Source organism: Anser brachyrhynchus, assembly GCF_964034855.1.
Source record: "Anser brachyrhynchus genome assembly, chromosome: 1".
In the NCBI taxonomy this organism is placed as follows: Eukaryota; Metazoa; Chordata; class Aves; order Anseriformes; family Anatidae; genus Anser; species Anser brachyrhynchus.
This window is the reverse complement of record NC_137694.1, coordinates 100,474,621-100,614,739: the sequence shown is the minus strand read 5'-3', so window position 1 is coordinate 100,614,739 and position 140,119 is coordinate 100,474,621. Positions and strand designations below refer to the sequence as shown.

At 49.3% G+C, this 140,119-nt stretch overlaps 3 protein-coding genes and 2 long non-coding RNA genes across 15 annotated transcripts; 4 read left to right on the top strand and 1 right to left on the bottom strand.

Annotated features, from left to right (window-relative positions):
- Positions 1-40,746: 40,746 nt before the first annotated feature.
- LOC308184841 lies at positions 40,747-43,345 on the bottom strand. The gene is made up of 2 exons (XR_013942940.1): positions 43,009-43,345; positions 40,747-42,860 (listed from the first exon to the last, which is right to left on the bottom strand). It is a non-coding gene; the product is annotated as an uncharacterized lncRNA (long non-coding RNA).
- Positions 43,346-43,425: 80 nt separating this feature from the next.
- On the top strand, positions 43,426-85,661 carry FSTL1 (follistatin like 1). Its single transcript, XM_080572344.1, has 11 exons — positions 43,426-43,563; positions 43,670-43,729; positions 72,324-72,428; positions 73,519-73,648; positions 74,640-74,672; positions 76,273-76,403; positions 79,067-79,185; positions 79,684-79,796; positions 81,007-81,117; positions 82,077-82,174; positions 82,436-85,661. Exons 1-11 carry the CDS (start codon positions 43,561-43,563, stop codon positions 82,478-82,480), a joined length of 948 nt encoding a protein of 315 aa, XP_080428470.1. The 5' UTR covers positions 43,426-43,560; the 3' UTR covers positions 82,481-85,661.
- On the top strand, positions 43,740-71,810 carry LOC308184826. Of its 3 annotated transcripts, none has more exons than XR_013942930.1 (3): positions 43,740-55,851; positions 56,421-65,134; positions 65,438-71,810. It is a non-coding gene; the product is annotated as an uncharacterized lncRNA (long non-coding RNA). The 3 variants fall into 3 exon arrangements; XR_013942931.1 differs by having other exon boundaries at positions 43,740-64,907; positions 65,008-65,134; XR_013942932.1 differs by having other exon boundaries at positions 43,740-65,134.
- A 2,324-nt stretch (positions 85,662-87,985) lies between the features above and the next one.
- Positions 87,986-104,443, top strand: LRRC58 (leucine rich repeat containing 58). The gene is made up of 4 exons (XM_080572286.1): positions 87,986-88,535; positions 96,856-96,984; positions 98,323-98,600; positions 100,116-104,443. The coding sequence occupies exons 1-4, from the start codon at positions 88,048-88,050 to the stop codon at positions 100,322-100,324; spliced, it is 1,104 nt and encodes a 367-aa protein (XP_080428412.1). The 5' UTR covers positions 87,986-88,047; the 3' UTR covers positions 100,325-104,443.
- Positions 104,444-112,243: 7,800 nt separating this feature from the next.
- GPR156 (G protein-coupled receptor 156) lies at positions 112,244-135,274 on the top strand. 9 transcript variants are annotated; one of them, XM_080572189.1, is made up of 11 exons: positions 112,244-112,488; positions 113,317-114,601; positions 120,974-121,235; positions 122,796-122,932; positions 123,775-123,910; positions 124,033-124,143; positions 124,979-125,104; positions 125,656-125,751; positions 128,374-128,610; positions 130,130-130,288; positions 130,860-135,271. In XM_080572189.1, the coding sequence occupies exons 3-11, from the start codon at positions 121,119-121,121 to the stop codon at positions 132,069-132,071; spliced, it is 2,331 nt and encodes a 776-aa protein (XP_080428315.1). In that variant the 5' UTR covers positions 112,244-112,488; positions 113,317-114,601; positions 120,974-121,118; the 3' UTR covers positions 132,072-135,271. The 9 variants fall into 9 exon arrangements, with proteins under 9 accessions (XP_080428315.1, XP_080428318.1, XP_080428319.1 ...); XM_080572192.1 differs by lacking the exon at positions 113,317-114,601; XM_080572193.1 differs by lacking the exons at positions 112,244-112,488; positions 113,317-114,601 and adding an exon at positions 112,559-112,576.
- The last annotated feature ends 4,845 nt before the right edge of the window (positions 135,275-140,119 follow it).

Genomic DNA, 140,119 nt, shown 5'->3' with positions numbered 1-140,119 from the left:
CACCAAGTATCTCCAGGGGCAAAACAGACTCAGCACAGAGAAATTAATGTAATTTATTGCCTATCACTAGCAGACTAGAACAGTGAGAATCTAAAAGCCAACAAAAAACACCTTCCCCCCATCCACCCTCTACCACCTCCTCTCCCTGAGCGGCGCAGGGCAGTGGGGGCTGCGGTCAGTCCCTGATGCTTCGTCTCCACCGCTCCTTCACGGTCACTCCCTGCCCCTGCTCCACGCGGGGTCCTTCCCATGGGATGCCGTCCTTCCCGAACTGATCCTGCGGGGGCTGCCCACAGGCAGCAGCTCCTCAAGAACTGCTCCCACACGGCTCCGTACCGCAGGGTCCATCCCTCAGGAGCAAACTGCTCCAGCACGGGTCCCCCACGGGCGGCAGCTCCCCCCAGACCCCTGCTCCTGCGTGGGCTCCTCTCCACGGGCTGCAGCTCCGGCCCGGGGCCTGCTCCTGCAGGGGCTCTCCATGGGCCGCAGCCTCCTCCAGGCCACATCCACCTGCTCCACCGGGGGCTCCTCCACGGGCTGCAGCGTGGAGATCTGCTCCGTGTGGGACCCATGGGCTGCAGGGGGACAGCCTGCTCCACCGGGGGCCTCTCCACAGCCCGCAGGGGAACTGCTGCTGCCTGCCTGGAGCACCTCCTGCCCTCCTGCTGCACTGACCTGGGGGCTGCAGGGCTGGTTCTCACTCCTCTCTCCCAGCTGCTGTGGAGCAGCAGGTGTTTTTTTCCCCCCTTTCTTAAATCTGCTCTCATGGAGGTGCAAACAACATCTCTTATTAGCTCGGCTCTGGGCAGTGGGTCCCTTCGGAGCTGGTTGAAACTGGCCCTTATCTAACATGGGCCAGCTTCTGGATTCTTCTCACAGAGGCCACCCCTGCAGCCCCCTGCTACCAAAACCTTGCCATGTAAACCCAGTACAGCATGACACTTTCAGAAGAGACAGGTTAAATATGCTGTCATCTCAAAAAATACTTGTGTGTGTCAAACTTCTGTGGAGTGCTTATGGTTGCCCTGTTTGCAATAGTTGTCAGGTTGGGTCAACATGTTTTGAACATGTTTTTGGGCTCTGTTTTGAATTCTCATTGCCTTTTGAAAGAAAGCAAGTGGAAAAGAAGGGCAGAAGCTGACAAGGACACTAATATCATAAGAGAGTTCCCAAACAGAGGTCCCTTACTTCCAATTCCTACCTGTAATGGACAGGAAGGGTCATTTGGTTCCTGTTCCTGTTCCATACAAGGGATTGAATACTGATGTGTATGCTGCCAACCTTCTTCTGTGTGGAATTAATATCAGTCATCCAACTGCATGGATAAATCCATGGTTAAATCCAAGGCTTGAATCAGAAAGAGAGCAGTAAAAGGTATTGGGATACAGCACAGTTTATCTAGGCATAGAATGAGTGTCTAATTGCAGTAATACAGCTATGTTAATAAATTGTCCAGAGAAATGTAATTCATTCAGAGTTAAGAACCAAAGTCCCCAGTATCTTTATCTTACAGTTGTTTAAAGGAAACCTGGCACGCAAAGGAAGGAGTTAACATGGTTAGGGGAATTATAGATAGTTCAATCGTTATTACAGCCAACAGGCCACCCATAAATGTACATCAAGTGTTGAGCTCAGCAGGAGTTAGTTACAAAACTAGGACACTTAATGAGTCATAAACTGCCAGGAATAATGAGAAACAGCATTAAACAAACCATTTCTGCCTCTCCTGGGCATGTCCAGAGACGGTGACAAGAAGCCCTCTGCTGTTTCAGCTGTTCCTGCTGAAATAAAATTTTTGACTCACACTGAATTATGGCTGTGGCTGAGCTGCCCAACATGGGGAGCTGGAGCTGCCTGGGCACCTCTGGTGGAAGAAAGAGAACCCGTCAGTGAACATCTCGTCTCCACTTGCTTGCAGGACATTGATTGTAGCATCTTGTACTATAATTCATTTTCATAGCTCTCTCTCTGCTTCCAGCTCCTCCTAGGGGAGCCTGTTAATAGTCACACAGCGCTGAAGAAAAACTAGAGTGGGTAAGGAAGAGATCTTAGAATGAAGTATCCTGGCAATTAAAAAGCTGAATGTCTAAGGATAAGTCCTGTTATTGGCTAAGTCTACGTCTGTGTCAGAAGTGCCTAACCAGCCAAGGAAGAATATTACTCCTAGGCTTCCCCTAACTGTTCTCCATAACTGTCAAGGAGAGGAAAGTCAAGTGTTGCAGGAAATGTCTCACACAGCGTAAGGAGAGGAATCTTTTCTGGCCTGCTGCTCCCGACACACATCACTGCCAGCAGCTGACTTCCCCCCCCCCCCCCCCCCCATTTCTGCCCAGCTGTTTTGCCCTGTCCACAAAAGAAAAGATAGATCTGTCTCATTCAATTTGAGTACCTGAAATGCAGGGGTGCCCACTGTGAACTTTGCCTGCTTCTCTCTGACACGATGGAGGAAGCTCAAGACTGTGAGTCCTTCTATCCTGAGACGTGTCTAGGAGGCTGTGAGCCATCCCCTAGAGGACCTATCTTTCCTCATGGACTCTGGAATGAGTCTAATTCAGCCTAGACACATCTACTTTTAAATGGCTAAAATTAGGTGAGGTGAATTCTTCCCCGACCCCCCAGAGAATCTAGTGTGTCGGGGTGACATGGCTCTTGTAGCCCAGGGCCAAATGTTACACAGCATTTATTTTACCTGAAGGATCCTCCTGTATGTTCTTCCCAAACACACAGGTGAAAACTGTGGGGGACAACACCAAAACCAGCCTGAAATCTGCAACAGATCAGCCTTGAAGGAGAGGCATTTCCACTGCACAGCTATAAAGAAAAAAAGATACTCACTTTATTTTGCTTTATATATTTTGTTAAAAGTCTGGAGGTTAAATTTTAAAGCAAGGCTTTGAGAACACACTGTGAAGCAGGCCATCAGCATGAATAAAATGTGTTAGCAGGGACATGTTGAATTTAGTGCGACTGTTTGGCAATCTCTGTATCGCAGTGGGGAAGTACTTAGTTGTGGCAATGCAGAGTGGCTTTTTTTTTTTTCTCAAGTAAAAGACAGAATACAAATGAGGCTGTTGCTGCAGAATGCCAGCTAGTGGGAAAGATATACACTATGCAGCCTGGCTATTTTATTGTTTAAGAAATGATGGTAACACTAAAACCTTAAACTTCTGACCTATAGAGATAGAATGGCAGAGCAGTGCTTTCTTTGGGCTCTTGTTATCATTGTATAAATCAGGAACATAAATGAAGACAGAAGAGTCCCTTAGAATTGCAGAACCCTGTATCTATCAGGTTTCATGTGTCTTGCTGAGGGGAGTGGGTAAGGCAGCTGCCAAGGTTAGAAATTACCTCCTAAATTGGTGCCTCCATGCTTCTCTAGATAACCTCTTAGCAGAGAGGCATGCTCTGTGGATAAAGTGCTTCTGTTTACAGTGCTGCTAGCCTGGCCACTGTAATTGTGATTTGCAACCCCTAAGGAAGATTGCTCTCTCTAGTGTGACCCTTGCAGGGTCCCTTTAGACACAGCGCTTTCCCCAGTCTCCTATTGCCCCTCACTCCACCCCCTTACATGCACCTGCTTCTTCCTGAAGATGTTTTTCCATACCCAGACCTCTCCCCCCACACTCCCACAACTGCTGAGGTGCTCTTTGAACATCATCTGACTTCCTCTGCCTCCTCACTTTCTGCTCGGTCTTCTCCCTGCTCTCCACCTGGCTGTACCTCACTCACTTTCTTCCAAACATCTTCCCAAGAAGCTCCAGTCTTGGTGGCAGCCACTTGCAAATGCCTAGCAGATGGCAGATGCTAAACATTTGTGGCACTCCGCTCTCTGTTTCTTCTCCTCCTCTCTGTGTCAAGCAACCTGTACATGACACATTGGCAGCAGAGGCATTCATGTTCTTCCTAACTTGCTTTCATTTACTTCAGATGCTTCCTGTGGCCCGAAGCCAGGGGAATTACAACCAGCCTTTGCGTTGCTTGCTGGTTCTCCTCAGACCACGAGGGCTGATCACCTCCCATTTAGCTGGGAGGCTGCATTTCTCCAAATCTCCTGGGGGACTGAACACATGCCACCAGCTGAAGGAAAAAGAGCAGGGACTCACCTCTCAACCTGCCTAATTCTTGCCAGGATAATCCTTCTCACCAAGGACTGATATACCCGCAGGGGAAAATGGTATGCTGAAATCTGTTTTTCTCAAATCCAAATAAAATTGGAAATACGAAACAAAACAAAGCACTCACTCTGCTCAACAGTCATCAAAAGTATTTTTTTTTTCCAGTTGTATAACTCCTCCTCAGAAGAGAGCACTCTATTTGCCATCCCTTTGCTTTGTGCAGGAGGACCACGTCAACTCCTTAACCATTCAGTCAGGGATCTGGTAAGACATCCCTTGGGCAGAACTCCAGTTAATCAGAGCGTGGGTATTTCAGGGTGGCTTCTTCTGGCAAAGGATCGCTTCCTTGTTTGAGAGTTGTGTGTTTTTTGTACTGCATGGCAGTGAAAAAGCAAGATGTAGCCAGGAAAAGGTAGCATTAATTCAGGGATGGGAGCAGTGGATCACAAGCTCCACAACTGGGATTGCCCTTGTGACACATCTTGCCACCCTCCTGCTTTTATGACCTGCCCCTGTCTCAGGAATGGGAGTCTTTGCATCCACTCCAGGACTTCTGAAGATATCATCAGTGTTTCCTAGCAGTGAGGGGTAGAGCTAAAAGCATAATGGGTTAATGATGGTTGTGATAAAAATAGCGTCAGAAATAGGCTGATGAAATTCCACCATCACCACCACTTTCACAGGTTTTCTGTTTTGATGCAATATTTCTGTTTTGTTTGGCAGAAAACAGAAACACCCTTTCTTCCTTCTATTAAAAAATATTTTTGTGTGTTTATTTTTCACCTCCTTTTCTCCTCCTTATAAGAGCTGCTAAGGAAAACAGAGAAAAAAACAAGAGGGGAGAGAGAGAGGGATAATGAAGAAGAAAACAATACAGGTTTTTGTTATTTTGAAGCTTTTTTTTTTTTCAACCGAAGCCAGAAATATCATCGTGATAAAAATATAAGAATGCTCCTTTCAGCAAACACTGCCATTTCTCTACACTTCCTCAAATCAATTCCTGCTGCATTGTGTCTCTCTGAATGTAGCGAAGGCAGACTAACATGAGACATCCAGAAAAATGTTGACGTCTGGCAACATCCCTGGTTTGGTTTTAGAAGTGCAGAAAAGCAATGGTAAACCAGCAAATTTTCCTTAGTTTTTTAATTTTCTTATTATTGATTTTCTTAACAATTATCTGTAACTGGTGCTTCACTTTATGAAGGAACTTTAAGTTGCTCCTTTCTGCATGAGTGATGAAACTCTACATAGGCTGGTCCAGTGGGTGTGCTGCAGACAGGCCTGGTTTGCTGGAGCATGCTTGGGTCGTGCTCAAAGAGGATTGCTATTGACCTGAAACGTCTGCTGCCTCTCCTGAGATGAAATCAGTGAATCTCTGCAGAAAGCAGGAGGTAAATAGCAGTGATGCAGTAAAACTGCTTCCTGGAAAAGGAGAGCTTTTCTACAAGCATTCACACTACCCTGCAGGGACCAAAAGAGAATCAAAACAAGCTCTGTAATCACATCTTGCAGCAAAAAGATCATTCTTTACTAAAGTCTGGAATACTTTTCCATTAGGTAGTCAACAATATGCATAGCTGAATGTGGAGAGGGTTTTGAGCAATACAGTCTCAAACTAGTGGAAGGGTTCAAAAAGGAAGGGAAGCCTGGTCTCATTCAAAACTTAATATATCTTTTCAAGATGCATCTCTGCAGCAACAGTAAAAGTAATAAGGATCAACAGTAATTCTGGCCAGTTTTATGTATGCTGGGTTTCAGCCCAAGTAGAAATTCCTTGAGGGAAAAAATAAAGGTTTATAATGGAAGTACTGAGCAGACTGGGGCTGTGATTGGTAATGCTTCTTCTGCAGCTTCATTCTTAACCCTGGGCTGCTTTCTGCTGGTAAAAATAGCTGCTGCCAAGACACTGATGGCCTTAAAGAAGCTGCAGTGCTCTTGCTTCCAGAGGAACTTCCTATTGTTTCTATGTAGAGCACTGAAACCACTGATCTGGTTCAGAAAATAATACTGGGGTTGCAATTGAGCTTTTACAGCTGCTGTTTCACGTACCCAAAGAAAACAGTTTTAGGGGGGTAGGGGGATGAAAACACACAAACTTTTCTTAAACAGTGCAATTAATTCACTGTAAGCAAAACTAAAGGCACACGATTTTGATCTGAGCTGAGCTGAGCCCTTAGGATCCATTTAGAGGCATCCCTGACAGAAGGCTTCAGTGGATACCAGTGACAAAGGGAGGCTGGGTTCTCATCAGGAGTATTGTGAGACCAAGGACTATTCAGCAGAAAGGACAAGCTTGTGTGTTGGCCTTGCAAAAAGACACAAAGGGAGAAGTACGAAAGCAATCTCCCTCTGGTCCAGTAGCCAAGGCAAAATGCAGTGTGTGGGAGTGCTGGAAAGAGAAGAAAATGTGCTGCCAGGCCCCAGTCTCGGTGGATTATTAAATGTCAAAACACCTTGCCAGCTGGTGATGTGGTCAAAACCTATTCTTAGCTCACCCATGCTACAGAAGGGTGAGCTAGAGCTGTGTACCATTTTTTTGAGGCAGAAATGCGCTGGACAGGGCAGGACTGGCAGCCCTGCTGCACGTTGGGGAACACGAGGAGGTTTGTGCATGGTGATCTCCCACCAGGGACGAGGGAGTAAGCATCAGCTCACCCAAAGGGCTTTGTGGAGGTGCTCGTTCATCCTTCTCCACTGGGAGATGCAGCCCAGTGGGTTGTGTCTAACAGCAAGCAGAGGGAGGCCTGATATTGTCCTGAAATCTCTTGCTGATCTTGGGAAATCTCCCCCACTGTCTACTTCAGTTTCCCTGACTAATACTTTTAGTCATCTTTTTGTTGGCCCTTTTGGGAATTATAAGTGGACCACATCCCATATGCTGGAACTTCTTAACGGAGGTTGCTAGTTCAGTTTTGCAAGGAACCCAGGAGTAAACCTGGAGTATCGTGGTTGCTACATTATCCTCTGGAGGTTTAACCCTACTATTGCAGGAGACACTGCCCAATGTCCAAGAGCTGAAGCAAGAATTTATCTATGGGAAACTCCGTAAAGAATCCCCTCTAGTCACTGCAAAAGTACCATTAGTGCTGAACCTCCCTAGCTAAAAGGCTGTGTAGAAAGAGGATTTGATGTCTGAGTTATCTAGGTGCCTAGTGTATGAGGTCAGGAGTCAGTCCAACTTTTTTTCTGAATTCCTAATTGAGAAGTTTTGCCCAGGGGTGTTTCAAATTGCCCACATGGTCTAATATTTGGAAATACGTGTAGAGCCATTTTTAGCACTGGACATTTTCATCCAAGACTAATGCAGTGGGATCTCAGTGCTGCCAGAGCAAAGTCCCTCAGCACCATCTATATTGTGCTTTTGGCAGAGAAGGCTAAGAGCCATTTGGCAACTGAAGGATATAGGTTTAAAAGGGGACCGAGAGAGTATTTTTAGTCACCTCGTGATGGGCAGGAGCTACCCAAAGAAATCACGGGTCACATCACAGGGTATTTACCTTCATGACGATGTGCTCTTACTGCTATTGCTTCTGGCGGAGGGACTCCAGCTCTGAGGCTGGAGACCAAGCGTGGAGCAGAAGCAGTGGCTGGATCACACTGTGGGCATCTGCCCACACTGTCCTCAGGGCCTTGCAGTGCATTTGCAGCCCAGTCTTAACACCCAAATTTCATGTGCCCTTTGAGAAGAGCTCCCGCAGCTCCTGGGAGCACACTGCTCGCTCCTGTCGTGCTCTCCTTCACTGTGTCTGTCCCTTTCCAAATTTCCAGGGCTGGTAGCCTGGCAGCTCCGCAGCCTGAGGTGGCTGGTGTGTGCAGAGAGACGGCTTGTCAGAGACAGAGGACAAAAACAGATGTGTGAGACACCCATTAAAAACCTGCTGATGCCTTATGGTGAACTTTCATGAAATGCTGATTTATATACATTTCTGCTGAAGGGAGTGGATCCCTTCAATTTCCTGGTATTTATTTTTAGCAGCCTGATCATTTCCATGGAAATTCATTGCTTGGGAAATCTGTATGTCCTAAGTCACCGATTTGAAGACTCTTAGTCTTTTCCATCACAGCAGGCTCCGATATCAAGCACTTTGACACAGAAATATTAAAGAATGCCTTTTATTTTTCCTTTTACAAGTGATCTGTGAAATTCTAATTCATATCCATTGCACCTGAAAAAAAAAATATTTACTATTGTTCTTCCTTATTATTAAATGACTGCTTTTCTAAGATCATGTTTCCCTATTTTACATGGATTTTTGTTTATTTAGATGGAAAATTACAGCTATTTGCAACTCCTTATGTAAATGTATCTGAACAATTCTATTCATCATGATCAAAATTATTAGTAACCAGGATAAATGGAACCGTAGTTCATCAAACTAAAACAAACAGGTTCACTGATATAATTTCTGTTTCATTTGATTTGTAATGTTTTAAAGCAATTTTTCATTATTCTAATCAACAAGGCAAAAAAATGATGATGCCTTTGTTGGAGAGCACTGGTATGTGTCTTATCAGGAACAGTGCAATTTGTCGACACCTCACAACCTGAAATGCATTTGCATAAATTTTTGGATGAATACTCATCAATGAGAAACACATCTGGGAAATTGGTCTGCTGAGGATAACGCCTGCCAGGCCGACAAGACGTGGTGCTGGCTGTATCACAGGTGCTTTCTTTTTTTCGAACAGGTTTTCAGGTCCAGCCAAAGGAGACACGAAGGGCAGTGGGAGGTAAACAGCACCAGCCTTTTCCAGCAGGCAAAACCCCTTCAGTTGACTGGTGCCTCGCCTTGCAGGGAAGTGAGCCGTGCCCTCTGGTGGCAGATCAGGGAAGAAATAAATTTAAAACCTGATGAAATCTCCACTCCTCACTGCAGCATCAGGATTTGTACACGCTGACCCTGGTCGATGTATTGGGCCCCAGCTAGACTCGTCCTGCCATTGAAATCCAAGGGATTCTCATGTCAGGGGGCTCCCCCCTGCAGTCTGTGCTTCCTTGCTGCAGGCAGAGACAGCAAGAGGCATCCTTGCTCTTCCTAGACACAGTCTTTCAGCCAGAAAAGCAGATTTCAGAGGAGTCCTCAAGCATCTCGTTCAGAACATGCCCCATTTCCAATCTGCTCAGATATTGCAGCTCCCAAATACATGGCCGTGGCCAGCAGCGTTCGAGTGCTTCAATACCAGCTCTGTTTCTCAGAGCTTTATAACAAGCTGTTCTCATGGTTAGGAAGCTTTTAACAGTTCCTGTTGAATGATGAAATTGACTCAGTCTCAAATGTGGGCAAAAAGCAAGCAGAAGAGAGGAGAGCCAAGAGCAGAGGGACTGTGGTAACAACACCAGGCCTGTTATTAAGGTGACTGAGTTGTTTGTGGAGCTCTGAAGCTTTTCTTTCCTGTGCATGAGGTCTTTTTTTGCTTCCCAAATAATCTTCTGCATATTTGCCATATTGTTCCTGGCATTGGAGGCACCCTTTCCACCTGGGACTGTGGCCTCATGCCTTCCTGGATGCTTTCCTTTAGTCCTCCCTTGCTGCTTCTGGTGTGCACCGCGAGTCACTGAAGGATAAGTTTTGTACGGTTACTTTTCATGTAAAGGGAAGCGGCAAAAAGTTTAACATGACTGCAGCCTGTGTTTCTCGCTGATGTACGTGGTGGAAAGCTGTTGCAGGCAGGTGTCTTACACCTGGTTATACCGCTCAGTGCAGTGCCTACAGTGGAACTGGTGAGTGCCACACGCGGAGTACGTGACTCCGCACGTGACTTCTGTTCACAGAGGCAGCGTGGCACAGCTCAGACAGAAGCTACTGCTGCTACGTCCACACCTGGCGATGTGGCTTTGCAGCCTTGAATCCTGAATGAAATGTCGCTGTTTCTCCAAGGCACACAGAGTGCCGCGTCCCTGCTGCTGTGGTTAGAACGGCCCCTCAACGGGTGATACCCGTCCAGCACCATCTGGTGTCTTTCCTTTGTGGGCCCATGGCAGCAAACAAAGCATTGCACCACTGACCAGGTCTGCTTCCTTGTTCGTGCAGTGGAACGTTACCACTAGATGTGGCTGAATACACTAGGCCTGCTGACTTTGAAAAATAAATCAGAAGAATGAAACAAGAAAGAAGTTTCCAAGAGAAAACTCCAGCCAGTCTCCCCCTGTCTGCCTCACCCTCAACATTTCAGCAGCAATAAAGAGCAACAACAGCTTGCCCGTTGTGTCAGCCTGATGCTGGAGGTGCACGGAACATGTCTGTAGATAACTGAAAAGGTTTGCACATCCCTGTGGTTGCAAAGATCTCCAGTCATGGGGAGCTGTCTGTGCTTGGCCATATAACTCCGTGGTTATTGGGATGTTCTGGTGTGGAGTCATGCCCAGGAGAGCTTAGGTAGGTTTATAGCACTCTTTGAAATAATTAAAACAGCTCGGGTGAGAAAGCTCTCTGGTCAGTCACACCTAAAATTAATTGCCAGGGAAGGCTGGTGCAATAGCCCGTTAGCTTATGAACGATTTTTTCTAGCTCCTTGCATAGTGGGCTGCTCGGTCTGCTAAACCCAACGGACCTGTGAAGATTGGTTTCACATGACAAGATAACAGATTAAGATTTATTTTTAAAGGTGTCCCACAAACAGGAAAAGACTGCACAGTTGTTCACCTTTTATTTCTTCACAAAACATACAGAAAATATACAACTGTTGGCTTGTTGTTTTGATGTTTTTTCTGCCTAAGTTTTCTTTTCAAGTGGGAATGCCAAGCCTGAAAATCATTGATTTTGTAGAGATTTTGCTGAAGAGTAAGCGGTAAAATAAGAATTTTGTCAGATCTGGACTGAAGGACTAGAAAACATATCTATTCCCCTTATTGCTTGTCTAAAAAAAAAAAAAAATCTAAAAAGTTAAGTTTTTAGCTAAAGCTAAAAGCTAAACTTTTTTTTTTTTTTAAGATAAAACAAAAAAGTCATTTTAACAGATTAGTAAGAATAGAAATTAATTCTAAGTTAAAGATTTAACTCACTGGTATATTACCCTTATGATAATACTGCAATATTTTCTGTTTCCCATAGAAAGTTCAAGAAAACAAATGGTAGGAAATTCAGAATTCATAAGTGAAAAACAGGACAAAAAATATTGTTTAGAAGAGGGCATTCAGCTTCTCTTTTTGCACAAGTACATAGCAATAGCTGTATATTTTTGCAGTAGCAAAAGCTATTCTTGAAATTTGAAAGCAATTTTTAAGGATTCTGAATTACCTGAAGAAATAGAAAGGAGTACTTTCAGCTTCCTTTCTGCCCCTCAGCTTTGCACAGACTTTTCTTGTTTGAGGACTTTATTTTTGTCACATTCATGCAGGATATCAATCCTTTGAATTATTTATATATTTCATGATAGATTTGGAGCCAACCTTTTAGACCCAAATCCACATCTGGCCAATGTACTTTCAGCTTGCAAAGAGCTTTTTTGTGACGAGGTATTAAAATGCTGTCTCAGTGCACTGGTCCCTGCGGAATCATAGCAATGATGCAGTACGAAAACATGGACAGCCCTTGCAGCTGCTGGGGAAACATGGTTTGGTAGATGTTCCTCTTCTGTGTAGTGGAGGACTGCAGGCAGCAGCCTGCTGCCGGAAGCCTTTTTATGTCTGGTGAATCTGATATCTTCTAATTCATTTACTTCCCATGTCTTCTTCAGTCACACGCAGACACCCCTCATAGTGCCAGACTCGTCACTCGTGTGCAACCTGTTTTATATGATGCATCAGAAAGTGGCTTAATAAGCAATATCGGTGCTCTGGGGAGGATTCCTGTATTTCCTATAGTGTCCTATCGACTATAGGCTCCTACAGAGTCCTATAGAATCCTACAGACTCCTATAGGCTACATATTATTGTGTCCACATTACCTACACGCAGATGGCAAGAACAAAATTAAAAACTCCTCACCTCAGGCAGGTTTATCTATGTTATTTAGCCTGTGTTGCAACCTGTCATTTTCTCAGTCTTGAAGAACAACCTCAGGTTTCGAAAGAAGCTTCACACTTCTTTCTGGCCATTTTCACCTCCTTTAGCTGTGAGGAACATCTCCTGCAAAGATTAGACTGGGAACATCAGGTTCAGTCCTCTTGCCTTACTGAAAATTCCCTTCAAGGTCTTTGGCAGCTCATTTGCTCTTGCCAAGTCTTGGTTGCAGAACTGTGTGGCTCAGTTACTACAGCAATGAGACCATGAACTCAGGTATGTATTTCCATACCCATAGTGCTGGACATCCAGAACAGTGCTTGGTGGTCTGCAGAGCCCTGCAACACCTCTGCTGCTCTGGATCAAGTCTCCCCTTGCCTCACTTGGCAGAGGTGTGCGCAGTGTGGGCAGCTGCATGGGAAGGGAAGGGAAGGGAAGGGAAGGGAAGGGAAGGGAAGGGAAGGGAAGGGAAGGGAAGGGAAGGGAAGGGAAGGGAAGGGAAGGGAAGGGAAGGGAAGGGAAGGGAAGGGAAGGGAAGGGAAGGGAAGGGAAGGGAAGGGAAGGGAAGGGAAGGGAAGGGAAGGGAAGGGAAGGGAAGGGAAGGGAAGGGAAGGGAAGGGAAGGGAAGGGAAGGGAAGGGAAGGGAAGGGAAGGGAAGGGAAGGGAAGGGAAGGGAAGGGAAGGGAAGGGAAGGGAAGGGAAGGGAAGGGAAGGGAAGGGAAGGGAAGGGAAGGGAAGGGAAGGGAAGGGAAGGGAAGGGAAGGGAAGGGAAGGGAAGGGAAGGGAAGGGAAGGGAAGGGAAGGGAAGGGAAGGGAAGGGTTGTAGTGTGGGTCTTAGCAGCACCAGTGTACTACCAATTACACAAACTGGCACCTGATGTCCGTCTCTGTTCTGGAAGGACTAAATTAGCAAAAGCGAGGAATGAAGTGCATCAGCAGAGACTGGTGAAGGAGCCTGCAAAATGAAATGCCTGCCTGCCTTGGTCCTCTGCACGAGCAACTCTTGACCTCCTTGAGAGGGTCACTCTTCCCCAGAATGACAGAGGCACTTCTTTTGTTTGAACAGCCTGCACTGCCTGGAAGGAAAAAGATAAAATTTAAAGGAAAAAGTAATGTTTTTGGAGCTGCTTCTTATTTCAAACATGCAGACCTGCTTTTGGCCTTGAACAACCCCTTTGCTCACATGACTGGGACATTTCTCTTGTCCAGGGAGCTGAGACACTTCAACGTGCAGCTAGCACTTGGTGCCTAGTTTTGCTGTTGCATGCAGAAGAATAAGTGAAACAAGCTTTGGGCTTCCAGGAGAGCCCATGGCATCACAGCCAGCGATATTTATTGCTTCTTCCCTATGCTAAGCAGTGCTGGTTGGCACGCACACAGCCCTACTTTTAACTTTCTAAGATGAGTTCTTTTCATTATGTTGCAAGTATAAAATCTGTTTATTGTTATAGCCTGCTCTCAGACACGTGTTTTGCCCTTGGCTGAATGCACTGGGCTACCACTCAGACAAAGCCCCTGTAAAAGTGCACTGGATTTGGCCCACCATATTAGCAGAGGCTTTGTCTGCACTAGTAAATCTAAACATGAGCTCAAGCACCAGTCCCTCTGTCATTGTCTGTACTGCCTAATTGTTAGCTAGCATTGTTAACTGGCTAGGAAAATAACTTCCAGGCAGTCCTTTTGCTACCAAAGTCACAACCACTGTGATTCACGGTGGGATGGTGGTGGCTTTTGGTCACCAACACAGGGGTGACGCTGGCACCGATGCAGGGCTCTCGTCTGCTTGCTGCACAGCAATTTTCAGCAAGTTTCCCCTCACCCTCGTGCCAAGCTGACAACTTCTGTGATGATTTTTGGAAGATGCACCTTCTACAGTTCCCATTTGGCCTCACAGTGCTCAAGCAAGGCTCCATGGACCAGATTCTGCATGGCCTGAACTGTGATAAATTCACACAGGTGACATTTCAACACCAACAAATCTGAGGGAGATTATAGGATTAACATTCACCCTGAAGGCAACAGGGGCTGCTGAACCTCTTGATGAGACCATATCTGTGCATTTTATACTTGTGACCGGGAAAACAGGAGATCAGGTTAAGGAAACCAGCTCTGCTATTGAAATGCCCCTGTTGAAAGTGCTTCAGAATGTATTTGGTCCCTGGCTATGCCACAGATTTGAAGCAAACCACACTCTGTGACTGATCCCAGCTGCAGTTAATGTGTAAATTATCTCTGAGGATGTGGGCTAAAGCCCAGGATTCACTCCAGGTTCAGCAAAATGTACCCTATAGAGTGCAGCACTATTCCTGGCAGGAGATGGCATTTCCAAGTTCACTGCTGCATAAGTAAGGGAAAGCAGCTCTGGCACCAGCCTGCTCCAGACCTTGCTACACAGACCATGGTTGTTCTGCTACAGCAGACTGATCCGGATACCAAAGTTTGCTCTGCCTAAGTAGAAAAAATTAGGCTGGGCAAGCCTGTGAGGATGACAGAGGCTTTGAGCATAATAAAAGTCCTCGCTATTGAGTGTCCTCAGCTCGCCTACAGCCTTAACACATTGTGCAGCCTGGAGAAGAGGCTGGTGATGAGGAGCAGAGGACGGTGCCATAGTTAGTGACCTGCCAGCCCCAGCACACAAGTCAGATCCCTCTGGCAGTGGTAGGAAGGCAGGCAAGAGGAGAGCTGGGGAAGAGCTGCCGCTGTAAGACAGGCGGGCTGTTGAGTGCAGCAGGCATAATGCTGTTCGTGCAGTTCAAACCAGGTTTGTTGCCCGGCGTTTCAGGACCTTCTCGAATCAGTTTTGTGTTAACATCAGCTCCCATTTCACCACTGGCAGCTACATCAGACCTAGAGATCAGCTAAAAGCTGATGCATCTTGAGCCACTCCTGGAGCTTCCCTCAGGGTTTCATCCCACTTAGCTGCGTTTATTTATCGTCTGTCTCTATTTCTGTCAGTTTAACAGAAGAAGAGAGAGCACTGATGTTGTGTTGCATGCTGTGCTGGGTGCCTCCGATTACTCCCTGTGTCCTTTCTCTCCCTTTCTCCTGCCACTGCCTTTTGGACCCAGTGCTTGCTGAGCAGAGCTGACATTTGTTCTGGCTCCACCTGCTCTTTGCAGAGCTTTCAGTAGCACATTGAGCGATGGCAGGCTGACATTGCTTCACAAAATTAGCCCTCAAAAGACTCTGGGACAGCTGCTGAAGGGCCAGTCTCACCTCAAAGAGTGGCAGAAAGCTGCCATGGGATGGGGCTGTTACACCTCCATGACACAGAGGCTCATTGGCCATAGTCTTCCCTAACACAGAATGGACACAGTCAGCTCTCTGCTGCCCACAGAAACCCACAGAAGGGGTTGCATCCTCTGGGGAGCATCCAGCCCCCAGGATCCTGGTTCTAGATCGTGTTTCTGAGATATTGCTGGCCTCTAACCAGAGCTTCCTTTATCTTCCATGAAATGAAGCGTTTCAAGGGCTCCTTGCCACCCACAATAGTCATTACTGCCTTCTGCTCTCATATCCTGTCCCGGGCATGATCCAGTGGTCTGACCTCTTCCTGCACAGTGGAAACACCCATCTCAGGTGTGCACAGCCTTGCCATGAGTTTGAGAGTTAAAACCACGCGGTTATCTCCCTAGCCTCCAGATGTGGTGTCCTCCACAAGAGCATGGCACTGTGCCCATCTGTACCTCCAGATGTCTCCTCAATCAAGCTAAGCATCCTGCTGAAACCTGGGTGCCCCAAGACAGTCATTACCTGCCTGTTATTTCAGCAAGTTCTTGAAGAGCCGTTTTGTTTTTATTTTACAAGGGTACCTAGCAGAGCGACCTGCTCCTGATATGAGCCTTTTGGGACTTCAGTGCATTACTTGGATTCCTCTCCTTGTGAATGCCTTTAGAGACATAAAATGTCTCCCTTCTTAGCAATATCTTGCCTGTGACACTTGTTTTTTATTTTGTAGCTGGATGTTGGCTCACTTTCCTTTTGGTTGAAATCCTTCTTACAATGAAAATGCTTTATTCTGCTTAATGCCCACTCTTCTAACACACCTCACAAAGCCTTATGGTTTCTGTGAGAGTGAGGTCTATTGCAAATGATGCTTTTAGATGAGAATCAAACGCTTTCTTGTTGTTCACTCACTGCATAATAGATGCAGCAAATTCCACACACGCTCCTGTTTACTTTGGGGAGGCAAGGACAAAGAGAAGAGGACATCTTGTTGGCGATGAACAGATGCTTCTCAGCAGATCCCGACGGTGTCTGGCACCTACCTGCCCAGTGGCTAGGCTGTACAGTAATTACGTGGTACCCATCACATGTCACAGAAGCCATCTCATGGAGCTGATGCTGAGGAAGCCAAGGACAGGATCCCTGCCTGACCCATGGTGCAGACCAGCTGTCCACCCCTTTCCACACCATTGTGCTCAGACCTACATCAGAGATAACTTCTGCGGTCCCAGCCAGTCTCTGCAGTGCAGGGGCTGTGTGGCAGCAGTTCCCCCAGCCCCCACGGCTGTTATAGCCCCAGTGTCTTTTGACAGTGCCCTTGGGATGGAGGTGGTGTGCTGCTGAGAGATCTACCCCTCTGCTCTATGTACAGGGAGGATTAGGAAATGTGTCCGTAAGCCAGCCTCTTTTCCTAGTGAGGAACTGCTGAACCCAGAATTACTGCTGGCCAGACGTGTTATGCTTCAACATAAACCCAGACGAAGTAGTTCATCAGAGATTTGCTATGTCTCTGCCACAACCTACTGCAAAAACTCCCCTCTGCTTACTATTACCCCTCTGAGCATCTTTTATAAGGACACCTCTAGTTCCCAGCTGAGGGCTGAATTTAAGCAGGCACGTCATCACACTGTGCAACAAAAAAACATTTTGTTCTTGAACTGTTTTGGATGCACAGCAAGCCAGCCAACCTTCACAGCCCATGCTTTTCAGCTAGCTATTTGGCTTCCTTCAGCTATCAAATGAGTGTACTGGAGCAGATGAGATTGTCCCAGATTTACACAGGTAAGAACGAAAACATTTTGCCTGGGATTTTCGGATGACTAAAGTGACTTTGTATTTTCAGATCAATCTGCCGCAAAGTGACAGGTGCAGTGGAGAGAAGGAAAATTTCATACTTGGATGTCACTACAGAAATAAACTGAACCCAGATTATAAGAGGAAAGTAATTGAAAACAGTTTGGGAAGGGGGAAAAAGGGTAAGTCATTCTTTGGTCTGTGCACAGACATTTATTAATACGGTATTCAAGAGAAATGCTACTCTCCCTCTCCCTTTGCAGTATCTTTTGCACAAAACCCTAAAGCAAAATTGCTTTGGCTCTGTCAGCACAGAGATTGCTGCTTTTATTTAGCACCGTCTCTGGTGACATTGGGCTCTCCAGGTTTCTTGCCCCACATCTGTCCAGTCCCACTCAACACAGTGGCTCTCTGGGGATTCAGCTCCCTCTCCAGGCTCAAAGGGAGACTTTCACAGGTTCTTCCATCGTGTTGCAGAGATGCAGATGGTAGTAGATGAGCCTCCTGCTATCATGGCCCTGCTATGGAAAAAGCTACTCATTGGAAGAAAAGGCAGCCACGAGCTGGTGGCAGAAGCATGGTAATGCCTGCCTGCTGCTCTGGGCCTCCAAATGCTGGAAACTTTTTTCCTTGCAGCCTTTGAATGCCACCTGAATCTGGATGTACCAGCCTTGCTCCCTTGTGGGATGCTATTCAGTTGGCAGGAGGGCTTTGGCCCATGTAGGTTATGCCTTTTCCCCAAAAAGAGCACAGCTCTGCTGCTGAAAGGATTTTCTGGCCAGCACAATCCCATTTACATGAAGGCTTTTGCCAGCTTTGCTTTATTGGTCAGGGGTAGAGAGCGGGCTGAAGGTAAATGACAGTCTTAAAGATAGGGCTTTGCCAGAAAAACTTTTAGTGTGGCTTAGCCTTAAAGGCTGTCATTCAGGTGCTATATCGCTGGTTATTTTTAGTCTGCCTTTGCAATATACAGACCTGTACCTTTCTCATGAGTAATGTGAAATCTGCCAAGTTCAGAGTGCACATTTTAATTAACTCAGTGTTTGCTCAAAAGAAAATGATACCGCTGCACTTTAATTTGATAGTTCGAGTTATACTTGCTGGGTGTTCACTCCTGACCCGCAAGCCCTCATATTTAAAACAAGCTGGGGGGGGGGAAAGAAAGACATTTTTGGCAAGGAAAGCGCTGCCTCCAGGCTATTAATGCATCTTAATCCCCAACAGAAAATGAAATCACTTTGGGCAGGTGCCAAACAACACAATAACTTTCCTCTGATTTCAGGGAGGAGTACTTCTTGAACAGCCTTTCTTGCATGAAGTAAGATCTAGACTCCTGGGGCTCGGTTCTACTCCCAGTTTACATACATTTTACACCAGCACAAAGGCGGCATCTGAGTAGAGTTTCCCCAGATTAACAAGAGAAATCCAGCTCTCATTGGTGCTGTTATTTACTACTTGAATTACAGCTCAGGGCCCATATTTACTGTTGCTGGCACTGGACTCTATGCCTGCAGAGCCAGTGGGCACATTTTTCATCTGATTGGGCTTTTGAGCGTAATTACCTCTAAACTTCATCATTTGCCAGTCCCCTGATAGCGTTACTCAGAAAGAAAGATGTCTGAGCCTCTCCCTGCAAGGCAGAAGGCCTGCAACAGCCATCGGGCTGCTAAAAGAAGCCAAACAGCAGCCTTTCTCTCACTGACTTTTCCCAGGGTGCGGTGCATGGTCCTGTTCAGCTGATCTGCTGCTGCCGGGCTGACAAAAGGGGCTGCACCACTTCTCTTCCTCCTCTGCTGCTCCCTTGGAGGCTTCTGGCCACCTCTTACCTGTTAGATGGAAAGAGGAGACCCTTTCAGTAAGTCCCACCTTTCCAGAAGTCCAGTAAGAAGACATATTGGGCTGTTTTGTGTGGCTGTGGTGTTGTAGCTGGATTGGAGCAAAGGGAAGAGTGATTTATAATGGGTACTGCCTCCCTGGTGTGCGCACACACACTCGTCTTCCTGAGGTATGGCAGGGCTCTGTGCAAGGAGTCAGACCCAGACCTTCACAGCCCCCCTCGAGCGCTTCCCCTGCTTCTGCTTTGGGGTGAGGAGGGTCCAATTTCCAGAACAGAGAGGCAAATCTCAGTAGTGGGAACTGGAGGGGAATGCAGTACCAACCTAGGAGAGCGGAGGGGAACCCGAGGTGATGGCAAGGAGTAGAGGGGAGCAGAGCAGGGGCATGGGGGATTTCTGGAAAGACGGCAAAAGAATCATAGAATCACAGAATATCCCAAGTTGGAAGGGACCCATAAGGATCATCAAGTCCAACTCCTGGCACCGCACAGGTCTACCCAAAAGTTTAGACCATGTGACTAAGTGCACAGTCCAAACGCTTCTTAAATTCAGACAGGCTCGGTGCAGTGACTACGTCCCTGGGGAGCCTGTTCCAGTGTGCAACCACCCTCTCGGTGAAGAACCTCTTCCTGATGTCCAGCCTAAACTTCCCCTGCCTCAGCTTCACACCGTTCCCATGGGTCCTGTCACTGGTGATAACGGAGAATAGGTCACCTGCCTCTCCACTCCCCCTCACAAGGAAGTTGTAGACCGCGATGAGGTCTCCCCTCAGCCTCCTCTTCTCCAGGCTGAACAGGCCCAGTGACCTCAGCCGCTCCTCATATGTCTTCCCCTCTAGGCCCTTCACCATCTTCGTCGCCCTCCTCCGGACACTCTCCAACAGTTTAATGTCCTTGTACTGTGGTGCCCAGAACTGCACACAGTGCTCGAGGTGAGGCCGCACCAGTGCAGAGTAGAGCGGGAAGTGGGGTGGAGCAAAGCCTTTTGTGATCCGTGGGGACTGGAGAGGATGCAAGGGCAAACGGGGTGACATAATGCTGTGGAGAGGAACAGAGCATGCATGGAAGCTCTCCAAAGGAAAAAGTTTATGCACAAGCCCAAATTTTCTAGGAAAAAAGCCCTGGGCAGGCTGAGACAGATAGTGAGTGGATAGCTGAGGCAATAACAAAAACTGCCTTGATGATGTGCTGAAGGAAAAGATCTTAACAGGATCCTGCCAGAAAGAGACATGAAGAAAATCAGGAATGAAGAACAATTCGACATTTGAACAGAGATTGCTCAGACAACACGGGCATCTAGAAGCCCTTGCTAGCGCTGGACGTGGGGCGGTACCTCATAAAACAGAGAGCCATGGAGAGCAGACAGGCATGCACATTGCTGAGAGAAGAGGGAGAGAGCAGAAAGCCTGAGCTACATCCAGCTCTTAAAGAGAAGCACGTAGCAAAGGCACACCAGCAGGACATTGGTGCAACACATTGCATTGCGCAGAGCACCAAACGGGCTTAGCTCTCAGTAGTCTGGGCATGAGCTTGTTGTGCAAGCAGACAGAAAGTTACCTGTCCCTCCCCATGTGTGTGGCTGAAGAGCACCTCTGAGGGCAGTAATTCAGAAGCAATTCAGCAGCAATGGCACTGCATTCTTCCTGACACAGCACCGAGTGGGAGAAAGGCAATGAGCCGTATGTAATTCTCATAACAGGGCCTATGGGGCACGCTGGTGACATTGGGTATTCTCCATCAGGGCACAGGCCAAGTGTCTGCTTGATGCAGACTAAAGGAAAACAAAAAAACAAAACAAACAAACAAAAAAAACAGCCTGAAACCACCCGGTGAACTCCACCATGAGAGTGGAGCAATGTAGAGATCACCTGTTTGGCACAGCAGGGAAATACAGTGTTTCATGCAGATATATATCAAAAGGACAAATATCTCAAGTTCTGTGCTATAGAAATGCCAGCAAAACCAGCCCTGGGACCAAAAGCCTTCATTTCCTGAAATCTGATAAACAATCCTAGTCTGCTAGAGAAAATGAAATACTCTCTTGGATTTTCAAGGCATGGGGTAGGGTGGAAAACACACATCTCATGAGCAGTACGTCAGGGCCTGGAGTACATTCCCCCTCCTGGGATTTTAGCTGGCAACTTGATACCCGTTTGCTGATAAGAGCTGGAGGGAAAAGGAGCTGGAAGAAGCTGCCATGGAGGATCCGTGGCTCAGCTCTGCTAAGAAGCTTTCATGGGGGCTCCCTCCTCCTGATCTTGGAAACTGCTTTTAAGTCAAGGCTCTCATGCTTGGCCCTGACCCGAGCAGCGTTGCGGCCGTGTTCAGGCCAGGCCAGGTGCCCTGCTGGTGCAAACCCTGCCCCTGCCTCATGGTCCTGATCGCTGGCTGAACCTCAGACTTGCTTCATCGCTTTGGACTTCGCTGCTCGCCTCTGCGGCTTTACCGTGGCTGCCAGGCTGGGGAGGCTGCGCTTGCTTAGCAGTGGAGCTGTGCCGTGGCAGGGGATGACGAATAATTTCTTCTCTGCTGCGAGGGAATTGAATCAGCAGGAATTGTTGAGGATGTCATCCCAGGGTCCCTTGGGATCCTCTTGCCAGCACAGCCCCTCCCTGCAATAGAGCAGCAGCTACCTAGAATTATGAACCCGCTGGCACACACACGGTGGCATCCACCACTGGCAAGACTGAGAAAGGACTGCAGAAGAGAGCCTGTGCTGTAGCTAAAGATGAATGAGCGAGTGAAGGAAGCACTGGGATGATTTTGCACAATAATCACAGGGAAAGGGAGAAACTTCATTATTATCTGTAGCTGCACAGACTACTGAGACACAAAGAAAGCAAGAAGGAAAAAAAGGTGCTATTTACAGCCCAAGATGAGATCACCTATCTGTTCTCTACAGCAAACACACTCCGTGTGCTAAACGTTCAATCTGGGCACTGGCAGTTTGGGCTGGACCAAGGAAGCAGGATGCTGATGACTTTAAGAAGACAGAACTTCAAGTCTCTGCTTCTTAAAATATCGTCTGTCTTAGACATATGCCCCAAATTATTCACAAAATTACACAAAGACTGTGAAGAGCTGGAGCCACTCTTGATGATATTCTTATGCGTGACAGACCCAGAGAGAAACATGACAAAAAAAAACTAATAACATTACCTACAAGAAGCAGAGAATGTAGTCTAAAATTAAGCCACAGCAAAATGCAAATCCACCCAGAGGAACTGAATTGTTTTGGCCACACTGCAGAAAGAGAAGGCATCAGATTTGACTCAAAATGGAAAAAAAAAAAAAAGCAGCAAATGAACAGCAGTCTCCCTCTGAAAGCCAGCAACTGCACAAGGAATATTGACATACCCATCAAGATTTATGCCACAAATAGCGTAAATGCACTGCTAATAATTGAGGGAAGGGTGTAAATGAGGAAGGGGTAGTGCAAGGAACCAGTTGATTTGAAAGCAGGCTAAATCATGGTGAAAACAAGGAAAATACCACTTCAGATAGGTAAAGTAATGGGAAGAGCTCTGGTAGCATATGGATGAACTGAAGGCAATGCTGCAAAACTATTTTCCTAGAAAAGCACTAGCTTGCCATTGCCTGGATGTCAGAATTTTATCTGTCACATACTGGACCACAGGCTAAGGTTGTAAGTGAATCACAGTCCCCTAGGAAAAATGTTCTTCACAAGCCTCATACTTCTCTACCACCAAGTCACTAGCACATCATTCTAAAATCAGAAAAAAATCAACTTGAAAGTGAAAAAAAATAATCAAGGGAAGACAAATTCTTCTAGTATGACTTCAAGAAAGACAAAATTTCAAGAAAGAAATTTCTTACAGAACAGGGAGAAAAGAGGAGGAAGAGTTTGAGGAGGGAATATATGTGAAAGTCCAGCACTAAACAGTGTCTACAAATAAGTTATTAGAAATAGTGAGAGAAGCAGAGTGTGGGATGTGCTGGATTTTAGAAAGAAACAAGGAAAGCAGACTGACATGCTCAAGAATAACAAGCTCCCTTGGCTCTTGCAGACTCTTGGAATGAAGAAAAAAAAAACACACAAAACATTGTCTGCAGAGAAAAGACTAAGGCTGAAGGGTAAGGACAAACAGTGATTCCTAGGAAAATGGATACAATGAACTTGAAAAAGAAAAGATTTTGCTATAGTGCTTTGCAAAAAGAAAGTAAGTGGTAAACATAATTTTTTGACATGGCTTGAAAGCATGAGTAGAAGGAAATATCAGGCATTGTGGCTCAAATGGAAACAGTACTTCACGGAATGAATCATGTGTTGTGTTATTGGCAGCAACTGACAATTGATGTATTCAATACAAGAGTTACCACAGCCTGCTTATTGTGAATTATTGTCAGAAGGTAGGTTTTGTTTAGCTATGCCATTAGCTAACAAACTTTCCATCAGTGTGGCAAATCCCACAAAGACAATATTCACTCAGTATAGAACAAAGTCTGCAGTTCTTCAGACAAAGATAGTGGGGTGAGATGGTTTAGGAGAAGTCCCTGGAACATCAAGTGCTGCCTGTGTGATCAATGTGTCAAGTGTTGGGGTCATGAGGAGCCAGGAGCCAGCTATTGATGAAGACATGCATTGAATTGTTGTACAGTTAATACTTGTTATGATTTACAATTTCTGAGCTGGCCTTAGAAACATTGTCAGCAGCAGGAAGGCCATTTAAGCCAGAAGGGACATGCTCATCAAATGACACAATAGAGTTTAAATGCAATAGCAAGCTCTTTCTCTTCCGTCCACTACCTCCTCCAGCTGCCCCTTATTTGAATAAAATTACAGCATATCTTATGATCTGAGCTTCTTTATTTGTAGAGGGGATGTAAAGATGGGCAGGCAGGTTTTAAGAGAGACTGGAAGTGATACTGGGATACAGTTTCCTCTTGTATGTGCACATCCATGTATGGGGAGGTTAACTGAGCAGTGTGAGGTAGGCTTGAAATGTTGTCTTAATTAAATGCTGATCACTGCTGTGAGCAATTGCAGCTAAGACAATGCAAGACTTTGGGTGTTGGACGTGCTACCAAAACTGCCAGTCTCTGATTCTGGTAATTTTGACAGGACTCTAACATCCATTAATAAAGAAGAAATCCATAGTTTCAGATCAAAAAATGTGACCCAGCTAAAACCAAAGACAAAAGAATGACTTTTCCAACTCTTCTGTTTTTCTGACAACCCCTTGAGAAGCAGGCCTCGGATTTCCCACACCTCCATGAGGAAACGTACAAGCACTGAAGCAAGAATAATTCTTCACCTGCAATAGGTGTCAGAAGAAAGAAGTAAGGGTTTTACCTTCCCTTTGAACACGGAACTTCCCTTTGAACACTGAACACTGAACTGTGTTTTTCATTGGTGCAAGCTGTGACCTAATTGTTGGCCCATCTCAACAGTACTGAAACAATTTTGGAAGGGCAGGAAGGGGTAGACAATCTAAGTCTTCAACCTGAGCATGTAGGCAGAGGAAAGGAATAGTTTATTTTAAACATGGGGTAACCAACATCATAATTAATATGCATTTGCAAAAGAGAAGAGGGTTCTGGCTCATTCTGTAGTGCCAGGCTCACCAAAATTAACAGTTGTCTCCTAAGGCTTCTGTTGTTTTCAAAGGTCTATAGTTTGAGTATTTAAGACATTGAAGAATGCAAGCTGCTTAGTGAGATTAAGGAATTTATTTGTCTGGACTTCCAGTGCTTTCATGCCTACTGCATTGTCCTTGAAGGGTTTGGCCAAAGGGTATCTACAAGGCTGAGCTCACAGAGAATGCATTACTTAACCAGGAGGGCTCAGCTACTGGTTTGAGGAAACAGTTTGTGGGCAAGAGGGTCCACATACCCAGAAAAAGTGTCACACAAGAGAGGAGAATGATGAATACTCCATATTTACTATCTGCAAGTTGAAGTACTTTAATCAAGTTGAATGCTCAGGACATTGGGAGCTAAGTGAAGTTTTGTGGCTTTGAGCTACAGGTTATCCAACCACAACCATGTGCCAGTCTCTCACCCTGAACGTATCTCAGCTATATAATTCTGTCAGTTCAACCAAATATCAGTCCTGTTGTTTGTGAGGTCCTACTGCTGCACATATTCATAGAATAAGAGGCCAATTCAGGTGGAAAGATACCTCTGGAGGTCTCAAACCCAAACCCCCATTCCCAGCAGGGCTAATTCTAAAGTCACATAAGGTTGCTCAGGGCCATCTGAGTCTTAAAATCCCAGTGCTGAACCATTCCCTCTGTAACCGCCATTGGGATTTTTTTGTTGTTGTTAAATCTAGGAATTTCCTTTGCTGCAACCTATGTCCATTGTCTCTCATCCTTTCAGCTTGGACCATTACAGAGTCTGAATTTCTCATAATCTCCTCTATAGTCAAAGGCAGCCATTAGGTCCCCCACAACCTTCTCTTCTCTGGGCTGAACAAACCTAGGTCCCTTAACTTCTCCTTCTACATTAGGTACTTCAGATACCTGATCTTCTTGGAGAACCCAGCTCAGTATACGAGTGTCTTTCATGCCCAGGGAAGACCAGAACTGGAAACAGTGTTCCAGATGCAGCCTCATGAGAACTGAATAGAGAGAAATGGTCACTGCCCTAGGTTTGCTCCCTTGCCTCTGTAGTCCAGTGTATATTTAGGCTATATTGCCGCCAGGGTATGCTTCTGAGTCCTGTTCAACTCGTCGTCCACCAGGAACCAGAGGACCTTTTCTGCAAAGCTGCCTTCTAGACAGACAGGATCAAGCTAGCAATGAGAACGGGGGTTTTGCAAGACCTCCATTTTGTCACTGATGAACTTCATGAGGTTTCTGCCAGCCTACTTAGAACCATAGAACTGTAGAATCATTTAGGTTGGAAAAGACCTTCAAGATCACCAGGTCCAACCATCCACCTATCAATACCAATTCTACCAATAAACCATGTCCCTACGTGTCACATCCACACATCTCTTAAATACCTCCAGAAATGGTGACTCCGCCAGTACCCTGCACAGCCCCTTCCAATGCCTGACCAACATCTCTATGAAAAAAATCTTCCTAAGATCAGATCTAAACCTTCCCTGGCACAACTAGAGGTCATTTCCTCATGTCCTGAAGTGCCTTGCCAGCCCCCTGTCCCACCGTGTCCCAGGCTCAGTGGGACAGCCTGATGGGGGGCACAGCCAAGGGCCCCAGGAGCCCCTGGGCCACCTCTGGGCCACCTCCTCCCACCGCAAAGCCTGCTGCAGCCGTGCACCCGCAGCGCTGCAGATCTCAGGGCTTGCTGAGGATGGACAAGGGCCTGGGAGGGAACACAGCTAGGACAGCTGGCCCACACTGACCAGAGGGCTCTTCCATGCCAGGGAACATACTGCTCAGCAGTAAGAGCTGGAAGGGAGGAGTGCAGGTGGAATTTGCAAGGGCTGCTCTTGTTTGGGGACTGGCTTGTGCTTTTTGTATCACTTGCTTTTCTTAGATTTACTATGACAAACCCCCTCCTATATTTATTAAATTGTCTTAATCTCAACCCACTCTTTTTCTCACCTTTGCCCTTACAGTTCTCTCCCTGATCCTGCTGGCAGAGAGGAAGCGAGTGTCTGTGTGGTGCTTAGCTGCCTACCAGAGTTAAACCACAACACTTTCCAAGGAAGAAGGCTAACAGTAACCTGGGTTGCGTTAGGCAAAGATTTGTCAGCAGGTCAAAGGAGGTGACCCTTGTTTACCTTCATTAGGCCTATTGGACCTAATGCATCGTGACCACCCAACCTCTGCCTCAAAGCTCTCACCACATCAATAAAGAAGAAAGACAAAGGAAAAACAGGGAGAAGACAAGGAGATGCTCAAAATATTCACTAGGAAAGGTTATCAAACCTATGTCCTGACTGTCTTTCCTCAGGTGATATTGCTCCTGGAAGAAGTCCTGAGGTGCTATCAAAGTCCGTGCACCACTGAGCACAGAAATCATCCAAGTACACTTTGATAACTGTCCCTTATGGAGTTAGAGCACGAATCCTTTATCCATGACTTGCATGTCACATATCACTCTAAAACTGCTCGTGGACACAGGAAAAATAGAGACCATGAAGGACAGTGATGCACACAGCACGGTACTTGTCTGTTGTGTTACCACAGGGACACTGATTTTAAGTGCTGCTCTTTAGTGCATTGATAGAGCAAATGGCCTCATGACCACAAGCAGTCTACTCAGCTCTTGCTGTCCTTTTATAAGTCCCAAGAGGATCCCTGCCCTGACGCTCACTTCTCCGGCTTATGAAGGTTCCTCTGAATGGAAGGACTTCCCTTCAGCATATCCATTGCTTCTCTGAGCTTGATATCATCTGTGATCTCTTTAAGGTGTTCTCTGCCTGCTTTCCCACATTGTAGATGAGGGTGTTCAATGGTACTGGTTCCAGTATTGACCCCCTGAAGAACATTACTGCTCACTGGCTTCCTGTTAGACTTGAAACATGGACCACTACACCTCCAGCCCACCTGTCCAGCCTGCTTTCACCCACTTTGTAGTCCACCCATCTAGTTCATCGTTCCCCACTGTGTCTACAAGGATTGCATGCACCGTTGTTCTAGTAATTCAACAAGTATTTTGCTGGGTGAGAAATACATATGCACCTAGACATCAGCCACCAAAGAGTTTTCCTGCATCCCATTGTGTGGTTTAACCCAGCTGGCAGCTGAGGAATACACAGACGTTTGCTCATCTCCCCCACCCTTTGTGATGGGTGAGAGAATCAGAAAAAAAAGTAAAAGCTTGTGGGTTGAGATCAAGGCAGAATAGAAAGGATAATAATAATGATAATAATAAAAATAATAATAATGATCATCGTTTTAAGAACACTGTGTACAGAAGAATTGATGCACAGTGCATCAGCACCCTCTGACCAATGCCCAGCCTCGAGCAGGGGTTCCCCCCACCCTGGCCAGCCACCCCATATTAATTGTTCACCATGAAGCCATATGGTATAGGATATCCCTTTGGCCTTTTGGAGTCAGCTGTCCTGGTTCTGTCCCCTCCCAGCTCCTTGTACAACCCCAGCCTGCTCACCAGCAGGGTGGTGTGAGAAGCTGAAAAGTCTTTGGCTTAGTGTAAGCACTGCTCTGCAACAATTAAACCATCAGTGTGTTATCAATGTTATTCTCATCCTAAACCCCAAACACAGCACCAGACCAGCTCCTAGGAGGAAAATTAACTCTATCCTAGCCAAAGGCAGGGCACACATTTGGCCACATCTTCTCTGCTGGCAAGAGATCAGCTGGATTAAAGCTCTCTGGAAAGTGGTGGAGTGGAGACACAGGGCCAGGAGTTGCACATGGCAGTAAAACTGTCAGGGAGTTATGGCGAGTGGCCAGAACCACAAGCTGTGCTATGCCAGTCACAGATGGGAAGTGGAAATTTGTGACATTTTGTACTTCAACCCAAAATCTGAATAGATTTTCAAGAGACCACATTAAAGAAAAAAAGGTTGTCTCTCTCACCCTGACTTAGGTATCCTGCCAAATTTCATAGTCTTGCTGCAACACAGCAAGTATGGAAAGAAAAAAGGAAAGTCACAAAAGGGTGGAGGAGGAGCTTTTTTACTTCATCTTAAGGAATGTGTCAGGCTGCCAAGATTTAGGAGTGTGAACTCCTCTGTAAAATCAAAGGAATTAGAATCCAGAAATTTCATCCAGGCTCCACTGGCTATTTCTAACAGTTAGCCAAAGCAACCAGGTAGCTGTAGCTCAAAAAGTTCTAGTGTTTGTGCTGATAAATCAAAACAGGGAGCAGGGATCAAAAGAAAAAAAAAAGGGGGGGGATCCAAAGGAAAAAAAAACGGAGATGCCTCCTCACTCTAATCTGAAGTTCTTGCTTCAGCTATCTGAATTTCTACCCTTTCTGGAATGGCTGGAAAAACAAGTCTGTGCTGTTAAAACTATTCTTTTCCCAAGCCTTCTTTCAGAAAGCAAGGATGCTATTTCTGTAAGAACTTAAAAGGAAATACATGTCTGAGACAGAGAGCAAGAACGGAAAATTTCAGTACAAACGGTGAATGTTTGGCAGTTGGGAGCCGACAGGGTTTTGTAATACACTGTAAGAGAGGGGTTGTCTCGTTGGCTCTACCAACAGTCACGTTTCTAAGGAATAAAACTGTGCCTGTTGTAATGGGTTTTTCTTTTGCAGAAAATCCTCCAAAAGACTGTTTTAGTGGAGAAGCAGCAGTTATTTTTCAGGCAGAGTGCAGTATGTTCCCCTAAATATCTGTCCCTACCTCCTCTTTGTTTCCCTTGTTCCAGCCCTGGCTGAACTCTCTCACCACAACTTTTTCTTCCTCTTGCTGCGCTCAGCCTTCCCAGCTCCAGCCCACTTCCTTCTGCCTTTATTTTACCAAGATCACTCTTGCCAGCCGTGTGGAAAGGGAAACAAATATCCTTAGCTTGAGTTTTCTGTGCTCTAGGGGGCTTGGAAATAATGGGAAGCTTTGGTTCCCTGTCCACGAGGAAGGTCCACTGATGCTGAGCACTGTCATTAGAAACACAAGACTGCAGTCACCGTGTTTCCCAGCCTTTTCCATCTCCCATCAGGATACGAACTGAGGGTGTAAATTTCTCTGCAGATAAGCCATTGCTTTTCCCAAGGATGTGTAGCTGATTTTCTTAAGAGGGCTTTGCTTTATTGTGTCATGTACACAAATGCTGAAATGAGGCCTTTCCACTACAGAGCAGTGTTTTTATTTGAAAGGTAATCAACAACGTGAATGTAAAAGGGAGCTGATGGCATATCTCCAAGCCATCACATCAGCTGGAGGCCACTGAGATGTTCTGTACACTTTCTGCATCCTGGGTGGGCACATGAGCATCACCTCTATTCTTCACAGGTCGGTTGAAAGCAACAGCATGAGTTTCTTCAGAGGGCGGACAAGTTTGCCCATTTGATTCACAGCTGGAGACAGGAAGCCTGTCTCCTTTCCGTGCTCCTATGGTGCTTTTGCCAGTCGCCCAGGCAGCTTGGAGAAGGAAGGGCATTTACCTGCAGTGAAGAACTGAATGGCAAGGACAAGATGGGAATTAAAGGGGTTATATTGGGACAAGTATTCTGGGGCTGAAACAGGCAGAAGGCAGTGACTTGGGGTGGCATGGGGCCACCAGGAATATGTAGGACAGAAACGGTAGGATACAGACTACACAGGGAGATCAGATTGGGAGCTGGGGGGACATAGCCAGAAACACCTGAAGCGGAGTGCCTGGGGAAAGAGGCTGGGAAAAGTGGGTGAGGAGATGGAGAAGGGAGGCTGGAAGCCGGAGATGGATATTTGGGGTAATGCCAGGGAAAAGAGGAGGGAGACCAGGACTCAGGGCTCAAGGTAGGCAGGTGTTCAGGAGCTGAGTGGAGAAAGCACTCAGGAAGCATTTCTGAGGAGCAGAGGCAGTGACCAGAGAGAAAAGGAGACTGTAATGAGAAACCAGAGAAGGAACAGGAATGAGAAACAGGAAGGAGCAGGGCAAAGTAGGAATGGAGGATTCTGACTGAGAAAACAGGACTGGGTCACACCGTGACTTGGACCCTCTGGGCTCTGTGCCCACGCAGCACTGCTCCTCCTCTGCCCACAGGCATCTGTGGGACACACAGGCCTTTCCTCATGTCTGTCCCTTTCACGGAGGCTGTCGTGGTAAAGGCTCCAGCTCTGTTGTTGTTCTTGGTGGGTGTCCATCGGATATCACAGCATGGGGTTTTGTTATTGCTGCTTTTGTTTTATTTTTTTTTAACTTTCTTGTTCCAAAAGACTCAGAAAGGACAGATGAGAGCCTTGCCAAGTTAAAATGCTTCTAACCATTAGGACATGGAAAGCTATTTCAGAGTGTCCCATGCTTTGCAACAAAACCCCAGGTGACTCCCCCTAATCTGTTGTTCTTCAGCTCCATACATTGCCCCTGACAGCCAGTGTGCTGTCACCTCAGCTAGGACAAACCTGCTCTCCACTCTCCTTTCTCTTCCCTCCCCTTTCTTGTAGGCTGATGTCTGTCTCCTTCTGGGTGACACATTTACCTCTTTCACTGAATAGCCCCTCAGGCGACGTGTGTGTACTTACCATGTGGTGTGATCACAGGCTGCAGCTGAGACAACCTGTACCTGCAGTGACTGCAGTGTGCCCTCTGCTGTCTTGCTATCTGCGCAGTCCAGCATTTCTGAGCTCTACAGGAGCTGAGCCTCTGTCCAGAAGGAAGATCAATTCTGACCCCCCTGTCCTTGTACCGCCTCAGCAATGGGTTGTTACAGGTGTCCTCCCGAAATGAGGGAGGCAGTTCCTTGCTCAGAGCTGCTGTGGAAGGTCCTCTGCAAATGGCTTTGCAAGGACCGTACCTGCAGGCTTGCAGAGCTCAGTGGGTACCTGCCTAGCTCTCATGGATGTGCACTGTGCAACCTGAAACGATAGCGAGACCCCAACCCTAAACTTTTCTACCTGGACCAGAGGTTAAAAGGCATTGAAATGTAAACAAATGCAGATTTTTGAAAAGAAGACCATCCCATGCAGGGGATCACATGTAACCAACACAATAGAAACTTCGTTCTTACATCATGAGGTATCGCCCTCCCACTGAAGGACAGATAACATTTTTAAAATTCTTTCCTCATGTCTGTGGCTTTTATCACCTGTCCTGTCTTTACACTCTTTGAAGCCTCCCTCCAGATCTGAATTCTAAGCTTATCTGCCTCAGTTCTGTCATGTTTCTTCAAACATCAATGCTTCTTCTTTTTTTTTTTTTTTTTTTTTTTTTTTTCTGTCCCCTGTTCTTGCTTCTTGGTTGCAAAAGCTGATATCTCTCCTTGAGCATCCCATATCTCTCCTTATACACGTGTGAGCTGACAGCTGATCTATTGCCTTCTTACCAGAGTGTCTCATCTGTTCAGAACAGATTTCACTCTGGCAGCATATCTTGGCAGCCACAGAAAAATCACCATTGCTTTGGGGAAAATGCCTGATCTTTGCTCTGACTGAACAACGTAACTAAGTTGTTTTTAATTTTGTTTACCATTGCAGTATAATATTTGCAAGAAAAGGCAGAACAAGATATAACCCCCAAAGGGGAGAGTGAATCAATTAGGTAAAGCAGTACACCGTTATTCTTAGCTAAATTTGCCAGCTTTTCCTTCTGTTTCTGAATCTGCACACAAAAATAAAGAAAAGAGGTCTTTAAATAACCTTATGCCTGATCAGAGCAGGAGAACAGGAGGAGGAGGTGGCTCTGTGCGGCTGAATGCAAGTTTATTCCCAGTGATGGGAGAAACGCAAGTGGAGGAACTTGTAGGAAAGAATCAATGTAGTTATTTATGTATTTTCAGTCAGCGTTTTAGGTTATTTTTAGAGCTGTAGAGAGTTTACACTCCTAAGGCCAGAACACAATGAATGATCACCATAACTCCTAATTTGGAGCCATAGCTTAAATTCTAGCTAATTCACAATACTGAGTAGACTGTAGTGCCAGAGTCTCAGACAGTGATTCAGGCTACCTACACCCAAGATCTATCCAATCCCAGGAAATTTCTCATATTGGTCAACAGCTCTATTTCAGATCAGCAGTCTGCTGCGTAGAGAGATCCCTAGAGATGTTGAAGGACCCCCCTGTCTGGGGACATAGATCAGATATGCTCAGATCTCATCCCCTTCACTTTGATAGTTCAATTCTGCAAACAGCTGTCAAAGTACTTGCTGTCCATCTTTCACCGTCTAATGAGTTGTTTAAAGAATTAATTTGGAATTGGTGAGATGTGTTGCTGGATCTTCCTCAGGCTTACTGGGTGAAAAGGGCAAGACCAGGAATTCTCTAACACTTCTGCTGAAATCATGGGGCTTGTGAGTGAGAATAAGCCAGACTGAGCAAGCCAGTTGAAATGAGGTCAGCTTCAGAAGGCAAGGGTCATGAGCTCTGATCCTGTAAACCAGGCATTGCTATACCTTTTGCTTCCCAGAACACCCTGATAAAATGCACTATATAGCATTGGGAACAGCATACCTCTGCCTAGACCTCCCTTGTCCCAGGGCAGCCATTGCTCATGGAGCAACAGAGCCCCATTCCTTCCTTGTTAGAGTAATGAGAGGGGAGTTCTGACAAATCTTCCTGCAGCAATATAAGATACGCTTGTCAGTATTTGTTTTATATCTCTGCTGTAGTGGATTCCTAGAGTTGAGCTGTCTGAAAGGAGCCCCAAGAATATGCTGCCAGGAACCTAAACTTCATTTCTGGCTAGTTTTAACCCTTTTTTTTTTTAAATTTCTTCTCATCTAGTTTCTCCTTAACTTCCTTGCAAACATGAAATAAGGCAGTTACCCTGTTCAGATAACAGAGAGAAAGTGTCTCCCAGAATCCCCATGGGACATGAGCAAGTCCCCATCATTATAGGCTAGGTAGAAACAACATCTGGTTTGAAAGAAGAGCATATGCACCAGGGTCTGCATTGAGATTGGAAAATCAGTTTAAGGTGCCACACCTCTGACTAATTAACTAACCTCTGATTAATTACCACATTTCTCTGTAACTTTTCAGAAAGCAGACAGGTCTGGGGTATGCAGAGAGAGGGATCGTGCGAACACAGCAGCACCAAGGAGGCTGTCGGGGCCCACCCAGCTTAGCGGCCCCCTCTGCAGCTGATTTCAACAGAAGGAGGATCCGTAGCACAGAGCCTGATGCTATTTCAGTAGCCGGTTTCTGTTTGCTGGAAGGGATTTGCCCGGGTCTGTGCAGTAAGCGGGTGGCCCAGCTCCAAGGTCTGTACATGTATCTCCCCTCAGCAGAGGACGATGCTTTGAGGGGGGAAAGAGGAACCCAAACAGAAAGCTTCACATGAATCTTCCTCACATGAATCTTCCTTCCTTTCCTCCAACCCCCCTCAGCAGCTTTTCACAGTAGGGGCAATGTGGACCCCAGATACAGGGGTCTCACAAAGTATGAGTAGGCCTCAGGGATGCAACACAAGGCCCCTTTGTGCAGAGTTAATCATCAGCCACAGTTGTCTACCACCAGTCTCTAAGTAGTTCCACACAGTGTGATTATACCTCATCAAAGTTAATTTACCCAGCTGTTTAAGTGGCTGTGCAGTGTACAGTGAGCCTCCTCCCACCACTAGCATCTTTTTCAGCTGCTACCCTGCTGAGGATGCTTCAGTCTGGGTGGTCCCAGCAACACCCTGCAGCATTTTTCAGTGTTTTCAGCAGTCTGGAATAGGGTCCTTTCTTCAGAGCTCTTGGCTTCATTTCCCAGCCTAAGTTACAGGAGTCTTGCGGAAAATGATTTGGAGGACAAGAGGCAGCTCTGATAATGGGAAACGTCTGTGAAGGATTGGAACATTGGCTTGTAATCCCTGGACAAAACTGCCTCATTCAGAAAAAGGGGGGAAAAAAAGCATGCAGAACAAAGATCTTATTTCACTTCATGAAATGAGCACGTGATGTTTTCTCTGGAATGTCTCGCTGACAAACAGGCCCAATTTTCCAGGGACCAGGGCTTTTATTTAGGCTCAGACAAGGCCATAAATGGCTGAAAAGTATGTAAATTCACAGCTTATGTTAATTTGTCATTTCCAGGCTCGACACTAACTCAGCCATGCCATTGCCAGGTTTGGATTTCCTGAGGAGTGGGATAGTGTGAGAGGCCTCTAACACCCTGGCCCCAGAGCTTACAGAGAGATCTTGTGTACAGCTTTGCTTGGGGATGGAGTTACAAAGCCTTGATCCGTCCAGCTCTGCCCATATCACTTACCTGTTGAGGTAACTGGGAACCAGGAGAGGTACCGACAGGTACCAACACCTGTCAGATCAGGTTTTTTGTCTTGAGCAGTTGCTGAATGGAGATATGTGCTAGTTCATGAAAGATACTGCATGTCCGGGTCCAGTGAAGAGATTTTATTCAACATTTCTGGGCCCTACTAGAGCTATTGCTAAAAAGCTGCACGTCTTCCTATGGAAACTCATGGACATAGATATTTAAACAGAGTCAAAGGTTCAGATCCAGTGAACAGACTTCACTTCTAAACATGGGATTGCTCTAGTGTTAAAGTCAATGAACTCGTTGTCCAGCTGGGATTTGAAAAGGAGACGCCACACTTCCACTGTGAATCCGCTCTCTCCCTTCCAGTGACAGGCAGGCCCCTCCAAAGTGGTGCCATTCAGCTGGAACCTGCTTGTCCTCCTTTCCAAACCCTCTGATGGTGCTTCCATCCTTTCCTTTTGCTCATGGCTTGCTTGCTCATCTCTTCCAGTCTGTTGTGCTGCCAGAAAGGGATCTGTCATCTCCTTTGCCTCGTCATCAAACACAGCTCACTGGTCCCTCTGCAGCACTGCAGTGGCCCAGAGAAGGGAGAGCTCCACCCCCCTCTCTTTCAGTTTCTACTCCCCTCAGACAACTTGTCCAGCTTGCAATAACAACTTCTTATCCATTTTGTCTCCTGTCAGTCATGTTTCCAGTCCCAGAGCTTTTTCTCATACAAGTTGAAAGCAATGACCTTTTTTTTTGGATGGGCTTTGTTTACAGCTTTGTGTACAGCTATTTATCCTGTTCTTGCACGTAAAGGGTCTGGCATAAATCCTGACCCACAGGGGCAGCTTGGCTGCAGCAATTAAAGGCCAGCGTGTTCAGATATGTATGCCTGAAGTCAGGCACTTTCTCCATACTTAGAACATAATTCAACAGACTGATTTGCAGGTGCTCAGCACCTGGTGCAGCTGAGGGTGTTTAGCATCTTCTGGGGACTGGGAGCTTGGGCTGGAGACAGGCATCATACCTCTGTGTGGGGGAAAACCAAAACCCCTTGGTTTCCACTGCTGAGCCCAGTGCTGGGAGGGGAACATATGATTTCATAGCATTGCTAAGCCATGACAAAGAGGTAGTCTCTAGGGTGAGCTGTGTTTACTAACACATTGTACATTTTTCTTGCTTAACAGAGCAGTTTCTCAGTTTATAGTGTCCCTGAGCTAAAGTTTGTGTCCTAGGTCACTTGCTCAGACTTAGCTTGCCAACTCTCAAGCTTTCTCATGAACCACAGAACAGCCACCCCAAATTTGTGTACTGAATACTGCAGCAGGCTGTAGTTAAGTAAGGTTGTGTGGACCTCTCCTCCTGGTCTCAGAGATGCCTGGTGACTCACGGAGCTGCTGTTCCACACCCAGCCCCAACTAACCCAGGCACAACTCACACAACTCCAATACATTTCAGGCAGAAAAACTCCTAAATGCCTTCTAGCAAGCATCCCAGGTCTGCTGAGGACTGGGACAAATAGCTAAGTGTATTTGAGCATGTTCTTTGCTAGCAGGTTGCCCGTCCTTGGAGGATGAGAAATAGCTAGCAAAGGTACTCAGAGTGTGGGTGGGAGAACCCAGGAACATCTGTCCTCTGAGCCATAGGCCTGATCCACAAGCAGTCTGTGAGAGGTTTTCATATAGTCAGAATGTCAGCGTAAGGAGTAGTCCGTACAGGGAGTGAGTTTGAGATGCTCTCTGGCAGTCCTGTAATAGTGCTGAAAGTCAGGATCTGCTGAGGCAATCATTTGAATGGGTTGGGGGTATCTGGAGGTACATTCAGTTTTCATCATCACATAGCTGTGTGCAGGTCAGGAGACATCCCCAGCTAGAGCTGTTCTGCACAGGATCACCCCTGAGGTCTCTGAGCTCCCATCCATCATAGCTGGATGGCATGGTGCTGAGGCACACAAATGCCTCCACGCAAAATCATCCCAGATCTCACTGGGCTCATTAACTTCATTTCCATCCACTCCCTTCCCCAAAAAGGCCTGGCTCCACATACCCAAGCATGTCCTGTGCTGCTCATATTAACCCAGATGCAACCCAGCCCTGTTGCCTCAGCTGTGGGGCAGCTGGCAGACCTTCATCACCAGCATCTTTATTTTGGAGATGTTGATTTCCCCTGAGCAATCTGCCCTCACCAGCAGATGCATGAGGCAGCATCCTCCAGTGGCTCTTCTACAGCACCTCCTCTGCCCAGTGCTGGAACAACTCTTCAGCTTTGGCTGCAAGCAGTGCTGGAGTGGGTTTTAAATGCTGCAGGGTGGGAAGAAAGGCATGGATGAGAGAGCGTGGGAAGGGGGCTAATCGACATGTCCCCCTGCAATGCCCTATGGCTCTGCTGGCACTTGGCTCTGACTTGGTAGTCAAGAGCTGTGAGTCCACAGCCAAACGCCGAGTGATGACATTTGGTTGGTGAAGGGAGACAGCCTGCTTCTTTATAGCGGGATGGCAGGTGTTAGCACCCCTCTGAGGAATTCTGCAGGGCATTTCAGGCAAATACTAAGCTTGCCCCTGTGTGGCAGCAGCGATTGAGAGGTGAGACAAGTGAGTGGCATGTAGAACACTTGGGTTTTGTTGCATGTTGCATTGACAGATTGTAATGGTCTGCGCCTGAGCTCAAGATATTCTGGGTTGATTTCCTGCTACATTCATGAGCACAAACACCCTACTGTTTCGGCTAATGGTGAAAGTGCTCTTAATTGTGTGAATCAGGATTTGCCGGTGGTAGACAACTGCTTGCTCCACGGCAATAGCTTGTTTGAGATGGGGTGCCTGGGCTTATTCCTTGGAAAATGGCAAAGCCAAGTACCTCATCGTAGTTCAATGATGTGGAAAAACAAAGTAGCTGAAATTTCATGCTGCCACAGAGATGTCCTGGGCTTGACCGAATGCTCTGCCAGAAGTGACCTTAGCAACTTCTCAGTGAACATGTCTGCAAAATGAGGTAGATAATGGGAAAGATGTGATGACTGTTTCCTCGGTTGTGGAGGAGAATAAAGCCATATTTAACAGCATGTGCTGTGGAGTGCATGCAACATTAGTAGGTGTGGAGGCGAGTCTAGGCTCCACCTTCAAGTGTATTTCCATGGCACTATGTACCTGCATGCCGGTTTGTGATGCAGTCTTACACACTAGAAAATCCAACTTATGAATTGTGCGGCCCATCCAGCTGCCTGTACAATGGACAACTCATCTCTGAGGCCAGTCCCAAGTCCTATTTTGCCAGCCACTGTCCATTGCATTGGAAAGCCTCCTTCTGAGAGGCTTGCTGGGGTCAGGCTCCAATCCAGTGAGCTGTTGCAGTAGCACATAGGCTAGCCCACAAAATAACTGTGGGTACCGATGCCTGGCAAATTCTGCCCTGTTTGGACGGAATAAGGTCCTTGCTTGTCTAAGCAAATAAGCCACATCTCCTCTGCAGCAGCACAGATGTACTGGGCCGGTGTCTATGAGTCAATCTCTGTGACCAGCTAGCACCTACACGACAGTGCAGGCATAGAGCTGGTGGCTGGGTTAGCCTTTATTCCATATGAGGGTGGAAGACAGCCCTGTAGGTCCCATCAGGGGCCATGGCATTGCTTGGGAGCCCTGTTTGAAGCCGGCTATTCAAGTGTATGAGCTATGCTTGTTGTGGGTAAGGAATCGCAATAACTTGGACAGGACCGTAATGCCAGAGCACAGCTAATGGATATGTCTGCTCTGAGCTCTTTGGCCATGGCCTAGCAGCACCCTAGGAGGCACTTTCAGGGGATGGTAGCAGTCTGCTTCTGGAATGGTTGGACTTCTCTTGTGAGAGTAGTTTCAGTGTGAAGTGCGTTGCAAGCTTACAGGACTGTGAAAGTTCCTTGAATAATTCAGGTTGGAAGGGAGAGCAGGAGGTCTCTGTTCCATTCTCCTGCTCCAAACAGGTCAGCTATGAGGTCAAAGTTCCTCTGGGCTTTATCCAGCTGAAATTGCTGCACTTCACCAACATCTTTGCTTCACTGGGGCCCAAAACTGGACACAGCTTAATGGGTGCTGAATAGAGGGGGATAAACACTTTCCTCAGCCTACTGCGAACCTGTTAATGCAGCCCAGGATGTTGCTGGCCTTCTTTGCTGCCAGGGCACACTGCTGGCTCATGTTCACCTTCCTTCCTACCAAGGCCTCCAAGTCCTTTTGAGAAAAGCTTCCTCCCACACTGCCAGCACTTCCCCACCCTGTGTTATTGCAGGGGTTCTTCCTTCCCAGGTGCAAGACTTTGTGTTTGTCCTTGTCAGGTTTCCTAACCAACCAGGGTGACCAACCTGATACCCCCTGAGGAGCCTGTGTTGTCCTTTGAGAGTCACAGATCACAGCTGAAATGCTTGCCAGTAAGTCCATTCCCCCAGTTCCAGTAGGTCCAGAGGTTTCTGCAATTTACTTCAGCAATATCAGAGTCCAAAGAGAGAGCATTTCATTTACTCGTCCTACCTCATGGTCTGGTGGCAGCTGGCCAGACCTGGAATAAGGAGCACACTGAGACAGAGGTCTGTTAGGCTATTCAGGACAGAGGGACAGTTTCCACACAGAGGTTTTGAGACAGATTCTCCTTTCTTGCACCATGATTTGTCTTAGTACTAAGGCCTGGATAAAGGATGTGAGAAAATGACCCCTTGGGAGCCTCCTTTAGGTAAGAAAACCTAAAAATCTTCGCTTGAATAAGGGATACCAAGGGTAAAGTTTAAGGGCCAGGTTGTCAAAGGTATTTAGGCGTTTTACTGCTCTAGCTAAGGGAATATCTAAAAGCCCATCAAATGCATTAAAGAACCATTAAAGAACTAGCATTGGACTGCTAGTGCCAGACTTGGGCACCCCTTGGTTTGCAATGTCCCCAGTAAAACCTGCAAAATGAAGACCATATGCTGAGGGGGAGACGAGAAAACTCCAGCACTTAACTACGTCAGGTCTGCACTGAAATAGAGCTTTCAGCAATCATGACAAGTAGAAATGCTGCAGTCCTGGTAAGCCTCCTCGGGGGAGTCAGGACAGGGCGTGCTCTGGGGGATGGCCTGAGGTCAGCACGGTCACACCAGGGGACATCTGGAGATCATCATCTGCTGCAGGCCTGAGCTCTCGCCCGAGATGGAGAGGTGTCAGCATGGTCGAGCCCTGGGGACTCCTGCACTAGCCTCATGGCCATCCTAGCACCATCCAGGTCTGATGCTGGCACCGCAGATAGTCACAGCTCTCCTCTAGGCTTTCCCCTCCTCACCTCTCATGGTCCTGGCCTGTTTCTGATGTTTGCCTGGGAAAGCCCCCATGTCTTTTGGCCCTTCCTCAGGCTCTGTTGCAGAGCTACATGTCTGAGTCACCCACAGAGGTCAAGATAACTCGGGTGCCTCCAGTCCCACACCAGCTGAGACTTCTCCACTACAACCTTAACCATCAGCTATTCAGAAATAGCATCCTGCTCCCTGATTCCATCAAATAATGCTGCTGCAAATTTCTTGCTCCTCAGCAGGACAGATTATTGCTCTGTCACTAAGCCCAGTTGGCAAACAATGCTGGTTTCTCCAATTGCCATCTGAAACACAACTCAGGCAGGGCAGTCATTGACTCGAGCACAGTGTCACCAGTCCCTTAGCGTCACTGTTAATGTCTGTGTGCTTCGTGTGGCAGGGCAGAAAGGAGGAGACGGGAATGATGTGGGTGGTGGACAGCAGTGAGGTAATGAGGAGAGGGTGATATCATAGTATAGGCACAAGGGCTGGGTGAGGGCTTAAGAAGTAATTTACTGGCACGCGTTTAGCCTGGTTTCCCTAGGAAATGAGGCTCATACAGTCACGTTGGGTGTATATATGTGCACATGCTGTAATAAGGGAGAGGCTGCAGCTTTTCAGTAACCCTTATGAGACACGAGAGAGTCCAGAGGAGCGATATTTACAGTGCCCCAAGAACAGAGAAAGCTTCAGTTGGAGCGTGCACTTTATTAAAAACAGGAGAATACATCCACCCATGAGACATACACTTGTATGAGTCCAGGATTCATTTGCTCTGCTTCTCAGGCAACAGCTTGTTACAGAATTTTAGTTGCATGGCCACTTGGGCATACGTGTGTGTATCTCAAAGTTTTCAATCCTGTATGTATAACAAAATGCTTGGTATGGAAGTGGTGGTGCCTGGAAAGTTAAGTGTCATCAGGAATGAAATATTAATGTATGTAGTAGAATAATATCTTTCCCGCAGAGTAACAGTTCCCAATTTTTTGGCCTATCAGAGCATTGTAACCTTCAAAATTTCAGGCAAGCATCCTTCACCCTTATAATGAAGCTTTTAACTGAAAGTGTTTCATGATACAACTTCAGTTGTGTAGCCAGCGATGATGAAACACCATCTCCAATATGTGAAAACAGCTTGAAACCAGAACTGCTAGTGCTTTTGCTGTCCCCTTACTCTAGTGCTTCTGATTCAAACTCCTTGTTATGGGTCCATCAGGAAAAAGCGAAGATTCCTGATAGATTTATTTCTTATTTGCTTAGCTGATGCACACTGCTCCTTTGCAGTTTACATTTTCAAATAGTGAAAGCAAGTTTGGTATAAAAGTTAACATTTCATCAGATCCTCTGTATTCGGTTGTAAAAGGCGTGCCTTTGTATAGAGCGTTAAGACTCCAGTGTCCATGCCGAGATCATTTTGTGCTGCCTGTGATGGGAGAGAAAACATGCCCTTCTGCTAACTTGATAAGCTTCCCAGTGCGAGAGACCTGCTGCTCTACCTGCGGATAGGTACTTTTGTAGCTGGAAAGCCATAGCTGGTCGCAGTTTTCACATCCATACCCCCACAAATCCCTGTGACTCTTTCACTGTCGTCACCTTTCCATGAAGAGCTAAGGACTGGTCTCTCACTGTCTGCCGGGATTACCCAGGCCTCGTCTTTACACACAACTTCTATCTGATCTAAGCAGGTAGCTGTAAAAATGTCTCTCTTCCCTCATGCTCCTATGGTAACATGCTCTCATTCTAGTCTAAGAGATGCTTTTTGATTGTCACCCTTACCCATCTCCATGTATAAGGGCTAACTTGAAGAAATATGCTTTTATAGACCAAATGCCAACATGTAATGGAGGATTAATCCTTTAACTTGTGCTTCATATTCAGTTCTTGGATTACACAGGGGGAAAAAAAATGCTCATGGTGACCTATATAATCCAGCACAATGGCTAATTACGCTTACATGAGGTGACTGCCCATGTTAGCAGGGAGAGAGCACAGGAGCTAGGAGATGCCTTCTGGCAGAGTGTTCCCAAGCATGGTAGAGTCATTTGCACCTCTGGAAACAGATAGCCTCCTTGCATAGCACTGCTTGAGCAGATCAGGCATCAAGAGGCCAGAAATCAATTAATCTTTTAAAATATATTTATCATTTGCCACTCGTTTTTGCTTATTGTGGTGGTTGTATCAGGGTGGCTCAGGATGAGCCTGATTTTAAGATGCTTCTGCAAACTAGAGGCTGGCTGAGTTAGCCATAACTCTGCCAGAGCTGGGTCAAGGCAATCAATTCACTCCAAAACAAAGATGCATGTTGTGAAGGTGAGTTTAAAAAAGGAAAAATACAGGACAATGAGAACCACGCTGCTCAGCATCAGCACTGAAATAATTAGACATCTCTTCAGGCTAGATTTATAGGCCAGAACCACGCTCAGACAGAAGCAGAACTTGCTGGGGAGGGTGCTTTTAAAAGCAGAATTAGTAGCAGTAGTCCTAAAAAGAAAACAGAGCAAGGCAGCAGAGCCAGAGTGAGCACAGTGAAAGTGCACAGCTCTGACCTGATCCAGGATAACTCTTTTCTAGAGTTTGCCCCTTCCAGCAGGATGCTTGGTCCCAGTGAAGGACGAGGGAACACGCCAGCATCTCCCACAGCGCCTGCCTGTGTTCAGGGCACAGCAGAAAGCAGGGCGAGTGGACAGCTTGTGGGCAAGCACTTGGTTACAGAGCAAGATGGGATTTCTAAAGCCAGCAGCGTCACTTTTGGTTACAAACAACCTCAAAACTCAAGGAAAAGCTCTTGACAGCTGGTGTCACTCGCTGTAAGAGAGGAGATTTCTGTATTTTAGGCACGGTCACAGAGCACACCCGGGACAGACAGTCTCTGCCTTGCGAGGTCCTGCCTTCCAGCCCCGGCACTACCAGTGGCCTCAGAAATTCAGACCTGAAGAGATGAAACAAGAGGATCACGGTTAGTTACACGCAAACCACCACCACCAGCCACTTCAGGTGGGATTCACCATCCCGCGGTCCCGGCAGACACGCAGCTAACTGGTTAACCCAGTTAACCCAGTTAACCCAGCTAACTTTACCCAGCTAACACCACAAGGCCAGGGGTTCGTGCTGAGGCATTTCCACCTCCCTTCACCCCATGTACCGCCCCTCCGTCCATGGCCAGCACTTTGGTCCATCCATCGGCCTGCAGCCCGCGCCCCGCTTTGGCACGAAGCCCCATTTCCACAGGTTCTTGTGGAAAAACCCCGCTGCGCCCCGCTTTCCCGTGGTGCCAGCGGGGTCCCCACGCACGGACCCTCTCAGGTCCCCGATGAGGGGCCATGCCCGTGCCCCGTGCCCTGCCCGAGGAGGGGGTCGTCGAGCAGCTCGCCCCCCCCCCGGGGCGCCCCAAAACCCCCTCAGGGGCCCGGGGCAGGGAAGGGGGCGGCGGGGGCCCGGCTGCGAGGCCGGGCGGGCCGGGGAGGAGCCGGGCCTGGGGCGGGGGGAAGGCGGCGGGGGTCGGGCCGGGGGTGGAGCCGCGGGCTGGCGGGTCGGGGTGAGGGGAGCCCTCCCCTTCCCTTCCCCTTCCCTTCCGAGCCGAGCCGAGCCGGGGAAGGCGCCGCCGCGACCCGTCCTGTGCCGCCCGCAGCATGGTGAGCGGGGCCGGTGGAAGTTTGGCGGCGGCCGCCTCCCCCCCCCACCCCGGGCCCCGACCGGCTCTCACCGGCTCCCCCCTTTCCCCGCTGCCTTCTCTTGCAGGTCTGGAAAACTCTGCCGCTGCTCTGTGCCCTGCTGGCCGCCGCCCGGCTGCGAGCGGAGGTAGGCGGGGGGCTGCGGGGGGCTGCGGGGGGCGCTTACAGCACTGGGGGGGGTGGCCCGGGACCCCCGCGGCCGGGCTGGGCTCGGCTTGGCACCCCCTGCCCCTCTCCACCCCCTTCATCTCTTCTCTCCTTTTCTTTCCTTTTTTATTTTATTTTTTTACCCCCCCGTTTCCTGCCCTGACCTCCTTTTCCGCACCGTTAGCCCCACAAACTCGCAGACCCCCGGGGGCCGGGTTTAAGCGGTGCCCGACACCCCCCCCGCCCCCGGCGCTGCAGCCTCCGTAAAAGTGAGGTCAGGGACAAAATATTTGATAATTGTGGCAGGGAAATGTGGAAGTGATTTGAAGCAAATGAACTCAAGCTGGGCTGGGGAGGGCGGCCGAGCGCGCTTTCCGCAGGGAAGCGGTCCCGGCTGGGGGACGGGGTGGGTCGTCTTCCCGCGCGCATTTTTTCTCCCCACATATTTCTCCCAGATGGCCAGCCCCACCCTAGAGCATCACAGTTTGGCTCTGCGCAAAAATGTATAAACACTTCTGATTCCCTACAGAGAGTTTTCCCCTTCCTCCGCCTTCCCGCCGCGGCTCTCTGGGTTGTGGCAAAGATGGGGTTCGCAGAGGAAAGCCGCTCTTCCTCCGTCCCCGTCTCTTTTCGGCGAAGTCCCCGCAAACGCCGGCCTCTCGCCGGCGAGATGAACAATGCCAAAGCTGTAGCACACGAGGTGAGGCAGGGCGGCCGCGAGCGGACCCTGTCCAAGTAGCTCTGGTGGCAGCTATCGAGAAAACCGAGGGGAGCGGGACTGAGCAGCCGCGTGGGCTAGCGTTCCGCAGCTGCATATACATGATAATATTGTAATAGACTTTCTTCTCGAGGCATGACATACTTATGTAGTCAGCATTTCCGTGCATCCCCCTCCAACGCCGTCCTGAAAAAGGCAGAACGGTTTTATCCGTTTTTCTTAGGAATCATAAATAAACTTTAACCATTTCTGGTCAACGCGCAGAAAAACCTCTGTCAGAAGGAAGTGCTCGGCAGCGCATCCGTAAGATGAATGGTAATAACAGCTAAATAATAGGGGCAGCGGTCTGAGTAAAGCGTCGTGGAGCCAGTAACCAGCAGAAACACATCAAAGATGTGTTTGGCCTTTGATTTCTGATTTTACTGGCGCCACTAACATTGTGTCGACTCCTGCGTTTCACCTAGTGTACTCTAATTAGGAGACCCTGGATGGCTGCCCAGGTACAAGCACTCTAACATTTCTGTGCCTCAGTGTCCTCATCTACAAACTGAAAGTAAGAAAAATGTGCAGCCATTATGCTCAAAACTTGCTCTTAAAAGCCAGTTCACGCTCGAGTGGATAAATGAATGATTTGGCTCTGAATGATTTTTCAGAGGTAATGGTCCGGGTGTCAAACCAGCAAATGTTTTGGTTCAATTCCAGCCCAAGTTCAGCAAAACTTGGGAGTGACACCTGTGGTTGGTTCCAGTTTCAGGGAAAATTGACACCTCAAACAACTTTTCTGTTGGGGTTGAGTCTGATTCCTTGCTGCTGAGTGGTGAGCATCAGGTGGTCACTCCCTTCTATATGTTCTTCACTACCACTGCCCGGCATCTCTGGCATTTAGTAAGATTAGTGTGGCATTTTCCCGTGTGGTTTTCCCTCTCTAGATTTTGGAAGTGATGACTCTCAGTTTCTTCTGTTTCCGCTGCAGTCTGCAGTTAGTGCCTTTCAGTATGTTCGGAATATTAAGGCTGAGCCTTAAGCTTCTAATCCATTTGTAGGCAAAACTGTATCTGAGCGGTACTGGGTTTTTGCAGAACACTCATTGCTACAATATTGTTAGGTACATAATTAGAGTCTTTAAAGAAAGAAAGAAATTGCTTCAGTAAATGTTCCTGGCATGATTTTGTGCAGACTGGAAAATCTGAGACGTGCCAAAACTTGGGAGCTTTTCTTGGCCCGGTTCAGTAATAGTCACAAGAGCAATAGACGGTGAACTGTACTCCTCGGATGGAGGCCAGCCACCAGCTTCAGACAGCACTTTTTGTCTCTCTTTTCCTGGGTCAGACTTGCAAGGAGGAGGCCGTTTGCTGGTGTTAGCAGGGATGCTAAGGAGGTGAATCTGCTTGTGTTCTCGGCTCAGGCTTTCCTGAGCAGATGTGGGGGGGTTTGGGGAAGCATCCATCACGACAGAGGAAAAGGGCGAGGCTCAAAAAGTCTGATGAACATATTAGAAGTTAAACGGCAGGCCCGTAACTTGATCAGTCGTTCATTTCCTGCTGGAGCAGTTGCCTAGTTAGCACTGGAAAGGAGTCCAGTCACTGTTTGACTGCATCCATGAGGTCCAGGAGCACTTCTACTGGTGGTACCACCATGCTTACACCAGTGTCTTGACATGTCCCATCTGGATACTTGCTCCAAAATAACAGTGAGGGTTTTACTTTTTTCACTGTGCCTTAAGCCAGATCCCAGATCTGCAGGAAAGTTACTTTTCGTTGTGGATTTTAAATGTTAACAAAGATTTATGCCAGCAGGAGCATATTGGTGCAGGCTGTGGATGGATGACCTTGCCACTTTGCTGTCCATTCAGATTGATCCCTGAGACCTGTAGCTGTTTCCTTTATCTATCCTTAACCCATTTCTGGCCAAACAAGCCTGCCTTTGGAAAGTGTTGTGTAAACAGTTTAAGCTGAGTTAGCTCATTTTGGCTAGAAGGGAGGCGGGCTAGAGGATCTCCTCTTGTGAGGAGATCTACTGACAGATCTGAGGGGGTTATAACCCCCAAGCAGCGCAGTGATGACAAGCATCTGGGAGCAGATTTATAACCTTTTCTAATAGCACAGTGTTTGCAGTGTGTACATCTGTTGTAGCCCTGGGATTAGTTTTTTCACCCACCTCCTTTTCCCTCTGTATAATTTTTCCACGTGAAAAGCCGCAAGGGGGTGTCGGAGGGAGAAAAAAACAAAGGTTTCGGCCAAGTTCTGTTTGCTAAACTCACCTGAGTGCTTCCTCTCCATCCAACTCGACTGCTTCTGCACATAAAGGTGACAACACTCCACCCCTTCAGAGCCAGAAGTGTGCCCCTTCTGCCAGCAGAGTGCTCTTGTGCCCCGGGGCAGAGGAAGCTGAGAGTTCAACTGGTCTTCATAAAGCCTCACTTACTTCCTCCTGTTGGGCTGTTCGCAAGAGTAAGCCTCCTTTGGTTAAACTTTTCCCACGTTTTTGCAATGATGAAGACTAAAACCTGCCGTCTTGATAAATTAAACTTAATAAATTGCAGTTGAGCTCCCGAAGCTCTAGGACAAGGCCATAATTTGGACCTCTAGCCATTGTTTTAAGAAGTATCTATTTGGCTTTGAAATTTAGTGGTAGTCTTGGTGCTTATTTCTGTCCTCCTGGCATTGATATTTGGTCCGCGGCAGTGGAAGGGAAGGATGCTGTGGTGCCTGTCATATGGGTAATGCAGGCTGTTTCTAATCTGCACAGTGCATTAAAACCCAGCAGTTACATGTAACCCGCTAATGTAATAAAAATACAGCTTCCCATGTCGTGTTTCGCAGGCTCATCTTCAGTGGGAGGAAAGAATTGCATTTATTTTTTTTTCCATGAGCTGATTTTGGAGTGATAGACATCTTCCTCCTTGGAATTCCACCCTCGAGCTCCAGACCAAGCCCTGCTGGTGCTGCACCTCGAGGCAATAAGTGCGTTTTAAATGGGGAGGTAGGGCAAAGTGATTCTGCCCTGTGCAAATCCTGTTTTTTTAATGTGCATGCTGTGCCTTAGGACTGTGGACAGTCAAAGGGCTCAGGGGCAGGCAGGCGAGCCAGGCAGTTCCTTCTGGGGCACCTTGTGCCATGCTGAAGTCACTGGCCAAACACCCCATGTGCAAGTGCTCCTTTCTGCAGGGACCACAACCTCCGAGCAGCAATATGCGTGGTGCAAGCTCTGAAACAGAAGCCGTGTTGTGTGGTGCTCAGGTCCGTGTGACACCCTAACGCTGCTCTTCAGATGGAGCTGTGATTTGCCGTCAGGTCGGAGCTGCTTTGTGCAAATTCACCGTAGCTGAGTGAATGACTATCTGCCAGGGTGCAAATTCCTTGCGGGTAATTAACAGGGGGCTGCTGCTGGGGGCTGCTGAGGAGGAAGGGACTGGCTGAAAGGCTTCTCATGCCTGTTGTGTTTTCCAGCTGCTGTTATTGGTACAGCTGCTTACCCATCAGGAGGCACTGGGGCTCCTTTGATCTCTCTTGTGTGGTGTTACCCGAGCTGGGGAATGTTTTTCTTTGGACAGAAGAGAGTTTGTCACAAATCTCAGCCAGGTGTGTCTTTCCAGGCTCACGAGACTCCTATTACCATGCTGCTTTTACCACATATCCTGAGGTTGGTTCCCAGAAATGCTGTGTTTAGCTGCCTTGCATCTACCTTCACAGAGGTGTCGGCTTCTGCTGCACTGGGGTGTCTGAGCTACACTGTGAATAACCAGCATCAATTTGGAGAGATTTATCCCTCATGGCATTGTCTCCAGCTTAGAGGAAGAGAAGACTAGACTGCTGTAATGCTGCGAAGCTCCTTCCAGAGCTGGCTCTGGGTGGCAGGCACTGGGATATACACGTCAGCTTTCCCTGAGGCTGCAGACTTTGCCACAGCTAGTGGGTTATCGTTGCATGGTTTGGGTTGGAAGGGACCTTAAAGCTTGTTAGATGTGAACTGGTTGGAGCAGGGGCTTATTTGCTCTTGCACGATGGGGCTCTGATTGCAATTCCTAGGCATCCCAGTACCAAGTAAACAAGCGTCAGATAAACAGCCCTGGAGGCTTCAGAAAGCACAGATAAATACTACACGAGCAGCGACTGCATAGCGTTTTCTTACTGTTTGCTCTCAAATATGCTCCAGCTCAGAACAAAAGGAGCTGCTCACCAGTAGGTACTGGGCTGAAGACACCAGCCAGCAGTAACTTGAGATTACATCTGTTCTCTGCCATGCAAACCACTACCCAGAATTTCCTATGAAATTTTATTGCCTGCTCTATGCTGAAATCTCTCAATTATTACACCATACCTCTTCATTTTAACGTGGGGCCCATAGTTGCCCAGGGTAGTGGACAGGTAACTAGGGTTACCCATGAGAGGTGATGGAGGAAATCAAGCTTGTGCTCCAGTCTGCACATGTGGAATTTCTTGAGACACTGCACCTGATGTGGAGCGTGTCAAGGGGTCCATGACCTGGAAAAAATTTGGAGGCTCCTTTTGGATAAACAGGCTTGGAAAGAACAAAAGAGATTCGGGATGGATGATTGGGGAGGGATTTGATATCTTATTAGCTCAGCTGCAGGTGGATCCCACGTTTCCACTGTTTGACAGCTAAGCAAATATTTTGGCAGAAGAAACTAAACACTGCTTGAAGATTGGAATGTGTTTTGTCTCACTGGGGTGAGGGTACTCATTTTCCTGCGCTGCTGAGGAAAATACTGAATGCGCCAGGAAAACCAGGAGATTGAGAGGAAAGACTTGTTGGAGCCCTTCTCTGTATGGCCGTTGCAGGGTGGTTCCCTGTATGGAGTTTCCTTTGGCTGTAGCCTGTCAACTGCTGTCCCAGAGATGGACCTCTAAGCACTTCATCTAAATACTGTCATACCATGTAGCGGACCCCACAGTAGATAGCTTATTTTATTGTTCCTTCTCCTTTATCCTTGCCTAGTTTCATTCTGCCACCCTTTTAAACAGCAGTGAAGCCATAAGCATGTGAACTTTTTTTTTTCTCTTGATTGTATCTCTGTAGAGGGCCTTGCAATGCCAGGAGCAACAAACCAGACTGAGGGAACAATGGAGATGAACAGAATGAAACAGCATGGCAGAGCAGCTGGGTGGCAGTGGTAGGCGCATAGGATTTGCATGTCTTATGCTCCAAACCAGGATAGCGATGGGCTTGGAAGAGCAGAAGGATGGGGTTGGAGAGCTCTTTGTCACCCACTGCTGGTTGTCGTAGTACGTGTGCCTCCTGATCCCACCCCTGCTCCTACTTCAGGGTCTGAGACAGGATCAAGAGGCCTTGGGAGTATGGAGCTTTCCATGCTTATTTCTTAATCAGCTTTTCCCCACAATCAAAGTTGCCAGGAAATGATGGTAGCTGCAAAGGTTACCTACAGCCAGAGACTGCTTATTTATCCGGGAGGAGACATAGGGAGGTAGTGGAAGGACCTGCTGCAGCGGTACCCATGACGAGACTGAGGCTGGAGCCTGGCACTGTCTTCTCAAGGCTTCCAAGTCCGGGAAGGGGAGAAGAGGGAGTTAAAACCTTGGAAGACAAGGAAGGAAGCAAGAGTGGGGTGATAGGATGGGCCAGCAAAGGAACCAGCCCCTGCTGGAGTCATGTCCTAGCACAGGAACCCACAGCCATCAGAAACACCACCCTGGGCTGCTCCTCCCTCATCACCCCGCTGCCAGGGCGAGGGATTTTGGGGTGGGGGCCGGGGGCAGAACAAGGGGTTTCTGCCTATCTGCTGGGACGGATGGAAGAGGGGGCGTTCAGCAGGTGCTGGCAAGTTGTAGGGTTAGCCCCCAGCAGCAACATGCACTCTCCAGGGATGGGTTTGGTTGTGGAGCCTGTTGCTGTTTTCCCGACAACAAATCGATCTGGAGCGCGGTGCCTGTGGGGCCCCTGCGTGCTATAGCAGCCCCTGCCATTTCAGCACTGGTAATTGTAGCCCGGAGCCAAGAGCTTTCCTTCTGCATGATGTAACTCCTTGCATATGTACTCTTTGCTGCTCTGGGACTTTCTTCTCCTCCTGTGTTTTGGCCACTTTTTCATGTTTATGTTTGAGGAAGCTGAAGTTATGAGGGATTGGAATTACTGTCTCGTTTCCTATATGTAGGAGGAAGAGATTTCCTCAGGGGATTTTTACTATGTCTGGATCGTTTAGTTGTCTGGGTGAGTAAAATTCCTCAGGGATAACCAGAAAGGTTGTGACCCAGCTCCGGTCTGCAGCACACTCATTCAAGCCCAGGAGGCTGGAAGATTAAGGTGGCAGGAGACCAAGCACTCACGTCGAAGGCATTGGCTTGAACTTGGCAGAAAAGCCCTGGCGTTCCCGTCTGAGGACAGCATGTTTGCTCCGCATGATGCAAGCTCTGGGGTGTTCCAGCCCCTGGGCGAGGAATTCCTCGTGAGTGATATTGGCCTCATCTTCTTCGGTCGGTGCCGCCTTTCTGCAGTGTCCCTGCAGTGGCAGAGCCACGTGTGGCAGAGGCACCGCTTCTGATGGAGATCCGGTCAGCTGTCCCTGGGACCGGGGACCGGACCCATTGGTAGAGGATGATGTGGCAGTGAGCAGGGTGAGGAAGGAGGACATTTTTCTTTCCTTTTTTCCCCTGTTTCTTTTAAATTGCTTGATTTATGCCCAGTCCACAGTTACAGAGCAAGTCTGGCACACACACTTGCAGATATTATTCCCTGCAGCCCAAGCTAGACGGGCTAGTGACAAACACAGTAGTGGTTTCAGGGGTGCTCTTTTTGGGATCCTTCAAAGCATTCCTCATTAAAAAAAAAGACCAATTCTTCTACGAGGTTTTGCTGCATGCCCAGGGATTAGAAGCTGCTTGTACAAACTGTAGCCATTAGTGTCTTGTCAAATCCAGTTTTACACATCCCTGCTAAGTGATGTCCCCTTCCTGTTCTGTGAAAGATGATACCATGCTCTGGAGTATCTCAAAGTCAGTAAGTTAATCTTGATGGCCTTCTCCTATGAACAAGGGGACCATCAATCTTGTTATTCTGTCCCAACAGTCCTAATTATGCGCCTGTGCTTGGTGATAATTGGTGTCTCCCCTGTGCAGTTGCACACACATCACAGGTTTATGGGGCCCCTCAGCTCCACGCATAGCCCACCTCTTTTCATCTCCTTCGAGCTCCCTTCCTTCTGTCAAATCAGAACATTTTTTCCCTGGCTGCCTGAAGAAACAGAGCTTTATGTGATCATCTCTGCTTGTTGGTACCTTTGAACTTCCTCAAATAACTTTTAAACCCATCAGCCAGTTTCAGCCATGTTTAGCAAAGGGTATTAGGTTCCTACAAGATACTGTGTGCCTCTAAGGTTTGTAAAAATAAAGACTGTGGTACAGTAGAAAGGCTCTTTTACAGCCCTTCCTGAGGGAAAAGCTCCAGTGTGAGATCAGCTTTTACTACAGACCAGAGAGGCATTTCGTTGAGTATTCCCCTTTGATCGCAGTTTGTACTTTCTTAGTCACCAAATGCAAACAGCCTCAAGACAGGAATCCGTAGGAGACAGCTTGTAGAACAGCTTGTTGTTGCTCCTCTTTGCACTTTATGGTTTATCCTTCCCTCTTTGATACCTTGGTGCTCAGAGCTGCGTGCAGCCCCCCAGGAGTGTGTCATGGAGGAAAAAGGGCCAAAGGACTATTAATCTTGGGGTACAAGGCATGGTTTGTTACCCCTCGCACAGAGCCAGCCCTTTCACAGAGTACCTTGCCAGTAACTCCAGTAAACCGGGTCTGGTAGTGGGGAGCAGAGCAAAATTTCCAGTTGTTGCAGATTATTTGGGGTTTCTGATCTTCCTGGGCAAACGCTGAGTCTTGCAGTGGTATGCGAATAACCCTAGTCTGCATGGTGTCAGTGCAGTGCCCAAACCACTCCTAACTTTATGCACGTGAAAAGCTAAGGAGACAGGAGAACAGCTGGGTGTGAATATGTCCTCACAAATCACTGCCAAGCTGCTCTGCAGTGCAGCAGCGTGCATCCGCACGATGGGGTGAGTTAGGCTGTCCTGGCTGCAGGTGCAAGGTCAGCAGTCAACCAGCATTAAACAGAGACAATGGTGGTGGCGGTTTTGTTTTGTTTTGTTTTCAGTTTTATGCTTATTAGCTGTGGGGTTTTGGTGGGGGGCAGATTAAAGGGGTCTCTGAGCAGATGCGGTTCAAACATCTTCAGAGCCTGCCTGTAGGCATGAAGAGAATGCAAGCAGACTCTTCTCACCAAATCTGTTTGTTCCTGCGCTTAGCATCCCACCATGATTTGCGTGTAGGCTTTGGACAAGGCACTTAATTCCTCTGAGCTGTGGTGTTCACGTCTGTGAAACAGGAACAACAACTGCGCTGTGCCTCACAGGAAGGTTTATGAAGCTGAATGCATTCTTGTTAAGAGAAGTTTAAAAGCTCTCACTCGGAAGGTGCAGCAGGCATTGCAAAGAGTTACTATCCTTAGCAGCGACAGAAATAGTGAGGAGGGTGGGGGTAACGTTTGGACTGGAGTTGTGGTGTGATGGAGTAATTTATTGACAGGCAGTAAAGATGTGCTCGTATAGGCCACGTCTGAGACGGAGCCCACCGATGAGAAGGAGGAGGTGCTTGGATGTTTCGATGGAGGCAGAGGAAAGGCATGAAGGGGGAGAGCTGGGGTGCATGGCATCGGTGATCGTGTCCCTAGAGTGTTTGCTCTCAGCAAGCATCTCCTGCCATTTGTCGCTCAGAGGGAGCAGCCCGGAGGTGTGCTGAGAGGGGGCGCGTGGGCACTTGACACGATGGTGACACAGAGCTCCCCGTGAGCTGCAGGACGAGGGCAAGTAGAGATTGTGGCACGGGGCGTACTTGCTTGCTTCCCCTGACAGGTCTATTGAAGGTTGACTGGGGAGAGAGGATGGGTTAGCGATTTCCATTGGTTGTCATGGTAACTAATGGAAACTACTTTTTTTTTTGTCTGTCATATATGAAGATGTTTGTTAAAACAACTAGGAAACATTTCTCTCGCCTTTTCTTAACATTTTCACTGCTGCCTTCTGGACTTAAAAAGCACATCGTTATCAGTATATTCCTAGGGAGGTTGTACAGAGGTTTTGAGTGCTGTGAAGTGTGCACTGGGGATGAGCGCTCGGAGTAGGCCACTGCTGAGCGGGTCTGTGTGCTAAGCCTTTTCGCACCCCAAAACCTTCTGCAAGGCTCTCCTGTGAACATTTTCTCACCAAGAGACCGAAAAGTTGGTGCCCAAAATCGCAGATTGGTTGAGTGCTGTACCCCATGTAAGCAGATGATTAGCTACTTGGAGAAAAAAAGAGGCTGGATGAACGGGAAATAATAATGCCAATTTATCAGCCAGTGAGTTGTCAGGCTTACTGACACAGTGACGGTAAAGAGCTTTGAGGATTTCAGATTAAAGGTGTGGGTGAAGCACAACGTATTATTATCACTATTTCATGTAAACAACAGCATGTCTTGTCACTAAAAATATGGCTGTCTACCAACTCTACTGACACTAAAAGGAGCAATTTTCTCTATAGATTAGTAGATGATGAGGCCATAAGGAGCTGTTGTGTTTTATGTCTTATGTCCCCTTGCCTACTACAGACCATATATCCAGCTTTGTGATGAATTCCATTTGCTCCGGACTCTAAAGCGTGTCCTAAAAAACATCTAGTCTTGATTAAGTAATTACCACAAATGGAAAATACCACTGTGTTTGGTATGTTGCTGCAGCGGTTAATTATCCTCGCGCTGTTACACCTCATTTCTTGCTTGCATTTGTCTGGTTTTGATCTGCAGATGTTGAATCTTGTGCCCGATGGCGGAACAGAAGAGGCCTTCAGTACCTTGCGTCTATTCCCCACCAGTACAACTGTGGTCTGTGACAAGGATCGCGGCCAGTCTTGTATTAGGCAGGCTGAACAGCATGAGCCCCTCAGGCCGTCCCCGTGTATGGGATATTTCCTAGCTGGGCCTCCACACGTTGTGGTCCCCTGTCCCAGCCTGGTGGCTCTGCCTGTGAGGGGCTTCCTCCTTGCTTTGTGGTGACAGGACATCTCCACGCGCTGCTGGTGGGAATCCATATGGCCTCGAGCAGTGCAAATTGTGTGAAGAAGGAAGGCAAAGCCAGCAGTGCAGCCTGATATAGTGCTGGGGAGATCACACCCAACGTTGGAGGCTGGCTCTGTTTATAGGTGTAACTTGGTTTGGTTTATGGGCAGGCGTCAGGCATTGAGGCCTGCACATAAACTGAGGGGGCACAAAGAGAAAGCCGGCTGCCTCCGCTCCAACAAACGCAAGCCATTACCGGCAAGCATGACCCAAATTGGATGCAGTTAGAGGTGGAGACAGCCAGCTTTCTTGCTATTCGCTCCACCCTTCTCAAAAGATGAATTTCTAACCAAATAACAATACGGAAATTTGTTCCAAGAGCAAATCTTGCTTGCATGCTGTCCCAAGGGCATGGGCTCAGCTCTGAGATGTGCTTGTGCAGGGCTTGGCACGATCTGGCTGCATCTTGACTTGGACCTTGGGAGACTTCTGCACTTAAAGTGCACAATAAAGATTCAGATGCTATTAAAATACCCTTTTTTGTTGCTTCGTTTCCAGCTTTGTCTTTAAATATGGATGTTTGGGGCTTTTGTCTGCTCTGAAAGCAAGTAGGAAGTTCAGTGCGTTCATTGTTCTCGGGTCCTCTCCAGTTCTCGCCTCAGGAAGGCTGTGTGGGTTAGGGTGAAGGTTTGTGCTTTCATAGCTTGAAGGCATCTTTCTGCAAGGCAGCCTTAACTGGGTAGCGCAGGCATTCAGATAAAAAAAGGCTTAGGCACTTTTCCTGTGAGCAAGCTGGTTGGAAGTCTTTTTCTATATGGTCATTTATGAGAGGTGAGAGGAGATGGTTCGCTTGTCCGAAGCAGTGTTTTCATCCTATGTTCTGCCTCGAGCTCAAAGCCTGTTCTTTAATCAAAGTCTGGCAAAAGGCAACCAACTCCTGTGTGCCTCAGGGCTGTGATTTTTAAACTCGGAGCCAAATGTTCTTGCGACGTGTGTCTGTCTGAAGGAGCAGTTTTGCAGTGGGTGCTGTGCAAAAAGGTGAGTGCCTCCCATGCTGCTCTCTGCATGCAGCTCTGTCTCCCTCCTCCTCCTCCTCCTCCTCTATGCTGGCTCTGGCTCCTGTGCTGCTAGGCAGCTGAAAACTGAACCCTACCCAAAAAAAAAACCAACCCTCCAGTTGATGCAGATCTTTTAGCTTTGCATTCTTTGTCCCTGCACAGGCGTGAGAGAGCTGATGTGGGAAAACCCAGCGCAGGGAGAGGAAAGGGCAGGACCACCTCCGCAGCCGTGGCTGAAGACTGTCTTGGGTCACGAAGCCCAGCAGTAAGGCAGGGTCCTTTGCCCCTTTGCTGGCTGCTCCTTCCCAGGCTGGTAGCCCTACTCTGAGCTTTCTGCCAACCCCCTGTACCCAAACACTGCTGCCCCATAGCGGGGCTGAGCTCACAAGGGTCATGGCAAGGGGCTTGGAGACCACCAGCAGAAACATCTCTGCTGGGATGTGGTGGGAGCTGCGTGAGAGGAGGAAGAGGAGGTGCCTCCCTCTCTGCCCTGGCCCGTCCCCTGCTACTGACCACAGCCCCCATGAGAGAGGCCCCTTTGCTGGCTGCTCCTTCCCACTGAAACACAAAAGCATTAACGCTTTCTCAGCAAACTGTTGTCTGTCCTGATTTAAGTCCTCTCCCACAAAAGCCGTGTCTCGGGGAGATGTGCTGAAGTGGTGGCACTGGTGTGAGGCTACACATGGACTTGTGGACAGCGCAGGGCTGTGGGGCTGAGCCAGTGCGACCCCCTGCCCAGCCCACCCCCATCCATCCTGCTTATCCTGTTAGGGCCAGAGCTCTGCCATGGGGGGGTCTCACTGCAGGTTTTTGTTTGCTTCCTGTTTTGCTTAGTGCAGGCTTCCTGTGTGGTGCTGGATAGGCAGCTGAGACCCAGGGCCATGAAGATGGATCTGTCTGTCTGAGGTTCATGAAGAACGACGGAGTTGTTCTTAAGTCTATTAAATGGTGGTACAGGTCTGGGCCCAAGTACTTCAAGGTGGATGTCCTGGCAGAGCACAGTGGTTCCCCTGCTCCCACGTCAGCACATGAGATTCCTAAAGGAGAGCTTTCCACCTTGTGACCATGTTTAGTTGATAATTTGGTGCAGTTCGTGCCTGTCCTCAGGAAGTGTTCATCTTGCGCTGTCTGAAGAACATATTTACAGCTATCTTGGCTTTAGCACCTCGGACTTTAAGTTTAGCCAGCAGGTGTTCACGCAGTAAGTACCAGAAGTCCCAAGTTTGTTCCTTTTTGCCTCAGTCCCATCCAGCAGCATTATGTGTTTCTAAGAGTTTGCTGAAAGCATTAGGTTGTCTCGGGGAGAAGTGCCTGTATTTGCATCATTATTTTTGATGGGATTTAGCTGTTAAAAGTCAGGCACACCGCGTACTGCTGGCTGCTGTCCCGGTGTTAGTGTAGTCTGATCCCGCTGCAGTTGCATGGTTTCTAACAGGGAAGGGGGAGGGGGGAAATTACAAATTACAATATCTTGGCTGAGATGAAGGTACAAGACCCAGGCAAGATGAAGAAGTGCAGTAAATTCCATGCATGGAGCATATAGAAGTAGAGCACGTGTCTCACGGGGCGTTGCTTTGTGTGTTTGGTGGCATATGAGGAGGGGAAGAAACGACAAGGTTTAATGGGACGTTGATGTGACCGAAGGAGCAGGGTCAATATGGTAGAACTGTGCTGACATCTTGGTGTTTCAGAGGATATGAGGCTCCTGAAAGCCTTGTGTTTGCTGTAACAAAAGACTTGGATTTTTTTTAGAGGATTAGAGTCAGGCAGCTGAGGTGCTGAGTGACCATGGATGCCTGCTCCACCTTTCGGCTGAAATCGCCACCACAAAGCAGGGGTGACTGGACAGGCCACAAAGCGTACCCTGAATATGTGGATTGACAACGTGAATTTGGGTTAGGTTTACTGCGATGGAGGAAGCAGTAAGCAGTGACATGCCAGTAGCTGCTTCACCACCTTTTGGCTCTCTTTGCTGTTCAGCTAGCGTTTGCTTTTAGAGAGAAGGCAAAAGCAGTGTCTCTAAGGATACTTGATTTAAATCTGTTTCTGCACCCTGGACTTGATGCTGCTGGCTGTGATGCTAAAGGCTTCTCACGTTCAAGTCCCTTCTCAGAGGCTGGAAATAATCTGTCTTTATGCACATGTTTCATGGAGCCAAGGGTGCCAAGTGTTACTTGCTCTTGCACTTGGTATGGGTAAGGATTTTATGGTTCATACGGAAGGTGAGAATCAATGTCAAGTCCCCATGAGCGAAAAGCTGCTGCAGATCAGCACGCACGTGATTCCCACTCATGTTCACTGTATGACACTTGGTCCCTCTTTGGTCAGGGCTGTTTTCTTCTGGGTTAGCACACTGAAATGACTCAAGTCTTATAAGTGCTAAAGCACTTAGAGGGAAAGGAAGGACTTGCAGCCAACAGCTAGATTGGCGTAGGCTGTCATAAAAATGTTGTGAATTCCAGTGAGTTGTTCATTGCGGGCTAAAATTATTTACGGTACCTTGCTTTTGCCATGGGATAAAGGAGTACATGCGTGCTGTTCTTTCAGCTCAGTGGGATAACTTTTTAGAGCTGGTATCTTACAGGTACATCTCACCTGTCAGCATGCTAGATGCACCTTGAAACCTCTACAGCTTCACAGGGTCTGGGCATTGGGCAGGGAAAGGCTGTGGCAAGCATGGCAACTTTTATCCTGGGAGACCTGTAAGACCTACAACAAGGAGGTTTTTGTGCGTCTTTGGGTAGGGGTGCTTTTGTTTGTTTTTCATTTTTATTTCAAACTAAGCTAGCCCAGATTATTGGAGATCCAAAAAGTAAGGTTTATTTTCTCGGAAAAACAAACCAAGATAATCAAAAATTGAAATGCAGTGTTGTGTTACCAAACCTTTCGTTGCACAACATTAGATTTCCAATAATGCAAAACCTCAAGGCGGCTTGCAGAACCCTATATCTGTTTATCGTGGCTTGGTACATTATTATAATATCACATGCTACTTCTAAAATCATTGTGGGGGGAAACAGATTGCATTATATTTATTTCCTGCAGCCTATACGTTTGTACAAGTAGCATCTAGCATAGCTGTTCAGCATGGCAAGCATAACATCAAGTGCATAAGAATAATGTCTGCACATACTTAAGCAATTTGTTCTCAGTATTCAAAGACTACCACTGATTTCCTGGTGTGCTTGAGTCAAAGCCCAGCTCTAGGAACACATTTTAATAAATGCTTTGGGTGTGTGAATTTCCGGGGTTTTCTTAAATCTCTGTTGAAAAAGAAAAGCCATTGTCCCTTCTGAGTTTGCTATCATAATTTTTTTCCGACTCACACCATTTTACCACTGAAATCTCTCCTCTGCATAGGAGAAGAGGGTCTGGTTACATTAGGAATTATAAAAATAGACCATTCCTGCATTCAGGCACATCGCTCCTGGAGCCCAGCCCTGCAGAGGGCTGACTTAGGGTCAGGAAAACTCTTGGCTGTGTTATAGGTGGCTCTGGCTGGAGCTGATGGAAGATGCTCCAGTTCTTACAGGGGGCTCTGGGCTAGCGGGGACGTGATCGGTCGTGGTAACTCCTGCAGACCTGGTTTTATCTTCTGCACCCGTGGCTTCCTCTCCCTGGAGCGAGCAGTAGGCAGCCAAAGCAGCCTCTCAAACAGCAGAGGAGTCAGAAGAGAGGCACGGCAGCGCCTTCTGGAGAAGAAGCATCTTCCTTAACTTCTTCAGCCCTTTCGTGTACCTGTTTTCGTCCAAGTCTCTCCTAAGCTGCTAGGGAGACATTTTGTTCTGTTCTTCCCCTCCTTGGATGTGTGGCTGCGAGTCTGCAATCTTGCTGAAAACCGGCGGTCGTCAGCAGCTCAGTCTGATACCTTGGGCTGTGAACTGTAGTGGCTGAGGCACAAGCGTGTATTTCTTTCTGCTGACTTTATTAGGGGAGCAATAAATTCTGGCTGGCCGGCCAGGTGGACAGCCAGGGCTGGCAGACAGCTGTGAAAGCTAATGTCTTCAGCTGCTGCACTTGGATGTGCCAGAGGCTGCCTTCTGAAGCCCTTAGTCTGCTTCAGTTTTATGGCTACGGGAGTTCATTTTTCCCTCTGGAAGTAATGGCAAGAATCCACTTGTTCTCCCGCAGCGTCCAGGGACGACGTATGGTCTCACTGGGGCTTCTCCTCCCAGCCCTGGCCGCGGAGCCTCCTGCTGAGGTGCACAGACTTGGCTGCCCACGCTGCACCAGCTGGGGCTGTCCTGCTCTTAACGGGAAAGGCAAAAATTGCGTGGCCTTCTTGCCCGCTTACTCGTCACGTTCATTAACCGGGAAACTTTCTCCGCCGAATACCGACGTTGTTTATACTACATTAAGCAAGGGAAGCGCGCCAAATATTTTATGCTTGTTTAACTTAAAATACATCCACAGTCAGTGCGCTCCCCCTGTCTTTGATTTAGTTTTGACATAAGGCGTTTACAACACCGAGTTTCCAGCCTGCCTGGTGTCTGTACGGTTCCCCAAACGAGGGGATCCGTAGCAAAACATCAGCTCAGCCATTTCTGCAGCGCCGGTGTGGAGGAGGACCGGGCCACCGCCATCTTCTCGTGGAGCCGAGTGCCCCAGTGCAGGAAGGATTTGTCAGGTGGTGTTAGGCTGATGCTGTGGGTTTCCAGAGAGGTTGAAGGCTTTCGTTTCCCTTCCATGTTTCTAAGCCTTTTCAGCATCTCTAAATGCCAGGCTATCTGGGGGGAAATACAGCCCTGGCAGAAGAACCAGAGCAGCTCTGACAATTTCCTCTTTGAGGAAGGAGGTTGGAGGGAGGCGTGTGGGCATGGATACGAGAGGCAAATAGGAGAGCATAAGTCTTCTACAACGTGGTGCCAGGGAGGCCAGGAAGCCAACCTGAAGTGCTCAAGGTCACCTCAGATTTAAGGCAGTACACAGGGAACCCCAATGGCTGGAAGCATCGGTAGAGCTACAAGTGCTTGCAAGCCACATCTCAGATACTCCCTCTGATGAGAGGGGCCTAACAGAGCTCCCTGACATCTGGCTTCTTGGTAGTTGGGAAAACATACCAAAAAAATTAAATTAAATGAACAAGCAAAAAATCCCATGGAAATAACCTGTCCCCAAGCCAACTTAATTGGCTTTGGCAACTGGAGATCTGTTGTCTGTGGGGAGATTTTGGCTTCTGCTGCTGCTATAAACTTTCAAGTTTCTGGGACGTTTCCCAAGGTCTAGCACAATCACCTTCGCTGCTCAGGAAGGAACGGCTGCTGTGCAGGTACCGTTTACTTCTGTGTGAGCCACTGCCTTGCCATTTTGTCTTGCTCCGTTACCTTTCTTTCACCTTGGCTGCCCCCCATCCCACGTTGCAGAGCTCCAGGGCATAAATCCACTGAGCTGCAGCTCCAGGTGCCGTGAAAAGTTTATTTCTGCTGGGAGATACGCGCCGCTTGGGCAACTGCTGCTTGGGTGACCAGGGCAAATGGCACTTGGAGGCAGTGCTTTGTGCAAGAGCTGGCTGCCCAGGATGGCCTCAGACCCTCCAGGAGCGAGTGCTGCAGGGGGTGCTGTGCTGCCAAGGCAGCCACGGGGAGAGAGGAGACCTGGGACCAGCGGTGCTGAGCTCTGGCTGAGGCTGGTTCGACGTTTCTCAGCCCTGCTCGCCTTTGTGGTGCAGAGTATTTGTAATTACATTTTGCCTTCTGCTGCATCATCTGTCTCAGCCCATTAGAGCACTTGCTGGTTAATTACTTAAGCTGCCATCAAGCCTTACATTAAGAGTTATTACATCTCTCTTACTGTGGACAAAAACAAGCAAATGAAGCCGTCACCTCCAATAGTCTTCATGCTCCTTGTAGAGATGTGGCTGCAACCGCTGAGTCCATGCCCCTAACAAGAGCATAATGCTATGCTTCTCTTCCAAAACAAAATAAAAAACAACAGAGGAAGGTCAGCAGCGAGGCAGGAGCCACCCACACTCTTGGCTCGTAGATCCAGGCGCTTGTTTGCTGAGTGCCTGAGAGGGGCAGCAGTTTCTCCAGCGGATCAGCAGTAATAAGGGAAGAGATACAGCCACCTTCACAGGCAAAGGGTCTGTGGTCCCTGCACACCCCGTTCACACTGGTGCGCATCCAGGCTCTGAGTTGGATGTAATGGACAGTGACCTGCAGGAGTGCATGTAGAAGGTGAAGTGGTCCCCCTGCTTTTCATTTCATTGCTCCTCGCCCTACCCCAAGCCTGTAAAATCCTGCTTCAGTCCCTGCAATCACACAAGAGAGCTAGGGTGGGTTCAGGCAGTGTGATCAGGACCTGCAAGCTGTAAGGGGAAGGATTATTCTTAACAGCGACTAAAGATTCAGAAGTGGAGTTATCAGGCTCTAGAACGGCGACTGAGCGCATGCAAACTGGTAATTTCCATACTCACACGCTACAGACTTACCTCTTTTTGCAAGCAAGAGGTACCGGGGTGACTCCCCTGCCAGATCCAGGCTCTTGCAGTGGCAGAGGATTGCTCTGCATTCTTAGCAAAACAACTTTAACAATTCCTCGAGCACGGACAAAATAACTTAATCATGTTCTCTGAAACCACTGACCTTTTCCTGTTGACACTTGAAAAAAGGAAAAGTCAGCCTGAGGCGAACACCTGGGATGGAAAATTTCAACCTGAGCAGTTCAGTGCTGGCAAAGTTATCAGCAGTGGAAAAGGTGGTTTCATCAGGGGAAGTGTCAGGCTGCTTTTCAGCATTGGGTGCTACCCCTTCCACCTGTAACGGGGCAGGGGGACACCTTTACAGCACAGGCAGTCGATTCCCAGAATGGCTGAGTTCCCCCAATTTTCTCTGTCTGTGTGGTGTTCAGGATGCTTTCAGTCAGACATTTCGTGGCTTCTCCATCTGCCTGGGGGTATTGCTGTCACCAGCTGAACTTCAGATAGCTTTGCTGGGATTAGCCTGGACATGGGGGATTATTGAAATACCTGTCGAATCTTGGCGATCTGCTTTAAATTCATTCCCTTTAGTACTCTGAACTCAACTCTTGCTCCTTACTCCCTGATTAGTAGTCTAAGTTATTGCTGATGAATTTATTATAAACACCAGCACTGAGATGAACTGACACCGAGGCCATTTCATGCGTGCCATCGAGGAGCCTTCGGATGGGTACAGCTTCTGGTTAGCAGTGACACTGGGGCACAACTGCAAGTAGTGCAGAAACAAAAGCTTGCATAACCCAGTTATCCAGGGTACAGGTTGTGGCCCTGGTTCTAAATCTCCTCTCCATTTCTGAGCAGTGGAGATATGTGCAGAAAAATATATCTCCTGTGAAAGCTCCTCTCGTCTTCCTATCTCCCCATGTAAAATTCCTACACCAACAGCTTCAAAGACAATGCTGCATTGCTCAGACATTTAATACTGTGGAATTCGTCTTGGGAAATAATATAATTGTATTTTCTTCATAACAGAGCCATTATACTGTCGAAAGCAGAACTTTCTGTTGCATTAGCCAACAGCAAGCAGAGATTGCTGGGAAAAGAAAGTGCTTAGCTTAACCTAAATTTTTTACTAGCAAGAAAAACGGAGTGAAAACAAAATGAATTTATTATGAAATGGATTTGTTTCTGGGCTTTCTTATTGTGCTGTTTGCTTTCTTTGAGGGCATTTAGAGCTGATCAGCAACCCTGGAGACAGAAGTCCATTATTTATCCAGCGAGCAGATAGCAGTGGAGAGGCAGCAATGCAGGCTCCCTCCCTCCCGCTCCAGTCCATCCTCTGCATCCCTCCTGCATTCCCGGACGGGACCTCAACTTTGTCCTGAAGGGATCATTTCCAGTGGGGCGAGGACAGCTGGGTGAGATCTGCTGCCTTCAGATGAGGATGCCGAGGGAGGCAAAGGGTTTGCTGAAGGCTACTGGCTGCTTGGGGCCAGGTCCCCGCACGTGTTCAGTGCTTCGTTTCTGGGAGCTTTAGCTTCTCCCTTTCAGAGAGGGGAATGAAGCGAGTGAGCCAGATGTGAGCTGGTCGGGCAAGGAGACGTCTTTCTGCTCATTCCCAGACAGGTGTAACCAAAGAGCAAATCCATTCTGCTTTCCTTCTCCATCCCTTTCCTTGCATGTCACATCTCGTTGTATGAGGGATTCTTTTTCCCTGGAAGAAACATGAATTTGGCAGATGTGACTCATCTTCCTGATTGTTATCTTAGCCAAGCTTGCATTGTAACAAAAATATTGAATGCCATTTTGAAATTTTTCTTTGCCGTCTTCTGGATGGAAAATGGGGTTAGGCAGCATATTTTCACCCCTGATTTGGCCAGCCCCCAGATTTCCATTGCAATGGAGGATTTTTCTGTCCCCTGTTTCTTTAAAAATGTTATTGATAGCAGTCAAAACACAGACTACTTTTATAAAAGACCATTACTTATTAAGAAAGACATCTGTTATTACCATATATTTTCCACCCTTATGCTGGGCAGGATTGGGGTATGAAATGCCAGGGAGGTAAATGTGTTGTTCATGATTAAGCATAGAATTAGTATATGAATAAATAGGTAAAAGTTGGCCGTGAGTGCAATAAGTCTTGGCATTAGAGGAAAGCTCATAGCTGTTAGAGGGTTTTGAGAGCAGGCTTTCAATGAGCGTCAGAAAGGCAAAATTAACATCCTTTGTTTGGCGTTGTATAAATGGAGTTGTATTTAGAGGGGCCACTGACAGCATGGAGATGGAGGATGACTCAAGAGGTGCCTCCCTGCCTTGTGTGCTTCCTACACGTGTGTGATCCTGCTGGGAGCTCTGCAATGACTGTGTCACCCAAAGGCAAGTGTTTGTGGTGGAGAGCGTTGCTGGAGAGCAATAAGATGAGCCTCTTGGGAAAGAGGGTAAGGAGAACGTTTTTATTCCCGACTCCTTTGAGAGAACACGTGCTTGTCGTCCAAGTATCATCACTAAAAAACAGTGGAAATCCTGTTAAGTTTCCTTTTGACCCAAAGAGCCAAAACCCAAATTATTACGTAAAACTAAAAGGATTCTAAGACCACGACCGCCAAACACCATTAAGAAAACCGAAAACTAATCGAGGGGGAAAAACAGTTTTCAGCTTGACACCTTGGAGCAACGAGAGCTGCCAGCAGCTGGAGGAAGTTCAGCGCTAATGACCAAGGTCTGACACTCGAGAAGAGAAATTAAGCAGCCAGCAGGCAGCAGGACAGGTGGTGTAGCAGAGACGCATCAGAGAGCTGAGTTTATTGCCAGGAGCACCTTTGCTGGGAACACCTCGCCGCAGCAGTGGTGCGAAGGTGGGCTGGTATGTTTGCTGGGCACAGAGCTAGCTCCGCACCCAGGTGGGCACCCGCAGCGTTTTCGAGGAAAGCCAGCGAGCCAGGAATGCATGAGGATGCTGGAGCCTGTGCATGCTCACGGCTTTTTGTCTCCAAAACACAGCCTGGCCAGGCCACGGGGCAGAAAGCAAAACATCCTGGGACGAGTTCAAAAAGCACTAGAGAAGAACTTGCGCTTTTGGAGGCGGTTCAAGCGGCGATCTCTCTTCCAGGAGCAGGGGCTCCGGGAGGTGCGGAGAGCGCGTGCTTGGGTCATTACCAAAACTGAGATAGGAAAAGGCTCCTCTGGTGTCTGGGGGACGGGGAGCGAAGGGATGGCGCTGAGCATTGGAGAGGGGCTGAGCAGAGCGGGGTGAAGAAGGGTGTTTCCCCGGTAAAATTCTGGCTGAGAGCTGCCTCATAAAATCAGCGCTGCTTGCTTTGCTGGAGTGACTCAGAGGAAAGGATGCTTTCCCCGAAGCAACATCTATTTGGGTTATCGTAACCACCAAAGGGAGCTGGGGCTTTGTCTTTCTGTTTGTTTGTTTTTTCAGAGTCGAGCCATGGGAGTCAGCACCAACAATCTTCCCAGCTAGACAGGAACAAATTCCATGATGGCAGGGAGTGGGGAGAGGGATGTCTGCAACAGTTCTTCGTTATTTCCAGACACTGTCACGAAGGGCCAGATGGAAGGAGATGAAAGAGCGAGAAGAATAGGTTGATTTAGACACCAAGCAGTGATGTTTTAGGAATAAAGCCATAGGAATAATTGTCTCTTCTTTTTAATTCCTTAGCTGAGTCAAAGAGTCGAAACAAAAATTTCGTTTCAGATCAGCTGAAATTCTTCTTTTATTCTCAACAAAAAAAAAAACAGAACTGACAAAACAAAAAGTTGTTAAATCACACCAAAAATATTTTTATTTTGCTTTCTTTAACCTTTAAGTTTGCATAAAATACTTTGTGAAATACATTTCAAAATTTAAAAAAAAGGGAAAATAGTTCACTTTGGAAATAATTTGGGGATCAAAACTGTTGCCCGAAGTAGGTACAAATTTGCAAATAGTTTTGGTCAGCCTCAAATTGCATCTTCCAGTGGATCAGCTCCCTGCCTGAAAAACATTGCCCAGCCTTACTTAGGAATTAAAGGAAATCAATAATCGCTTCTCTTGCTTCTTTATCAGAGTTGCCTTTGGGCTGCAAATGCTGGCGAGGCTCTGCTTTCAGCACGGCGCTGCAGCCTCAGGATGATGAGGGGAGCTCTCATTTGGGAAAAGAAGGGTGTTGCGGCTCACCCGTCCTCAGGGCAGACCTCATACTGTGGAAGTTTCCTTCTTGCCTTTCAGCCACAGCAGCTGCCATGGTTAGAGCGAGCGGGAAGATGTTGGAAGTCTCCCAGACCCGCAGCACTTTGCCAGTGGCAGAGGGAAGGCTCTTAGGGCAGCGAGAAGCAGTGTTAGCTCTGCACAGGGAGGTTTTAGGGGCTGGAGCCAGGTCTGGGTGCTTTCTGGGGGATTGCAGGGGCAGCAGCAGCTTGAAATGTCCCCGATGTCCCTGTGCTGTGGTCCCACTGTGGGGCTGCAGGGAGACCGCCCTCCGGTTTGATGGGATTTGCTTGTTACCAATGTGATGTTTCTGAGAGCCCAAAAAAGCGCGTGCACATCTCGCCCTGTGGCTTGTGTGCTTGCACAGCCCTCCCCGTGTTCCTCTTGTAGCAAGGATTTTCACTTAGCTTTCACCGCAGTGTTTTTCCTCTCCTCCTTCCAAGAGCAGTCACACACAGTCCGCTGCCAGTTGTCAGGTCTTCAGTAGTAAAAGCTGAGGTTACGAGAACCTGGAGAGCTTTCTTTGCCCGCCTCCTGAAACCCCAGTTTGCATTTTGGAGGTTGTAAGACAGCAAAGCCTTGGCAGACTTGCCTTCAGCTCCCTCTGGCTACAGGGGCACAGTTTAACCTTTGATGGAGCTGTGCTTTTTTGGCAGAAGTACTGCAGATAAGCTAGGCTTATCCAGGCTAGTTCCCAAGCCTTCCCGAACTTCTCTGCTCTTGTGGGTTTGTTTTACCCCACTTGTATGGTCAGATTTTCCTTCTAGTTTGATAACAGATCCTGAGCATATGGTTTCACGAAGGGGATGCTCTCTCAAGACCACGGGCAAAGGCAAGTTGTTTAGACTGAGTGATGCCTAATATTAGGGCTTGTTCTGACCCTTCCTTGCTGTTCCCAATGAATAAATAGGATCTCAGGACCTTCCCCATGATAAAGAAGCTTTGAAGCCGGGGAATGGCCATGGCAGGGAGCCCTGTCTTCTCGGCAGCCTCCAGCAGAGCCGCTGGGTGGAGCAGCCCCGAGGCTGCTCTGCCTCAGCAAGGAGCTGAGCAAGTCCTTGAGCAAGGCTAGGAAGTGCACGACTGGCCCGTGCCCAGTCCTGTTCTCGCTCTCCTTCCCACACCGAGGCTGACTCAGTGCTTCCTTCCAGTTGCATAGCAGTTTCCACTGCTTTTTTGCAACGTGCTGCAGTGGAAGGGGTGTAAAGAAGGACCAAGGCGCAGAGCTGGGAAGGCGGATCATCGGGTCCGTTGCATTTGTGATGGGAACAAAAAACCTGAGGTTTCTTGTGCAAGAAGCCGGAGGCTGCTAGTAAATCTCAGCGTCTCCTGCTCTCCGTGCTCCTCTTGTGCTTCCAGTTACTGGAAGAGGTGAGGAGATGCCATAGGGCTGTAAATCCTAGCTTGCCTCCAACTGCTCAGCTCATTCTTCCCCGCCCTCCATTTGGAGCCAGGTGGTGGCCAAGAAATGTGGCAGATTTGGGTCCCGTTCAGAAATAAATCGTTCTGGAGAGATCATCCCAGCTGGCCAGAGGAATGGGCGACAAAACTTACCGGCAGGATCAGGAATATCTGCAGAGCCTCTGAGAGTGGGAAATCGGCACCCCAAAATGGGGCAGATGGTGTCAGGGCTGTGGTGCTGGGCTCTGTGGGCTTGGAAGCACTGCCCAGGGTATGGAGTCTCCGCCTGTCCTCCTGCTGAAATTCAGCAGTTAATGCTGGCCACAACAAAACGGGATGGAGGACTGCAGTTCCCAGAAGACCAGCTGTAGCGAAACAGAGCCTGGCCCAGGGCACCGGGGGTCTGGGAAGGAGACTCATGCTCCACCAGGGACCGTGACTTGTATTTCAGATTGCAGAGGTGTCCTGGCCCTGGACCTGGCCTTGTTCTTGAGCAAATCGCACCCTTGGGCCAGTCGGACGATGGTGCCAATCTCATCCCGCAGCCCCTGTGAGTTTAACTTCATTGGGAATCTTTGCTGTGCACCAAGATCCTTCCCGGTGCACAGGCGTCTTTTTTTTTTTTGTTGCTTTTTCCTGTCCCAAAAGAAAGCAATTAACAGGATTCCTCCCGCTGAGAGCTGACGTCCCTCCAGCTGGCCTGGCATGCACGAAGCAGCCCCTGGCCTCCTACAGGCGGAGGGAGGAGTGCTAGGAGGCAGCGCGGATTTATTTGGCCGTGACGTTTTCGAGGCCGTGACTGCGAAGGGGTTTTTAGGGTGAGCGGCAGAGCGAGGCTGCAGCAGCGAGGGAGCTGCCAGGCTCAACCTCCCTGCCTCGTAGCAGCCATTTTCCAGACTTGTTTGCGATAGAGATTTCCTCTTCCACAGACTCTCGTGTCATTGTTCCCCTTACGGGGCCTCACCGGTCATTGCCTTGTGATGGAAAATATGAGGTTGCAGGGGCCAGAGCAGAGGCATTCCTTCAAGCTTAAAAGGGAAAACAGAGCCCTAGCGTGGAGGAGCCCCTGCGAGAGGTGTGCCTGGCTCCCTCGCTGCTAGCAGCATCTCGCTGCAAGAGAAATCAGCTGTTTGGCAGATGGTTGCCCCTCTTTGTTAGGTTACGGGGAGAAAAGCCTCCTTCCTCCAGTCACTGCATCCCTTTCCTTGTGGGCACCAGCTCCTGCCTGCTCGCTGTGGGACACCAGAAAGCCCTGGGTGCTGTGTTAGGGCTGCGGTCCCTGCCATGCAGTTTGCACCACATCTGGGTGTGCTTGAGGACCTCCTGTGACACGTGGCCGGTCACCCAGGGGAGCCGAGGCGGAGAAGCAGCCCTCCTGTGCAGGCACGGGGCCGGGCACGAACCCAGCTGGGACACGGGGAGGCAGAGCTCTGCGCCACCTCCCCGGCCTCTGCAAGGCAGCCTGGTTTGTGTCAGCGGTATGTCAGATGCCTTTGTCTCCCTGACAGAGCCGCAGACAACATTGCCACCAGCGATGTTGCCTTTTCCCCGGCCCCGTGCTGAGCTCACCGACCCGATGGGCCCCTCTTATCTCAGAGCTCTGCTGGAGCCTCGGCCGCTCGCCCTCTCCATGCCCTGATGCGATGGACGCAGGGATTCCTGAATCCATCAGCCGGTTTCTGCCTCAGCTGGTCGAGGCCTCCAAGATGATGGGATCCAGCTGGTTTCGTGACCCCGGGTGACTGGCTTAATGAGGGGGGCCTGCGGATAACCACCCGGAGGAGGGAGGTCACGAGCTGCCGTGTAGCTAGCTGACAAGCTGTGCAGAGAGCTGCTGGGAGCTGGGCCTCGTTAGTTCTCCTGCTCACGGAAGGGCTTTGGGATCTGGGGGAGCAGTAAGAGTTTTAATCCTGAAGTTTTAATGGCTCCGGGCCTGTTTACATCCAGTGCAGGCCTCATGCTGACACCTTTCATGTAGGATGTTGTCGGCGTGGGGGATGTTGTCACATGTGTCTGGTCGCAGTCCCCTGAGGAATCCAGCGCTGGTCAAGGCTTTGCCACACAAACCCGACCTCTTTTCATTTCCTCTTTAACTAACTAACTTGGGGACAGCCCGTTTCCAGGCCTTCTGAGCTGCCCGTGGACGTCTCTGCTGGTCTGAGCCACAGGACGTGTACCATGTACCTCCCAGGAGCAAGGGCAGGGAAGCTCTTGGACGTGGTGGTGGCTCCAGAGGGTGCCCCTTTGGATAGCACCAGACCTGAGGAAGGGTGCAGCTGGGTCCTGAGGTGATGGCTTCAGCAACCCCTGATGGGGGCTTCCTTCCAGAGCAGATGATATGGAGCACTCCGCAGCCCCCTGTGTCATCCTAACTAATGGTGTCCTGGGAGGTAGGTTTGATCCCAGAGCTAAACTTGGGATCAGGCATGGTTCAAGCCCTGTGTGCACTGAGCTTCTCTCTGACAATTGAAAATAAAATGGGTCTTAAGAGCAATTTGTCCCAGGTTTCTTGCAGAGCCTGCAGATTCCCTGAAGCAATATCCCTAAGAAAGAGAAATTTTGGGGTTCATCTCACCGTCTGTTTACATTGGGGGTGCTTGCTTGTTTCGTGCTGATCTGTTCTGTTTGCACTGCTGCCAAATTTCCGCCCCGTCACACCAGTGTGTTGGAGAGTCCAGGGAGCTGCTGCAGGAATTAGGTCAGGTTTGCTCATTAGTCCCAAACGAGAGCAGTGGGAGAAACGTGCTGCCAGAGCCGGCGGCACAGACGGCTGGAGGTGACAGACTGCCTGGCCCTGTGCTCCCTCCAGCGTGCACGGGACCGGCTCCCCTGGCGCCTCTGCAAAAGCCATTTAGTACAGAGACACGCTTGGGTAGCGGGATGAAATGCACGAGCCGAATGCTTTCTCAGTGCCCAGCCCTCTCTTTGGATGTTGCAGCACGACATAACGTCTCTCCTTCCCAGTCCCACCACAGGAAGGAGAGAGGTTTGGGAGTCAGGAGACGGGGCAAGGCTTGCAACCCCAGGCATCACCGTGTTGCCCTTTGGTTTTGCCTTATCTGTGTAGTGCTCAGGCCTGTATAATGCATCGGATTGCCTCCCCGAGGAGCTTTCGTTGTTACTGCTCTAGAGTGCTTTGATTTCCTGGCACATCAGGCATTATGAAGATGCGAAGCCTTGATTTTACAGCAAACCACACGGAGCGTTTTACGAGAGTTGGAGTCATTTTACGGATTTCCACGTGGTGATACCAAAAGAGGAAAAAGCGCTGCAGACATTGTTGATAGCAGAAAAGCTTTTTGCTCCCGTCAGAAGGACGGCAGGTAGTGTTTCTCCAGTGCGGCCTGGGCTGCTGAGAAGACTCTTGAGATCTCAGAGAAGAGATTTCATACAACAAAAACAATCCAGAGCAGGCCAGCAGGCAAAGTATGCTGAAGACCAGGGCAAGGTCATTGAGAAAATGCTCTGCTCTCACTGGGGGCTGTTCAATAAAGACAGCAACTAGCTGTGAAATTGTGGCAAAGAAGCAAAAGTAGAAAAAAAAAAAAAGAAAAAAAAATGTGCTCAGCATTTGTCATTATATGTATCAATAATGCTCCTCAGGCAGATTCTGCTCCTTTTTGATCACCTACGTGCAAAAGTATATGGTGGAGCTACAGAGACAGCACAAATGAGCAGAGACAAAGAATAATACTCGGATGGGGAGGTAAGAAGTCTTTGACTTCTAAGTGGAAATTGTCAGATGAAACGAGGGTCACAAAAAAAATTAATGGCAAACCAAGGAATTAAACCAGGGTCTCAAAGTCAGAAGCCCTGGTCTTCTCTTCTAAGAGTCTAAGAAAAAAGAGACCTTAAACTGGTGAAAGCAAATGGAGGTTTTTTTGAAAACGTGATTAACCTGTGGAAATTGTCCCTGATAGCTGTCAACTGTTTGAGAATGCAGTGGGACTCAACAAAAAAAAAATAAAATAAAAAAGAAAAGGGATTTGACAATGACATGAACAACAGGAATATTTATGATGACTTTAGCTAAGAGAAAATTGTAAAGCGTAAAAATTGTGCTGCAGGGCATAGGTCAACAGCTAGCTGTCAGGGACCAGGAAGAAATTTTCTCAGTGAGAAGGTTACTGTGTAATTATCCATGACAGTGCTTCTTCCTTTGAAGCATTTAGGCTTGACCAGTGGAGGCAAGATAATGGGTCGTGTAGTTTTGTGAAGTTTTTTTGTGACAGGGGCATTATCTGATGCCTGATGGCGATTTCTTCCTTCTGTTTGGTGTCATACCTTTCTCTGGGGTTATATTCACCTTCTTCTTAAACGTATGAAGCAAAGACATTTCTGCTGCCTACCCTCCATGAAATAATATGAAGGCAGCAGTCCTTGACTTCGGGGAATTACTCTCGCCACTTACACTAGATTTTCTTTTGCTTGTGTTTGCTCCGGTTCTCCTAGGTGATTTTCAGGGAATGACCTCGAGGAAACCTTCTATTGCTGGGGCTGTAACCCTGGCTCCTTTGTCTGCTTCTGGTTATTGTCTGAGCTGTCCATCTACTGCAGTCATGTCTGTCTTGCTCTGTCATCTGCGCCTTGCCAGCTTGGTGCTCTGTGCTCCAGCCTAGAAGCTAAATGTATTAATTTTTTTAAGCTGTGTCAAGGGCTGCTGCTGCTGGTTCGGGTGACTTGATGTATTTTGTGTCTCTTTCTTTGTGTCTTTCAGGAAGAGCCGAGGAGCAAATCTAAAATCTGTGCCAACGTCTTCTGCGGAGCCGGGCGGGAATGTGCAGTGACGGAGAAGGGAGACCCGACCTGCCTCTGCATTGAGGTAGGGGGGCAGAGCAGCTCCTGCATCGCCACCTGCCCCCTGGGGCTGGGCTACAGCCGCTGGTGGGGTCCTGAGGGCTGTTCTGGAGCAGCTGCAAATGCACAGCGGTTCTTCAAACAGCAGGGCCTGTCCCTGCGGTGTGTACATTGTCCGGGGCTCGCAGCTGTGCTGCTCACACAGCCGCCTCGAGCCTTTACACACATGGGAGACTTGGCTGGGGGTCTTTTGCTGGGAAAGCCCAGTAGGGTATTGATATGCAGCTGGCTGTGGAGGGCACTGAAGGAGTGGTCTGCAAGCTGCAAGACGGCCCTCCCTCCCTGGGGTCTTGTTTGAGGAGGTTACAAGCACCCTACTAAAAAATCAGCCTTTGTAAAATGGAAATAATTGCGGTGGAGTGTTGTGAGCATGAATAGCTTCCTCCGGCAGGGAGCTGGAGATGATTAGAAGAGCCTTTCCCAGCTGTAGAGACAGAGTGTCTCCCTGCTCCGCTCTGCTCCGTGCTTTCAAACCATTCCTGCCTGGCTCCTGGGCATGGGCTCGCTGCTCCGGCCTCCCTCAGAGCCTGCAGCTCAGACGGGGCCAGCCGGGGCACTGCGGAGGGAAATGCTCCATTAGCAGGCATCTGGACAGGCTTGGCCAGCCTGAAAGAAGCACGAGACAGAAGTCTACACCCTGCACAGTGGCACTGGTGAAGTCTCTCTCTGCTCGAGGTTGTGCTGTCTGCTCTTGGCTGGTGGTTTGTGCTAAATTCAGAGGCTGAAAGGTGGAGCAGAGTCCACAGGGAGCTGTAGCAGAGCTGAGCAAGCAGAGGAGCCATGTCTGTGGCTGCAGGACCATGCTCAGTATTTATGCTGGGTGCTGATTTCTCTGCTGTGCTCTGCTTTCAGGGAGGCTCCTGTTGTGGTGCTGGTGACTGGGGCGGTGATGGAGGGAAGCCTTTGAATCACAGATTTTCCCATTTGGTTTTTTCTGGGGCGGCAATGGGAGGGTTCAAAGGCCTTTTGGGCTGGGCTGAACCTGGGATGTGCCTGCTCCCTCTAGCTGTCCCAAAGAGGCAGGTAAAACACCCTCTTCTCTGTCTCTCTTGCAGCAATGTAAACCTCACAAGAGGCCTGTGTGTGGCAGCAATGGCAAGACGTACCTGAACCACTGTGAGCTGCACCGTGACGCCTGCCTCACTGGCTCCAAGATCCAGGTGGATTATGATGGACACTGTAAAGGTAACCCTGTGTCAGGGGGCTGTGAGGGATGGCTACTGTGTAAGGGAGGGGGAGCTGGGAGCCCAGCCTGGTAGCAAGGCAAGGCAGAGGCCTCAAGAGCCAGGACCCTGTCCTGCAAGCAAAGTAAAAGCCTGGAGCAAGCCTGGGAATGGTAGCCAGGCTCAACCAAGAGTCCAGATCACCAGGCACATTTGTGGTGATGAACTAGGTCTGAAGCTGAGCCATGAAATCAGGTCAGGATCAGGTCTGGTGATGGTAACCAGGATCAGGCACAGGCCAGAAATAACCAGGCAGGTCCGTAGTGATGCAGCAAGACTGAAATCCAGGTGAGAAGGCAGTACCCAGGTCAAGGCCAGGATCAACGAGGTCAATGACCAGGGACAGGAATGCTTGCAATAGAGCTGGAGACAGGCATAATTTCAGGCAATGACTAGGGACTGAGGCATGAGCTGAAATGGAGCCCCTGAGCAAATGGGTAGACCGTGGCTGGAGGCCTTAGGTCCAGCTGTCCCTCACTAGTGCACTCAGTTACCTGACACTTCGGGTGTGGTGGGCTCTTGGACATACCGTCTCCCTGGGTTCCTGGGAGTGGGGCACTCAGGAGGAGCAGGGCAATGTCTTGCTCCTGCCGCAGGCTCCTGACTGCCTTGTGGTGAGCCTGTGGCTTCAGCCAGGCAGCTCTCTCAGCCTACCTGCTGAGGAAAGGTCAGACTCTCAGGATAAACCTCCGAAGCCCATACTGCTACCTTGTTCATGAGGGACCTCAAGAACGTCGATGAGATCCTCCCCGAGCCTTCTCTTCTCCAGGTTGAACAGTCGCAGCCCTCTAAGTGTCCTCTCATATGACAGATGCTCCGGTCCCTTTGTCATTTCTGTGGCCCTTGTGATTCCAAAAACTCCTGTCTCTTGCCCGATAGCACCCAGGGTGGGAAGAAGTTCATATTGCTTCTTGTTGCATCAGAAATGTCATCTTCTGTCTTTCCTTTAACAGAGAAAAAGTCTGAGAATCCAGCTGCAAGTCCAGGTGAGAAGCCGTCTCCTTACCTGCCAGGGGCCTCTGTGTGTATTTGGGAAGAAGGTCAGCTGGGGGAGCTGCACAGCCTTGTGTACGAGCGATACCTCTGCACTGGCTGTAGCAGAGCCTAGGTTGATAAATCAGCGGAATTGCTTGGCTCCTCACTCCTGGGTAACCTTTCAGATCTCATATATCTCCTGGGCTCTTAACTGTGCTGGGAAATCTTAGGGATTCTGGGCATGTACAAGGTGAAGTGAAGCACAGTTTGCCCCTAGGGACGCAGGCCGTGTTCATCACCCAGACTGAGGGAAGAGACTCAGAGTTCCTTGGAGATCAACAACACAGTAACTCTGGAACTGTCCTCCCCAGCTCCAGGAGCACTCTTTTAAAAGGAGACTTTTTTTCAGAAGTGATTCACTGATGGGAGCCCAGGGGCGGAGGAACAACACTGTGTAATGAGTGGGACATTTTGGGAGCAGTCAGGAGGTGTAGCTGAACCGCCTCTCCCATCAGCCAACAAGTGTCTTTGGTTCCTTGTGCCTTATTTCTCTCTGTATCTGTTGCCCTGTATACTTAGACTATGGATTTTGGGGCCATGGCCTGTGCTTTATCAGGGGACCCTGTTCCCACCCATGGCCTGTAAGTGCTGGAGCTGTATAATCATCAGCTTCAGCTTCCTAGGAGACATGAGAGCAAACCCTCATACAAGCAAAGGACCATGTCAGAGCCTGGCCATCACCTCAAAGCAGTTTCAATGAAGCTCAAATTTAAACATGCAGAATCCTTATGGGTTTTTTATTTACGTTGGTCTGTCCAGTTGTGATTGTAGTCATTGGATTCAGAAGGAGATCCTGATTGTGTGTAACTGACACGCACGCAGATTTCCCTTCTGGCTCCATTCACCTCTGGACAGGTGCGACAACTCTGAGAAATACAAAATACAAAGTCTAAATACAAAGTTTGATACTAATACACAAAATGATGCGTCCCTAGAGAAACCTGTGCATCTGGAGAGCGCTGACAACATGCTCAGCTCGACCCCCTCTAATTTCCAGTCTGAGTGGGCAAACTGGGATTTTGAAGAAACAAAATCTCGTGAGATATTAGGCCCTAAAATTCAAGTTTTGGGGAGAGCATCATGGAAGGCTTGCTCAGTCTAGTCTTTGCCCTTGCAGCAGATGGGAGTTTTCGTACCCGAGGGCTCGTGGCCAAATGCCTGTTCTGCGTGGCGTTGGAAAGCCTGGGGACACACAAAGTGCAGGGCCACTCGGTCGCCTTCCTCCCTCAGTCTGGGGACTGTTCATGCCGAGATGAGTCAGTGTAGCTCGGGGCTGCTATTCCACAAGCTTTAGGGGACTGCAAGGCGGCTGAGTGTTGGCAGGGGTGTTGTTTTCTGGCCTTGCCACATGGTGTCACCCACAGCCCGTCCGCCGTTCAGCACATGGCACCTCTGCTTTGATCTGGCCGTGGATCATCTCCAAGGGGCCTGCAGACTGCCATCAGGACTGTCTGCTTGGCTTTTATTTCCAGTCCCCTCTCTGTGGTCTCCCTGCCAACATTGTTTCTCTCGCCCTTGCTTTCTCTCCCCCTACCCCGTCTCCTGTGACAGTTGTCTGCTACCAGTCGGACAGGGATGAGCTTCGTCGCCGCGTCATCCAGTGGCTGGAAGCTGAGATTATCCCAGACGGATGGTTTTCCAAGGGCAGCAACTACAGCGAAGTCCTGGACAAGTACTTCAAGGCAAGTAGGGCCTGCCTCAGGGGCTGGAGAACATTTCTTGGCCAGCCATGCCCCCCATCGAAGAGGCTGCACAGTGTGGAGATGCTGAGATGGGGGCCAGAAGGGTCTGGTGTGCCCTGCAGCGTGGTGTGGTGTGGGCTGCCTGCAGCAGCTGCATGGAGAAGTGACCTGTCTCCTGGTATCTGACCTGCCCTGGGGAAAAGAAGATAGGCAGGACAACCATGCATGTAGTATGGGGGAAAAAAATCTGATCTTAGAGGTCAAAAGCTAGCCAGAGGACAAAAGGTGGGTGAAAGTGCTGGGAATGCAGCTACATGGAGCAGCAAGCTGGGGCGGAGGCTGCTGATCCTTTGTTCCTTGCAGTCCCAAGGCCACACTGAGATGGAGACAGGGGACGTGTAGGGGCTTAGAGGGGAATATGTGTCTGCAAGGAGCGTGGCCCAGCTGTGGCAGAGAGCTGACAGTTCCCTGGTGCTCTGCAGGGAGAGGGGAACCTCCATGAGCCCCCAGCATTAATGCCATGCCTTTTCCCTCCTCCCCGCCAGCCTGTCTCTCATCCCATCCCCACCCCCTTTTATAACCCGCAGATCACACGCTTCTCCCATGCTCCTGCCACATGCACTGCTGCCTCCCTCCCCCTCACGCCCGGCTCTTGATAAAGACTTCAAAGCATTCGGGACGGAGCTGGAGGAGCAGGTGGGGAAGTGGGGGGAGCGCTTAAATCATAAGCTGTTGACAGCGAGAGATTAATGGTGCCTGACAGGAGTTAGTGCTGCAAGCAAATTTGCCATGGCAATGGCACCCCCTGGTGAGACAGAGGAGCCGGTCCCTGTGCTCCAGAGAGCATCTTCCCTTTTGTAGCCATTAATTCTGCCTCTTCTGTGGAAACCCACTTGTGGCCCACTGCCTCAGGCACCCCACCAGCACCCAAAAGCTGCATTTTCCCCTGCACATGTCCTGACCCCAGCCACCTTAGCAGGGGACCTGCCCGGGCCATGGGTTTTGCCAAAATGCATGAGCCAGCCCTGGGCTTGTTCTGCTGCCATGCACAGCCTGGTCACCCCCCGCCAGCCCACACCAGCGAAATCCCATGGCTGCGGCTCATGTTCCCTTATTTTCCCCCTTTTTGTGGAGCGCTGATGCCCGGCACGAGTAGGCAAAAGTTTCCGTGACAAAGCCATACCCTTTCTTGGACCAAACTTCCTTCTCTGTCAGGTGGTAATCCACCGTGTCAACAGCCCAAAGAGCTTTGAAATACTTTCAAAGCAGAATGCAGGGCTTGGAGCAACTCAGACAAATCCAAGCAAGGCAAGCTAAATGGGTCCACGCGTGCACAATTTGTTTCACCAATGAGCCTGAGATGTCTGCCTCACCCAGCCCGGAGCTCCATGTGCTGCCCTGGAATAGCCCGACTCCTGCCCTGCAGGCAATAAACACTGGAAGCAAGGAGGAGGTGAAGGTTTTCCCTTTTCTCCTTGACCAGAGGAGTTTGCAGATGTGGCATTAAGCTGGAAGCCTGCCTTGCGTAAGTCACTGGGATGTGGGTCATACACCAGGCAGGCCTTGACCTTGAAGGACATTGTTTCAGGAGGCATTAGGCCAGCAGTGGGAAGCTGCTCTGTTTTGGAGGGTCTCTGGGGGAGCAGGTAAGTGCAGACCATTGTCTTGAAAGGCAAGAAAGCCAGCTTAACTGAGTCTGGGTCATTCAGAGAGCTGTGGCCACTTTTAAAAGAAACAGCGGGGGAAGAGGCTTCAACATCTTGCAGAAGCTGAAACACGTTGGCGGCGTGGTTATACACAGGCTACAGCGCACAGAGTAATTTTCCTAGCCCTGTAGGTTTCTGCTGAACCACAGAGGTAACAGCAGGCAGCCGCTCTGAACGTTCCTGGAAGCCCTGCACGGGGGGCACGGTGACCTGCCCCGAGCCACACGGCGAAGATTGACCAGCATCTCGTGCAGCAGACCGCTTGCAGAATTCATTTTCCCCTCACTGCAATGCAGCTGTCTCTGAGGGGGCCCGGCAGTTCCTGCTGCGTGCCCCGCGCTGTGATATGACATCTCCAAACAGGGAGGCAAAATGCAATTACTGCTGTGGGAGTAATGCCAGGACTTTGGGGCTAAAAAGTCTGCTCTTCGGTGGCAGGAGCCCTGTCAGGACCCTATGAAGTCGGTGGCAAGGCATTTAGCTGTTGCATTAAACTGTTCCTTTGCTGGGTTCAGCAGAAAATTACTTCCTGTGATTTTCCCTTTTGTCACTGTCACAGTTCAGGCACAGCTTTGGATTTTCACATATTGGAAAGCTGACACCTTCTTGAGCACAACTGGTCTGCTTTAAGGCGGGAGGTATATAAGAAGGCTAGGAGCTGGCTGGAACAAAGAGAAGAAATGGGGTTAGAGCCATAAATCAAGCAGCAGGAGGTGGATGAGAGGCAGTGTAGCTTATCAGTGAGCAGGAGGCCACAGCCATGTTTCCCGTTTCTGATGCTAGTGTGGATATTTTGCTGCTTTTCTCTGAGCCTCCGTTCTTTGTGCAAAACAGGGATGACGCAACCAGTTTCACTAGCACTTCAGAAATGCTAAGTACCTGTGGAGGAATGGTAAGGAGGGGGTACCTTGGACCGATAAATCGGGTCTTCTCACATCTTGCCATCTTTCCCTGCAGAGCTTTGATGACGGCGATTCTCGCCTGGACTCCACCGAATTCCTGAAGTTTGTGGAGCAGAATGAGACTGCCGTCAACATCACCACCTACGTGGACCAGGAGACCAACAAGCTGCTCAGGTGGGCACTGGACAGGATGCCAGAGGGAGGGCAGGGAACAGATGTGGTAGAAAGGTAGAAAGCGAGCTCACGGACAGCCTGCAGTTAGAGCTGGCACAACCTTCACATGAAAAATGTAGTTTGAGAGGTTTCCCTTTTTCTGTATGTGTGCCCCTGTGTGCGAGACAATGAGGAGAACAGACTGCTTGTGGTTAGGTTGTGCTTGCATCTGTACTCGTGTGACAGCATGTAGGTGTCAGCAGGGTGCTATTCCTGCTGCCTGATTTGTTCCGAATACACCCCCCTCCACGTCCCAGCCCTTCTCCAGCCAGGGAGCATTTTGTGTCTGTTTTTCTTTTGTCTACATCAGTGAGATTTTCTTACAGAAGCCCTTTCTGCCAGGCATCTCAGAGCCTTTCTAGCTGTTACTGGTTTAACTCATCTGTCCTCTGAAGCCAACAGAGGAGGGACCAGCTTGGTACAGCCCTGTGCAGAACACACCTCTGTGTTTCCTTTCAGGGGACTCTGCGTCGATGCCCTCATCGAGCTGTCAGATGAAAATGCTGACTGGAAGCTCAGCTTCAATGAATTTCTCAAGTGCCTCAGCCCATCCTTCAACCCACCAGAGAAAAGTAGGAATTCTTTGCTTGTATTGGGGAACTACTGGGGTACTGATAAGGGAGGAAAGGAAAGGAATCGGCTTTGAGCCAGACATCGGATGCCGTAACTCCCAACGTTAGGGTTGACAAACACCTACCTCCCATCTTACAGCACCCCTTGTTCTTCTATCCCTGCATTGTCAACAGAACTGCTTTTTCTATCCCAGAGCTCCTGCAGCTCATGTGATGAAAAAGGTTTGGATTTTCAAAGCAAGGACGTAGGTCAAATGGATAAGGCATGCTTGGAACGTCAACGCATATATTTAACAGTGCGGAGATAGATCATGTGAGGAGTTCACGTCTGGATAACTTAGAAAAGTCAGACCAGACCAAAGTCCTGCTATGCTCTGCCTTTCACACAGAGGCCCTCCCTGACGAATGTCTCAAAGTTCGCTATCCTTCCAAATCCTGCTTAGTGCTACAGCTCACGTGGAAGCAGCTTAGTGTTCTGCTGACCAGGCATGCGGAGCCGTTCATCTAATTGTCTCCTCGGGGGGTACTTTTCGCCTGCCGGTCCGAAGGTGCTGGGTTTGCATCCCGCTGCGGTGGCACTGAGTAGTAGACAGAGGCTATGCTTCTTAGGGAATATTAAGTTGACCTCTGTTGTTGCCTGCTTCAGTGGGAAGCTAGAGATGATCAGCTGGTTTGCACTGAACCACCACGCTTAAGCGCTTTGAGGGCCTTGACTTAACCGTGTACTAGAGCTCTGAGAAGAAATGTGAGCTAAAATGAGAAAGATTTTTTTCATTCCTTTCTTAAGGCTACGGCAAATGCACTCACCATTTCCCCAACTTCTCCCTCCTGACACAGGGCGTTGTTTCAGAGTGACCAAAACTTTCACTTTGGGGGTTCTCTTCTATGTATAAGGAATGTCAGATCTGTGTCTAGAATGTCAGATCAGGACATTCAAACAAATCCAATATCAAGATCTCATTTTGATTGAGAAATCGAAATGTGTGCTTTTGAGGAAGCAAAATGAAGTGGTTGACTTTCCCAAATTATTATTTTTTTGGCTAATTTCACACACCAAATTCAACATGAATATTTCAGTCATTGAGGTCCACTCTTGGTGGATTGGTGGCTAGAGGGAGGAAGGCCTCCTCCAAAGGCATCTCTCCTGAGTTTGTTGTCTTTGACCCACTGTGTATCTCACAACCACTGCCCTTGTTTTGTGCCTCTCTAGAGTGTGCCCTGGAAGACGAAACTTACCAGGATGGAGCAGAGACCCAGGTGGAGTGCAACCGCTGCGTCTGTGCCTGTGGGAACTGGGTGTGCACTGCCATGACGTGCGAAGGTCTGTATGCTCTCCAGAGGATGGCTTGTACAAAAGAGATTTTTCGTTTCTAGCTTTTCAAGGCCACCAACTATCCAGATTCTGTCTCTCTCCGGTTCATCAGCTTCTCTGTGGGTGGCTTCTCCATCACTCTCCTGTGTTCCAAGTGGGCGAGACCCAAGCTGGTTCTGTTCTAGAGTTCAGAAAGTGCATAACTGAGCTGGAGGCAATGCTGCTGGGGTTCGTAGGTTGGGTTTGGTGTGATGAAAACGCAGCACCAAATCTTCCAGACTAGAACTGCTTTGCATCCTGCTGGTTCAGGACATGCACAGACCAAATAAGTAACTGTCTGCAACCGTATGTTTATGTGTGTGTTGGTATCCCAACCTTGAAAGTTGCTGTGCAACGTCAAGTGATGCTGCCTACTTGGCTCCCTGCATCCGCGGCAGAAGCACGCAGTGGGACAACACTTTCTTTCACTTTCTGCCTGTGTCAGAGCAGCAGAGGGATTAGATGCTGTTGTTAGGGGGATGATGAAACCAAAGAATCAGATCAGATACATCAGCAAGATGCATCTCCAGTAAGCAAAATTACCTCTTCATTACACATCAGTTATTGAGCTTGCACAGCATTGAGCTTCCACTTGTTCCTTACAAGAGGCCAAGATGTTTGAACTTATTATAGGTGCTTTTTCTAAATAACAGGAGAGGAAAGCAGAATGCAGACTCTTCCTTACAGTTTTATTTGTTATCATGGTGTAAAGAGATAAGGAGAGGCTGGAAACCCAGGTTCTGAAGTCCCAGGCAGCCACAAGACCTATTTTCTTTCAAAGAAGGTGTGGCCAGACAATGCAAAGCCTCCTTAAGCTCAAGGTGTGCTATGGTCTGAGGCAGACTCAGGCTGATCTGCCTCTTTTTGTTTTGCCCCTGAAATCTGCGTTACCTATTTGTGATCACACTGAACTCCTTTCCTGTTTACAGGGAAGAATGAGAAGATGCCTGCTCGGAGACAGCACCCTGATCAAGACTTGACTGAGGAGGAGCTAGCTAGATACGTTCAGGAGCTGCAGAAGCATCAGGTTGGTATGAGGCTGGGAAGATGTGCTTACATGAAGTCCTCTTGTTGGAGGAGTTCCCTCTGCTTCTGTCACTTGGAGGCTTCTGGTAGACAGGGGAGCGCAGCAAAGAGATCTTCTCTGTTGCCTGGAGGGACAAATACAAGTGTTGGGCTTTGAGATATAAACCAGTGTTGGCACTGCTCGCGGGTGGACCAAAGGCTTCAGGGCACTGCCAGCTCCTGTGTCAGTGCAGAGCTTCAGTTTTGTGCTCTCTTTCCCTAGGAGACGGCTGAGAAGACCAAGAGAATGAGCACCAAGGAGATGTGAGGGGCCTCCACACCGGAGGAGCCCGGGAGGATGGGCCCAACCTGCTGCCCCGTCCTCCAGTGCTGATCTCAGTATGCACAAGTGTCTGCTACAGTTGCCCAGTCACAGATATTTACATTGTATAGCGATGGGTTATTTGTTTTGTAATACACAGAGAATGGGGCCAGGAAAGGGGAGCAGAGCCCACCTGTTCAGGGAGCTTCGTTGCTGGGGCTTTGGAAGGCTGGGAGGCAATTGCAGCAGCCCCTGGGACCCTTTCCCAGAGCAGGCAGCTGTTCCTCCCAGGAGCTAACAGGGATTTCTCGTTCCCCTGGATCTGGGGAAAGGACGGAGGTCAGTGCTGGATAGAAAAGGGGATCTTCAATCGATACAATTGTCAGCACCGGCCTTGGCTGCAGAAATACAGGCCCGACAGTTTTGTGGCTGGGTATGTGTGCTGCAGGGCATCGTTAGCCAAGGACCTTGCCCTGCTTACCCTCCCCTTTGGTTCGAGATCCTCAAGGCTGGTCAGCCTCGTGTGACACCTGAAAGTCGTGGTGCCATGCCGCGGGCACGAGTCCAGCACGTTCCTCCTTGCTTTCCACCGGACTGTCCCCAGCAGCTCCTCCAGTACATTGTGGGCTCCAACACACGGTTCCTTGTGACCTCATCTCACTCTTACTCTCCCTGCCCTCTCTTTTAAAGGTGCTATCATATTTTATTTTCTTATCACGTTCACATGCTGACTCCCCCTTTTGTTTTGTTTTGTTTTTATTACTTTATTTCCTATGGTAGTAATGCAGCGTTTGTATGTCTCGTAGCTCTAGATCTTTCAAGAAAACCCAGTCTGTGGGTTTTTTTAATTGACAGTGCTGTAATGCCCGTGCACGGTTTGTATCACACTGCACTCAGCCACCACAAACACCACAAGCGACTTGTGAGCCCTATGCTACAGGGTATTTCTCAGTCGGGGACTGCAGCGTCCCTGATGGGACAAAGAGACAGGGCTGGATCTAACAAGTTCCACCAGACCCAGGCTGACACTGCAGCTCTCTCTGTCTCTTGCTCCCTTGGCTAGCACTGACTGTGCTCTAAGTCCATGCTCAGGCTTCCCTAAATTGCCCAGGGGGGATCTGCTAGGTAGTCTAGAGAGAGAGGGACCAGGCAGTCACGTTAGTAGGGTATTTAAAAAGGCTTAACTACAGAGAAAACTGTTCGGTTGGGGTCCTGGGCTGTTAGCCATCATCTTGGGTTTTTCATCTCCCTCTGGGGTAAGGCAGCAGCATTATTCATTGATTTCAGGTGTGAGTTTGGCGTGAGGGCTGGAATCGTCATTACTGACACATTTCACAGATCAGACCATCTGTGACCGCCTTCACATCCCTTCATGGGTCACTGTCATTTGACTTGTTTCTCAGAGCATTGGTCCTAGTTATGACATGCTGTTTTGTTGACAATCACCTCTCTAGCCTCAAGCCCAGCTGATTTTCTCTTGCAGTTGTCAGATCTGTTCCATACACTTAGACGCCTGAACATCCTGTGTCCACATTCCCTTTGTGCCCCTGCTGTGCATCCCAAGCAGTTGCACATATCCATATGACTGCCTGAGATTGCTATCTTCCTGTTCGTGGACAACTTCAGCAATTGTTGCCAAGTGTCTTGCAGTCTCTAGCGCTTACTCAAGCGAAACTCCACTTGCATCAGCAGAAGCATGTTCTGCTTGAGAGGAGATCAGCAGGGCTTGTGTCCCAGCCTTCCCCTTCTGGCACAATGTTTTCCTTGGAGAGGAAGAATGAGCTGGTGCCTAGCAAGCGTAGGAAAAGAAGAAAGCTTGGTCCCTCCTGTGGTCTCACCTGAGAGCCGTATTTGTTCAAAGTTGTCTGGTCTTTGAGCTGTTCCCCTGGTGTGAATCCAGAGGACTTCCACTGACTGACACAGTGCCACATTTGCAGTGGGAGTCATAACCTACCCTGCCGTGCTTGGAGGCTTTGGCATAATAAATGCAGAAGGGCTTGCTCTTAGGGGCTTCTTCTCCCATGAAGGTCCAGATGTGAGAAGCTAGCACCTGTGATGGTGAGGGGAATGAGCCCACAGGAGCCACAGGGAATGCAGGACAGCACTACGCTGGGAGTCACTGTTTGTGTTCTGGTGGCAGGGGAACAGGAGCACCCGTTAGACACCCCCCAGCTCCTCCCCGCCAGGATGAGCGAAGCAGTTTCATATGCTGGATCTGGAGTCACAGGAACGTGGTTAGTAAGTGTTTTGCTTTATTCTGACCCTGCTCTGAAAGGTAGTTCATGCCTCCCAGCTCGCTTCCTTCCAGTTTGGATCGTTAAAGTGCCTTAGAGAAAACACAACAGCTTGCCTTAAAGGCTCTCCCTGGATGGGAAGAAGATCTCATTGTCCAGTCAGGAAAATCTCCAGCTGGGAGAAGGAAAAGCATGTGCAGGAAGGGGAGGCTGACGATGGCAGAAGGTCTGTAGGCTGCAGTACGCAGTGCATTTTTGTCTCCTTCCTGTCTCCTGTGGGCATGCAGTCTGCGAGGATGGCTCCCGGGGCTGGCTGGAGAGTTGTGTGCTGGCGGTTGAGATTACAGAGCTTGCACTTGGACTGAAGGCCGAGGGATGTGCTGCTCTTTCAGGAAAGATAAGCTCTCTGACAAGCCATATAACATATCCTAGGGTAGCCTGGGGTAGGGGCGCAGGGAACGTGCCCCTGCAGAAAGAGCTGCCTCCAGTGGAGCTTCTTCCTCCTTGTGCCCTCAAAAAGCAAATGTACCTGTGGCAAAGGATGCCAGTTCGAAGGGCTACGGTAACCAAAAGAGAGCAAAACCTCTTGCCTCCCCACACCGAGGGGAAGGGCGACCACTCAATGGGCAATGCCCTACATCAGGCTGGTGGGTTGCTTACGTTTGCAGGGTGACTCGGCTGCTGAGGAAGGAAGTGCTGAATCCCAGGTGTTGCCTTCTAGGACAAGAGATTGCAAAGGGCAGGGAAGGCGTTTTGTTTTGTTTTGTTTCAAAAAGCCAAATTTAACGAACAAAAAAGTCCCCCTCCTCCTTCTATACTCCCTCCTGTACGTGTGTGAAATTTATCAGTATTCTGTAGGTTTCCTTAGTGCACTTATTTTACTTGATTTTGTAATTTTTTGAAGCAGGGGGGTTTGGATATTACTGCCAAATAAAACAAAATTTAAAAAATAACACTCGTGTTATATTTCTGACAACCCTCATTTTCCTCTTCGAAACCAACCAAGCAAGCAAAACAAAGAAAGCAGCTGTCTTTCGGCACATCCCATGATGGATACGTTTATACAGAGGTCTCCATGCACTGGAAGAATGCAGAAGGACACCAGCAGCACAGCTCGGTGCCATCGCTCTGTCCCACGTGGCATCAGGGAGGCCTCAGCCGGAGAACCTTCTGGTTTGGGCAGTGCCTTTCACAAAACGGGTGGACCAAGTGGGAAGAACCCAGAGGCAACTAAAACCTATAACCAGAGGTCTTGTAAATTTGACTTAAGGGACAAATCATCAGCCTTGGGCTAGTTAAGAAGAAAAGCCCTGAAAGTTTGCCTGGGAGAAAAGCTGGGTTACCTTGTTTTACTTGCATGCTCTTCAAGGCAGTCTAAAATAATTAACATTTCCTCTCAGTGTTACTTTTCACTCTGTAGCAAGTAATGCTACATGGCCTCTGTAGCGCTTACCAGCTTCTGTGTACATAGACTTAACGCTTGTCATTCCCTGGGCATTCAGTGCTCCTCTGTAAATCATGTCTATTTCATTACTTTTATCTATACTGCTACAATTTCCCAGGATTTTAAAATGGAGCGAAAGGAAGTGTCAGGTACAAATTTAGCTAGATGGCACTATAAATACTGCGCCTTGTGCAACACGCATACTTGCCAAGGCTAAGTGATTTTGGGGGTGGGAGAGAGGAAGAGCAAGAAGTCTGTTGCCCACCTCTAGCAGAAGACTGGCATAAACTCTGACCTGCCCTTTTGGGGAGCAAAGCACATGTGAGTACTGGTGAGCTGCTGCACTGTGTGGCTACATGCACTTAATTACTTCGCAGTTTTGCAGCACCGTTGAGCTTCAATCTGAGAAATATGTTATTTAAGTGGCTGATCCAGACTCTGAATGGCATTTTTAAGGTATTTATTACCTTTAATTCTGAAGATGGGATCAAACTGGTCTGTCATAAGACTCGATGCCCGAAAATACCGAGCAAGTTCACAGAACACAACTTTGGTAGAATGCAGGCTCGAGGCACTGCAGGAGACCGGAGTAAAATCCAGGTGACCTTACCCGTGTGCTTACATAAAACCTCCCTCCAACCGTCCTGATCTAGCTGAAACAGCATAACCTATATACAGTGGACGGAATTATGTTGAAAAGAAATAGCTCTACTGATACAGTTTCTGCTCTTAAGCAGCTGTCTCTGGGTTTGTATCAGGGATTGCATCGGTGAATCCACAAAGGGGACTGCCGTTGTTCCCTTTTAGGTTCCGCTATGCATCACGCAGAAGCAAAAGCAACCTGCTTTCTAAGCCCAGACATCATCAGGGCAAAAGTTCCCCCGGGCTGTGAATCTTCTCCTTGTTGTCACACGCTGCTGCTGCTTCTTCCAATACGCGATTACTGATTACACAGCTTTTAACCTGTGTCCAAAGGGCGACAAATTGAAATCATGAATCTCAAGTTGCCTGTGCGTGCAATATATGGTACCACCGAGGTCAGTTTGGTATCAGCCTGTGAACTGCATCAGGCCTCTTCGCCTGAAAGACTTTCAGAGGGAAGATTTGTGGATTTAATCAGGAATACAGCTGTGTTTTAATGTCCAGGCGAGGATATCCCTGGAGATATACAAATACCGCCTGGACACAGTCCTGGGCAAGGTGCTCTAGGTGGCCCTGCTGGAGCTGGTGGTTGGACCAGGTGGCCTCCAGAGGTCCCTGCCAACCTCAGCCACACGATGTCCACCGAGATACTTCTGAGCCTTTATTTTTGAGAAATTTCATCTGCTCCAAATGGCCAAAGAGCTCTTGTGGGAAGCTAGGGGCTCTCTGGTGGAGCCTCTGGGACCCACCCCCAGCACCGAGCTGCGGCAGGGGGCACTGGGCGTGGAAAGATACGCTTAATTTTATGGTTAGGAGTAGTCATGTTTTTACACCACATTACTCCACGGAGTGTGGTGGAGGAGACTGTGCAGCGGGCAGGTGCCGGCGGCTTTTTGGCTGCCCAGCCGGGGGCGGGAGGTAGCGGTGCCCCGGGGGCGAGCAGCGGGCTGACGGCAGGGCCTAGCGGTACCCGACCGGCCAGCAGAGCTGCGGCGAAGCCTGCTGAGACAGCCAAACCCGGGGGTCGCCGCCATTTCGTCGCCCCCTCACCACGCCGCCCCTCTCTCCATGCTCGTTCCGGGGCGGCGGAGGGACCCGCAGCCTCCTCGGCTTCCCCGCGGGAACCCCGCAACCTGCATGGCGCCGCTCTCCCCTCCCTCCGCGGGCGGCGCTCCCGGGACCGGCCATGGCCGGAGGGGGCCGGCGGCGCCCTGCGGGTTCCGGGGCGGGGCGGGGCGGCGGGGCCGAGCGGGATGGCGGCGGCGGCCGAGCCGGAGGAGCCGGCGGCGGGCGGCGAGGAGGAGGAGGAGGAGGCGACAGCTGAGGAGGAGCTGGAGCTGTCTGCCGAGCTGCGATCGCGGCGCAGCGCCGAGGCTCGGCGGCTGGTGCTGTCGCCGCGGCGGCTGTCGGGCCCGCTGCCCGCCGGGCTGTCGCAGTGGTTCCCGGCGCTGGAGCTGCTGGACGTGAGCGGCACGGGGCTGGCGGAGCTGGGCGCGGGGCTGCTGGCGCTGCCGCGGCTCCACACGCTGCTGGCCAAGAACAACCGGCTGGGCGGGCCCGGCTCGCTGCCCAAGGGGCTGGGGCAGGCGCCGCTGGGGCGCTCCCTGCGCGTCCTCAACCTCAGCGGCAACCGCTTCGCCGAGCTGCCGCCCGCCCTGCTGGGGCTGCGCGGGCTGCAGAGCCTCAGCCTGGGCGGCAACCGCCTGCACGGCATCCCGCCCGACATACAGGAGCTCCGCAGGTGAGGGGGGTCCCAGGAGGCGAGTACGGGGGTCCCAGGACACGGGCAGGGGGTCCCAGGCTGGGCGTGGGGGTCCCAGGTCGGGACCTCCCCGTCTGGCCCCAGAGCAGGCTCCCAGCCGAGGAGAGGTGTTTGGTGGTCGTGGTGGCCCACGCCAGCCCGCTGACACAGCCCCTGGCCCGCCAGGGTGGTTGGGCTGTGGTGGTGTGTCCCCCGGCCCAGCCGTCTCGCGCGGGCCTGGTAGGGCTGAGGTGCGGAGCACGAGGCTGTGCCCGGGTGCCCCGAGCTCGTGGTCTGGATCAGAGCAGCCCAGGGTGGTGACGTACAGGCCCAGGGCTGAATCACCGTGGTTAAAGTTTTTGGGGTGGGAACGGACCTTACGTAGGATTGGGTATTGGCTGACCACGTTGACCTGGGGTTGGTACCTCTGAGGTCTGCTGGGCTACCCGGGGGCTGTGCTCTGACCCGCTCCTCGCACATGGACACCTCAGCGTGTCCTGCTGGTCTTCAAGCAGCAAACCTTCTCAACTAGGTGAGCCCCTGCAAGGCTCTTCGGGTCTGGACTTTCTTTCTTCACTCCAGCCCTTTGCCAAGCAACTCATTGGAGGCAGCCTCTCTTACACAAATTCCAGCAACCTTGACCCTGAAAAGCTGGATTCACCCCGATGGCTCGGCAGAGCTACACGCAGTGGTAGTGCAAGCACACGGGGTGCTGTCTCCCACAGTTCTAGGGGGAGGTGTGTGGCAGCTTCTGCCCAGCTGCGCAGCATGCTCTTGTTGAGGATCTGGAGCAGTCCTGGGCTAGGGTGAGATCAGGAGGTGCTTTGAGGCACTGGGAGTGCTAGGGAAGGCCTGTGCCCCTCGCAGCAGAGCTGCATCTTGGCCTGGAGCTGCCACATGGAGGGGGAGTCTCAGTTTTTTCTCTCTTCAGGAGCAGTCACTTCAAGGACAACAAGGAAAATGAGGAGAGTGGCACCAGCTTCATAGGAGAGGAGGCCAATGTCAGCTGTGCATGGGAGGTGATCTATGTTGCCTCCACAGCATGCGTGGTGGCTGCCCAGGTCGTAGTTGGGATCCAATTGTGCCTGCCTATGAGGCAGAGGATCCCTTTTGCTTCTGCATGTTCTCACCTATGGCTTTAGTTCTCTCAGTCTCTGTTTTTTTCCTTTTAATTTTATTTTTCTTCCAAGAAAACAAACCTCAAGCCCAGTTTTTTTCACACTGCTGACCCCAGGAAGGCACCAGGCTGTGCCAGTTGGCATGCGGTGCCCTAGCGGGCTGCGCTCGGTGCTCCATGCCACACCGCTGTCAAAGTACTCTCTTGGCTCCTCCGGCCTGCCCTGAAGCATGGATCCTGTCTGTGCTGTCCTGTGGCTTGTTTTCGACTGGTCATGCTTGAGCCCCAGAATGACAATTCTGAGAGGGCAGATGCAGACAAAGCTATTGAACTGTGGGTTTATCGTTACAAAATGATGTGTCAGGTAGAAAAACTAAACTAGACCCAGCTTGTGTCTGCCTCCTGTTTAATCACTGTTAACTCATTGAACTTCTGCTAGTGTGTCACCACAATAAAATTGAACTTTAGCTCAAGATAGTGGATTCAACCTCCTCCAGGATTGTCAGTTTCTTCACCACTGTGCCATCAGTGACCCTTCTGTATCAGGGACTGCTTAAATAACAAAGGGGAGGAGCACACTGCGTTGCCAGAGCTGGGAGAAAACAACACTTCATAATTTAATATTCTTCCACAGGAAATCTTGAATCTGCTCGTTGGAGCCAGATAGCCAGCGACCTGACACCCTTGCCAAAAGGATAGGAAATATAGAGAGAAATGTGCAGGGGAGCTGCTGCCAGACCGTATTCCCACCTGCCAACAAGAGAGGTGTCGGCAAAGTGAGCGTGCCTAGTGTTGAAGTGGGTAAAATGAGCCTGAGCAGGAGCAGAGCAGGGCCAGCTGTTGTGGCAGGGCAGCACAGAGGCATCTGTTGGATTCTGAGCTCAAGCAGGAGCGAGCTGGGACCTGGTGTAGTTGTTGTCTTCTGTTAACCTCACAGCTTGAGCTGCAAGGTGTCCATCTCGCCGCTGTCGGCAAGCCAGGACTTTGAGCTTTTTTCCATATACCACTTCCCATAAAAGAAATTTTTCTCATTTCTCCTGGTCTCCGAGACCACAGAGGAATGCAGGCAGCACTTTGACCGGACACGTTCCTCCTGCTCGTACTGCAGTTCCCGAGGCTAACAGTTCTCTTCTTGTGACCCTTTGCATTTGCTCCAGCTGCTGGCTGTGGATCTGAGCAGAGTAGCAGAGATCTAGAAATATTTCCTGTTTCAAGAGAATGTCTGAGCTCTGACGAGATCTTTTTAGAAAGTTCTTAATAGTTAATCCTCCTGTCTTTCCTCTGCTCCCCATACAGTTTTCTGTTTTAGTTTTTGAAAGGATAACGCATCAGTTTTAAAGGCAAGGAATGCATCAGGTAAGGAAGGAGTCTGCCTGGTGAAGCTGAAAGAACAGAAAGCTGGTGGGTCTGATCAACTGAAGAAGAAGAGAAGGAACCTGCTGGCAACTACAAACACACAGACACTGGAATGAGAGATGTGTCAAGTGTTCTTACGCACATGAAGGTAATAAATGCAGAGCTTTGCAGAAAGCTGGGGTCAGGTCTTTCCTTAGCATGATCCTAGTGACTTGGCACGTTAATAAGAACCCCAGCCAGTCCTGCTGTCTGGCCTTACTCCTTCCAGCTCCAGCCATCTGCCCAGTCCTTGTCCCCACAAACCTTTGTGCACTGAAAGTGAGCAGGGCCTTTCCCCTGGTTGCCAGTTACCTCCTAGGCAGATTTGGAAGGACCGCCTGTAGATGTCCTAATTACTGAGGCTCTGTAAGTGGATGACTATGGTTGCTCTAGTGGTGGCGGTAGGTTGGTGCTGGCTCCAAAGAAGGATAGCCTTTCCTTCCTGTTCTCTATCAGAGAGGCATTGTGGAAAATGCAGTGCTGCTCTTTCCTCCCAGTTCCACCATAAACTAGTTTATGGTGATTTGAAACAGCCTTATTAGTTTCTGAGAAATAAGGTAAATGTGGGCCCTGCTGAGGGCTTTTTTTATTTGTCTTATGGCTGTGCCAGCTCCCGTGTGCCTGCCACCCACCACAGTTACTGTCAGCGAGCAGTGTCACTATAGTGCAGGGCCTGGGTTGCAGCATTGGCTGTTGCTGTGAATTTAAGGTAGAAAACGCACCAGATGGGTGAGAGCAGCTCCCTTTACATTGCTGTGTGTCTGTTGCCAAATATAAGGTGAGCTTATCGTGGGTGGTCGTAAGTATCATCTTTTCTGCAGTTCTCCCTCCAGTGCAGACCTTGCTGTGTTCTCAGCGTGAGGTGGTGTGCTGCTGCTCTGGTTGTGTGTCGTCTTCCTCTGCTGGCCCAGCTGGGGATGTGTGAAGGAGCCTCATGTATTACGGAGCTAGAAGTGCAGTCATCTGCTTCTGATGGGCTTGGACCATGTGTGGCAAGGCAGGCTGGCAAAGCACAGCTCCGATCTTTGCCGTCTGAACTGTGGCTTTGGGTTTATTGGTGCACAGATTGCCCTCATCGCTGCGTGCTTTGGGAGACGTCTTGCCACGCAAAGGGAAGAATTCTTTACAGCTCAGTGAAACGCCTTGAATCTTGAATGCCTTGAATCTTCTGGTGTGAATTTGGAGTTCAGTCCTACTCTTCCAGTTACTGCTCATGTACAGTAGAGCACCAGAAGCAAGCAGAAGGAGCATAGAAAAGGAGCAGGCACTTCCCAGGCATCTGCCACGTGTTCCTTTCCTTCTTGCTTGGATACCTCTAGTAAGGCCCTGTTATTCAAGGGCTGGGATCAAAGGCCTCAAGCTCATAACTGGATTTGTCCAAGTTTTGTGTAAAGTCTTAGATGCAATGAAAACCAGAGCATTTGCTTTTATTCAGCATGTTAGACAAGCATGCACTTAAGAGCGGCTGTTACAGTGTGGGAAAAACAGCAAATGAAGCTTTGATAAAGATACAGCATTAGGAAATCTGCTCGCTGCCTCCCTTTTTCTTCCCCTCTTCAAACGTTTTGCAAATAGTTTTCAGACAGCTGTTTGATCTTAAATTTGCATGTCAGCAAAGGCCGTGCCGTTCTCTCAGGAATTAGCAAATCGTAGAACAGGGTTAACAGGAGCGCAGTGTGGGCTGCTTTTAAAGTCCTCCCTTGCATGAGCCTCAAAACTGCCGTGGAAATTTCTCGCTGAAAAAGTTTATCCTAAAAAGACCCGGAGCTATTTCAGGGTCATTGTTTCTTTCTTAGATTACCTATTAAGATGCATCTGTTTGATGTCAGCTGTTAAATTTTATCCAAAGGAGCATCTATCGGGAAACCGGATGGGTTGAAATTTTGAGTATCTTCTATGCCAGAAGATATTCTCCTCCTGAAGCATGACTATGGAAGAGTTATGGTAATTGATAGGCATTAAAAATAGCTCTTGTGCTCGGAGCAGGCTCTTATTTACTGAGTGTTTGGGGGCTTTTTGGTTTGTTTGTGGTACAGGATGACCTGGAAACACCACGGACATATTCCAGCAAGAACGTACAGTCCCTTGGCACGTCGTAAGTACACTTTGCTGCCACCACCTGCATCGTTTCCTAGCTGTGGGAGCATTTCCCTGCTCCCCTCCCTTATGTAAAAGGATTTACGCTGCCACCTCATAGTCTGGTGGAGCAAAATCCCCTGCTAGAGAGGAGCGGCACGTGATGGGCTCGGAGTGCCAACTGCTGCTCGGCAGCAGCTTGTAACTAGCACTGCGCGTGTTGGGACGCCTGAGTGAGGCTGAAAGGGGCTGTAGCTTTCTGTTAGTGCATTTGTGATCATTGCTTAAAGCTGAGAAAGAAAGTGTCTGCCTCCATTAGTTGCTCTGTCAGCTGTTTTTTTTGGTTTTCCCCGAGATGGCTGTACGCCAGGTGTGTGTAGAAGTCTGCAGTCATTTTGTGTGCCCGTTACGCAGGATTAGGTGCTGCTCCCCTCCGAGGCTGCCATTCCTTAGCCTATCTCCTTCCAAGGAAATGAGATCTGACACGTGTGCCCACACACATGAGCATTGTTTATCTTCATACATTCCTGCTCTTGAAATCACTTTTCGAGCTCAGTGGCCAGCTTTCTCCAAAGATACAGGAGGAGTGAAGATTAGAAAACCTCACAGACTTCAAACCAAGAACCAGCCGTGTAGAGGGAAGAGACTGCGGTCCTTGTAATGAGAGGAGAAGGGAATGGAGGTGGGACAACCCTGGCATCTGCTGTTCCCTGGCATCATGCACCCATCCCGTGTTGATTCTCTGAAGTCTCATAGAGAAGGATCTCATGCTGCAGCCATGGTGCAATGATCGTGAGCGTTTGTGCCCCTCTTGCAACTTGTTCAGCCAGATCCTGTAGGGTAGGCTGGAAGTACTGCCTTCATCCTAGCTTCAGAAATGGGAATTAACTTATATTCCTCTGGGGCTGGTTGCTCTCTGGCTCTTCTAAGCTCCCGGACTGACTTTTGAAAGTACAGAAAAATTCCAGCTCTCCTCCCTCTGTGTACACAGCAGTGCACGAGACCTTAGCTGGCAGGTTCAATGACCACGAGGATTAATGATTGTCAGGAAAAGGGGGCCCGAGCTGGATGTGAAGGGTTACTTAAAGCAGCCACTGAGCTCGGCGCTCTCTCCCTGTTACGGTCCTGCCATGAAAAGCTACGGCAAACGCCGGGCACTGCCTCGTCTCTTTTGTGAGGAGAGCAGAGCCGCTTGTGGCTCCGTGGGGGTTTTGCTGCCTGGGTGCTCCGGGCCAGGCGAGCTCCTCGACCTGGTATTGTTCGGAAAGGGACGGCTCCTGTCCTGTGACCCCCGCCGTGCGGTCAGCACCGATTACAACATGGCTGTGTCTCCTTGAAGTCCTCGTCCTGGTTAGCTGTGCTCAAACAAGTCTTGGCGCTTCAGTTTGGTTCAGAAATGGCTGCTAGGAATTCCTCCACTTTGCTGAGCCAAGGCGAGGCTGGATCCTTTCTAGCAAATGTATTTCAGGGCACGGGGACAGAAGGATCATGGGTTTCTTCTTCCTACTCAGCTGTGTTTCAGTGGAAGCTGTGAGGATATCTTTGCTGCATTTAAAATAAGTTTGTTTCTAGTCTCAAAACTCCCTCCCTCTGCCTTTATTTTTTTTAATATACATCAACCACCTAATTCGTATCTCAAATTGCTGTCGAAAGTTCTAAATCCTACATACCAGGCTGGGCCCAGGGAGTTACCGATCTACAGACCTCTAAACGGTGATACAGAAGACAGGTAAAAAGAAAAGTTTTTGAGAACCCTTTGTTGCCATAAAGGAATTACATTATTTAGTGGATTTTCAGTTCTGGACAGTTCGTAGCCTGATGTTGGGGCTTTACATCTTGGCTAGTAATGAGTGCTCTCATTACACAGGCTTTAAGCAGAGTGGATTTGAAAGCTGTAAGCTGTTGGCAGTGGTTTTGCACGCTGAGTTTGTGCTGTAAGCTGATCTGGAAATTTATGTATTTTGTGGCTTGAAGGGGATTTTGAAAATATTTACCGCGTATTTTGCTGCCCTTGTTCCCTTCCCTGCTAGTATGTGTTTTTAATTGTATTGTCTTCAAATACAGAGGACAAAGAGTTAATTATTCACTTTTCCTAGGAAATGGAGACTTGTACACATCTAAAGCTTATTTAAACATTGAAATCCACGTTATTGAAATTCCCTTGCCCAACACTTTTCAGTACGAGCGCCAGCAACGGCACAGAGTTAAAATATGCAAAGGAATTGTATTGTCAGCAGTAAATTCCTAATGAGAGCCAAGCAGCCTAAATCCAACTTTGGAAAACAATGGAGGTTGAAGGAGGAATTTTGGTTAAAATTCTGGGCTTTGTTATGGGATCAAAATTTAATTAAAAATAATCTCCTCTTGACGTGCTCCCAGCACAGCAGCCTTACTCCAACCCCCACTCCTCACCTACAGTTTTTTTATGTAGAAAAAAGGCTAGAGTGGTGTTTTTTTTGTTTGTTTGTTTTTTTTCTGTTTCCCCATGTACTTTCTTGCATGGTTAGAATAACTTCCAAATGCGCTGTCCCATCTCAGTCGAAGCAAGTTTCTTATGGTCAAGTTAGGCCATTTCAGAGCCTTAGGTTTCAAACTTAATTTTGTACCCACTTTGTCATACCCAAGTACGTACCAGAGAGCTTGAGGAAGCCTGAGCACTGCAGCCTTCCACAGGCAGAAGTGTGGGATCCACATTTTAAAGGTATGGGGAAAAAATTCGTCTGGACCACGACTGGCAGCAGCGGGGTTCCTTCCCGGGCAGACTGGGTGCCTAAACTGAATCTTCCTTAGCTCCTCTTCCAGACAACACCTGAGAACAGGGGAGAAAAGCAATGTGACTCTGTTACATGGGGACTTGTAGCAACAATTTAGAAGTGTCAATGGCCAATTGCTTGCCAACTTTTTCTTTTTTTCGAAGAAGGGCAGAGGTGCACAGTGAATGCTGGATAGAAGGGCTCTAGTGCCTCTCCTTGCGTGTCTCTCATCCATTGAGTTTTGGTAGGATGTCCATGAGGTGTTTCGTTGTTTGTTTTTTTAATTCTTAGATCCAAGCTGCAGTTAAGCCCAGTTAATGTCTTTGGTAGCTTTGGACTCTTGGATATCGGTAAACCACCAGTGTGCCCGAAAAATTGCACATGTGTATGTGTGTGGCTTAGTGCGTCCTGTGCTGTCGCAGCTGTAGGGTCAGCGAGTTGTATCAAAGCAGGACTGGATGCCTCTGACTTGGGTCTAAAGATTACAGTTAGTGAGGAGTCAAATGGCACCATAAAAAGTGAGTAGCCCTCGTGTAGGGGCAATGCCAGTGGGATTTTCAGGAAGAGCCACTGCTGCCTTGCTTTGCTCACGTTGAAACTGAGAGCTCCCACGGGCTGCAGCAGGAGCTGCATTACTGCTGCAGACCGTGCGTGTGCAGACTGCTCTTCCTTGGAAGCACAAATAGGAGATTTGTCTGTGGGGTTGGAATAGTAATACTCAGGTGTCCAGTGCCTTTCTACAGATGTAGTGGTGGCTGCAGGAGACCGGAGGCAAATCTCAATGTTATATGTTACGAAACAGCAGCTTTATTGTAGTTACAATGTGTAACAGCTTTTTCTTTTCCCACAGCAAATTATCTCATCCATAGTCAGCTGTGAGTTTGCTTTAAGAAGTGCAGGAGATGAGAAGATCTACTGTTAAATGAAGCTGGCAATGACCTTAATGAGATAACGCAGTGTCTTCTCTTCTATTTTTCAGTTTGGAATTTCTGTACCTTGGAGGGAATTTCATTACTTCAATTCCACCTGAATTAGCAAACCTGCCTTCTCTAAGCTATCTAGTTCTGTGTGACAACAAGATCCAGAGCATTCCACCTCAGCTGGCACAGTGAGTATTTACTGTCATCAGCCACCAGCTGTAATTAACTCTTTGAACTCCTTCTTCTGCTTTGTGTGGATAAAAGCAAGTGGGAGGACCTATTACTCTTTCAGTGTTTTAATCTAGCTGGGCTTCAACAGGAAGATCCTTAGTGGTGATCCTTAGCACCATCCTTGCATGGCCACAAATGTGCAATATGGAAATCTCAATCAAAGTATTATGGAAAAAAATGTCACCAAGTGCACGCTGTAAAGTGAGTTCATAGATTTGTACAGGAAGCCCTGAGAAGTACCTGGGCAACTCACGAAAAAATAGCTGCCGTGCTGCCGTGTTCTTCATGATGAACGCTTGGTTTGTTTCATTTTACCCAAAGCCTTCTCGTATGCGTGTTTGTGCTTTTATGCTGTACCATCATCTGTGTTCCCTTGGCATTTCTTATTCTAGGATCTCAGAAAGTTTTAGCATTCATTAAATCCTATGGCACAACTCTAGAGGATGAGCTACTGCTTTATCTCTTGCATAATGGGGAAGAGAGGACACTGCAAACTCTGTATGGGTATCCTAAGATGGGAGTGAAGAATCCAGTGTGTAGCTGTAACCCCAAAAGCAGTTGGATGGCAGCAGGGAGTGTTCTGAGTTGGAATTTGATGGTGTAGCGGGATTGTTCTTGAGGTGCAACGTTTAATGACTCCAGGTGTCTTGTACTGGCTTCAGAGCATCCTTGGGCCCTGTGCTGGAACATTGCTGTGCGCTCTCAGAGAGAACGCCGCCTCTGAAAGCCAAGTTACTGCTTGTCACCCGTGCAGGTGCTAGCCTGGCCTGACCTTGCCAAGCTTTTGGGATCTGGTAGTATCGCAGCACAAGGGGATGCAGCCACAGGCAATGAAAGCGCGGGGCTTTGCAGAGCTGGCTGCCTAGCAGCATTTGTCTTTAATGCATGAGTGAGAGCAGGTGACTTATTCAAAGTATTGCTTTAAACTGTTTTTGATGCTTACACTGGGTAGAAGGAAGCATTATCTGCCACTGAAAGCACTCAGTTTGAATACTTTTGGTCTGTTTTACTGTTTTGAGGGTGTGGGGGGGGATTGTGGGGTGTGTACTGAGAGGCACAGCAGCACATTTAAGAGTGTCTCTTTAACAGGCATTCAGGAACCAAGCCAAGTTCTGTATGGCGTTGTGTGTGCTGGAGTAACAGTCTCTTTTAGTGTGGATTTATGCTTTAGAAAGAAGAAAAAACAAAAGAAAGAGTTTGGCAGGAGGTGGGGGGAGTAACCAGGTCTGTGTGTAATGCAATTGTGGAATGATTTTGCTTGCACATCCTGACTGGGTTTCCATCTCCATCCTCAGGCTGCATTCCCTGCGTTCTCTTAGCCTGCACAATAACCTCCTGACTTACCTCCCTCGAGAGATCCTTAACCTGGTCCACCTGGAAGAGCTGAGCTTGCGTGGGAACCCGCTGGTCGTTCGGTTTGTGCGTGACCTGACCTACAATCCCCCGAGCCTTCAGGAACTGGCTGGACGCACGATTAAAACCCGCAATGTTCCCTACGCTCCCAGCGATCTCCCGGAGAATCTTGTCCGGTATCTGAGCTTGGCCAGCAACTGTCCCAACCCTAAATGTGGTGGTAGGTTCACCTTCGCTGCTCTTCTTTCTGCTTTTTGCGTGGTGGGTTTTCTTTCCCTATGACTTGCCGTGTCTTTAGCAGTTCAGCCAGGTCGGATGTGTTGTGGCACCCAAATTCTGGCTGTATTTCGTTGTCTCCAGCTCTCCCGAAATTTGTCGTTAAGGAAGCTGTTATACTCTCTCCTTTTAACTTAGGAGCAGCATGTAAAGTTGTCGTGCTGACTTGTTACCTTTACGTGGGAATGTCAGGCAGTGCTTCTGTCAGAAATCTTTACAGCACATCCCAGCGCTCCACGGTGCTTTTACGTTCGGAAGTGTCTTACCCACCTGCCCTGACATAACGCAGACTGAGTAATGGACAGGACAATTTTTGCAAGCATTTGTAATTGGACTGCCGAGCAGCAAGCTTCGTTTCCAGATGGAAAAAGAGTAGGGAGGCTGTAGGGCTTGGCTGTTACCAAGAGCAACTTATTTAGCTCTTGCTTGGGATAACTAGTGTGTAGTACCTGTATGGAGAGGACTTTGTAGATAAGCCTGGAATCCTTGAGCTTAATTTGGCTTAATGCTTAATCTTTATCCAGAGTAAATGATCTGTGCGTTTGGCCTTGAGGAGATTAAGGAAAATCATTAATTAATATCTACCTTGCAGCCATAATGCAGTCCGTTATCTTATCTCCTTATAGGACGATATCAAAGCAAGCTTCGAAAGCAAAGGTGGAAGGGCTGGAACTTGTGTTGGAAAAGCAATAAAGGCTCCCTTTTTTTAGAGCTTTGCACAGCTTGGAATAATAGTGGATTGTTTTTTGCTCTTTTCTCACTCATCCTTATGAACTAGCACAGTACTGCAGCGTTGCTCTGACACTGCAGGGGAAAAGATTGCTCCAAACCAGCCAGGACTTAAAACACTGCTGGAAACTTCTGAAAATGTCAGTGTCTAAAATCACTCCCTGTGACAGGAGGAGAACGTAATTGTGCGTTACAGCAACACCGTTGCCATGGAAAACAGCATCCAAACTCAGCATGGTGACTTCACTCAAGCAGAAGAGAAGTGGAGCCATGAAAGAGAGAGGGTCTATTTGTGGACACAATGTTGCCAGCTGGGAGAGGAGGTTTTACAAATTTTGAAAATAGAGCGAGTGAATTAAATCAACATCTAAGGAGAAGCTTGCAAATTCCCAGCCTGAGATTGCTCCTTAATGGTTAGAAGAAACTATCTCATTCTTTGGAATTAGCTGTCCTATGTCTTTTCAAGTAGAATTTGCCTTTCTTAAGCACCTACTAAATACATTTTTACAGGATTACTGTTATTTATTTTACCAAGAAAAGAAATTTCACATTTTGCATTTCCATAGATGCTCTGGTCCCTTCTGTCTCCAGTATCCCTTCTGCTTCCCCATCCAGTGCTGTGCCAAATCCTCATTTGAGGCATTTGCACCAGACACAGCCACCTTGCAGAACTTACATATTTCTCCATTCACGGTCTCATGTGTTTTAACTGTGCCCTCTGCCCTTACAGGTGTCTACTTTGACAGCTGCGTCAGACAGATCAAGTTTGTTGACTTCTGTGGGAAGTACCGCATCCCGCTGATGCACTACCTGTGCTCCCCAGAGTGCTCCTCGCCCTGCAGCTCGGCCTCCCAGAGCTCTACTTCCCAGAGCGAGTCTGACTCCGAGGATGAAGCCAGTGTGGCTGCGCGCAGGATGCAGAAAGTCCTCCTGGGATAACAGGGAACGAAATGGGAAGACTGGAAGGAAAACGTATTTGAAAAGCAATAATGGAATGGCGAAGCATGAGCCTCTGGCCTGAAGGGGCTCACAAGAAACTGTCCTCAAGTCCTTGTAGGGGACAGAACACCTTAGCAAGCCTCCGCCTGCTTGGTGCAGTGCTACTTAGAACTAACTCGGTGGCGTGCTGCCTGTAGGGTGCCTGGGGTTGTTAGAAACGTCTGCTGTCTGGGGAACCCCCCTCGTGCAGGCTGGGGAGGGGGATTTGTTCTGACTGGCAGATTGAGAAGCGTTCAGTACACGACACTTCACTGGACTTCAGTCATCCTGCAGAGCAAAGGAGGCTGTCCAGATCTCTTAACACTGTGGTAAATTAGAAACAGGCTAATCATGCCATGTGAGTATGCGCAGACCCCGATGTTCTGTATCACGTTTTGATTCTTTGTTGTCTCCTTTGATTTCAGTTACAGATTTTGCACCCATCCACCAAAAATGGGACTTGCTTTTCTGTTGTTGTTCAGGAGAAGATTTTCTGAACTTTGGTCACTCTTCCTTTGCCTAGAGGCATAGGGTCTCTGTGCTTTTGTAGACGTTACAGACATAGAACTGAGCCACCCTTTTTTCTCCCTTGTTACACCAAGCTGCCCTTAGTATTTCCTTCTAGCTGCATTCCTTGTTTCCTCCCTCTGCCTCTTCCCATGACACTTGGAGTGTTGCTGTCCTTTTGGTGCCTTCAGAAGACAGATGAGTTCTTCTATTGAGACCTGGTATTAATTCAGACCTGTGGCCATATGTGCCTGTGCATGGGACCACATGTGGTGCTCTGTAGCGTGTTCTTGAGTCTCAGCTTACTGGAGCAAATCTGCTTTTGTATCTGAATTGCAGGAAAGGTCTTGATTGACATTTCCTGTTCTTAAACAGCTACGTCCCCCTGCTGAAGCTAGCTCTGCTATGCTTGGTACTGGGTTACTTTCTGTCCTTAAATTCATCTGTTTAAAGCAGACAGAAGTTTAGTGAACTGGAAGTACCGACAGACATGCTGTGGAGAATGCTTTGTGGTGTTTTTTTTTTTCTTACTTAGGAGATGAAAAGCCAATAGGAAGAATATAAGGCATGTTGTCTGAGCATCTTGCTGGAGGTGGTTTTGAAGCCTCTTCCTTATTTATTTGTTTGCATTTGCTCTTGTTATAATAGATCTGGCAGTCTGTTGGATTGTTCAAGTAGCACATTCAGTTATCTTATACTATGTTTATACGAAAGCTGCAGAAAATTGTTCAGAATTTTTAAGTACAAAGAAATATCTGTTAAAAAATATAACTGAAATTGACAGGTATTTTTAGATCTGCTTATGGGGCTGTTGTGTTTTTTGCTCATTGAGAGCTGCCCCTTTATTAATATTTCACAGCAGACAGTCCTTTTGTTGCAGTTTCAGTACAGCAAATCCAACTATGCCTTTGAATGCACGAGCAGAGCAAATATTTTGTGTTAAGAAACCAAATGAACAAGCACAACTTCACTTAACCCACTTTGGTCCTAAGGGGGAAACTGAAAACCTGTGCTTCTCTCTTGCATTTGGAAAACACGTGCCTCTTCAGATATCTTATGGCAGCTCTGTGTTAATGGTCCTGTTTAATTATGCTTGACACTTTATTAAAGCACTTTGATAATTCTAATCCTCGTAACTAGCTTTAGTGATTTTTTTAATTAATTATTATTAAGCTAGAATTTTTTTTTCTGTGACCTGAAGAACAAGGTCTGTGAAACTTTGTTCATTCCAGTCTGACTCGGTGTGCAGGTTTAACTTCTTGCCCTGCATTTCCTTGGCAGTACTGTTCATTTCCCGGGTTTCCTTTGCAGAGAACTAGAATTTGAAGGAAATTATCTGGTTGTAAAATAGCACCTCTTCAGTTATTAATTATTGCAACTTACTCTAATGATTCCCGCAACACACAAATGCAGAAGAAATTAAATGACACATGCTCTGTGCCTTTCCAAATCACTTTTAACAGTGTATTTTAAGACACAAAAATGTATAAGTACAAAGCAACAGGATATCACTTTAGCAAATTCTGTGAGGTTTGCTTGGAAAGAAGAACCTACAGTTTTTGAGAGAAGCTGACTTCATGCTGTTAGCTAAATTGGGAGCAGTGAGTGGCCTATGCTTTTTTCTTCATCTCTTTTTTCAGGTGCTTCTTCCTGTCCCGAGTGAATCTTGTCGTACAAATGCTAAAGGACAGTAAACTGATTGCAGAGCCACAACTTTAAATTTACTGCTAGTTTAACAGTAGCGAGCAACTACTGCGTGATCTGGAGCTTGTCTCTCTTGCCAGTGAAAGTGAACCACACCATTTGAGATCTCAAGATCTTTTGAGCTCAGGGCCATGACGTGCTGCCTGCCTCTGTTGAGCAGGAGCTGTCTCGAAGTGATGTATTTTTCATTTTACAAAGATAGATTTCACAACCGCTTTGCTGCCACAGTTCCTATTCACGCAGTAATACCTGTGTGTGTGTGTGTGTCTCTGATTTAGCTCCTTCCTTAGCTGCATTTTCTTGCCTAACAAACAAGCAACCCATCTCTGCCCCGATTCTAGTAACACTAATAGGCTAATTGTTTTTTGTAGCTGCTTTGCTGTAGCAAGGTCAAAACTTGACCGCTTATGCAGTGGATATCTATGCATTCTGGACTTGATGTCTTGTCTCTTAAAAATTTATATATATTCGTAAATATAGCTAATGATTTTTCTTTGTGCTGCTGGGCTTTAAAGTGCAATTCAAGTAAGTCAGGATTTACAACAATCAGGGACCCGTAAGAAATACAAATGGTTGGTTTCTTTTCCCCTTGAAAGTGGATATGAGAGGACTAGAGATACAGGTTGGTACTATAGTGGCTAACATACTGAGCCCCCCCAGGAGTCGAGATTTTCAGCAATTTTAGCCCTCAAGGACTGGAAGATGTACTGGACAATAACATCCTGGACAAGACAAAACTTGAAAATACGCTGATGGATGGTAGGTTCCTATCGTCCCTTTCTTGGACACCCCGAGAAGTAGGCAGTGGTTTTGCCAGCAGTCTGGCCCGTAGCTCCTTTTGTCATTTTTAAACAGAGGACTTCAGTTCCTTCAGATGCGCCTCCAGCTGAAATCTTCAGTCAGTGTTTTGGTATCAGTCCCCTTGTTGCTACAGCAGCCCAGCATGTCTGGCTTTTGAAAATGTTCTTAAACTGAGACACAAGTGTGTGAAGCAAAGTTGCTCATTCCTTCTTCCCCGCAGGGTCTAGGGCCCTGCTGGCATTGTTCCCCTGTCCCACCATCTCCTTGCCAAGAGGAGCTGGTGGTGTGTTTCTGAATGCAGGTACTTAATGTGAACAGTGGGATCACACTAAAAAGAAGCAAAATATCAATTTGACTGGAAGCAATTTATACAGTTGCCAATTCTTTTATGTTTGTTATTCTTTAATAAGAGGTGAGACTTGAGGAAGTCAGTAATGAATATTTAAACATACTCTGAAGTGGCCAGATGCAGTTTTTCATGGGCTTCTGTCCTGGTCATTTTGAGTCTTTGAAATCTTGTGTTGAATTATAATGGGAGTAGGGGGGAGGGAGGGGAGAACCAGCTCCTTTTTGTTCCTTACTCTTGTTGGCGATAATGAATGGAAGGAATTTAATCCAATGAAAGTAATGAAACTTAATCCCTGCACTGTGTCTTTGTTAACCAGTTCAAAGACCTATTTTTAATGCATCTTATTCACACCAGGCAGATGAATTTCTGCCGCCGCCACCACCACCCCCAACTGAAGATACTCCAAATAGACTACTTCAGAATGCACACTAATACAGCAGTAACTCTATCTTGGAAGCCTCTCTATTGATTATTTCATTTGCCTGCCTTACTAGAGGATTGATCTTTTACTGACATGAATATTAAGGCTAGAAAGGTTCTCATCTAGCCCTCTCATTGAATTTTTATCATGAGCATTTGTTTTAGGAAGTCTTAAAGTGCCTTATGTTTTTAGAAGTGTACTTTGCTAGAAATGTCTGAATATAGAATATCTTTAACAGTGTTTCATTATGAGCTGTAAAACAAACTGTAAACACTAAACCAAAAATGTTATTTCTACAGTTGTGTGTGTCCGTTATTTGCCAACATCTCGATTCCTGGTATTGCTGCGAGCAGAACACTTCCAGAATCGTAAACGTTAAAAAACGGGGCTGTACACGGTCTGAGAACAGGTTAGATTTGTCCTGTGCTGTGTAAAACCAAGAGTTGGTGCTGAAACTCTTGGCTTTTGGGGCCCATTTTTTACAGAAGAGAGAATGCTGCGGGCAGGACCCTGTTTTACTTCTGTTATAGCATTGCCAAAGCTTGCTCCAGAGTTTAAAGGTAGCAGTAATTTATGGGCAAGATAAATGTAAGAACAAGAGAAGGCGGCATGTGGTAGAGTTTCCCAACAATTTGAAACATCAGTTCTGAAGTTCTCGAACTGTTTCCCTCTTCTTAATATGCAAACGCAGAAACCTGTAAATGATTTTTTTGAATGTTAGTGTTCTGATCGTGTTAACTGTCTTCCCATTTCTTGTGTAATCCCATGTTTCCTTCTACATCCTTAATAGATTTTTTTTGTGATCTACTGCCAATAAGTCTCAGATGCTGCAGTGCAATTACCAGAGGTCAGTGCAGAAACGTGGCATATTGGAAAATCAGACCGTAAAAACAAGAATTATTTAATAGTAACTTCATCAGAAACTACCTCAGATGTGGGTCAACTTCATATGTAATGAAAACCTCTCAAATAGTGCAGCAGCTCCATATAAAATAGCTTAAAACCTTGAGGAATCCAGTGACCTTGCCTGTAACAACCAAGCTGGGCATATTCTTGCATCTTTTTGTAACTAATATGAAGGTAACCTTCTCAGCACCTTGATACCTTTTCTGTAATAGCAGAATCACAGAAATATTGGTTCAAACGAGCCTCTGGTGGTCTCTGTTGCCAGCACTAGTTCAGGTCATGGTGGGTTTGTCTATAGCTGTCTTAGAAACCTCCAAGGATGGAGAGCCCATAACCTCTCTGGGTTTTGATGCTGTTATTTCCTTCTACTGCAACAATCTCTCCAAATGTCCAGTGTCTTTTTGAGATTGGTTGCCCCTCTTCTAATCTCAAGGAATAATCGTGGCTCTCAAACTTCCTTTGCTTTTAGCAGGAATGCAATGAGAAGTAAGACATGAGGTATGTAGATACCTCAAGCGGGTGCTCAGAAGGTCCGATTGGTATTTCAGGATCATGTAGATCTAAAGGGGAATGTTATGTTGATGCTGTGGGCATGCACTTCAAGAAGTAGAGCTCTACATTTCCTGTTGGTCACCTAGAGCTGGATTTATGCAACTTTTACTCATCAGTGAGCTACTGGGTTGCAGTGGCCAAATACTTAAAGCATTTATTGGAAGTTAGTTAGTCCTAGCACTCCCCACAGGTTGCCATGGAGAAGGCCAACGCCATCTTCAGCCTTCAGTCACAAGTCCAGAGATGCTGTGCTGAGTGCCCCTTCCCTTGCCAATAGCCACTGCTCTCTAGTGACTTTCAGAGGAGATTTGAGTGTACATGCTTGTGTACAGCACCTCGCTGCTGCGGTCTCCTCTCCCACTGGTCAGTGAAGTGGAGAGTTTTGATGAGGTCTAAGAGCAGCCAAGGTCGCTTTAGGAAGGAGGGAAGGGAATCCATGGCAGAGCCCCGAGTCCTGCTTCCAACCCGTATTTTGTGGCAGGATTGCGAGGGCACCTCTTCTGGTTTCAGTTTAAAGAGTGGTCACCCAGGGCACACCGTGTGCAGGTCCCTTTGCCCTTCTCTTGGTCCTGGCCTGGGGGTGCACTGGTGGCAGCTCAAAGCTTGCTGTCAGACTGACGAAGGATTAATGGATGGGCAGAGTGTTGCCCAAATGCCCGGTCTGTAGCTCCTTCTTTGGCTCTGTGGATAAAGCAGGACCTGAAGTCAGTACTGAAAAACAAGTCGTATATTTATCCTAAATATTACGTTTGGATCAACATGTCAAAGCCCCATGAGGCTGGCTGCCATTTGCACGCCTCAGAAAAGTGTCACTGGTGCGTTGGCAATGAAAGATTTCACCAAGCAGTGCCCTTCTTGTGCAAGGGAACATGAGAGACCAGGCGTATTACAAGGCCCTTACGAGGAGGTAAGCTGGGAGGACAAACGAACCCTTCATCTGGATACAGGTTGGAGTGGGGATGGGAGTGGGTTGCAAGCTGGAGCCCGGCACATCGGCACATCACCCTTTGCACGAGCAGGGGCACAAGCAGCTGCTGCTGGTGGAAGGACCTGTACGCCAGCTGCAGGATTGTACTTTGTTTTGTGGCCGACCACAGGAATGGGAGCAGAGGTGGCCACGAGAAGTAAGGGGCCTCGTGTTTCCCCTGATGATGGCCCTCTGCTTCGAGGACACCAGGTACTTTTTGGAGGTGGGAGAAGTCTGGCTTTGGAAAATACCCTTCCTGCCAAGTAAGCAGGTCACTGCAACCCTCAAGTCTCGCTGTTGTGGATCCTTTGCGCTGCTCAGGGCAGCGCTTTGTTTCTCCTCATGTTCCCCTGCTCTTAGAGAAGGGCCTGGGGGGCTCTGCGAGCTCAGCCCTCCGCTCGTAAAACCTACCCAAAGGCTTCGGCGAGCTGATGAAAGCACCTTGTTACGTGCAACGCCACTGAAAGGGGCTGGCTGGAGGATTTTGAAGCGTGCATCGCATGTGTGCAATCAAACAGCCTCCGTAACCACAGCCGGGAGAGGCAGCGAAGGGCGGCCTGGAAGAGCCGAGCGGCTCGCCGCAGCGTTTTTATCTTCAAACAAACACGGCAGTGTGCTTTCCAAACTTACGTTCCCTAGTTATTCTCTTCAGATATCTGGGGTTAAACTGTGTTCTTTTTTGTTTGTTTGTTTCTTTTTTTTCTTCCTTTAAAGCAGCAGCGAGTCTCCTACCCAGAGATACAATCATGAAAGGCCTTGCAAGAAAGCCATGTGACTGGGCTGGTTGAAACACGTTTTGAAACAGTCCAGGAAAGTTTGAAACTATTTTTGGTTTTCACAGTTTGCAACCCCATCTGGCTGCTTTGCAGCTTCAGAAACCTGTCCAAAGATAACCCTCCGTGGTGGTTTGTAGGGAAAGGGCAGCCCGAAATCCTGGCCGGGGCTGGTGCTGCTGCCCGGTCCCAAGGGCAGCTCGTCGAGCATCCTGCCCGCAGACGTTTCGTCGTGCTTCTAGGAAAGCAAGCTTTGTTTGGTGCGCGTGTGGAGGGGAGAGGTATGGCCTTAGGAGGTGAAAACCTTCCACAATTGTCTGCTGCTGGGCTTGTAAGAGCAGTGGGTATTTTCATCCCTGAGCTCTGAGGTCTCTACAGCCGGCCACAAGGGGAAAATCTGCTGTGGAACACATCCAGGAGTGCCTTCATCTCCTGATAAAGGGCCGGGGGCATTTCACCCTGTTTGTGTGGAGCATAAAAGTCTGCTTCTGCTCTGATTTATTGCTATAAACTTGGGCTGCGTTAATAGCGGGCTGGCAAAGCCCCGGTGAGGTGCATTCCCACTCCTGGGCTCTCCGTTTCATGCAGCCAGCTGCGGCTGGTGAGCTCCCCCAGGAAAGAGGGCAGAGGGGAGGACAAGCCGGGCTCGTCCTTGTTTACCTGCACCAGCTGCATGCAAATGCCCCCTGTGCAATGCCATTTGCACAGCAGAGGATTAGCTGGGCTTGCCCTCCCTCAGCATGGAAAAATGGATGTGCAATGTCTGAGGGCAGGGGCAGTTGCTGTAATTACTGCTGGCAGTGTGTGTGTGGCTGTCCCCAAAAACAAGCTCTCCTGGGAGCTGGCCTGGCTGCTAGCGAGGACGTGGAAGCAGAGCCCTGGCTGTGAGCAGCGTGCCCACAGACAAGAGGCATGTAGCCTATGCGAGGTGCCTCCTGGGCTCACTAAGTGCCAGGTGACTTTGCCATTATGCCATTATTGCATTCTAAAGCTCATTTCTTGAAGAAAGAGGTTGCTCAGCTGCTGGGGACAAAGGTGAAACCCAAAGACGCTTTGCCATGACAAAATGAGGCATAGCTGCTCTGGTCTGACGTTATTTAAATACCATGGTGTTGCCTATGGATAGAGGTGAGGAAATTCATAGGTATCATGACCCAGCAAATCTTGAAGCTAATGGCTGGTTCGTCATCTGTGGAAAACCTTTCCCTTCTTCCAGAGGCTCTTCAGACAACTGTAATAGTTGTAGTCCTGGTCAAGGCAACCGCAGGAGGTGGACACGGGTCTGTGGTGGCTTTGTTCATGCAGTACATTAATTCCTGAAGTCCAGAATAATAACCTGGCAACAAGAAGGCTCACATGACATTTGAAAATAAGGCTGTTCTGGTCATCTTTTGCTACCACTCCAGGTGCCAGGACAGTGTATTTTCCCAAGCCTACTTGCCAGAAACCTGGGGCACCCTTGGGACTAACCAACCATTGCAGAAGCTGAGTTGGTGAGTTTTATGAGAAACTGTTGACACTGGCACTATTGTGTAGGGTGATAAAGAAAAAAAAAATTATCCTCTGTTGCCCAGGTATTCTCCTTGCAGTAATGTGCCTGAAGATCACAGAGGTTTCCACCTGACTTGCATTTTACAGGGCAGCCCAACCATGTCAGCAAGAACTTTCTCTTCTCTCCTTTTACAGAAACAGCATTTTCAAGCCTGAAAGTCACGTTGCTTTTGCCATTAACTTTTTTTTTTTTTTTTAATTCTCCAGGGTGAAAAAAGCTGACAAATGTCTTCGTGATCTTTTATCCAGTCATAATTTTCTTCTCTATGCAAATTTCATTGGTAAACATCTATTCATGAACTTTTTCAAAGGCTCCTTTTCTTAAGGAAGAAAAAAAAAAAAAGGGTGTGTTTCTTTTAGTTTTAAAGCCACGATGAATGGCTTTCAAAAGCTTCAGAGAGACTGAGGAGTTTACAACATCAGGGCTGGTGCGTGCAGCTCTATGAAGTCAGTGATTATAATGCTCTTAAATAACAGCAACCTCTCGCAGCCAAAGCTGCTGTGGGTTGTAAAACATTTTCCCATCTTGGTTTCTAAAGTTTCGTAAAGCAATCTGCTGTAACTGCTTCAAGTTTCTTAGTAGCAACAAAGTGGCCAGTGTATTTATCTCATATGAAGCCTGCACTGGCGATCCTCGATTTTGAGGCACGCATCCCTGACTCAAAGTAACTTTAAAGGACGTGGAAAATCTGCCATGTGACTTATATTTTAGGTGTAAAATGCGGATGTATTTAGATCGACGCCCATCGCTGTCAAGGTGTACTGAAGCAGTTGTTAAATTGGGTGTTGTGCACCCACAGAAAGCTGCAGCAAAGCCACATTTTAAACAATAGTTTTACTTCATGTAATTTTTTGTGTGTGTGCTGGCTCTTGCAAAGAGCAAGAGATCATTGGCAACTTGTGTGCCAGGGTTGCATTTGCCTTTTTGTGTCACGGTCATCTCTCCTTCTCCAGTTCCTGCTCCACTTTCTTTTCTACCTTCAGCTACAAACTCCTGGCCCGCAGCAGAGCTGTGGCCTGGCTTAAAGCATGCTCCATACAACCCGCAGCCTTTATCGTCATTCAGTAGCTGGTGCTCAGGTCCTGAAGTTCAACCTCTTCTTCCTCCGGGATATGTTTGTCTTCCCTCCCCCCCCAGATAATGTCATCACCCAAGATCTCGTGTTGATGCCATAAAGGAATAAACTGCAAAGCGTGGGCCTGAGGCTGGGCGTGGAGGAACTGCACCGCAACCCTCCCTTCAGCTGCCTTTCCCTCTCCGTGCTGCTCACCCTCTCTGTGTTTGCTGCTCTTCAGACATACCGATCTGCTCCTGACTTGGCAGATTTCTTAAAAACACTGGCTGCCAGATGCATGGCTCCAGGTGTCAGTCCCTTCAGAGGTACCAGTCCACTTTTTTCACCTTCCCATCTGTGCCGGTTCCTTCCCTGAAGTCAAGTTTATTAAATTTTGACATTTGTATCCACTCAAAATGTGGGCAGCGGTAATTTCCTGGCCCTCTTTCTCATACCCATTCTGCCGTTGTCCCTGAAGCTAACAGCAGTGTCCTTGTGAAAGATGAGGCTTCGCATGGATTCAGCAGACCGATTCAGCCCTAGTAGCCTACCATTGCTCCCACCTGCCTGCACGCAGTGCTCCCTTTCTTCTCTCATTGTTCTCCCTTACACAGAAGGGATAATTTCTGTGACCCCATTGTGCTCCTTTTCCCGTTCAGTCCTCATGTTGTCATCCCTTCTTAGCAGCCAGGGCGAGGACCAGGCCCCCTGCTGTGGCAAAGGACCACCTGAAAAGGCCTGTAACAAGCAAAACGTAATAAGCAAAGTGCTTCAGATGTGGCGGCCAGAGCCAGAAACACGGGATGCTTCTGTTGTGCACTGGCTGCGTGTTAGATCTGTGTTAATAGAAAGGGTTTTGTTTTTGTTTTTGTTTTTATTCTCTATTGTTAGAAAGAAAAACATCTTCACAGTGCCAGGTAGAAGAAAGAACACGGTGAATAACCGAGGTGAGATCATTGTGTGACTCCACAAGCAGTCATGAGCTGCTACAATTGAAGGAAACTATCATTTACCACCTGTTATTTAGCAGACGGGCACAGCTGAAACGCAGCACCACTGGAGACTTTATTGTTTCCCTGTCACATCCTAGGAGGCTGAGATACCTCCCAGGAGACCACTAATCGCCGCTGGGGTTGGGTGTTGCTGGCAGCACGGAGCGAACCTTGAAAGCTTTGGTGGTTCAGATTAGCATCAAAGAAGCTGAACGCTTCCCCTGGGTTCCAGGCCGTGCTAAACCTTTAATAAAAATAATACAGCGAGACTGTATTAAAGGAAAGAGCAGGCAGGCTTATTGGATACATCTGGCATGACCGGTCGCCTACCTAAAATTAGCAAAACTCCCGGTATCCTGTGTCAGCATGCACTGGGCTTGTGCAAACCCCGGCTGGATTCCTCAGGAGCTCTGTCCTCCGAAGTGTCGGTGTGGGACACAGGTCCCTTGTGGTTTTTGCTGAAGAACCACCAAACTTTGGAGGACATTAGTCAAAAAATCAACATTCAAAAAATTGACGTTCATCAAAAGTGAGGACTGATAAAAAAAAATGGTTTCCAATGGAAAATACAAGTAGAAAAAGCAATAAGCAGTAAACTATGGGCTTGTTTGCTTTTTTCCCATTTCCCACGTGATGGTAAAGGAAGGATTTCAGTCTGTGGGCAACTCTGTCGAGGATGTCCACCAGTCTTCCCACCAGCAGGCCCTCTGGCTTGCCATAAGGAGTGCTTCTGCCTGGAATTTGCCAGTGTCCCACAGGAGCTGTGTACCTGCTCCTGTCCCTCGCTAGAGAGGGACAGGGGATGATTCACCACGTTTCTCTCTCTGTCCAGCTACTGAAACTTGTCAAAACTTAATAGCCTGAAGAGTCCCAACCCACTGATAAATTCATTGCAATTTGCCAGTAGGCCTAAAAATTGACAAAGTGGGGACAGTGGACAGATGAACACACACGCTGAATAAGCCTCATTCCCTCAGGATATCGCTCTCAAAAATGGGAATGATCCCAACTGATTGGAGAGGATCTTGTCAAAGATGAGGCAATTGTTTGCCTCACATTCCTGGGACCGTGTCCGTGTGGAGATCCTCATTTGCCACAGCCAGATAAGTGTTTGGTGCCTCCTCCACCACACCACTACGCAGCTGCGTGGCGTTGACCTGCTGTTTTCTTAGAAACCCTGCCCTGCCTCTCTTTCACCTGACGTGGTACCTAATTCTTAATCTCCTGTGTTCCTCCTGGTGCCTTCCCCAGAAAATAATAATTAGGAAAGGGTGTGGGAAACCAACAGGCCTCCGTCCCACATCTGATAGAGCTCCAGCCAGCTGCCCTACATTTGCGGCAGACCCAGCCCCTCTGCCCCATCTGCAGACAGGCTGATTCCTACCACTGGCAATATGCAGAAAGTCTTCAGAGAGTTTTTAACACTCTCATCGTCCTGCTTTTAACAGGAGGAGCAGAAGGGACGGGGGCAGCTAAAGCACACCGGCTGTTCCACTGCAAGCACCAGCTCATTTCTTGTGGGGAAATTGCCGAACCGTGGCTGCAAGGTGGTGACGTCTTGGGCCCAAGCCTCCTGTAACTTTCTGACCTCCTGTCGGGTGAATCTCGGATTACTTTGCATAGGAAACAGGCAGGGTGAGCAGGGTGTTGCTAGCAAACCAGTTTCCACTGGTGGGAGTGAGCTTGAGTTCTGGGCATGGTGGAAACCATGCTGCAGCTGATATTCCTGCCTTGGGCTTCTTTAAGTGCCATGGCTTCTGCTTACAAGAGGATGTAAGTCTTGTGTCACTAGTAGGTACTTTTCTTCTACCCTGTCCTTAAAAGTTTTCCCCTGGATTCCTCTGTTTCTCACCACTTTTGCTTAGTCCTTTCCTCACCTGGAGCACTCCTAAGGTCTTGGCATGTTCGCCTAGCAATGGTGGGACCCACGTCAACCAAATGCAGGCTGTGGGATCATCTTTCTGAGAGATTACTTCCAGTCTCAGATGATGCAGTGCTGTGTCCTTCCCTTGCCCTGGATGGGGCAGCACAAACTGGCCTAATGTTTTGCTATGGCAGGAGTGAGTTAAAAAGGCATCCTAAAGCAATTCACAGCAACATAGAGGATAGGTAAGAATGGACATGTCAAGAGGTGACCTAGTCCATGCTGCTGTCCTCAGCTAACCTTTCCTGGCAGAGACTGACCAGCTGAATGGACAGTCTTCCAGGATGTGCTGGGAGGAATGCAGCAAGCAGCGGGGAACTGCCCCGAGTGTAGCTCTTAGGCTCAGTTTGCAAGAGTGGTCCACACGTCCCCAGGTGCCTTAACAAGGCACACAATTATAGTGGGCAGCTTCTGCTATGAGACAATTTCTGAAATGTTGCACACCCAACAGGACGGTGTGGCAATAACAAGGGAGTGTTTGAGGTTTTGGGAACCTCAGAGAAGGAGAACGTCCAAGTGACCACCTCCAAGGTCCTGTTCCTGTGAGCTGGAAGGAGAAGACAGGAGCTCCTGGAGGTGAAACCCACGGCTGGTGTTTGCGGAGAGGCTGCGCTCTGTGGTTCACTCAGCCCTGGTCCATGGGGATGGAGCTGCCCAAGGTCCAGCACCCAGGCCCTTGGACTGGAGACTGGCTGGAAACAGAAGGAAATTTTCAACTAACCCCACCAAGAGGGTCTTCTAATGGGCAAAAACCTCTACAATTTAAACTCGAGGGGCCATGGACTAAGTGGGATGAGTATGTGAAAAGAAGAAACTAATCATTTAAATTCCAGAATAAGAAACTTAGGCAGTAAGAGGAAAAAGTGGGGAAAAAAAAAATCTCACTTATGAGAATAAACAGCACAAAACTGGTGTTGCCTAAGCGTGGCCAAATGCTTTCTTCAGCTGAGACGTTACAATCGCTGGCTGCCGCATGCTGAGAAAGGAGATAGCAAGTGAAAGAGATAAAGGTGGTGCTTTATGTTAATGGCAACGTTACCTGTTTTAGAGCTACAGGTAATTCAGAGCAGACTGTATGTAGATCAGCGTGCTAATTAGTAAAGCCCAAGAGGGAGTACTCCATGCATGCCTGCGAGGACAACTGACTGCCTCGTCAAACGAGGCCCAGGATGGATGTCTCTCTACAGGCTTATTTGCCATGTGTGAAAAGAAAACGGTATTTGCATAGAGAATTTAATTCTGGGACACATCTGTAGAGACTGCCTGCAGGCCACAGCGAAGCCTCTTGAGAGTTTCTAAGGGTGCTGGATTATAATTTCCCCACGGAGGAGGTATCCATCCGGCACACACCTTTCACATTTCATCGTGGTGGATAAAGAGTTCGTCACGGCCCCAGAAGCAGTTAGTTGCCTGATTGCAATCAACATCAGCAAAGTCAGGACAATCATAGGTAGTCGGATAGGAATTTGGCTTTTCAAAGAGAGTAACTTTCCCAAAACCGAAGAAAATAAAAAGTGCGGTTCATCCTGTAGGAAACTTGGTGAAATTTGTCTGAAAATTGGGTAGCTTGTGAAGAGTTCAGCAGATGACCAAAAGCCATAGTTAAAACAGAGGCTGGTTTTAATTCCGTCCTGTGCAGCACTCTGAGTGTGAGCTCTTGGGGATGGAAATCCCATGTGGGATAAATGGGCTGAAACTCTGCAACTTGCCTGAGAGGTCCTGCTGGATGGTGGCTGGTAAGTAGGGGGTCTCGTTGCACAAAAATCAGCTCAAGGCCAACTTTTTAAAACTGTCATCTTAAAGTAAATATGAAATCATTGTTGGGCACACCTTGGAGCAAACAGGATGGGTCACGTCACCAGAAGGAGGTGCTGTGCCTTGGTGACAGGAAGGCTCCAGGGAGCACGGTAGGTAAAAAGGTGCGCAGAGGGAGGAAGAGTGGGTGAGGTGCTGGGGGTGAAGAACCAGGGGAGACGTGAAGAGGTGACTTATCTTTTGTATCAGGCACTGAAACACCCCCGGGTAGCTCCACAGTCTCACTTTTCCACGAGATATTTAAAAGAGGATGGAGAATGAGCCAGGCCGAGGCGTGGAAAACAGCTGGAGAAAAACACAAGAAAAATGGGTGACCTTGGGTGCCACCACCACGGCCTCTGTGACAGCACCCAGACCGTGGGTGGCTGCAGAGCTGGAGGAGGCGAGGTCCTGCTTCTGTTGGGCAAGGAGTGAGAGACGAGGTGAGTGGCAGCAGAAACGTCCCTGCTCCAGAGCTTTGATTTTGAGAGCTAAACGGAGGAGTGAAGCCGAAACGTGCACAAAGCGCAGATTTCCTATTATCACTGCTTATGAGGAGTTCGTTATTATTAAGTATGAGTCACCGCGACAGGCCGAGCGCTTTCTGTTAGGAAGGAGAGGAACCAGAAATAACGCACTGACCTCCTGTTCCTGTGCGAACAGTCAGGTTCGTGCTCTCCTCCCTCCGTGAGACATTTCAGTTCATCATCCCGGTTTTACGGAGGCGGAGACCGGATTGGTAAATCCAGTCTGCATGCCTGAGAAGTGACCGGATTTCCAGAGGCACGGGGAGACTGCAGGCTCTTGTTTTAGCCACTGTGAGCTGGGAATGCTCTGCAAATCACGGTGCCACTTTTGGGGCCGTAACACAGCGTTAACCAACGTTGGGGTCCCCGGCTTTCAGACCACTGGGTCTGGGCAGGGTCTAAGCAGAGCGCCTGGGTCTACCAAAGATTTCCAAGGGGTTTTTTTTGGAGGGGTGGGAGGTGCTGCTGGGGCTGGTGGCCACGATTTGGGTGCTGGGGACCTGACAGAGCTCCTTGCAGGCTGGGGAACTGACGGGTCCCTGCACTTAGGACAGCACTGAGCGGCACCGCCGGGCCCTACAAACCTCCCCGCTCCTGTGCAGACCGAGGCCGTGCCCAGTCCACAGCTCTGCGGGTTTGGGAAGCAGCAGGAGTGAAAAAATTAGCACGGTTCATGCCAAGGCCTGGCGGAGGCAGCTAATGAGGTAAACAGAAGCGCACGGAGAGAGAAAACCTGCGTGGCCCAGCGCCTGTCCGCAAGCAGCGCTTTCCAGCGGCGCCTGGCACCGTGCTCCGGGCTGGGACGGAAACTTTGGTGCTGGCAGCGGAGCCGAGATTTTGGCGAAAGAAGCCGGGGAAGAAAAGTGGTAAAACGGAGCGGGCAGAGGCCGAGAAGTTAATGAGGCTGGGGGACACGGAGGAGGGCAAGGGGCGGCGGGGGGATGCTGAGAGCGGGCAGCGGGGCCGTCGGGGGGCACGCAGGGAGATCCCCCGGCTACTGCTGGCCACGGGGCCTCGCTCGCCATCCCCGGCCGGTTTTTGGGCTTGGAGGAGCCGAGCCGAGCCGAGCCGGGCGGGAGGAGCGCGGCAGCCCCGGCCCCTCCCCGCAGCCCGCCTCCGAGCCGTGCCGAGCCGTGCTGAACCGTGCTGAACCGTGCCCAGCCGTGCCGGGAGAGCGGGTCGGGCGCTTTCAGGTGGGTCCGGGGGCTTTCCTCGGGGTGGTCGGGGGGGAGAGGCCGAGCCCCCGCTGCCCTGCCCCTGCCCCGGTGCTGCCGGCCCCCGGGGGGCTGCGGGGACGCTTTGCGTGCTTGCGGGACGCGGGGCCGGTCAGCCCGCAGCCGGGGAACTGCGGGTCCCCGAGCAAGCCGCGGTGCTTCAGGCTGGCTGGAAGGAGCAGGGGGAGGAAAGGTTGCCAACACAGAGGGGCTGTGGGGATGCCACGCTCCCGCACCGTTTGCTCAGGGTGGGATGCCCGCCAGGGCCAGTGCGTTTCGCCCCGTCTGGGCTCTTCTGGGGGTTGCTGGAGCCAAGACCTGGGTTTTCCACTGCCCCACAGCTGCTCGGAGGAGACCTGGGAAACTGGATCCCTGGTAACGAGCAGCCGTCGCCCAGACGCAGCCAGTGTTGAGTTGCAGCCGGCATCTCTTTTACGTGTCGTGTCCTTCGTGTGCCGGCCTCACGGCATCGCCTCACCCACTCGGTGCCAGGGCGCTGCGGACGAGGCGAGCCTCGTGGCAACCCGCGTGGCCCTGGCCCTGCGTGGGGCGGCTGCTTCGCCCAGCAGAGCGAGGGACCGGGGCGTTCATCTCCTTCAGCGGGGCGAGCCGGGGGCAGCTCCTCCAGCTCCCACAGCCTTGGCCCCGGCCTCGCTCCCAGGGGGGAAATATCCAGAACCAAGTCACCGTAGACCGTTCTGCCTCCTCTTTCAGGGACACGGCCTGTCGCCTGGTTTCCAAAGATTTAAAAGGGGGGAAAAAAATACAAATATAAGTGATGTTGGGCTTTTTAGGGTTAGCAGCCCTCCCTGGGTTTGTGGTGGTCTGCCTTTGCAGCGCTGCCGTCCCAGCCCAGCCTGCGAAGGCACAGGTGTGTTGGGGCTCGGGAGGCTGCGAGGGGCCGGTGTCTGGTTGCACGAAAGAGCAGCCGTGCCTCTCTGCCAGCTCCTGAAATGGAGAGCTCTCGAGGGCACGGCCTCCACCTGAAATGTAGCTTTATGAACATATCCCCTCCGCGGCCTCTTCGTCCCCTGCGCTCGACAGCTCAGCCGCGAACGGCTTCAGCGAGGAGCGAACCTCTATTTTAATTAAGCCATACACACCTCAACCACAGCCTAGATCGCTCTTGTAAATCAGCACCCTAAATGATCGGCCTTTGTTACCCGGTACAGTAACGAGGGGGAAAATTGCAGGCTGCGCCTCCCCGCCAAGCTGCCGAGCATGTTGCAGCCGGGCCGGTGCGAGCACCTCGGAGGCAGGGAGCTGATGGAGCCGGTGGCTACAGCCACCTGCGGAGCTGCTCGGGGCTGGGCCATGCCTCAGAGCACTGCTGGGGGCAGAGCGGGAAGCAGCGGCGTTGAAATGGTGGAAACGGCCTGGGAAAAGGCGGTTTTCCTTCCTCTGAGCATCTCCAGTCTGAAAGTCCGTCCGTCCGCCTCTGCCTCTCGCGTGCCCATCGCTGTACAGCAATTAAGGTGAGAGCGATAAAAACCTTATCAGCTCCCAAGTGGGAGACTGACGAGTCAACTCCTCGCAGGACCATGTGGAGCTTCAAAAAAAAAAATTAAAATTTAATTTTATTTATTTATTTATTTTGCATAGAGGTTTCTTTAAATTCGGGATGGATACCAAAGAACCGAAAAGAGCGGGGCAGGTATTTAACCTCCGTTGAAAAAACTTTATGCCTCAACAACTGCAAGCAGTGCTTCCGCATCTGGAAGGTGGATGTGAATGCACGCAGGACCGTTTTACAGTCGTGGGTGGATAATGGGTGCATGGGAAAGCCAGGGGGAGAGAGAAAGACCGGTGGCAGAGCTACGTGTCCGGCAGACACACAGCCCTGGGGTGATCAGCAAGATCAGCATTCAGAAACAATTGCCTCCGTCAGCTTGGGAGATGCTATCAGAAAGGGGAAGGATGCCTCAAAATTGCAACTGGCTTCAGTAAAGACTAAATTTCAGGTTTCAGAGCCACCCAGCCAGCTCCCTGTGTGCTCGCAGAAGGGAGCAGCTTGTCCAGCGTCTCCCACCTCTGTGTGCAGCAAGGTGCCAACGCTTATCAGCATAGCCTGGAGGTGACCACAGAGGGGACATGGCTGGGGACACTGCCCACTGCAGCACCTTGTGTCTGGGTGGGAAGAAGACATGATGTAGGAGCTACCAGGGACTGAGGCTTTGTAACCCACATTTTAGGGCTGCATGATGGCCCGAGCTTCTTGGCTTTCCTTTCTTTGTAAGTGTTTGCAGGGGAAAGCGTGAAAACTTAGATGCTGAAGTTTTAAATATAAATTAAAAATAAGCTTCAGATACCCTGTGTGTTTTAACTGGAGATTTTTACATAGCTGTGTTGGGGGGGCGTTGCGGTAAGCCTAGCTTGTGATTTTTTTTTGATCGCCTTGGGGTTGGCAATGCTGCAGGTTTCTCAGGTCAAACAAGAAGGGATCTTGTTGGGCAAGAACAGCAGAAGGGAACAGCGCAAACCTTCTCGGAAGAGCCAGCGTTTTCTGAATTGCAAAACCCCATCTTGTGTGTTCATCCTGCTGGAATAGTTCTTGGACAACTCGATGGTTTAAGTGTGGGGTTGGCATCACGTCTAGACGGGACTGTCCCCACCGGCAGAACCCCATCTCCCATCAGTGGTGGCAGCAGCTCCATGGGTGAGCAGGCAGGAGGGGCTCAGCTCCACATGCCATGCTGCCCTGTTGTGTCCTCTGGCATGCAGTAGATGCTCAGGAGGTGGCTGGCCATGCAGGCATCTCCTCGCGCAGCTCTTCCCCACAAAGGTCCTTCTCCAGCATCCCTCCCGCTGCAGAGCGGTGCCTGCGCCGTTTCTGTCAAGGCCGATATGGCCAAACAGGATTGCAGGGCTTCCGAAAAACGTCACGCTTCTGAATGTAATTGTGCTTTTGTCTGCAAATTGACTTCTTCAGTTTTCCACCTTTTGATTCACTGAGCTGTGACATCGCCTCATTTTTGGGGGGAAGAAGTCTCTCCTTCAAAGCTGGATCAAAAAGAATCGGTCGGGGTGAAACGTTCATTCTGCCTGCTCTGGGCTCATGCGTTTTTGCATCAATTTTTCAGCTTCTTTAAGTTTTCTTTTTTTCCTCTGCTTTTTCAGAAAGGATACGAAGGCAAGAAGAAACTTTGAGAGAGTCAAGATTTGCATTTAGACATCACTGTGTTTTTTGCGGGATTCTTATGCTTTAGTATACAGCTGCTCAGCATTGCCAGACAAATAATCTCGGGTCTTGGAGGATCTAAAGAAACAGACTTCCAGACCTGAAGACACTGAGGCGAATGCAAATTGCCCGCATCCAAATGTTTTTAACAACCACTGCTTCCTTTCTACGCTAGAAGGTGGTGGCGCTAATTTTTTTTGCGTGCCGTCCAGCCGCTCGTTTCCTACCAACTTCAGGCTTGTTGGGTCACGTCCACCTGCACGCCGATGCTCGGCCGTGGCCAAAAGTTGGTCACTGTGATCTACCAGCCTGGTGGATATGGGGCTGTGGGGAGCGAGGGGCAGGAGGAGCAAGGTGAGCAGAGCACGTGTCAGGAACCGCAGTCCCGTGGTGCCCTGTGGTTCCTTCTGCTCCAGGCCGTGAGGAGAGGTGGCCACCGGGTCGTGCTTGGGGTCGCCGAGGCATCCTGCAGCAGGACCTTTCAGCCGGCCCTAATTAGAGACAGGAGCTGGAGGGGAAGCGCCTGTTGCGTTTTGGCAATATCCGTGCTACGGCTTGCTTTATCGCATGCTAATGAGCGCTAATTGTCCTCGGCGGCCAGCTTTTTTTTATCAAAATTGCGCGGGAGCCGTTTGCGTAATCGCGTGCCAGCGTTCCCAGGGGGCAGCTTCCCGGGGAGATTCTTCTGATTTCGGATGAGTGCTGACCCCGATGTGCTGGGGCTGGGACTTGTAAGCGGCTTCTCTAAAGCTGGACATCAGCTCACAGGAGCCAAGAAGGATGCCTGCAGCATCTCTGGCACTTGGGTCTTGATTACCCCAGGTGAAGCAGAGCAAGTTACAGAGCAGGTCCTGAGGACCACGCTTCCTCTTAATTTAGCCTTTCTTTGCGCACGTAATGACGGCAGCTTTTCCTAAGAAGGGGCTTCTGGTCTGTGTAATGCTTCTGAGGAGGCACGAAGCCCAGCATCAGTGGGGTGGCGTTTTGGGGGTGCACAGGGCTTCATCTGCTGGGGTCAGCCCCAGGGGGATGCTCGGATAAATATTTTGCCCCCACCTGTCATTACCAGCAGTCACGGAGGGAGCTTTCGCACGTCCTCTCCAGCTCCTAGCGGTGGGAGCCTTGCTTAAGGCCGTGTATTGGAAGCTAATTAAAACCGGTGACAATGGTAATTGGGTTGGGATGCTTGAGGATAAGTATGACCTCATGTCTAAAATGGTAATGAAGCCTACTAAAAACCTCACCAAAAAGAGGTACAACAAGGGGAGCGGAGGCAACGGTGGCACGCGGGGGGAGCGCACGGGTGCCAGGGTGCCAGGACGGGCACGTGCCCGGCTTTGTCTCTGCGGCGGGGGTCCGGTGGCTGCTGTGACCCCGCCGTGTGTTGGTCTGCAGGGTGCCCCGAAGGGTGACGGGATGCCACTGTGCTGCGTGAGGACCTGCGCCCCGCGCTGAGTCGCCGCGTGGCGGAGACGCCCCGAGGGACGCGGGGAGGTGACCGCTCCCCGGCCCGGCTCTGGATGAAGGCTGAGGATGTGCTATGGAGCCGGGATTCAACTGCTCCGACCTCTGCGATGGCAACCCCGGTTTCGGCAGTCAGGAGCAGCAGCAGAGGACGCTGCGGGAGCTCTGCACCATCACAGTCGTACGTACGGAGGTGGGGGAGCAAGAGGGTTCCTCCGTGGAAGGGGATTTGGGTAAAGGGATGGAGAGGGGCACAGGGGCATGGCAGCGAAGCGGTGCCCCCCAGCCAGAGGCCACATGCTGTCCTCTCCTGGGATGGCCTCCAAAAAGAGCCTGGCGCTCAGTGGGTGGCCAGAAGGCGAGGATGCAACCATGACAGCGCTCCCAGCCTCAGAGCTGCTTAGGAGCGGGCCTGGGATGCCCTTCTCTGCCCCTGGCCTTTCCCAACCCCTGGCACTTCAAAGGGCTTTTCAAATATTAACAGAGCAGCATTTAATTAAAAGCCATCATCTGTAATAAATGGCACCTGCCCCCAGCACCAGGCCAGCAGAAGCGACACAGGGATGGATGCGCGTGCTTGCGCTTGGCTCCACGTGAGGCTGCTGGAGGGAGCAGCGGGGCTCGGCCGCCTCAGTCTCTGCTGGGCTCTGCACGAATGCGGGTGTTTAATTAGAAGACCATAAGCTGCTTGGCTCCCCGGGCCCTGGCAGCTTTGCTACAATTAATATTCCACCTGCTAGGGCCGGGATTTACTCTGCTCAGCAGCAGATGAAGTGCTCCATCAACTTCACGTAGTCGCAGACCACTGATGGCTGGGGAAATACAGCGGTCGGTGTGTGGCGTGTGTGTGTTTGCAAAGGGAAAGTGGAAACCACAGTGTGCTTCTCTTCCCTGAGAAGTTCCCAAGAAGAAGTTGCAGCAATGCTTTCAGCAGCAGCCAGAGGTGGAAAGATGCTGCTGGTGGATGCAGCTGGGAGTGAAGTGGGATTTTTCAAGCGTGGTGGGAGGTGGCCCTCATTTGTGCAGCACGATGGGGTTTTTTGTGCAGCAAATCCTGGTGCGAGGTGAGGATGAGCAACCTGCTTGACCACCTGCACCATTTGGTGTGGTCTTCCTTTGTTGGAGAGCCAAAAGACCGGTGCCACCCCACCTGGGAGATAGGGAGGGGGAAGATGAGGTGGGCAGCAGGTGGCAGGTGGCAGGAGAACGTCTCCCCAGGGATCCCTGTGCTCTGCTCTTGGCTGTCTTTCTTTCCTGGCCGAGATTTTTCATTACCAAGCAGCCCTGGGCCCAGCATGGTGCCATCTCATGCTGCACCCCAAAAGCTCTTGAGCTGCCTAGAGCTGGGGTCCCACAGACTGTCCCTGGCTGCGTGGCGGTGACATGGAGCTGCCCTGAACCCTCTTCAGCTGATGTCTACCTAGGACCAAGTTAGTTTTAGTTAGAGCTGGGAGACAGACGGAGCCTAGCTGGGTGTGTTGTTGCAAGATGGGGATAAAGGTGGGGATGGCTAGCAAAGGGTGCCCTACCCTTCTTCCCAAAGAAGTGTGGCAGAGTGTGTCCTGTCTACACACCTCTCATTAGCCCTGCTGGCAGGTCTTGGTCTCAGGCAGGGGTGTCTGCTCAGGGAGAGAGGTTTGAGAGATGCTGTTTCATGTCCTTTCTGGCTGAACAATCATGGCAGTGTAGAGACCTCCTTCGCTGGGAGCCCCAGAAGTGTCCTCTTCCTCCTCACCCCTTTTGCCTTCCTCAGACGTCTTCTGACCGCAGCGGGAAGAGCTCCCCGTCTTTCTCTGCTGCTCTCCTGGGCGTCGTGTGGACGTTCCTGACCGGAGGAGTCCTGCTAGCCCTCTTCTTTCTGGTCTTCACGATTCGCTTCAGGAAAAACAGGTAAGGATGTGCGTGAAGGGGCTGCCGTGGCTTCTCATGGCTGGAGAAGCAGCGCATGGTGTCATCTCAAAGGTGCTACTTAACAAACCATCAGCAGGGGTGAGGAGAAAAAGAGCTGCTTTCCCCTCTGCCCCATGGTCTTGAGAGCATCATTAGAGGAGCACAGCTCCAGGAGCAAAGCCACCGTGCTCTCAACAGCATGCCTGTTTCCCTGCTGCTATGGGGCCACTCCTGGTTTCATCAGAGCAGTGTTGAGTTTGGTGGCCGTCTTAATTGGTTACTAAATTATTTAGGCCCCCCAAGGACATCCTCAGAGAGAAACTGTAAGGAACATGCGTTATTTACTTGCACTGCAGCTGGGCTGCCTGCTGAACCTGGAGGCACAGAGGAGGCCTGTTTGTGCGAGCAGCACAGAGGGCGAGCTGGTGGGTGCTGTCCACCGGGGCTGGGGCACGGGGAGGAAGGCAGGGAGGAGGAGAGACAGGTTGGTCTCCAGGCTCTGTGTGGCTTTGGAGGTAGCAAGAGCCAGGGAAGAGCTCAAGGGCCCTGAAAGGAAATGATTCCCCCCTTCCTGAACACAGTTGTTATGGGTAAAGTTATGGGGGGGGAAACCAGAACCTGAATGTTAATGGCAGCTTCCTGTGTTTGAGCCTGCGCTCGGGGTGGAGGTCCTGCTGCCTGCCGGGAGTGTCAGGGTATGGCAAAAGGACTACGATTTAAAGTATGGGGCCAGGGACCATCCCCTGTGGCCACCTCCGTCCCTGCAACGGGGCCTTGCCCCGGTGCTGCCAGGCCACCGCGCTCAGTAACCGTCACCGCCTTCCCTGCTTTGTCTCCCGGAGGATCGTGAAGATGTCCAGCCCCAATCTGAACGTTGTGACCCTGCTGGGCAGTGGCTTGACTTACACTAGTGCTTACCTCTTTGGGATTCAGGAGCAGAGCCTGCCGTCCAGACACTCGGTGGAAACGCTTATCCAGGTGAGCGGGGCACGGCTGTGTCTTAACACACATGTACGTGTGTGGACACGGGTGGGAGCAACGGGTGCATCACCTCCTGGCCTCCTTACCCCCAGTGCCCCCATTTCCACCTCGTCCCGCAGGTGCGGCTCTGCCTGCTGTGCGTGGGGACCTCCCTGGTGCTGGGCCCTGTCCTGGGGAAGAGCTGGCGGCTCTACAAGGTGTTCACCCAGCGGGTGCCGGACAAGCGGGTGGTGAGTAGCCAGCCCCCAGAGCAGGACAGACACCAGACAGTCCCAAACCAGTCTGGAATGGCTGATAAGCCCGGCGAGTAACTGGGATGGTGCACATGCAACTGGATACCTCAGGCAGAGGTCTGGCTGCACACCTAGCTGGGTTGGGGCTCCTCGTTTATGTGCGGTTGGTGTGGGATGAGCAAAACCAGGTGTCCTCAAGGGTGTCTGGAAGAGGGCCAGCCCAGGTGCGTCGGATCTTCTGTGTGGTGGGAGCACTGGGTGCTCCCCCACAGTGCTGGAGGAAGGGGATAGGGCAGCTGGGAGGGAAATGCGAGCCACTATATACATTTGTGCATACAAAAGTGTGCTTACAGCTTTATGGGGCCACTTTCCAACAGTGAAAAAAAGGGAGGTGAGATGTGAGGTTTTGCAGCGAGGACTCCCATTCCTTAGGCACCAAACTCTGTGTTAATCTCATGAAATGATAATCCTATCAGCTTTTTTTTTTTTTTTTTTTTCCACCTCCACCTTTTTTCTCTCTGTTTGTGATACGGGTGTAATGGATGATACTCTTTTTCTGGAAGTGCCATTTCCTGCCATGGCATTTACCAGCTAGCCATGCAGTCAGGGAGGGCTCATACCTGGTCCCAAGCCTGGTTGGGTCTCCAAGAGCCTGGGAGCTGGAGGCAGAGATGTAGGTGATGGGCTGTAGGTAAGCTGTTGGACTCCGCTCCAGGGGGAAGTATTAGGTTGAACACATCCCTTGGAAGAGACAACTAGAATGAGACCCAGGGGAATGGAGGTTGCTGGTGCCCATTTACCACTGACTGTAACACTTCCTGCGTGTTTGCAGATTATCAAAGACCTCCAGTTGCTGGCGATGGTGGCAGTGTTGGTGTTGGCAGACGCTGTATTGCTCTTGACGTGGGTCTTCTCTGATCCGGTCCAGTGTTTCCGAAGCCTCAGCGTCTCAGTGCGGGTAAAGGGATGAGGAGAGGTGGTGCAGCACTATGCTGTGTCCTGTCTGATCTCTGGGAGCAATGCTGGTGGATGGTCAGGCTTTTGGAGGTGCTGTTTAAAAACAAGACAGACAGAAAAGCCAAAAAGCCTTTGGGGTTCTCCAGGTTGGCTTTGTCTGTGGCCTATTTCAGAGATGGGGTTCAGCTGCAAGATTTCCAGGTCCATGCACCCCAACCAGGAAGGGGATATCTGTTTGCAGAGCTTCGGCTGGCCAAGCAGTGGGGTCTAGTGAATGGTCTTGACCAGTGTGTGCAGGTCATCTGGGTGGCACAGAAGAGGACCATGGCATCCACAGATGCTTTAGAAAAAGGCTTAACCAGCCCCACTGCAAGCAGAATACCAAAATATTCATGATTTAACTGCCCGCCCCAGCAGCACCAGGTTTGGCATTTCCCTTTAGGAGTTTACAGAGGAGACCTGCTCGGATTTGTAGACCTGTCGCCCATCGGTCTGTCCCTGCTCCCAGACAGGGGCAGCAGCCTTCACTTCTGCCTTCCCATTGCCTCCTAGGCGACAGAGAAAGGCATGACCTGTTCAGTGAGCCGGATGCAGTCCTGTGCATCTCTTTATTCCGATCTTTGGCTCGTTCTCATTTTAGGGTTTAAGGTACGTAACCTCTCTATTGATTATTGTGTTGTATCTCACCTCCTCCCAGTCTCACAGCCATAACTGTTTAGCAGCATTTGTAGTTTCTCTGCTCTCCTGAGCTACATGTGCATTGCAGGTCCCAACTGCTCCGGTTCATCTTGAAAGCCTCCCAACTCTATTTCTTCTCATCTTGATGTTTTCTTGCATTCCCTTGTAAAAGCCCTGTTAGCCAGTTTCTCCCTGCCCCACTGTCTCTTCTGCACACACTATGCACGTGCTCTCTCTCCAGTTCTTGGCCTGTAACCACCCGTGCCTCATCTATCTCCTTCCTTAAAACTTGTGTCTTAATGTTTTCCAAAGCTCACTTTTTCCATGAAGCTTCAGTTCAGCGTCTGCCCCAGTGATGCACTGTGCAGCTCAGACCCTGAGTCGTCTGACTTCAAATCAAGGAGGTGCTGACGACAAGTGCGTGGTGTCTACCTTCACAGGATGTTTATCAGCTTAATTTTACCACTGAAATACACTTTCACTGGCGTAACGTTGTATGTGGCCATTCATATTCCAGAAGAGTTAGTTATACTGATGTAACTATATAGGTATAATTATAGCTGTAATTATCCGTGGTCTCATGTGTCTCTGGGTTGGCAGAGGTTGGAAGCATTTCAGCAAGCTGATTTTGATGAACCTTGTGAGATCACAGCCTTCCTTTGCAAATGGCTCTGTCCCCGCATGCAACACAAGCAGTTCCTTTCTGACTCACCGTAATGTAATAGTCATTGACCATCTACCAAGAACCATAGGAATAAGAGCAGAAAGAGACCTCAGGACACTGCCAAGTCCTTCTCTCCCCTCCACTTCATTTTAAAGGCATTAGCCTAGTCTGTCCTCAAAAGACCTTTGGTGCTGGGGATTTCAGACCTTCCCTGGGCAGCCACTTTTGGTGCTACATCTCCATCCCTGACTTTGTCCACAGTTTGTGTTAGGTTTCTTCAGGGCTTAGACGAGTAATGCTTTTGCCTGCAGCTCCTCCAAACTCTTTTTGTTCCTCTCATTCACAACAAAACATTCCCAGTCACAGGTACTCCTCATTAGCATTGCCTTGAACCTGACCCTGATCCTATCTACCGGGTGTCACAGAGGTATTGCTTTAGTGGTTTCTCTGGAGTTAATCTGGATTTACACTAATGTGAGAGTAGGCTCTGTCTCTGCGTGTACATCACACTTCTTATTTTCCAAGGCGTTACTGTGCTCAGCTCCTTGTGAAGCCACTCAGTGCATTATCCTGGTTTTACTGGCACGGAGCAACGGACAGAAATGGCTTGCCAAGGTCATCCATTGAATTAGGAGTACAGGCCTCTGCTCAAGATTCAAAACAACAACAAAACTAAGTCCTGTGCTTATTTAAAGTCCTAATTTACCAGCTGGCAGTGTTTTTGTCTGTGTCTCCAGTAGACTACATGAATATTAAACGGGACTTTGGTGCTGTTATTTTCTCGCTTAGGACTTGGCTTGCCTTTGGGCCCTGTGTTTGTAGGTGAATGTGGTTATCCTGCGCAGACCCTATGGAGCAGATCTGGGTGTCAGCTTAGTTCCTAGGTCTCACTATTGCCGTTCTCCCATGAGAACTCACGGTGCTCTTAAGTCGGGAGTCTTGGCAGTGTCCAAGGATGTGAGCCTCCCCTGCCTGTCAGAGAGTCCCTCCAGCCCATAACCCTCAGCCCATAACCCCCGCAGTGGTCAGCAAGCAGCCACTGCACAGAGGGGTCCAGAAGGGTCTACAAAACATGTGCCACTGGTCGTAAAAAAGGACTGCCTGATGCCCAAATAACAATTTTATATTTTTTAGTAGTAAAAGGCCGACAGCTGCACTTGCTAGGTAGTGCAGGGATTATGTAGGAGTCGTGTGCCCAGTATTTGGGTCCTTGCATGAGCAGGGAATTTGTTAGATGGCATTTTCAAAGGACCCTGAAAGCAGACCACGACCTGTGCTAACAGAGGAGGGCAAAAAATACTCGATGTTGCCTGGGAGTGAGACCTGGGGAGAGGATAGCTGTGTGCAGAGCCCTTCTTCAGCCCCTTCCACTGCCGCTGGCGTCAGGCAGGAAGCGGGGAAGGGGAAAGAATTGAACCAGGGAGTTTCCTGGATTTCTATTTGAAGAGGCAGCAAGGACATCCTCTTCCCTCCAGCCTAACCCCCTGCTTTTTCTGTCTTGCTTTTTCCTTCTGAATGCCCTTCTGAGCCTCCTTTCTGCCCCGTCAGAGGTGTGTTGTTGCAGTATGTCCCACCACCACCGTGTCCCCGCGGGGATTTTCCTCTCCCCTCCATCTCTGCCGTTCCTGCTCCACCACAGAGGAAGCTTTCCCTCCTCTCCCTGCCTCTCCTGGCCGTGCCCTGCCCCGTGGCATGGCCTGGCACCCCGCAGGTCCTGCCAGTGCCACCAGCCCTGCCCTCCCACCCCGCTGCTGCTGACAAAGCATCCCCCGGCCTGCAGCGGCCTGCTGGGCTCTCACCGCGCTGCACAGCGCCCGCCACACGAGAGATCAAAGGGCATTAATTAGGATGGCACCGAGTGTCAGGCTGTAATTATCCCCGCTCTGCCAATCTCTCTTCTGAAGGCAGGCCTCGTCTTCTGCTTGCAGAGCGTCCTGCTGCTCTACGGGACGTACCTGGCCGGCCTGACCGACAACGTCAGCTCCCCGCCGGTCAACCAGTCCCTGACGCTCGTCGTGGGGGTCAACCTCATTTTCCTGGTGGCCGGTGCCGTCTTCTTAGTTCACCGTTTCTTCCGCGCTTGGCACAACTTGCTGTTTGGTTTCACCTCCGGGGGCATCTTTGTGTGTACGACTACGATCAACTGCTTCATCTTCGTCCCGCAGGTACGCTGCCAGCTCTGTACAGAGACCAGCCTGGAAACAGGCATGTTTTTGGGGTTTAACACTTGTATTTCCTGCTGCTTTCCCCAAATATTTGGGCTCACCTGCACAGCTCATCCTCCAAAACCCGGTGGCTCTGCTTCCCCAAGCAAGTCCCTTGAATCTCCGAGGGCTGAGTTTTTTTGCCCACAGCCCTCGGCAGGTCCCCCGTGTCCTCACCTCATACCCCACGTGCACTCTCAAAGGAGGAAACTCAGCGGTGCTTTAAGGAAGCCTTTTGTGACCCAGCTCGGCTCTTCTGCTTCCCACGTCCTCCAGGAGGAGCCCGGTGCATCTGACCGTGACGTTAGTGAGAAAAACGCTCCCATTGTCACAGCGAGAGGAAGCAGTTGTTTACTCAGATTTATGTTTGGAGGAATGTTAGGGCTCAAGGAAATGAGGTGAGGAAAGGAGGAAGAGGTGAAACAGAGGAAAGAGCAGATCTGTGCAAGAGAGGTCTCGGGGGATCTCACCCACATGCATAAACACCTGATGGGGAGGAGGAGGGAAGGGGGAGCCAGGCTCTTCTCAGTGGTGTCCAGTGATGGGACAGGAGACAACGGACACAGTCTGAAACACAGGAAATTTTGTTTAAACATCAGAAAAAGGGTGGTGTTTTTTTTTTTTATTTTTTTATTTTTTCTTGCTGTGAAGGTGGTCAGACAATGGCACAGATTTCCCAGAGAGGCTATGGTGTCTCCCTGTGGAGGGATGCTCACAACCCAGCTGTATGCATCCACGGGCAGCCCACTCCTGTCTGACTGGGGGGGACAAGATGATCTCCAGAGGTCCCTGCCCACCTTGGCAATCCTTCTGGGGTTGGTTGGTGTAACCACAGGGTCCCAACCCAGTGGATTACCAGCTCTTGGGAGCCCTCCTGGGGCGAGCACCAAGCCCGCTGGTGATCCCTGAGCGGGGACGGAGAAGCAGCCGAGCTGCGCTGCACCAGTCCATCCTGCCTTCTGCCTCTGCTCTTCCTCCGTGTAGCCTGGGGGCCTTGAGCATTTTATTTAACTTGAATCTTTTAATTCATCGGCTTGTTTTTCCTAATGGTCTTGCTCTTCTATTGCTCTTCTGAGATCGATGAGCAGCGGGAGCCGGGCTGTGCAAGACGAGAGACAAGAAAACAGATATTAAGTGCTGCTGGTTTACGCCTCGTCACCAACGATTCGGGGACTAGGCAGCGTGTGTGATGCTCTCTTTGTTACAGAGTCAGGGGAAGGGGAGGGGGCTTGTACAGCACGCTTGAAGGTTGCAGCACAGCTCTCTCTGTGTTAAAAGCCAAGCCAGGGACCGGGCAGGGTTCAGACATGTGGGATGCTCAGAGCACTGCTTCGCCACCTCCCTGGCTGCCTGTCCCTGCGCTCATCCGTCACACCCCGCCTTTGTCTCCCTCGCTCTGTCCCTTTGTCTCCTTCTCCCCGAGCGGCAGCTGCCTCCCTCCGCACGCACCGTGCCAGTAACAGCTCCTTGTGCCCCGCAGCTCAGGCAGTGGAAGGCCTTTGAAGAAGAAAGCCAAACCCTGAGCCACATGGCAAAATATTTCACCAGCCCGAGCAGGAGCTGCCACTCGGTGTACAGCGAGGAGCAGCTCTACCAGCTGATAGGGGAGAAAAACTCCATGAAGCGGCTGCTGACGGAGGTAGGGGGCTCTGCCGGCCCTGATGCCGTGGCCATGGGGTCTCAGTGGCCTCTTCGCGCCCTGCCCTTTGTGTGCCAAGGCTTGGTGGGGTGGGCAGCCCTTTGCTACACCCCTGTCCCCCATCTGGAGGGGAAGAGCTGATTGGTTTTGTCCTGTCATTTTGCATCCTCATCCTGAAGTGCCAAAATTTGGGCATAAAACAGATGGCCTGATTTAAAAATATATATATATAAATACATATATATATTATATATATATATAAGTGGAAGGAAGAGAGCAGAAAAGCCTGGTTTCCACAGCCTGGTCAAATATAAGGTGAATTTAGAGGGGAGCTGCAGCCTCTCAGGAAAGCCCCCAGCCCCTGCTCCCTCACCTGCACGCGGGGAGCCACTGTCCCCCACGCCTGAGGGCTCTAGGGTGCACTGGGGAGGAGGAGGTCCCAGCTGGCTCTTGCAGGCTGTCTCAGAGCTCCTCTCTGCACAGAGAAGGGCGACTCATTTTTTGCCCCGTCCACTTTTGAATCCTCAGCGTTTACCTACCCGTGCTTGACACGTTTGTGTGTTCAATGCAGAAAAACGCCGTGATCGAGAGCCTGCAGGAGCAAGTGAACAACGCCAAGGAGAAGCTGATGAGGCTGATGTCTGCGGAGGGCGGCTGCGACCCCGCGGTGCTGGCTCCCTGCACCCGGAGCACGGGGTGGCATGGTGAGCGGCGTGGCTGCGCTGCGGCCGGTGGGGATGTGCCTGGGGACTGCTGCCCCCTGGATCCAGAGCAGGACGGGCAGCAGCCTCCTCAGTTGCTGCATGCATCACCACACAGTCTGGTGCCTTTTAGTGGTGATGCTCAGGATCTCTGGAAATGTGTGAGCCATGAGCACGTGCTGCCAGAGGAGCCTGATTGCTCTCCGGTGCTGCTTTTTGATGTGGGGGACAACGCTGAATGCAGCCCAAAAGATGCCCAGGAACATGGGATGCTTGCAGGGAAGGGGCATCCTCTGGAACCTGGCCAGGACGTCTCAGCTACTGCATCCAGAGAGCATCCCCCCAAGGTCAGCTACGTAAGCAGCGAGAAGCTGCAGGAAATCTTGCAAGATCTGAGCCTGGACGGCAGGACCTGCAGCCCGGCCTTCCCTGCACGTGGGGCAGGGATGTGGGGAGCGCAGGAGGGGTACCCAGCCGCCCGCAATCCCCTCAGCCCCTACCTGACGAGGCGGCGGCGGCATGTCCCGCTGCCCCCTGCCTCTGCCGGCTTCCCCATGTCCCCATCCCCTCGCCCCCGGTGTGCGGCCAGCTCGGCGGTCAGCAGGCTGGGCACACGGGGCCGTGGGGAGCCAGCACGCCTCGCCATGGGGAGGGAAGGCGAGGGAGCTGACAGAGGGCTCCGTTACCCAGCACCATCCTCTCTATCCATCCCCACCGAGGGATGGCCGGAGCCCCAGGGCTGGGAGGCGAGTGGCACGGGCCCAGAAATTCACCACGATGCTTCCCCGTGGGACTGGCGGCAGCGGGGTGCCCCGGGGATGCCAGCTCGTCCCGCCCTGCACTCGCTGTACCATTACCCGGACTCGGACTCCAGCAGCAGCTCCGAGGAGATGTTTCCCTGCTGCCACCGGCCCTGCTGCCAGGCCTGCCTGCACAGCCCCCGCGGCTCCCTGGGCAGCAGCAGCAGCAGCACGGACACGGACACGGAGCCCGGTGGGGCTGCAGGATGCTGGCTGGAGCCCCAGGGCAGGGCTCAGCCTGTTGTGAACTTCAAAGAAGATCTGAAACCCACGTTTGTGTGACCGTGAGCACCCCCGTCCCAAAGGCGAGTGCCCCCTTCCTCCCAAAGCACGCTCTGTGAAAGAAAACACGGTGATGCAAAATAAATGCATCCCTCTGGGATGGAGACAGCAGGAGCACTTGCAGCCATGGCAAAGCCACGGCCTCACAGCTGAGGGCACGATGGAGACTCTGGTGAGGCTTGGTAGTGTCTGAAGCATGAGCGTGGAGTCCAAAGGTGACATCTTTGGAGGTGGCCTTGCGTTTTGTGCAGCTCGGTTGCACAGTCGTAGGTTAGACTCAGGTTGGCGCTGAAGGAAAGGACAAGCAAGCAATCTTAAAGAGGATCTGAAAAGGTTTCTCTCTCTCTCTCTCTCTCTCTTTTTTTTTTTTCCTGCAGCTTGTGTGCCCTTCCGTATGCCTTTGTGGTGGATGAAGTAGCCTGGAATGTTTTAGGTTTGTTTAAATTAATACAGTCTGTTTAATTTTTTTGTCTGAGAAATATCAAAGCAGTAAAAGCGGTGTGCCCGCTATCGTTGGGATGTTTGTGGAGGCATTTCAAGCGTGTAGCTGCCTTCACAGGAGAAGCGAGGGGCTCTGAAACCTGAAGCCCAGCCCACGGAGACCCCTTTGGAGGCAGGATGCCTTTGCTGAAAGGGATGGTAACGGAGGCACCCCCAACCCAGCTTTGAACGATGCACATCCCTCTCACTATCCTTTATGAAGGTCAAGTATCTCACTGTTGTATCCCCTCACCAGCACCGCCTTTTCTTCCCCAGCACTTCTTCTCCGGATTTGCTGAATCCTGCATTCCTAGGGCAAATCGCCAAACCCAATCACCTTAAGAAGAACAATATCCCCACAGCCCCTCATTGTTCCCAGTACGGAAACTCTCCAAAGGGTGATCCCAATTCCCAAATCCCACGTCCTGGGGGCACAGGTGTCCCCTTCCCCAGCTTTGGGGCCGGATGGATGCTAACCACAGCAGGCAGGTGGTGGGCAAAGGGCTGGGGCTGCCACCCGTTCCCGACCACCACTGCTTCCCCTGCAGAGGAGGTGGGCAAAGCAGTGGGGTTTGGTGTCCTGGGGTTTGGTGCCTACCAGGTGGGATATGGCAAGAAGGGGGCTCTGCCTGCTGCGGGTCCCCCTGAGGGTGGGATGTGAGGGGGTCTTCTGTCCTCCTTAAGCATGGTTAGAGTTTGCTCTGGGGCCAGGAGAGATGGCAGGGTGGTCATGGGGAACGATCGAACGCTAAGCCATCTGGAAGCAACTGATATAAAAATTAACTTAAAGTCTTCTAGTGAAGGCAGAAAGATCCTGTGGAGGACTTTGAACCGATGGTTTGTATGGAAACTCTTCATTGGAATTTGGGGCAATTTCTTTGCTCTGTCGGGTCATGAGCAGCCACAAAGGAAAGCCACATGCCAGGGGGAAACATACTTTCCATGTACACACAGAGGGCTGACACCGTGCATACATGCACACGTGTGTGCACACGAGCACTCACTGGTGCTTTAGGCAGCTCCCGGCTCCAGCCTCGTCCTGTGCCTAGCAAGGAGCACGCGTTGGATCCAGGTGGGAAGAGCCAGAGCACCACGTAGTGGACCAGGCTGCCTGCACGTGAGAGGAGAGAACAGCGAGATGGTGGGCTGCCTTTTATTGTCATTAGCGTTATGGGAACTTTGCATCTGGCATTGCACATACACAGGAGCATTCCTGCACCTTATCTTTAGACATCAGGCACTAAATTAGGTGTTTGGTTCCCCAGCAGCTCCTTGTACATCCTTTGGAGGAGCCCTTCTCTCCCCACCACGCGATTCAATGCGTTTTAATTTGGGCTTTGCCCAGAACCCAAGGTTTGTGAACAGCTGTAGGGACGGGGGTGCACATTCTGCCATGGCAGAAAGGCAGACCATGAGAGCTGTGGCAGCAGGACCATGAGTGCCCCAATCTGTATTTTCTTGCTGTTGGCTACAGAGATAGCTCAAAGAGAGCTGTCTCTCACCTGAGGGTCCTGTAGTATCAACATCCCATACAAGCAATGAGGTCCTCTGAACGTTTCCAGCTTTGTGAGCTGCATCTCCAACGCATTCTTTCCCTTCTGGCTCTGCACCTCTCCGGATTCCAGCTACTGTCTGCAAACAGGCTCATAGGAGGAGATGACAAAGCCACCTCAGACAGTGTACTTGAGCCCTGCCATGTACGGTGCGACAGGAGATGCTCCCCAGGTGGCCTGTGAAGGGCCTCTCCCCAGTTCACAGAGATAAGAAAGAGCATTGCTAGCTGTGGGATGTGGCAATGTGGGGAGCAGCAGTTGGTGGCTCTGGGTCTCTAGATGATGTGGGTTGCGGGTTTTGGGGAGGTGAGGGAGCGCCCACATCAATATGGGACCTTAACAGGTCTGGAAGAAGCTTTGTAAGAGTTGTCCTAAAGCCCAACAGCCATGAGGGCTGCAGTGAACTGCTCTTCTCCTGAGCAACGTTGTTCTCCTGAGCCCAGATACCTGGCCAGTCTCTTTCTTACCTTATCCAGTTCTTCACGTGTGCCTCCTCCTTGGCCTCTACCTCTAGGTACTCCTCCAGCTGCTGCTGTTACCCCAAAGTCTGCACTTAAAGCTGGGGCTGCAAAGCTCTAGGTCTCCAGTTGTGAGGCACCAAACGCATCAGTGCAAACTGCACCCTGGTCACAGCCTTGTGCTGCAGAAAGTGGTCTCGTCCTTGGGGGACAGAAAAAAAAATAATAATAAAAACAAAAATAAAAAAACGCTATGGGTCCTGAGAAGGTAGGAGAAATGTGGCTGTTCTAGCAGTAGATGTGAAATAACTTCCTGCTATATTTTATGACCGTGCACTGTGGAAACAACCTCCCCACACACATGGCAGGGTGAGTGCATGGGGCATGCAAACACAGCTCTAAGTTAAGTGTCTTTCCGCATTAAAGTTGTGGATCAAAGCCTCTGGAGCACGCTCACCTCCAAGCACGCACCTCTCAGTGCTCACAGTGAGGGCTCTCGCTTTCATGCCCACACTACCACCTCTCCCCTGTGTGGAGGCGCCTCTAGCTGAGCTGGTCTCCTTCTGTCTCAGGCATCTGCAGCTTTATGTTTTTTGCTGCCAGGGTGCTATCCTTTACATAAGGATTTATTTTATTTTATTTTATTTTATTTTATTTTATTTTATTTTATTTTATTTTATTTTAATTTTCTTTCATTTTCTTTCTTTCTTTCTCTTTCTTTCTTTCTTTCTTTCTTTCTTTCTTTCTTTCTTTCTTTCTTTCTTTCTTTCTTTCTTTCTTTCTTTCCTTTTTCTTTTTTTTTTTTTTTTTTCCCCTGGAGGTTCTTGCAGACAGAACGGTTGCAAGATACTTTGCACCCAGCTATAAAAAGTACCCAGTGATTCAGCATTTACTGCACCGTACACAGACTCCTGTTATCATATCAGCAGGAATGCGGGGCTAGGAGGGATCTCCTAGTCATCGTCGTATTCCCTGGCTATGACAGGCAGTGAGTCATGAAGTTCCCCTTGTTAATTTATCACAGTCCATCCTGGGAGTCACTAGGAGTTTTCTTGGCAGGTTATTCCAGAACCTCATTCTGACGGGGAGGAAACTTATTTGTGATTTCCAGCCCACGTCTTTTCATAGCCTATTTTTATCTACTTGTTCTCATGCCAGTGCTGTCTTCTTGTCAAGAGCTGTTCTTCCTTCTTTAACCTACTCTCTTTTTGTGCTGGTGAAGAGTGTGGCCCTTTCTTCCCAGGATCACTGGCCTACTCGGACAAAAGACCTCCGAGGCCTACTTGAAAGAGTTTGTGAAGTGCTAGATTCAGTCCACAGTCTCGAAAAGCAGATGAGTAGAAATATTCATCGGTAGTCAGGACATCGGAAAGGCAACTATCCTGGGAGTCAGAGGGAACTGAATGTTTTCTCTGAAAGCCTGCAACAGGCCAGGGGTTCCCAGTACTCATCGGGTGCTGGGTTTACCAGCCGTACTTCAGTACGCTCACAGGGCAAGGCCTGTTCATCCCTCATGTTCTGATGTTTCCTCCCAGCACATCTCCTGCAGGATGAGAGGTGCACCTGTGCCTGGCCAGTGCAGAAACCCTGACGAGCCTTTCCTTGTCAGAGCTTCCCATCACTTAGGACATCCATAGGAAGCCCAGTTCCTTAGGAAGCCCCCGGTATCCACCAAGGTGCCCACAGGAGGTGAAAATGAAGGCACACCACGCAGAGTGTCCCGATGATGTGATTCAATGCAGGAATGTCGCACACATTTTATTGAACGAGGTGAATACAACCAGCAGGGCACCCTCCTGGAGGTGTGTGCTGGTTTCCAGGCAATTACATCTCCTATCTAACCCAAATGAGCAGGGCGGTATTTCAAACCAAAGAGAACGGCAGGGATAGCATTAGCTGATGCAATCGCACCTTGAATTTACAGCGCTGCTAGGCAGATCCATGAGCAGTAGGATACGCTGTACGCAGTTACAGCACATTCAAGTCCTTGTTTGAAAGCAGCTGTGTTTCTACAAACAGTTCCCAAGTACAGGTGCTGGATAAAGACTTTTCCTCTGACAGGTGAATCTTTCATTTGACGGTGGGTTATTCTTTTGTGGGTATCAGCTCATTTTCTTGCTATTACAGCATTTTTCATACCAGTAAGAAAAACATATGTCATGCTCTCATGCTCCTGTAACCCATTTTTTGCAGCTCCCTGATGGAGTGGTCTTTTCCCTAGTTCTCCTAATGTCTCCTAACGCCCCCGTGTGAAACCTTTGGGCTGAAATCCACCCTGTGATGCAGAACCTCTCAGCCCCCGCTGCCTCCAGGAACAGCTGCTTGAGAGCATCCAAATTTAGCCTTTAAAGCAGACAAACCCAGCAACGACAAGGAGTACCTGAGGATGACGTGGAGTCTAATTTCCCTTGGGGAAGGCTTGGGAGTCAAGAGCCTCACCTGTTCAACTGGCTGCTGCGTTAACCCCAGAGAGAAAAATCCCAGCCTCTCTTCTCTCCCACTGTCTCATTCACCTGTCATTCAAGTGAATGCAAGGCCACCTCCCTGAGATATACTCAGGCTTTCTTAATATATATTTGCAAAAAAAAGTCTTTGAGTGCTTCACAAGGAGGGCCTGAGAGATGGGTCAATCAATCAAGGAACAGGAAAATGAGAGCCGATGCTCCCAGCCCTGGTGCCTTTCTTAGCCAGCAAGGCTTGGACCTCAGTGCAAATCCCAGACATCCTCTGGAAAACATGAGTAAGAGGCCAGGGACCATGGGGAAGCAGTTCAAGCAGCAGACCAGGGTATTCGCAGTGGAGACTGACGTTGCAGTTGAGTAACCAGTATTTGCTGTATTTGGACGATTTGTTCAAACAGCTGGTTTTAGTGAATCAAGTCATGTTTCTGTGCCTGCTCTTGCATATATTTGTGTCCTTACACAAAGAGGAAACATACCAATTTCTCGGAATCACCCCCAACACCAGGAATTAATTGGAATTTGACAATCACAGATTAGGAAGAGCCAAGAATTCATCTCCCCATCAGAAATTCAAGCATCTGCTGAAACAAGCCTAAGATTTCTACCACTAAGTGGAAATTCTAGATAATGACAACATTAGAAACAACACCAAAAGCAAGTGAGATAAATCTGCTAAAGTGCTTAAAAAAATAAAAAATCTTTTTGCAGCTTTCCCCTGGGAAAAATGAGTGCTATGTAATCAGAACCTGGGCTGCTCGGGGGCACTGTCCTACAAGGAGGGACGATGCCTCTATGCTGGACACAGCAGGGGCCTATTTACTTAGCAGAATTGGGCTGTCCTCCTCCTGTTCCAGACAGCCATCAACCTTGAAGAAGCAGCAGGAGATAAGGTAGGTTTTGCACTGACCACCTACCTTCCGGTGCAGCTGGAAATCTAGGAACAATATTGTTTCAAAAATTGTTCATTGGGTTTCGAGATTGGTGCCAAGCTCCGTGTGGCTGAAAGCTGAGCAACTGAGTTTTTGTCTCTTAACAGGATGTTAGAAAATAATTTCCCTCTGTGACCAGTCTAGGCTGCTCTAATGCACAGTCAGAAATGAGGCATTGACTTTTAAAGATCTTCCTGCCCTTAGGGTGGCAGATGAAAGAACAGGTCACAGCTTTGTTCTGCTGCAACGTGTCTGGAAGTATTGAGAGACACGCTTTCATTACAGCAAAATTTCCACTGTCTCATTTGTTTTTTGCAAGTTTGCAATCTACCTGTAGAGTTTAAAGGAAATGCTAGGCTGACCAAAACAGATATAAGACATGGATTTGCTCATGTCATTTAGGCAGCAATAGCTGTCTTCCTGAAGGCCATTTCTGTTGGATAGAGCACAGGAATTTCCACCTGTAAGATAAATCTGGTGACATTTCTCAGCAATTTGGCAAGCGTGCCCAAGCCCAAGATAACATCAATTAATTTAATAAGCCTGAATATCATCTCTGCAAAACAAAGCGATCTTTTTAATAGAAGTCCATGACACTGTGCTGGGAAGGACGGTGCTCAGACCACTTTAGCTGCTCAAGCGTATTGCTACTTTACCTCTGCCTGTGACTTTTGTCCCCAGTTTAATACCACTGTTTTTATGACTCTGCAGTAACCAGTGGAATCAATTAATTTAGGAAATGTTCCAGATAATGAGGACTTTGTCCTGCAGCAAAAAGGTCTCCAATGAAGAGTGAAATGTTAGAGGCTCGGAGTATGAAGCAATTAGCAGATTTTTGATAATTGGTGAGAAGGGAAAGGAGAAAAACAAAAGTGAAAGGAGGTGAAATACTTTATTATTGCATCATCTAAGAGCTAACATCCCTATGAATACTAAGGCTGCATTTCCTGTAAAAATATCTTGGATTCACTTGCTTATCATTTTCTTGAAATCTGAATATTACACCAAAATTTTTCACGCAGAATGTTCTGGAAGAGCTAAAGTGAATGTGATTCAGGACATTCCCAAGACCAAGTCTAACAAAGATGCATTTTTCTTCATTTTGAGCACCTCTACTTTTTTTTTTTTTTTTTTTTTTTTTGGTGTCTGAGACACTTCACCTGCCTCATGCCACAAAAACTGGAAATCTAGCTTTTATGTCTCTTGACATTTTTATGAGTCTTTGTGTTTACCAGGCAAAAAGCCATCTCCAAATCATCCCTCGAAAGTCCACTCTGACCAGATGTGCTCCATCTCTGTGCAGCTGCTGGGCTTTCTCCAGGTGGTAGCCAAGCACGCTCCACCTCCAAGTTGTTGCAGTTCCCACATTGGGATGGGGCACTGAGCTGGGAGCAAAGCCGTGTTTCTCTCAGCTGTGTGGTGATCACCATGCTGGTGCTGAAGCAACAAGGCAGAAGAAGTGGATGTGAAAGCCAGTCACGGCAGGAAAAGGGTAAATCCATTTGAAGAACTTGTTGTGACTGGAGCTGGAATATCTGGGGGAGGAGGGAGAGATGGTGTGACTGGGGTGGAGGAGGGAGGATGGGGAGCTTCATTTTCTGAGTGAGAATGGAGCGTGGGATTAAACCACCAAAGTTTCAGGGGCTAGGAGCAGCTGTTGGGCAAAAAATAAGGTAGGGAGTAGTGTCTGGGAAAAATAGGATAGGAGATAACATGGACAGAAAAAGATAAAAAGCTCCTGCTGGCATATGTTGCTCACCAGAGTTTGGTAGGAAACTCAGTCATCTTGAGTCTCTCATCTCATCGGCTGCCAGCATGTGGGTTTGACAAGTGAGCCCCCAAGACTGGCCAGCAGCACAGTGACCTCTTCCTACAGCCACCCTTACCCTGATCAGCTGGAGAGGGCACAGTGACCAAGGCTGCCTCTGCCAGTCCCTGCAAGAGGTCCCAGTGGTGGATCTAACTTACAAGCTTTTGAGCCTGTGGATGTCCGTATCATGGCATCCTTGCTAGGCTGAATTTGTTTTCAAACCAATCAACCATGATCCTAAAAAGGAGCATGCTGTAATCTGTGCCAAAAAGTCTCTAAAATCAAAAATTCAGGACTTAGGGAAGGCTAGAATTAAAACAATTTTTGAAAACTTAATTTGGTTTTCTACGGCATGT

Bases quoted from the DNA above. Each gene is read 5' to 3' on its own strand.
- FSTL1 (XM_080572344.1), top strand. The intron at 79,186-79,683 runs GTGGGCACTGGA...GTTTCCTTTCAG, and splicing joins GAGACCAACAAGCTGCTCAG to GGGACTCTGCGTCGATGCCC. The intron at 81,118-82,076 runs GTCTGTATGCTC...TCCTGTTTACAG, and splicing joins CACTGCCATGACGTGCGAAG to GGAAGAATGAGAAGATGCCT.
- LRRC58 (XM_080572286.1), top strand. From the start codon at position 88,048: ATGGCGGCGGCGGCCGAGCCGGAGGAGCCGGCGGCGGGCGGCGAGGAG. The intron at 96,985-98,322 runs GTGAGTATTTAC...CTCCATCCTCAG, and splicing joins ATTCCACCTCAGCTGGCACA to GCTGCATTCCCTGCGTTCTC. The intron at 98,601-100,115 runs GTAGGTTCACCT...CTGCCCTTACAG, and splicing joins TCCCAACCCTAAATGTGGTG to GTGTCTACTTTGACAGCTGC.
- GPR156 (XM_080572192.1), top strand. From the start codon at position 121,119: ATGGAGCCGGGATTCAACTGCTCCGACCTCTGCGATGGCAACCCCGGT. The intron at 121,236-122,795 runs GTGGGGGAGCAA...TGCCTTCCTCAG, and splicing joins TCACAGTCGTACGTACGGAG to ACGTCTTCTGACCGCAGCGG. The intron at 125,752-128,373 runs GTACGTAACCTC...TTCTGCTTGCAG, and splicing joins TTCTCATTTTAGGGTTTAAG to AGCGTCCTGCTGCTCTACGG.